The sequence below is a fragment of the Grus americana genome, chromosome 3 (genome assembly GCF_028858705.1).
Source record: "Grus americana isolate bGruAme1 chromosome 3, bGruAme1.mat, whole genome shotgun sequence".
Taxonomy (NCBI): domain Eukaryota; kingdom Metazoa; phylum Chordata; class Aves; order Gruiformes; family Gruidae; genus Grus; species Grus americana.
In genome coordinates, this window is record NC_072854.1 from 54621583 (window position 1) to 54757141 (window position 135559).

The window sequence follows — 135559 nt, forward strand, 5'->3', positions numbered from 1 at the left end:
CAGCCCCAGGGTGTGCTACCCTGTGACACAGTTTCCACCTGGGGGGAGTTTCCAGCCCTTGCAGCCCCACACCACTGAGAGGTAGCTGGGCTCTGGGATTTTTCCAGGCAGTAAGCCAGAGGAAGGAAGGATGGGATATCCCCATCCAGATTTGACTCACTGGGGGTGGATTTCAACCCAAGGATGAGGCCAGGAGTCCCCAAGGACACAGATGACTGTCACACGTTCTCTTCTCTGCTGCACAGACTGCCTCAAAGCACAAGGCATAGCCCGAACCTTTGTGGCCACAAATGGTCAGTGGTCACAGGTCACCCCATGACAACAAAGCCCCTTCTGGTGGCCCCATACCCTTCATCTTAGCCACTCATTCAAGGGCAGGGTGTTTGCGTACGTTCTTCCCAGCCATGGGTTCTTCCCCTTTAACAGAAAGATAATACTTACACCAACACTAACAAACACTAACACTAACACTAATGAGATAAATGGAGGAAAATAAAAACACCTAACATGTCAGTAGCCCAGCAATGATTACAATGTTATATTTGACAACTCTTAATTACAGCGAGTCCTGAGTAACCCAGATTAATTGGATCTGATTTCAGCCTGAACCTCTCTCACATATTTGTAAAAAAGTTAGAAGGGCGTTCAGAGGGCAGCCTACCTTAGCATGGCAGAAGAGCCAACTGCAGTTTAATTTTCTCCATTGGACACTACCTACAAAGCTACCTAGTCACTGGTGTCCCCAGACATCAGCTGTGAACAAAACTGCGCATCTCAACACTTGAATTCATATCTAAACTTTGAGCAGGTCCACAAGCGTAAGGATGATGCAAAAAAATCTCTCATCTGAGTGAGTCCTGAGTGTTAGCCAAGCACAGTCACAATTTCCTCAGGGTACAGGAGTATTTCCACAGCAGCTTCCAGAAGAGTGAGGGGGAAGAAGCAAAGTAACGCCATCCATCTTTGCCTTCTCATACGGCTGCCACATGCTCCAACCAGTGACACCCTCTCTGCTGATCACTACACAGGAGGTACAGCACTTCTGCTGGGCCCTTGCAGGCAGCTTAAAGGTGTGACAGTCTGGGTGAAAACCTGGAAACTTCAGAATATGAAGCTGTTTTCTTCACCATTTTTTTCTGTGGATGGCTGTGCAAAAATTGGAAAGCTTTGGAAAAATTAAAAGGAAACATTTTCCACACAGAAGAGATACTTTCTCTTGGAATGAACAGTAGGAGAACCTCCAGAGTATTTTCTTAAAGGATGTAGCTGCTGAACATCAAGGAATCAATTTTCCCTCTATAAGAATTAAGCCTTTCACATGATGTTACTTCACTGGAAAACTTGCAGCTTTGTGTCATGAAAATTTGTCTATTCCTTAGGTCAACTGACTTAATATTGTGCAGTGTTAGCAATACAAAAATATCTCCACATACATGTTCATGGAGTAAGGCTGAGTATAAGCTATTAGCTCTATTTTCATTATTTGAACCCAAAGAATACATATATAAACACATAGTTTTTAGAAAGAAGCAATGTAGCTAGACAAGCAGCTAAAAGACATTACTTTTCTTGCGAAGTTTGTCTCTCGTATTCTTAAACCACCCAGGATTGAACACTAATATTTCCACTATTTCTACTAGAAATATACACCTGTTTTTCCAACTAAACAATGATGTAATTCACATTCTTAAATTTAAGAAAATTTCATTTTGATTACAAGTAGTCCATGACTACAAGGAAACCTGAAAAACCTTGGGGAGGTATGTTGCTTCCTGGGGCTTCAAAACTTCCAGGAACTTTGCACCTCTAGCTCTAACTAGAAGCCAACAGAAACTACCCAGGGCATCAAAGAATACATGAAATAAACTGCTGAGCAAGTAAGCTGTTTTGAGCACTCGGTTTAACCACGTCATGGTTCTGTTGGCCATACAACGTTAGAACATACTTTATACAAGAGGGAGATATGCCCAACTGCATTAAGCAGAGGCTATCTTAGAAGTTGAAATGAAAGAGGAGTCAAAGATTGTTCCTACTCTGGAAGCAAAACAGGCATTGCCAGGATAATATAATTTACATATCTCCCTCCTTTTCTTAATAGAAAGGAAGAAAACAAGAGTATAGCCACCGATACTGAGAAGTACTAGGCCTTATCTGCTGTCATGAATATCTACACAAGTCACTTGGAGGCACATCTCTGCAGGTCCCCGTGTTCCTGCCAAACCACTAGTACATCTCCAGCGTAACAGAAATAACGTAAAATAAAAAATGCGAGCTTATCCTATGAGCTCATTTATCCTACTGGGCCCTGAGAACAGTAATGTGGGATGGGAGTAAAGGCTGGGGAAGTACCTATCATTGATTACTGCTTAAAAATGAATTATCGTAAGTTAGGTGCCTGACTTCATCTTATTTTTAACTTGCAGATGGTGCAACACAGTTATCAGATGATCAGCATTTTGTTAAGCTATCCGAATCGTTAGTCAAAGGTGTCCATCCGTGCCATTCTGTAAGTCAACATTTATGGCAACACAACTTGTATGTAGAAGCTTACCTAATATGTCATATCTGTCACATGTATCAGCAGTAGATAGTGATGAGATGGCACCAGATACGCACACACCTCAGGGCTCCGTGCTAAGGATGCAGCTAGGGTGTGTGTTACTCAGTCACACAGAGAGAACCCATTTCCCTTATCATCCAGCCTGGGGAGTGCACTGTCAACTTTCAAAGCTTTTTTTTAATGCTTTTGTGTCAACTAGTCAAGTCTTAGCCTGGTTTCTATATGATCAGCCAAGACCTCAAATATCCTGACTGCTGGTCTACAGCAGCAGTCAAACCTGGAGCCATAGACTCCAGCCCCAGAGGACCCACTCACTCTAACTTCTGTTAGGTGCTCAAGCAGGTCTAAATTCAGGTTGCTGAATTAACAGACTCCTAACTTTTGAACTAACACAGTCACAGCCTTATTAAATACCCAGTTTTCACCCTCTCCATGGATAAGCCACAGGCAATGAGGGCATGCAGTCAAAATCTTCAAGAGTCAGTATGGCATTTCTGTCTTAAAATCAGTTTGGAGGAAGCCTATTGGTAGACGCTCCAGGACTCAGTCTTTGGATACAGTTTGAGTTTTAGCAGTAACAGGAGCGAGATCTTTCACAGGAGCCAGTCTGTGCAACCTCCCTTGGTAAGCACCAACCAACACTAAATGAAATAGTCTCTGCCTCAAGTACGCAGTTTATTTCATGGGCACTTGGCCATGCAGCAGTGTGTGTGCATTTTGAGATATCAAAACAAAACTCCTCTGCTGCACATATTGTTCTGGGGAAAAAGATGAGGGAATAAATTGGGATAAGTGTCAATTGCATTGCATGCAGCAATACTGTAAGATATTTGTGCAGTCTAATGATGAACTTGGTAACTGAATATATGGGGAGCAGAATTTTAGCATAATATCTCTGAACTGGAATTTGTGTAATCAAACTCTGTAAAGCACGTCTAGACTTGCCTGCTGCTAAGAATAGCACCAATCTGAGCATAAAGCAAACTATACTAATTTCTGTGTATACTGTGGTTGAGGTCATGTCGATGGCTGTTCATTTTAAAAGGCGAAGTCTGGCGTGCAATCTTCCTCCTTATAGTTCCAGCTGAGCAAAGTATCTTAACTTTAAACACAGGCTCAAGCCCCGAGGAACAGTTTGCTGAAGGAAGGTCTGGCACGATCAGTGCAAGAAATGAGCGAGTTTCAGAAGCGTAAGATCCACACTCCTATAAAACTGTAACTTTGCAGGACAGCAACAGGCACCTCTCCTCTTACACAGGCAGCTGCTCCAGAAATACTCACTTGTTTACTGTCGGCAGCGCGTGCACGAGGAGAGCACGCCTCCGCTCCTGCGCCGCAATTCAAAGGCACACGTAACGAGGCAGTGCATGCCTGCTGAATCCTCCTGTCAGCAAATCTTCTCGGTTTTCACTTCTTCTTTGCTACTTTGCAAACTCTCAGCTATTTTTTCCCAAGCTGTAACGTGGGCACTCTTAGAGATTATTGACATTCCCCCCTCTGCCCGTCATACACCTTGTTTCCAAGTATGGTCACTATGAGGGGACTGTCGCTTGGAGCCTGTGTGGAAAATTAATGGCAGACAGGAAAGGGCAAAAAAGACAGGACAGATGGCTCTGTCACCACCACCAGCCTGATGCCATGAGAGAGCTTCAGTGCCTTTGCAAATGCCACTCTGTTCCGCAGACTTACTCTGAAGTTGATCCGATCGCACCCTTGGCAGCTGCCTTTCTTCTTTTTTATAAGATTTTTCCTTGTCCTTTGACTTACCGGGCTCATCCACATGGCAAATGCAAAAGGTCATTTTTTAAATTAGTGACTGATGGTCTGAAATACTGTTTAACTATAAGCATATTGGCATCTTGCTAGAAGTGGTGTTGAAGAGTGTTGTTAATAGGGCTTGTTTACTTGCTGGTTAAAATCCAGATCGGGTCAGCTGAGATCTGAAGGGGCAATGAGTAAACTTCTAATTTAGTAGGTGAATGAAGTGATGTCACCTCACTTTATTCTTTAAACAGCATTCTATCTAGTTTCACTTTCACAGTGAAACACAAACCCGTAGTATATTGAGTGCATATTGGAAGCACGAAGAGATGCGTCTCCTTATGCAAGCAGTGCTAGACAAACTGTGGTTCGATTTATGCTCATACTCATGTAAAGATATGATTAGGATTTTATGCGTTTAAAACATGATGAACTTCAATAGGGTGAATAAATAGTGATGTGACACTGTGCCAGGCAGTCAGAGTCTGCAGAGAGAAAGCTAATACCCTGTCCTCTGGAGGAGCGGGGCTATAATCTCTAGTTATGTAGTTTCAGCCTGTACAACTGTAATATTGTATGGAAAATGTTCTGTGTTGCACACATCCCAAGGCTGTTTGCTATTAGCAGAGAACAATTCATGTCAGGCATATTTGTTTGCAAAGACTAGCATGTTTGTAATATTTTGTTAATTAGATGCAAAATTAAATGTTTTTCATTTCCACCGTATTTGATATTGCAGGACAACATTTCCAGGGTTGGGCAAAATTGAAAAACTGGAGAATTAGACTGATGACCAGAAGAGCTAGTGCTCCGCTGTGATTTGGAATGGAACCATTTGTCTACATGTGAAAACGTGTCACTGTCCCAAACCTACAGACAGTATTCAACTGTGGCCATTTGACGTGAAGAAATATCCAAGGTCTTGCATATTCCTGGGGACATTAATGGGAATTCTGAGACAGAAGTAAACAGACCATCAAGCATAAGGGATCCTTGCCATTCCTGTATCTCACTCTGGAGGAGAGGTACAGGCTGTTTTCCTACTACCAGGTATAGCCCCTGCTGGATGTCAGCTTTTCCCATGATGGTTTTGCATTGGACACTAACACTACGGAGTACTGGAATGTACTCTGCTGGAAACATAGCTACAGATGGCTTGCAGGTAGGCAAGCTGACAGCCCACCTTCTGGAGTGGAAAGAGCTTTTTCTATTGCTGTGAAGCAGGGGGGGTTTGCCATAATAACACTCTATCACCAAGTCAGTGATGTTATTTCTTATGGAGAAGCCTGCTATTCCACATGCTCAAGCAGATTAATTTTGTTTTCCTAATCAAACTCATCTTCAAGCCTGATTCAATGAAAAGTTACAATGTGAAAGTTTTAAGGTAAGATGAAACTCCACTCTGGGCAAAAAATACTGATTCGGTAGTGATAGGTTACAACTGTGCCTGAATATAAAGTATTAAAAGAATTTACATTATCTGCCTGGAAAATGGACCTGAAATAACTGAGCTTGCTATTTTGTAGTACTGAGGTTACCAACACCCAGCTTTGTGACATTAATCCACATATGGGAGAAGACCATTTTGTGATAATCTGCAACGGGAGTAAACTCTGGGTTTATGAAAACAGAAGCTCAGCAACGTATGTATCAGCAGGATTTCAGGAATATCCAAGATGTGTCGCTCTTCCTATCATATAGCAGTCATTGATAAGTTTTCTAGATTTACCTGCATCATGCTATATTCTGATTCTTTGAGCAAGAAGAAGTAGCTCAGTTACACCATTTCCAGCAGACCTCACTTCTGCTTCATGTTTAGACAGATTAGAATAGGAGTGAATTTTATCTTTGGGATTTACAAAGCAAGATGGTATGCAATGACAATGTCACTCACGAGGTTAAACAGGGAAAGGTGTAAGTCATTGTATGCCAACATATCTGCTTAACAAAATGGTGGCCTTACCTTGTGTGGGCTTCACTGATATCTCAGTGCTCAATGCCATGAACAATAAACAGACTGCTCAGTTGCAAAGCCTACTGTAGACACCACTATTGAATCTATCGCAATCAGAACAAGTTCCCAGACCCACTCGCTTCCAGGCCTGGAAACGTCTGTTTGTGTATTCTGCACCTTGCCCTAACTTTAATCAGAGGCTAAAAGCAAAAGGATTGCTGAGAAGGATGTAAAAACATAACTGCAGTCCAATATTCACTCTTGGTAGTGGGCATGCTAAGTACGGGAGGTGTCATGCCGCAGTCCCTTGTGTAGGAATTTTGAATTAACTCATAGGTGCAATTTCATGTCTTACATTAATTATGGAGGCAGCTTCCACACTCCCTAAATTCACTGAGGGTCGTCATCTTTGTCTTTTCTAGGATGAAACAGAAATATCCACTCTCCTTTCCTGATATATTTGCCTCATGATCTCCATTCCTCTCCCTTCTCATTTCTCTTGAAATTTTCCCTAACATATTACCCCTACTCCCCCCTCTTTACCTGGTCAAATATTCTGTCCTTTGCCCAGCTGGATGACTTGACTTTCTCCGCCCTGGCCTAGATGTGACATTTCTACTTGTTGTCCTTGCAGAATATAAATAATAAAGTGCTGTCAATCGAAGACAAGCACAGGACTTTTGTTTTTGCAGATGGAAGCTTTTGTTCATGTTTCCACCTGCTCGATATCACTTAGACGTATCAAAATGCATCAGATAATTTCCTACTATTACGTTTCCTTGTCAACAAATGCTATAATCCCCACAGGAAAGTTATGTCATGATGAATGGGAGAGAAGAGTCCCCCGTAATCTCCATGGGAGGACAGATACTGTGCCATTCCTTAGCTTCTCTTTCACACCCCAGAAGCGTGGACCTTGGCCATGTTCAGGTTTTGTTCTGTGTCCCCTCTTTATATGGCAATAAGTATATGTCACCACCATGAGATCTCACTAGGACAGTTGCAGAGGGAGTTTAGGAATATCAGGTTCTTAGGCAATCCACAAAGCCTAACATGAGGCTACTTTTTCCAGGCTGCAAGCCTGAGTCAGGTGCCTGATGGAGGGTAACTAAATAACATCTGCCAGCTTAGAGCATATGTTTGAAAAACAAAGGTGTTGTTAGAGTAAGCCTGGAGTTATGTGTGTAAACTTGGACTGCAGTTCCTCTCCTTGGCAGTAAGCCTTGGTGCTGTGAAAAGCCTACATGAGGCTTAACAAAAGAGCAGAATAAATTAAAAAATACTTGTGATTTTAATTATTTTATTTACCAGATAGATAAGGAAAGAACATTTTGCTAGAAAGAGCCTCAAATTTGAAGACAACACTATATCCCAAGATTGGGTGGTGGTGGTAACTCCTCAGTGGCAATGTGAGGAGGATAAGCACTGGATCAAGACTGTCTGTTTTAGGAACAGACAATCCCACTGAAAATGAGGAGATGGAGCCCCCCTACTTCACAGGTTCAGGTGAGAAGAAAGGATGTGCTCCCTGGACTGCAGGCCAGAAAGGAGAGTGCTGCCTGGACATACAGTCACAGCGGACCAAGAAGAGCTCCAGAAACCGCTGTGGGAAGACACATTGCCTCTCCCCATCAGCCATGTCTCAAATTTTCTCCTATTCTTCTGCCCACTCATCCTTCTGGAAGAGCAACCCAAGTGCTGCCAGTGTTATGGCAAGAGAAGAGGAGACAGATTATCAAGTGGATAAAGTCTCTCCATCTTTACTACTCCAAAATTTACAAGCAACGTTGATGAGCTACTGCTAGTGGCAGCTTATTAGGAGAAAGAAAGAGATCACATCAACCCTTTTTTCTGCTAATAAAAAGTCTGTATTGATAAGCAGAGATCAACCCTCCGCCTTTCACTGAATGCAGAAGTCCTCTGGATCAGAACTGATGTGGAGGCAAGGACAGTCACGTCGCAGTGACAATGGACCCATTTCAGTGTCTACATGACACACAACTGCCTCGTACTCATTGTAGTCTGGGGGGTGCAGAAAGACAAGGGGTACTCAGAATACTGCCTCCTAAACATCTCATCAGATACACTGTGTTGCAGCAAAGGGCTGGAAATAAGAAGATCATGTGCAGTGACTCAGAAGTCATATTCAGGGTAAGCAAGTAGTGGAGAGGAGGGGGGAAGAATGGGGATGCTGCATGGGGCTGGCAGAGAAAATGTTAGAAGTCAGGACTATATGAATGTGACATGCACATGGTCTTAGTAATACAGGATGCTTAGAATAGACTGGATGCCTAGGAGGACACAAGCAAGGTGTTGGATAACAAGTTATTAAATGTCAAGTGAATGAAGTGTGTTCTTCACTGGGTCAGGTGAGTGCTAATTAATTATGCCTGTGTCAAGAAAATGGGTAAGCACTTACAGTTGCTCTTGAAAAGCAGTTACACGAGGTTGAGCAAGATGCTTGTGTCACCTGGACGTTTACAGCAAGAGACATGGTTTGCATGATGTGATGGTTGCAATGCCTTTGTGAGGCACATTTAGTCCTTACGAGCAACAAACAAGGAAAACCATGGAGACTATTATTGAAATTGTAGAATAGGAAATTAATGTGGCCAGAATGTTGACTTGGATAGCTTCTATAACAGAAGAAAATGAATCAAAAAGCAAAGCTTACGTAAAATGTAGCATATGTGGGTGGGAAAGTGTGGGCTGGAGAGCCAGAGGGCTTGCTGCTAACACTGGCAACAGGTCAGAAGCAGGTCTTCTTCATATAGGCTTGTGTGTAGTCTAAGGGAAAAGGGGTGAAGAAACAAAGTCTCCCCTAAGACAAAGCACAGCCAAGGACGTGATTAGCCCCAGACTAGCCTCCCTGCTCACCAGAATTTGGAACATATCATTTCTTCATTCATCCTTATCTGCTCTCTAGTATCAAAGATGCATTGCTCTAATATTCCTTCAAAAAGCCTGCATTACCCTGGTAGGCTCATGGATAACCCACACCTCTCACCCTATAAGTTGGTTCTTGTTTTCCAAAAAAAATATTTTGAAGGGGGAGGCTGCTGAGCCCATTTTCTTCATCAGTTTGTAAATACTTTTTAGCTACCTGTGTCTGAAGCTGGTTTTGAAAGAGCTCAAGAACCAGAAAAATGACATTAACCTTTCAGGGCGGCAGAGTGGAAAAAGAACCAGAAATGTTTGCCAACAGTTCTGACCATGGAGAGGAAGCTCCTCTCATTAACTTGAATTGGCCACCTCTTGGGAACAGTTCCTCGCCAAGTGGAAAGGTCAAGGATGGATTAAGGAGCTCCAGCCTGCACAAGATTTAGGCAGGAACTGAACTGTGATAATAACTCACAGCAGTGTGCAAGGTGCCATATTAAACCTCTTGCTTTTCTTTCCTCCATTCCACCACCTCCTTTTGTTAGGAAGGATGCACGGAAAGGTTGTTTCAGGGAAGGGTTCTGTTAATGGCGTGTTTACAGGAACAAAGGTAGAAAATGAGCACATTTTTGGAACATTGTTTCCATGATAAGTCTAATATGACATGAAAGGGAAGTTCTGTCAAACCAAGGGAAATAATTCTTCCATATTTCCAAGGGCCCTGGGAGTTCAGACTGTCACTTAGTCATCATCAGCTTTTATTATTTGATCTGACTCTTAAAACATTGGCAGTTGCAATTAGTCAATATACGTATCCAGAAAAACAAGTATCAATAATGTCAGCCAAAAGAGATACGTGAGTAGCTTCTGTATATAGATGACATTTGTTACTACTGTGGAGACTGAGATGAATAGCTGTGTGTGACCAGGCTCTGACCACAGGCTCTTCATGTCTGCACAAGAGCTCCTTAATGACATCTACACCGATATATATTTTTAAACTTTTTCAGAAACCCACAATCACCATGCTGCTTAATTCACTGACAGCAAAGTCAGTCTCCATTAAACTCTTGCTATAGCAAGGGCACTGGCAAAGGGAAGCAGTAAGCAACTCAGAGGTGGTAGGAAAGAGCAGTTTGGCCAACACTGCTTAGGTCAACTGGCAGTAGCAAGCGGCGAAGGGGAGACCCAAGAGCACCAAGAATGGATTAAAAAAAAAATTGAACAGAAAGCCCTCCTATTCAATTAAACCTTATGCATTTGTAATTATTTAGCAGCTCAACTCAAATAAGTAATGTAGATACTTGAGTATTTAAGGAGGAATCAATCTTCTGATCTCCCCCAGACATTCATGACCTCTCTCTGTCCTTGCTCTTCCATAGTCTTAAGTCAAATGAACATTATCTCTCCTTGATCATGTTCACAGAACAGTACATACAAAGCAATTCTTGAATACTATGTTTTCTCTTTGATTGAGCAGAATGACAGCAGTGATGAAATTAAGTATTTTATATGCAAATTGATTTTGTATAAAAAAACAGAACTAGGGAATTCTATTTTGAGAAAGCTGTTCAAGTGGTGATTTAATGAACAATTCAAAATCCTAAGCTACTTTTCCAGGAGAGAGGAATCTGTAGCACCTCTTGTAATAGCTTATAATTCCAAACAATCAGAAGCCATTGAGTGATGCTTGGAAGGGTAACATTTAAATTTATGTTAATGAGCAAACACATCACTTTTCTTGCAGAGGGAGTTAAATGTTCAGAGTCAAGAGAACAGAAGTAATATGTGTTTTAATAGACTCAAAGAAGAGTACATTAAAAGATGCAGACCCTGCATCTTTTAAATAAAGTTTTTACTGTTAAAGATGGATTTTTACACACTTTTTGAAACTCTAGATTCCACTATTAAAATTTTTAATACAACTTGACTGAAAGATATCAAGCAAAAGATTTAGATCTTAAGAGTTGACATCTCACTAATGAGGATGTATGTATAATCATGAACCAGGTCTAACTCCAGCAGCTCCTCTAACCCTGCTCCCCTCGGTGACAGCCCCCTTGCCAGTTGGACAGGTCGGCTCTGCCTTGCCTGGAATTTTCTTGATCTTCTCTCTTGAGTGGCAGCTGCTGGCACCTTGTGGGCATGGGGAATTCGCTGGCATATTGTGGGTCAGGCACAGTGGATGCCTGAGCACAGCAGAAAAGCCAGCTGAGACCCTGCTAACTGAGGACAAAGAGCACTGAAAAGAGAAAGAAAAGTGAGGAGGCCGCTGCGCCAGACCTGAAGATCTAGTGTTTTTTTAGTTAGTTTCTGTCCAAACAGTGACCAACTTTATGTGCTGTTTTCTGCCTGCACTGTATTGATTAACCTGGAGCCAGCTCCCAGCCAGCGCTGGGGCAGCTGCACCTCACTGCGGTCTGAGCCCAGGGAGGGGCTGGGAACACTGTGCCAAGGTGTCTGACGTGGATCTGCCTTGGTATCCTCCCATCCAAAGGGTAGCACACATTGTCACACCTGAGTTGGCACCTGGAGTTTTTCTGCCTCTGCTTATACCCACAAAGAGCAATCAGCCCATGAGTATCAATTTCCTTTGGCTTCAAAGCTTTCATTAGACTGGAAGCATTTAAAATACCAGACTGTTAATAGTGGCAGGCATTTGCAAAAGCACATCAAGCACATTTCTTACTGCTCTGTTGTTTAGTAAGTGTATTTCTTATTAACTTCAAGTATCGTGCTTTGTGCTATAACTGAAGACCTCTTGGAAATGTCTGTTAGAGCAACATATCTCAGACTGTTTCCTTAGCAGTTTTCTACAATGAATGTGTTACTCCAGCCTGCACTACCTACCATGTTTTTCTCAGGGTAAAACTTTAGTCTTGTTTTTAGCATACACATTTTTAAGCAGCTTGGGGGTTAGTTCCCTTAGAAGTTAGTTATTTCTTTACACAGTCAGCAGAGATCTGGGAGTTTCCCATCGCCATCTCCTCAGTATCCCAGGGAGCTCTCTGTCAGCCTCTGTGCTGTGTGAGGGGGTGTCTGTCCTTGCAGACAGATATTTCATACCAACCCAGGTGGCTGTGCCTGGTGTCCGTGCCCAGGAAGGCAGTTCCAGCCAGGTGTGCTCCTCCTCATCAGCACAACTGGCAGAGACCACTATGCAGCTCTCCGCTCATCGAAAGGATGCTAAGACACAAATTTTTGCACACGTTTGTGCTTCAGCGGAACAATAGAGATGATCCTGTAAATACTGGGATTTTGCCTGGGTAGAGAATCTCAGTTCTACTTCCCGTTGAGTCTTTCTGGTGTGGAGAGGCGAAGATATACCAAATTCACTTGTTAAAAGGTTTAAAAGGCTGACTTGGGTGGGTGGTTGTGCAATGCAAGGACTTAGTACAAAACAGAAAGGATCACTTTGTGGGACATCGTTGCCATCAGACTCCTCGGTTCAGTCATTAGTGAGCAACACAGAGGCTAGTGATGATGAAGAAGGGTACACTGCCTATGTGGAAATGCATGTTCACTTCTTAAGCTCTCTATAATTAAATAAAACATCAACCACTACAATAGCCTGCTCACCCAAACTGACATTCCCTAGCTGATTTCTTGGATATATCTTAATATGCAGAAAAAGCTTAGGAAGGGATTTCAAGGACAGGTAATGGTCTTTCATTAATGGATTCAAGGAAGGCATCTCAGGCAATGGGGAAGTACAATGAAGCCCAGAGAGGACCTTGCTGGACAGGCTGCCATGGCTGGTGTCACTGACCAAGCAGACGGAGGTAGGTGTGATAGGAGCAGAAATAAGTGTAATGGCTATCAGAGTGCTCCTTCCAAGAAAGTCACCCATACACCACTGACTTTTTTTTTGGCAAATGGAAACTTCTGATTACTGAGCAACCCAAAATGTCTACTTGCTAACCAGCTAGTCTGCTGCTGTTTCAATTGGAAATAAACTTTCCCAATTAAAGTACAGCCCTGTGGAAACCAGATGTCCTGGTTCATCATTCTCAGGTCAGGAGAAGTCAGTCGTTCATCATACGAGTAGATCATGACAGGGTGAGAAGCCAGGGCTATGGATTTCTACCATGAAAAAACTAATGGCATAATCTTATCTTTAGCAATCATTGTAGGAAGTCTTTGGTCAGAAGGAAGCCAGAAAATCCTGCTAAGTCCTCTCCATGAAGTAGATCAGCTGCTATCCAAATTATAGGAGCCCAAACTGATGAATTACACATGGCGCTGACATTAAATCTTGGTGCGTCTAGCTCTTTTTTGGTTTTTAAATATGTCTACCCTCTGTTGGAGAGTCAGCATGTGTTGTCACAGCTCGGCTGCCTAATTTTAACCACTAATGGGGCTCGCTTATCCGCGGGATCCAGATTCGGGCCAGAAATAGGAAGCCTAGTGATGGTCATGTGTTTGACAAGGAGCCGGGCAGCGGGCCAAAACACATTTGAGCTGGATGGAATTTCTTGCCCCTGTGAAAATGCAGCGCTAAATCTTCCTCCCCCACTCACCTCTTTACACACAAGTGGATCCCTCTAGTACAGTGAACTGTCACCCGAAACTAACAAGGAGGATGTGTCTCCCGGCAATCCGAGCTTCGGTCAAAAGTTCACCACTTGCCAGCCCCCCTATGCCAACTTGGACCAAGATTTCTGGAATGGTTAGAAAAATATTTTAATGTAATTCACCTTGCTATGCTATTTCATTAATAACCTCTAAAAATGCAAAGAGTGCGGCCTTAAAATTCCTTGACATCCTCAGCATATGACTAATAATAATGAAACTTTCTCGCTGTCGGCGGAGCCACTCTGTGAACGCTCTGTTTTCCCTGGAGTTTCATGGAGCCTTTAGCAAATGCAGTACATTTGCCATGTCCATTTTTTACAGCCTAGTAACCGCTGTTCGGCCAGGCTCGCCTGAGCTAGCTCTTTGTCCACCCCACCAAACTGCACTTTCCTTTCTCCCTGCATTATGCTATTTTTCTCACAAGAGTATTTTGTCCGGGCATAATTTGGACGTGCGTGAAATACTCTTTTACACATTACGTCTTTCTTATTTTCTCTATATTTGTTTTGAATCCAGTCTCTCGATGTCTTCCAAAATATGTCGTCCACGTGAAGCATGGAGTTGTTACCAGCCCAGGACCGTGCGTGCCCCATACCGCACTGAGTGAAAAGGGCTCAGCTCTTGGATGGGGGCAGAGCATGTCTGACATGCCATTATATAACATGAAACCAATGTATACAAGACCGTCTTTAAAAGTACATTTTACAGAGATCCCTATTTCTATATCTTGCTTCAAGCATTTCTTTCTAAAATAGCCTTTTGGGAGTCAGCGGACGAGACTCTCCTCACTGGGGGTAAGTCCAGTGCTACGGGATTGCTTTCCACTCTGTGTCTGCATTCAGGCTGCTCAAACCAGGAGTCTATACATCTCTGGGTGGTAGCTAGGATTAAATTCCTTCCAGATTATTTTTTTGCTCTTTGCTCTAGATTTTGCCCCAATGGCAAAAGCAGAGCAAAGAATCAAAAGTGTTTCATTCTCAACACCTCCCAAACTAGTAATAAAACAGAAATCCTCTCATCCTCAGGTTTTTTAAAGCATGTAACGAGGCCTAATTATGGGCCATACAGTGTACTCGCTACCCATCCTCGATAGGTCTGTCTCCACTGCACACCCAAATCTAACGGGGTCGTGTTCCACAGCTCCCAGTTGACACGCAAGTATTTGTAGATGCCGTGCCAGATTACTGGAATAGATCCCTTACCCAAACAAAGCCTCCTTTGGTCCTGGGAGGTTTGCAAAAACTTAGTTATTCTTTGGAGCTGGTGATTTTCCCACCAAAAGAAGCACTTGAGATCAAATCAAGAGTCCTACCAAAACCCCTGAGAGGTTATAATCCGAACATATTCTCTCCAGCAAGCTTAGCCAGAGGAACAGTTCCCTGAGGGCCACCCCGCGCAGCGCCCAAATGCCCAGCTGCCCTATTTCGGTGGTGGGGTCTGTTCATACCACACGCAACCAGAGGCAAACAGGCGGATCCAGAAAAGTGTAGAAAGGCTAAAAACTATTTTTATAGCCTGATGACCTCCTACTGCATTAATTCTAAATTATCCCTTTCCTAATGAATCCTGTTTTTTCCTAACCCTGCCCTCTGCCTGCCTCAATTAACAGTTCATTTTTAGATTAAGGTTCTGCCATATGCACTGAGAATTTATTTCCGATAACTTCACTCACTAACAGATGTAATCTTCTAGCACAGGTGAGGTTGGCCAGTAAAAGAGTTTTCCAGAAGTGAAAAGGAGATGGAGTATTTTTTCCAAAATATTTCCCTATTTGCTCAATATTTTCCTATTTGTTCAAAAATTGGGCCCAGGAAAAAACTGTAACTTTCCAACCTGCTCTAGAGGTAAGCAAAAACTGGGGAAAAAGAAACAAAAATTTATCAAGACAGTTTAGTGACATTTTAAAGTCCAGAATATTCATGGATGGCTGTAAATGTTCCCAGCCCCAGTTGCCTTGGATTTTGAAATAACACAGACAACTAACAGCGGGTTTGGGAGTGCACTTTTTGTGGCGTGGACATTTGATTTGATTTTTAGAAAACAGAGAGAGACTAGCTTTCCTCCAAAGTATGGGCGGTTGTTACACTTCCACCAAACACAGCACACAAACAGTGCTTTGGGGTTTTTTTCCCATAGGTTTGGCCAACGTCTCCAATCACCATTTGTAACCCCCTGGTACATGGTGCAGGAGCAGCTGCAGTCTGAGGGGGGGGAGAGTGTTCCCTTGCAGGAGCTCTCTGGGAACAGCCGCTTTCCATGACCTCCAGGACAGAAAGCAGGACCTGCTTCTGGCATCTTCTGGTTTCAGAGAAACATCATCTACTGGCCTGGCCACATGCTTTATGTTGAGGCACCATTTTTTGAGAAAAACATCCTTTTCCCAGTTTTAGTGAACAATTTGTTGGTTGCTGACAATTTTCATCTCCAAACTTTCATTATGGTTGCCAAAGAATGAAAAAGAATATGTATGTGTGTACCTATCTATGTATAATGTATATATACACGTGTGTGTGTGTGTATATTTGTGTACACATACATGCATATACTTTTTAACCACTTTTACTGTCTTCTTCACAATAAACTGTCCATTTGTGTTAGTGTGTCAGAATATGTTTATCTGGGAGTACAGCCCAAGTGGCTGGTATACCAGTGGTGTACCATTCTGAGCAGTCACAAACCCCATTTACACAAAAAACCCAAATGTACATGTACTGTATGTAAGCTGAACAGTGGAAAGCAGTCAATACATGTAAATTGATCAAGAAAACAGTTTTTGGAAAGAGCTGTGTATATAACAAGCATTTTTGCAGGCTCATTCTTACTGCACTTGTTGTTGGCCCGCAGTGCCAATAGTGTGCTTCTGAAAACTTCTGTTCTGAAAACCAAACCTATTCCTCCAGTCCTTTTCTTCTCTCTTTCCCACCAACAGCAAACCATTTTCTTGCTTTCCCAACTGTTTCTGACTGTGGGTCAGCAAGTCCGTGAAGCTGGAAACCTCAGTGCAGGTGGGAGCAGGCTGTCAGAAGCGTTTTTCATACATCAACAAGACCTGCCCTGAGTAGGTTTACATAGCATGGTGTCAAAGAAGGTTGTAACAGCCAGCTGGCCATCCACGCCGGGAATGCTGCGTATACTGGCAGGGCTGAGATGAGGGTGCAAGTTTCTAGGAAGATGTCCCAGTCCAAAACGTCCCAATCCAAGTCCTTCAGGCCCGCAGAAGTGAGGGGCACCTGCTGAAGGCACAGAGGAAAAGAGATCTCACCCCAAAAACTGAAGGAAGCACACTGGGGTCTCCAGGGGCTGAGACTTCAGCTGACTCCAGCAAACAGGGTGGAAAGGATGGCTCTGGAGGAGGAGGGGGGCATAAGGGGAAAGTGCCCCTCCCCGTGACAGAGGGACCAGCACTAGAAAGCAACAGCATCAGGGGAAGCCCTGACAAAACTATCAACTACAACAGAATTCAGTGGTGATCAGCTGCAGTGTTTATTGTATAGTTGAACTCTAATTAACCTGTGCTAGGCTTTTTAAAGATGGTAATGTTCCCAATACGGGGAGATTTCCAGTCCTCCTTGAAAATAAAAAGGAAAAAAAAAAAAGGAGAAAAATACAAACTCAGTAGAGCTGTGGGAAATTAATGGATTTGGCTTAGGCCAAGTGTTTCCACGAAAGACAACAGCAAACTGGAAATGTTATGGGTCCCTAAAAGAAATTGGAGGTGAATCTTGGCTGTGAATCTGCTGCATATTAGCCTTCAGGCTGCCCATTCCTGGTAAGCCAAAGTGCTCTTCCCAGTCCTCGATTCAGAAGTTTCCCCGTCGTATCTTTTAGAGCTGAAGGCTTGTCTTCTAGGTATTAGTTGCTCAGCCTTCTCTTTCCATGAAAACCCTTTCAAATTGTCTCTGCTTAGCTGATAATTGTGAGAAATTTGTATAATAGGCTGGTAGGTAGGTAGGTGGGTAGGATGGATAGATAGATAGACAGACAGACAGACAGATAGATAGATAATTAATCTTGGTAGGAACAGTCTAGCAGACATGTAAACTACAACTTGCAAAGCATTTGGGACTCTTCAGTGTGAAAGACTGTATATATTCCATGCATGTTTTCATATATATATATGTATGTATTTTTTTCTGAAAAGCAAAAGGATTGACTCTGTGTTGATAAAGAGACTTGTAACCAACTTACATTTTAGGATATACATGAGTACAGAGGAAGACTGTTGAAGAAAAAAATTTGTGTTTGCTTAGAAATAATTGCCTTTTTACTAAGTTAATGAGAATGGTAGAGTATTTTTTTCTGCTTAGTGTTTCTTGTATGTGTGGAAACAGTACTTTAGCATGTGCTCTCCCAGATGCAGAATAAAATATGGTTCAGACAAAAGCACGTATAAGTACTTGGATGAAAACATGCAGCCTTGGGATGCCCTGAATACCCTTTGGAAAGTTCATTTTACCCTTGTGCCAGCTTTCTCTCATCTACATAAAAGCTGTGAGGCAGCATCACTGATTTAGGAGATTAACACTGATACAATTTATGGAGTGGGAGGCATCTTGCTTTTCTCAAATAACAGAAACATACAGAAGGATGCCACGTGACAGTTGCTTTTAGGATGCTGCTGGGACTGAAGAAAGGATGTGCATTTTCCAGGGAGCTGTGGGAGGGATCCCTAGGCTGGGCAAACTGGAGAACACTGAACTGACAAACACTTCCCCCTATTTCTACAGTGCATCTCACTTTTGACACTGTGCCAGGGTAATGCACAAAAGTAACATGAAAAAGAACTGGCGGCCAACCTCTGAAGCTCCAGTGAAGAGCAGGACACACACCCCAAACTGGCTGCAAGCAGAAAAGCAGTGTACCCGTAATTCTGTGTACATGGACTATGGGACTAGAGAAAGCATAGGGGCAAAGAGGTTATATGGCATCTTCTCCCACTGTCCTCAAACAGTGTAACAGCACTTGCAGGTCAGTGGAGCATGGCACCTGGGTGTGTTTTGCTGATTAATGAAAGTTGTCCTTCCCCGTGAGAAGATGCTCACCTGGAAAACAGCACAACACCCGTTAATCTGTGTGTGGTTTCCCCTGGAGCATGGCCGCAAGCTGTGCTCCATACGGGAAGGGGCAGGAGCAGGGTGTCCCGTGCTGCGGGAATGCGAGGACTGTGGAGTTTGCATGGTGCTGGAAGGCGAGAGACTGAAGTATGGCTTGGCACGCGCTGGCTGGAAAGACACAGCATACTGAAAGACATGCTTCTGCCCTTGGTTGTGCGAGAAGCTGGGACACAGCACGGGGCGTGTGGGAGAGGAAGGAGCCGTAGAGGATACCCGAGGCTCCTGCTCTTCCTCTGGAGCGTGGAGTTGATGGCAGGCTTTCCCCAACAGCTTTTTCTTGCCTGTTTCTGATTTTCCTGGAAGACACCCCCAGCCCCTGCTTCAGCTGCCTTGCAAGCAGCTACCAGCCTGCCCCAGGAAGGTGCAGGAGGGCTCCCGGAGGCAGCAGCATCCCTGCACAGCCAAACCAGTAAAGCCAAGTCCCAGTCTATTCCCAGGTCGGGAGTAGAGGAACAGATCAGGACAAGAGTCACACGGACTAGTAAAATTGTCCCTGTGACTGGCAATAGGCAGTATAACAAAAATTGATGCCTTAATGGCAGAGAAGCCAGTTTATTTAATGCAGCAGTTGTATTATTTCCACAGTCAGAGATACAGAAATAGCTTTGAGCTACCTTCCCATTCCACTCTGCGTTTGGCCAGCTCTTCAGCTTTCGTACTCTACAATAAACCATTCGCCCATCTGGTCAGTGAAATGTCTGTGAGTTAAAAATCAATTTCTGAAAACTGTTATTCAAAAAGTTATGCCAAATTCTGAGCCTAAATGAAGTCCTGGCTATTAATTTCTTGTGAAGCAGTAACTCCAAGTATTTGTCACCCTGTGTGCTTGGCTTTTACCAGCTAATACAGAACCTCAGTGGAAACTTAAAGGTAATTTTTAAAGGTTTCCTCAATTGGGATATCTTTCTGAATTGAAAATTGCATTCTCTTACTTTTCCTACCTTAATATATAAAATGGACCTGCATTTCAAAAACTTGATTTGTTAGGATAGTGTCTCCATCAATTTAACTCAGTAGAACAGAAATTCTTTAATGCACGCAAGCCTTCTTTAAGGAAGAAAGCATAATCATGGGAGAAGTATGAAATGGCTTACTTTCTCCAAATTGATGGCTCTTACATCCTCTGCCAGTTCACTGACTGATTTATACGTACATGTAAAACACTTTGCAATTCAGGAAAGTGCCTACCTCAGCATGAGAAAAGATCCTTCTTTAAAATGTACAACCATCTTGTGTGAAGATCCCAGTGCATGATCCCTGGCATGCACTTCATGTTTTCCCTTTGAGGGTGTGTTCATTGCATGGGATTTCATGATTTCAACCCTATTCTGATATTTTTGTGTACAAGCAGGGGCATGGGGCACAGATCACATGTCCTCAATAGAGTCTGGAGCATTGTTATTTATTGAAAATAATTCATCTGCATAGTATTTTCTTATCCTTCCATATTAAATGAGATAATCTACACAGGTACTAATAAGAAATTAAGGTAGATTTTCCAGCTGGGCTACAATATGGCTGTGTATACACTGGTTTCCAGTGGACTGGGCTACAATAAATAGGTATTATTATGAAAAACAAATTACATTTTTCTTTTGTCCCCTTTTCCCTCACACAGTGCATACCTGCAGTGGCAGCACCTGTCTTTATTCCTTTCTTACTCTTTTCCTCTCTCTTTCTTGTTTGTTTTTCCAGCTTCATTTCTAAAGATGGGGTTGGCTTTTGCAACCATCAGGACTAAGTTCTCTGTTAAGTATGGCAATAAAAATTTTAAATATGGGCTCTGTTCAGTTTCAGAAAGTCAGGATATTTTCCAGCCCCTGAAATCACATCTATTTCCACTCAACCCAGGAGCTATGTTATTTGGGGCAATTCCAGGCGACGAGAACACAATTCCCTGTACCATGGCTCCACCTCCAGTATTTTGCTATGAATTTTCTTTTTACTTTATTTTTGCACTTATTTGGCTTAAAATATATACTCTGTTAACATTTTCTAGTGACATTTTCTTGAGGCTTAACCAAATACACATTGAATAAACCAGAAGTGAACCCCTCCGGTATGATATTGCTCATATTCTATGAGCAATAGAAGTTTCCACTCAAGGAAGGCTTAATCATGGAAGCAAATGAGAGTCTTTCTTTTCCTCATCCCAGCATCATATTGTCAGTTTTACATGAAAGTCTGTACAGATGAAAAAAAGCATGTACGTCCCCTGGTTGTGCTCTATTGCAAACCTCATCATCTTGCCATTTCCTTGCAATCAAGCCACTTTTACTCTCTCAAGCTGCAGTCTTTCTCTGCCACCTACCTCCCTCTGTCTGAAATATTATCTATGAAAGTGGAAAGAAAGACACTTCTAACATGAAACCATTTCTAGGAATTAAGGCCCTCACATACAAACACTTTCTTTTTTAAAACAAAGCACACAGATCTATGGCTGCGTGCCATCAAAATCCCTGAGACTGGATATTGCAGAGGATCTGTGTATCACAATTACATCAAGAGCTTAGTGCATATATTGTATCAATAGGGCTGGTGCTTAAGCAACTTTGACAGAGCTCAGACACAGCCTGTTACTGCTTTTACATCATAGCAATAAAAAAAAGGAAAATAAAACAGGAAAAAACCTATTTTCTGCTTGGGGGTGATTGCTAGGGGACATTTTGCCTGAAATTGCCTCTCTGTCCCGAGCACAGCTGAGGAAATATGTATTCTATAACTTATTTACGCTTACAAAAATATCTGTAGAGTGTCTTGGTGAAGGAATGTCAGAACAAGCCAGATTCACCTTCTGGTGGTTCAGTTCCGAGGAGGGAAAAGAGGTGCACAGTGATTCAGCTCAGACCCAAATGTGCCACAACGCCGGCATCAGAAAAACCGCCGGCTCTACCTCCACGAACAAAACCGAGCCCATTCCTGTGCTGATACGTGAAAAAACTTCCATGAGCTTTCATATTGCAAAATCAAGCCCTAAATTCAATGACTGCAGTGTGTTCTCACACATGTTAATATATTCCCTCATGACAGCTCTAGATTTCCCTTCCAGCCCTGCATAATGATCTCTTCATCTGCCGCGATCAGTAGAGGAGAGACAGGTGATGCCTCTGGCCCGTAAGGGCTGGGTAGGACGGGTGAGTGACACACGCCAGATGCTGCGCCCGGAGCTGGGCTGCAGCTCCCCTGTAAATACATCATGGAGTAAAAATCACCACGTACATTCCAGCTGCTGCAGAGCCTGTCACTGGAGCAGACGTGTTGTCACATATACAAACATGCACCAAATAGTATCTGTACGTGTGATTAATTAGCAGCTAACAGTTAATTCTTCGAGCCACAGGGGGAAAAAAAGGAAAAGGAAAAGGAAAAAAAGCAGGCCCTCAAAGGAAGATTAAAATTAACTGTACAAGGTCTCTGAGGTTGAAAATTAAAAACAAAATAAAACCGGGTTCCTCAGGACAGCGAAGGAGACAAGGAAGTCAGTGATATGTGTCCTCGTGCTATTTTGCTACACTGATTTTTATCTTTAATTTCAGTTAATTCAGTGCCCATGAAAACTGCCAAGCCAGCAGCTCTTGAGCCTAAAGTCTTCTGCATCAATACAGACCCAGAGGATGTACCTCAAAAACATCCCTGGGAACACCATGGTAACAGTTGCCAAGCCCTAAAAAAAAAATAAAAGCTTTTAGGGAGACGGAGCACAAAGACTGACAAGATAAGAAAGAAGAACAGCACTATCGATCTTAATTCATTTCAGCCAAATTTGACCCATGTAAGCCCACAAGTAGTGCATTCAATTGAAAGTTAAGTATGTGCTGAATTCTATAGACATATTGAAGCGTTAGAGAATAAAACAGAGAGCAAAAATAGGAAGCCTCGTGAAACCAAAGTTATCATCTCATAGAGGAGGCACTGCACAATATAGGTGATGCACACAGCAAATAGACAAAAATTGCAAGAAACTGGAGTCCACAGAAAATCTTTAGTATTTAGGAGTATGAATACTGCCATATAGGAGTATAGTATATGAAGACTATAGAGGAGTATTCATATTAGCTAGTTTGTGAACTGTGCAAGATATTCTTCAGTAACTTGAAAGTCGATATAAAATCACACCAATAAATTTTGTAGGTAACATAGTGACAAGAAGACTGGTGAGTAAGGTGAGAAGTGGGACATTTGGAAAGACCTGAGTCAATTGCTAAGTCTCTTGGCACATCTAGGACCAAGGAAGGCAGGTGATGGAAAAAGTCCTGGAAGGGATGACTCTACAAGGGGTCATGAGCAGATGTCATAGGCTTGGACGGGATTGCCAAAGCTTTCAGTCTGGTTACTTGCAATCTCAGTCAGCTATGTAAGGGCTCAGAAGAAGCGCCAGAAACATCCCTGTACCGTCAGCTCCACACCGCCAAACGGTCCATAGCTTTTACAAATTTGTAATAGCGATTCTCAAAATACTGTGGTGATCACAGTAGGAAAGTACGTCAGCATGATGTGTCTTTAAAATTGTGTTGTGGCAAAAAAACCCAATAACCCTAAGCATCAGTTGCTAAGAAGGTATTTTACTTTGTGTATACCTTCAGCAAGAGAGATGTTAGAATAATTCTAGTTCTTGTGTCAGTATTTTTAAAACAATGTTGAAAAATTGCACGGCGTGCAAAGAAAAAAGGTACAAAAATTACCTGAGAATGGGGGAAATGGCTGTAGAAAATTAAGGAGCTGCAACTATTTTGACAGGGGAAAAAAAAGATTATTATGTGGACTAAAATAAGTTTCATAGGAGAAAATATTACATATGAAAGGACTGTTTAGCTGAGTGAAGTAAGGCATTACATGAACCAACAGCTGGAAGCTGAAGCCAGTCCAACTCAAGCTGGAAGTGAGAAATGCTGAAGGCAGCTAAGCACAGCAGCAAACGGCTGCAGCAAGGGCTGGATTCTCCATCTATCTCGTGGCAACTTCCAGTCAGGAAAGTGTGCCTTTCTGGAAACAGCAAAAGTTTCCCTGAGCTGCTAAAAAAGTATATTATCAACAGCATGGAGTATGTATATGCGGTCAGATAAAAAAACCAACCAACCAAACAAAAAAAGAAACCCAAACCAACAAAAATGTCCCTTCTGGCTAATAAATACTTAATCCTTTTATTGAACATGATGTTCACTGCTCAAACTTTTAGACACCGGCTGCTGGCAGGCTGATGCTACATGTAGTATTCCCAGGGAAAGTGAGCAACAAATGTGGACAGTGCTATCACATTTCCATGATTTTTTTTGTCCCAGTCTTTCTGAATGTCAATGTTTTGTTTATCTGTTTGCCTGCCCAGTGAGCCATTCTCACTGATACTCAATTTTTCTTTTGTGAAAGGTTCTGGCTTAGTTAGATGATAACTTTGAACTACTTTATAGGAATATTTTCTGAGGCAAGTTGTAACTTTCTGCATCTCGATGTTTATCAGAACCCATCATTCTTTATTCCTAACAATAAGATTTTCTTTTTGCATTACTGCTGTGAAACATTACCAGTGTATGACTGTAGGAGTAGGCCCATGCCAGTGTTTTAATGGTACACAGCCAATTCTAAACCCATGTCCTTCCTAAAAGTGTGCTTTCCTTCATTGCTGTCATAATTTTCGCCCTGAGATAGCTCAGCTGTTTTTTTCCAAGCCTTTGTAGTTCCTTGTGTGACTCAACCCACCTAAAATTCTTTAGTTAGGACCAAGAAAAACTATTTATATATAATTGTAAGGACGCAGTGAGATCATTAGTGAATATAGTTTCTGACCCTGGGTTTCCAGCATAATTTCCTATACCGGGACTGATTTCACAGAGTGAATCGAGAAGGCAAAACAATGCCAGCACTTTTGCATGAATGTTTGTATTGCTCTGCATTAAGGCACTGAAGTTTGCTCATGTCTCACAAGGGACAGTTTTACTGTCAAATAGCTGTTTATAAAAGAAACTGAATTCATACCAAGCTGCTTCAGACCTGATTCCCCTAACGTATATTTGAGTGTGAGGTATAACCCCTAAATTCAGCCCTCAAGGAGAGATTCTCCAGGGGACACAACCTAGACCATCTACCGCATTGCAGCATCCAGTTGCACCTGTTGCTATTACACTTGGGTTCTTCTTCACAAGAAGCAATGCTCAGCCTTGGCAAGCGTCAGGTCCTACCTCTGCTACTGCACAAAATCGGTGGTGAGGAGCTCGTACGAACAGGAGGAAGGTGTGCTGTGTCTTTGGAGTACGTGTTCAAATCAGACTCGCCTTCTGAGAAATGGGCTTTTTTTTGTACGTCGCCCAGCGTACTGTTACCTTTGAAATAGGCACAGATCTCGGCATGGTGGGAAAGCTCCCTACCTCTCAGGAGCAGGGACACAGAGGAGAAGTGAGATCCCATCGTCCCAAGTGAGGTCCCTCAGTCTCTCGCTGCAAGGAGCGGAGGGGCGTTCCTTAGCTCACTGCCTTGTTTTGGATGCCAGCCACAGAATGAGTCCTTCCCCGTAGCGTGGCTGTTCACTTGCTACTCAGGAGAAAATAAAATGATAGAGTATGAGATACATTTCTTTTCTGAAGGCCTAATACCAACAGTTCTTCCCCTCGTTCAGCTCTCGTCCGCCGACAAAATTTGCTCTGATGGGGAAATGAGTGGTGCTGGGGCTGAACCCCACAGCCACAGCATTTCAGGCTGCACTGCAGTATGAAAAACAAATTCACCCAACTAGAAGAGGGAGAAAAAAAAAAAAATTAAATATAAATTTTAAACCTTGCACCTGGTGCAGAAAAAAAATGAAACTTATGCTCATTAGGCACTGAAATATGATTTTGGTGAAGGATAGGCATTCAGAACAATTCCTAGAATTTGGAATAAAAAAAATACATTTTTGGGGAAACAAAATAGAGACAAATATTAATTTTTAATTGTAAGGACTTTCTGCTAGAATTCGATTAAAGATTTCGAGGTCTTCAAAATTCAAAGTGTGTTCTTTTCAGATTTTTTCCCCCCACAGTTTTGTAAACAATCAGCATTTGAAAACCAAGTAATATTCTTTCTCTCATATTTTCTGTATTTTTCGACTTTATTATAAATGCCTAAAACATTACTTAAACCGGGTCTCTTCTCTCTGTGGTTGTGACCCATATCGTGAAGCTGACCGTTTCAAAGGGTTGGTATTGAAATGAGAACTTATATCTCTGTGCTAGAAACTAGTCTCCCTCCTAGGCATTGCCATCAACATTAGCAGTTAAGATACATTCACCTATGGACGCCTCCGGGTGCCGTACCCAGCAGAAAGGGAGGGAGCAAATCCAGTTTACCGTCACGATAATTTGTTCCTTTCACGTGCCTTTACCCTCGGCGTTGGTTTAGTTTCTATTAGATGCAAAAGCATCGCAATTCCCGGCATTTGTAGATTACTCAAAATTTCTGGGAAGATTCCTCCTCGGGAGCAACTGATTTTTTTTTCTCCTTTGCTTCATCAGACCTTTCAGTTTCCTCTAACTTTGGTAGCGGCATTTTCCGGCGGACGCCGGACTCGGTGGGATTTGGGGGGGGGGGCTTACCCAGACCCCTGCCTTTCCCAGAGCCCCACTTCGCCCCCGTCGGCAGCGAGCAGCGGGGCCCGACGAGGCGGGGGGCGGCGGGGGCGTCCTGACCGGGGGGCGCGGAGGGACCCGGCACCGGCGGCGGGGCAGCGCCCGGCACGGTAAGCACATGAGATGAAATAAATGAAATGAAACGCAGCGGGAGAGGGGCTGCCCCGATGAGCAACTCCCCCCCCGCCCGCCCCCGCCGCCGCTCCGCTCCCCCGCACCCCGCGGCCGCCGGCGGGTCCCTGCGGAGCTGCCCCTGCGCCTCCCGCCCCGCAGCTCCCCGGCAGCCCCGGCTTCAGAAGGGGGCTCTCCCCGGCTCCCCCCACCCCTGCCATCCGCCGGGCCCGGGGCTGAAACTCCCTCGGCGGCCGCGGAGCCCCTCCGGCCTCGGCGCGTTTGCTGAAGGGAGCCGCGCTATAGGGAGGGAGGGAGGCAGGGAAGAAGGGCAAGGGAGGGGGGGTGTCATCTCAGCCCAGCGCGGTCTCATCCCCCCTCACTCCTCCCACCAATGAGTGGTGCCTCTTAACCCCCGGGAACCTCCCTCCCGCGAAGCACTGCTCCACTTTGCAGAACACGAGTTGATGAGAAAAAAAATAATTCTCGGCCGCGGCCAGCCATGAGCTGTTTGGATGTTATGTACCAAGTCTACGGTCCTCCCCAGCCCTACTTCGCAGCAGCCTACAGCCCCTATCACCAGGTACGTGCGGGGGGCAGCGGTGAAGAGGCAGAGGGTGGGAGGGGTGTCTTCTGGAGGATGGCCGTCTGGGGCCTTACCAAAAGGAAAAAGGGAAAAGGAGAAGGGGAGGGGAAAGGGTGTGTGTGGGGGGAAGATCTGGGAGCCTGCGATGGTGAGCGGAGCAGAACCGCATCCCACCTTGACGCGGGCTCGGCAGGGTACGTACCCCGGCGGCGACCGACGGGCTGCGGGCTGCCTTGGGAGCGAGAGCGCGATTTTAACCCCGAGGTGGCTTTTTAGGGAATTTTTCTCTTTTTTTTTTCTTTCCTTTTTTTTTTTCCCCCTTTTTTTAATTTCCTTTGTCGGGACAGGCCTCATCCGAGCGCGGCGGCTCGGGGCAGCGATGCCCGCGGTTTGCAGGGGGCCCGCCGGGAACGGCGAGGGAGGGCTGCCCGGGGCATCGCTCAGCCCCTGCGCGCCGGCATCCCCACCGCCGCCGCGGGAGCCACTTCGGGCAGATATTTTACCAGCCGCCTTGGCGGGGTGTTCCGGAGTTACCCCCTGGAAGTGGGGGAGGCGAGATTGCCGGGACGCTGCGGGATGTCCCCGGTTTGGCGGTGAGGGAGGAAGCCCCGGCCCGGAGGGGGGCAAGGTTGCGGTGCGGCAGGGCTGCGGGGATGCTCCCCGCTCCCGGGCCCCGCTGGGCGGCGGGACCCTGGCCGGTCCCATCGGTGGCGGTCGTCTGCCAGATTCGCGGGTACTTCGTGGCCGGGAGCCACGTCTCGCCGCCGCGCTGCACGCAGCTCCGTCCGGGCTGTCGCGGGTATCGATTAATCCCCGGATTTCGATAAAGGGATCCAGCTGGCCGCGAGGATGTTTCGTGGCATGCACAGCCCGTCGTGAGTGGGGAACTGCCCGTCCCGGGACGCGCACTGTCCCGCGTGGGTCAGGGCTGGTTTCCTCGGGCTGCACCTGCTGCACACCACTTTCTCTTTCGCCCTCTGGGTTTCTTTTTTTTCCTCCCCCTTATTCCTTCCAGAAATTAATTTCTTCCTCCCGCAGCAAAACGAAAAAGGGGGTGGATAGAGACAGCAGCACCCCGGCCCGGGGCGGTTTGCAGCCCCCGCCGGTGCAGGGCCGGTACCGGGGCGAGCGACCCCGCTCCGCGCAGCCCCCGCGGCTCCGCGCAGCCCCCGGCGTGTTGGCCCGTGTGCCACCTCCAGCGCCTGGCAGCGGGGCCGGAATACCTGTTACAAATAGCAAATGATGTCTTCCCCCACCTTGCCTTCCCCTCCCACCTCCACCCCCCCGCACACGGCTTCGTGACATTATTTAGGGGGGTGATCATTACCTCAATGGCCGAGCCGGGAGCCAAGTGGAAAGGCGGTCGTCACGAAGGAGTGACATTATTAAATATCTCGCGTGTCTTGGCCCAAGGCTCTGACCCGTCCCCTCGGTGCTTTTCCCGCCGCCCGCCCCACGGCGCTGCCCGCAGCGGCCAAACCCGGGCTCCGCGTCCCATCGCTTACTTCTAAGAAACTCCCAGCAGCTGCGGACACGCTAACGCGGATAAAGAGAAGATGGGACACATCCAGCAAACTTCTCAACGCCCGCTCCTTTCCCACCCAGCGGAATCCAGTAAAAACAGAATCATCTTGTAGGAAATACCTGCAGCTTCTTGCTGGCCAGGAAAATGCTTTTTTTGCTCTGAAATGTGTTTGAGGCTGCCAGTCTTTTTTTTTTTTTTTTTTTCCTTCCTCCTCCTCGCCGCTGTCGGTTACAGGACGCTCTTCGGGGAAGATTTTGCGTGCCGGGGACCGAGCGGCGCTCGCCTTCCCCCCGCTGCCGGCACTGTGCCGTGGCTGCGCGGCTGCCGTCTGCCCGCGCCCCCGCCCCACCGCCTCATCCCCCCATTTCAGCTCCTGGGCGGCCGCCGTCCCCCCAGGAGCTGTCCTGCAAAGTACTTTCTTGTGTGGGACATCGTGCTGGGGACCCACGCGTGTAACCCCCGGCCCGGCCGCCCCTGCCCCGCACGGAGGCTGTCTTGCTCCATCCCGGTCGGCATTTCTGGTTTCGGACCCCCAGCCCTAGTTGCAGTTCCTTCGCTGCCTCCCGGGATGCGGCAGAAATACAGCTAAGGGGTGCGGGTGCTGCTGGGGGGGGGGACGGCGGGCAGCCGAGGACGAGACTTTTGCATCCTCTCGGAAAGACCGCGGGAGCGGGCTCCGTGCTGCATCCCGGCTGGCACACAGGGAGGGCCAGCGCACCTTGCTGCGCTGCGCTGCGTGACCGGCTCTATTTTCTTTCCTTCCTTCCTTCCCTCCCCCTTTCCTCCAGAAACTCGCCTTTTACGCCAAAATGCAAGAAGCCCCGGAGAGCGGCAGCAGCGCCAGCGCCAGCAGCTCCTTCTCCAGCCACCCCGCTGCCAGCATCAAGGAGGAGGACTGCAGCCCCGAGAAGGAGCGACCCCCCGAGGCCGAGTACATCAACTCCCGCTGCGTCCTCTTCACCTACTTCCAGGGGGACATCAGCGCCGTGGTGGACGAGCACTTCAGCCGGGCCCTCAGCCAGCCCAGCAGCTTCTCGCTCGGCAGCGCGAAGGCGGCGCGGAACGCCGGCTCCTGGCGCGGTGAGCAGCGCGGCGGGGGGGGGGGGGGGGGCGCGGGACGCGGGGACGCGGGCGGCGGAGGGTCCGTCGTCGTCCCCCCCCGGGGCACCCTCCTCCGCTCCGCCGGCCGCGGGTGCCCGGCGGGCAGCCCCTGGGAGCCGGCTGTCCCGGAGCGGGAGCCGCGGGTGGCGGGACTCTCTGAGGGGAACAAAAGAGAAGAACCCCTCATTCTGCTGGCGCCGTGCTTCCCACTGCCCGTGCCAAGGGAGGCCGTCGGGGCAACTGAAGCGCCTTTACACCCCAAGTGATTTACCTGGCGGGGGCTGCAACCAAACAAGCCGCGGAGGGACCCCCTCACTGCGGCTGTTGCAAGTGCCACCCCTGCAGACCCTGCCGGAGCAGCTTAAAGTTTAGCGCGGTGGTAATCGAAGATGGGAGCAAAGCAAAAAGCAAATGTTGGAACCATCTCACTAGCTTCCCATAGCTAAAAACCAGATTGTGTGTCCCCCTGTATCTCAGTCTACATGTATCACCACCCTGCTTGCTGCTGGAGCAGAGACAAGGACCCTAAATTTCTGAAAATGAGGGTTTTCAGACCAGCCCACGGCAGTGGCCCTGTGTTGGCACGGCTAAGGCCACAGCTGATGCGCAGCTCTCGGTAGCCATGCCCGATTCACCCTGGACGGGCCTGTGGGGGTACCCAGGTCAGAGGGGAATAACCTTCCCCACCCTCTGCCCACTGGAGAGTTAGGGTAGGCACTTCTTTGGGGGCAGTTTTGGGGACTCTCCCTCACGGGGCCACCCACTCAGCCAAGGGCTGGTTTCCCAGCCCCTCCATGAATTGCTGTCAGTAGTTCCTAAAAATGAAATAGTAGTTTAAATATTTCACGGGTGAAAGATATTCAGCACTGGAACTGATATCAAGAGAGGAGAGTTCTTTGCTCATCAGGAACCGCTTCCCCTTCTCCTGAGTAATGCCAGGGTGCAGAGCTGACATACTTCCCTGGCAAACATGTATCAAGAGCATGTTTTTATTTGTCTTGGAAACAGTGTGTATTCCCAATTAATAATGCATAACATCTATGTGTGCTATTAATAATCACTAGTCCATCTCGCATGTTGCTTACTGGCCAAAGAAAATGTAGGGTCCTTGTCCTATGCCCTGCCAATCTCCAAAGATCTGCAGAGTACTTCCCAAATATGTTAACGATATACCCAAGAAACAGGTGTAAGTCCAGTGTAATAGAAGGGGAATTGCACCCAGATATTTAGAAAATTCAAACTGGCCCTTAGTCACATCTCGCGCTATTCCTATTCGCTTTGAAATAGCACTGAAGCAGCAGCCGCTCCCCTGCAGGGCCAGGCATCCTCCGAGGTGCTGGGCGTAAATGCTTAGACAGGGAGATTACTACAAAAACAAACGAGAAAAATCCAACCCTGGAAATCACTGCGGTGCATAATAGCTCTTGCTCAGTTTCCCCTACCGAGGAAAAGAGACGTTTCCCTCACCTTAAATACCTGCTTTTTCCCCAAATATGTTCCAAGAGAAATCTGGAGCAAATAGTTTCAAAACAGTTTCATGGATAAGCCCTGGGCTAGGCGTGTTGGATGTTTAGCTTCAGAGGAATCTGTAATCTTTGGGAGCAATTTCTTGTGTTTTGCAGTTTGGGGGGGGGGGGAAGGGAATGGAAGGGCTGGTTTGGGGGTATCTGGGGAGGGGCAGAGCCCCAGGGAAAGGAGATCAGAGCTTGCTGGGTATGCTCATTCCTGCCTTTCTCCTGCTCCCTTCACCCAGATGGCTCCTTCCCGATGAGCCAGCGCAGCTTCCCGCCATCCTTCTGGAACAGCACGTACCAGCCCTCCTCCGTCCCAGCCACCCTGAGCAGCCCCCTGGCAGCTGCTGCCCACAGCGAACTTCCCTTCGCCGCCGCCGACCCCTACGCGCCCCCCTCTCTGCACGGCCACCTGCACCAGGGTGGCCCTGAGCCCTGGCACCATGCCCACCACCACCACCATCACCACCACCACCCCTACATCGGGACACAGAGCACTGCTTACCCCCGCCCTGCCACCATGCACGAGGTCTATGGACCCCACTTTGACCCCCGCTACAGCTCGCTCCTGGTGCCCACTGCCTCCGTCCGCCCCCACCGCCTCACCCCCGCCTCCGTGCCCACGCCGGTCAGCCCCCCCTGTGAATTGGGTAAGAGCGAGGCGGGTACTGCCGCAGCCTGGACAACGCCAGGACCCTTCCCTAACGCGGCGGGAGACATGGCACAGAGTCTCGGCCTCAATGTGGACACAGGTAAAGAGCCGCCCTCGGTCCCTCCGGGTTCCCCAATTCAGCTGCACCCCTGCCCACTGCATCCCTCCATCCATCCATAGTAATAGGGAAGGACCCCCCCGTGGTGGGGCGGCTGCGGTGCTGCTGTGAGGGAATAAATTGGGGGTGGAGGCCCCATGGGAGACACCTGAGCTCTGCCCTGGGTGCCCTTCTTGTGGCTCTCAGGCCAGGCAAGTGAGGAAGGGGAGAGGGAGGATGGGACAGGGCAACACATCAACCCCTGAAGCATCCTTTGAATTTCTGGCTCCTGTAAACATGCCCTGAGGGTACAGGATGCTTTGAGGTACTCTTGTCCTGGCCCTGGCCCTGCTCTTGCCTTGAGCAGTGAGAGCTGGGAGCAGGACGGAGCCACCCCAAAGGTCACCACTGGCTCCCTCCCCGGGCTGCCCTGAGGGCAGGAGTGTGGGCAGCCACAGCAGAGCAGGTCATTTCTAGACCCCACACAGGTTCATGAACTACCTCCTCTCCTTATTTACTTTTCCTTCCTGGTTTTTGAGAGGAAAGCACAATTGGATTTGCTGAGCCAAAAGGGCAGAGGTTTGCCCCTGGTAGTGGTACCCTGTGCCTGGTGGGGTGCCTGGAAGTAAGGCTGTGTGCCATAGCGGTGACAAAAAGGTGACGCAGGCATAGCCAGCAGTGGCAGTTCCCGAGTCAGTGGTTGCAGAGGCAACGAAAGCCCGCTCCGGCGACAGTTCTCCATGCTGAAGTTGAGTTATTGCTGCCACAAAAGGCTCCTTATGGTGGCCTCACTCAGACATGTGCCTGTCCCAGTCTAGCTTGGGCTCTTCTCCTTGCTTCTCAGCCTCCTGGGGCTCTGGGGAGCCCATGCTTTACACTGATTCTCTGATCTCAGCTGGCAGAAATGCAGTTTGTCTCTCTCTGTCCTTAAACGCCTGTACCTATTTTTCTTCTTCCCTTTTTTTCTTCTCTCCATTCTCAGGTTTGCAGCCTCAGGATAAAAGCAAGGATCTGTACTGGTTTTAGAGCTGTCCTTCACTCTTCTTCCCCTGGCTCTCCCCTGTAGATCTCTGCCTGTTAGACATGGTGGCATTCAGAGCTGAAATCGGGTCAGTTTGTAACAGCTTCTGATCTTGGTTTGCAGCTCGCCGTTACTCCTTCTGTGGTGGATCCCTTCTGAGCTGATGTGCTGACTCAAAGACTCTCAGAGTCCCCCTTGCCCTTTTCCAAGCCCACCATGGCCCTGCAGCTCGGGGAGAGACAACAGGACTTAAAAGGACCTGGCATTGCAAGGACGATACTTTAGACTTATTTCGGAGAGGAAAATCCTTCTGTTGCAAGAGGAGAGCCAAAGACTTTTAACTTCTATTTAAGCAGACTCCACACCCAGAACTGCAGTCAGACTACTCTAAGAGAGTCAAATGACATCATGGATGGTGATGTAAAACCACTGGCCTTCATACAGGGAGCAGAGGAAATCGTGGTGGGGTTTTTTTTAGTGGTGTGAATATTTTTTTATGGCAGTGAAAATTATCTTTCAAATGCAAACGTCGGAAAGCTACTTAGCAGTTTTGAACTGGATTTTTACTTTACATTCTAGAAAAGTAAAAGGAGAAGAAACTGGAACTCATAAACATTTTCGGACTATCAAGGAACTGGTCAGATTTTTCGGCTTTGTGGTTGTGAGTGGCAAGTGTCTGGCTGGGTCCACCTGCCCTGGGCTTACAGACATGCAGCTGTTCCACGCACAACTGCTCAAACCCCAGAAAGACGAAAAACCAAGGTGGCACTTCTCAGAGTTTGGCACAACATTTGCATTGGATATATAACGGTTGTTTGGTTGTGGTTTTTTTTTTTTTTTTTTTTTCTTTTTTTTACAAGAAACATTTTCTGGTGAAAGTAAAACCCTCTTAAAGCAGGGGGAGGAAGGAAACCTGTGAAGAATGGCTCGCCCTCGACCCAACAGCCTTTAAGGGGAACGCCAGAAGGAAAGGCACATGATGAACAATAGGTCCGAGTTGCCTCTAACATTTCTCTTTGTCTACTTGTTGCTGTCATTTTGTCACTTTAATAGTTGTTTTGTTTTGTTTTTTTGAAAGGGGGAATAAGATATCTATTTAACAGTAGGAAAGCTGCATTAAAGGTATCTCCTTCTTTCACCCTGTGTGCTTTTATGAAGAATTAAAGCTAAATAAGAGAAATGAGGCAAACTGGAAACTTCAGAATGAATTAGGAAAAATATCTGTCGTGTGGATGAAGTGAGTTATTTTAATACTTTGCATTAAAGATAAATAGAAATCCTAGCAGTTGAAAATATTTTCTTAGTGAGTAAAAATATACTGATAAATACAAAAGTTGAGAAAATGCAAGATTGCTGCAGTGCTACATTTTAGTGTAGAGTGCATGTGTAAGATGGGTTAAAGTAAGGGGGCTGCTCCATAATAAATGTTTCTTCATAAAGCTGATAGAAGAGGGACAAGAGCATTTAGCATTGCTATTGCACTGGTAAATTAAAACACTATTACAGGGTGATGAATAATTAATGAAACATTGCAGAAATGGCAATTTTCCCCTATACTTAGAAGCTGACTTTTTTATAGGCAAAACTTCTGATTCCAACGCTACCATGTTTCGGGGTTTTTTCTGTTTTTTTCATAATGTAATGTCTTTGAAGGCTGACAAAGTTCAATGCATGTAAGAGGAGAGTCCTAACATTAGTCCTCTGACACGAGGAGAAGCAGTAGAAAATGGACTTTTGTGCCGTAAGGAGAGTTTTTGCCTTCCGACACTCACATAATATGGCATACTGTTCACCACACGTCAGAAATGGAGTTATGAATAACCCAAACTTGCTTCTCCTAGGTTTCAGCTCGGCAGTAACTCAATTTCTGGGAAAGAATAGGAATCCTAATAGCAAGAGTATGACAAAACAGTGTGAGCAAATACTGTGAGAAGCTGGTGAGGAGCAATGAGTGCAGAGCATCCCTGGCCAATGGCAGGAGGTGACTTGCCGTGATTCCTTCAGCCAGACGTACCCCTGAGCATTTTCCCCTTCGGCCTCCAATTAGCCAGAGCCCAGACAAGCTGTAAAGGGCAAGGGAAGGACTCCAGAATTTATATTACCAGTTAAATCAAAAATGTTCTGAGGCGGCTATCAAGAAAGAAGGCAGCAGCACTTTGCAGGAGAAAAGCTAAAACTAAAAAAAAAAAAAAAAAAAAAAAAAGACCTAAAAATGGCATTTAACTTTATTGCTACAGAGGCTTGGAGATAACAGGATCATTCTGTGAGCATTTGCGTGCAGGTTTTTTTTAGGCTGTTTTTAAAATTGTTATTTTTTTAATATTAACCTGGCTTTATCATTGGTTGTGCTTCACCACAATTCTTTCTTTCTTTCTTCTTTCTTTTTTTCCCCTCTCCTCTGCAATTCATAATGAGGAGGGATGGGCAATACAGCCCAAATACTTTTGGAAATGCTCATGTAAGCACAAACCAGCCATTTACTTCATTGGCATTTACAATTCATTTTGGCTGTGAACGTTTTCAAACAGGAGAATTTATGCAATGAATACATGAATATAGGTTTCGACATTTGTTCTCCAGGTAATTTTTTTTTATTGTTGTATCATGAAAGCATCCAAACACCAAAGTCTAGATTGCGGCTCAAGGTGTCAGATGTGCAAACAACTTTTTTAAAATGCTCCTAGTCCGGATGGACTGCAATCTGAAAGCACACATGCCCTATTTCGGCTAGTCCTTGCAGAGTTTTGCTCACTCTGTGTTATTCTGACTCCAGGGGGACTGCTCCCAGCACCTACCTTTACGGCTTGGGCGTGAGTCTTTGCAGGACTGGAGCCGCAGCTCCTAATGCAGTAACAGTGCAAATAACCTTGGTGCCATTTCGCAAGTCTGGTTTATTCCTCTTTGCATCATAGGTTATTACTTGCTTAATCATGAGTGCTTGCAGGAAATCTGGAAATACAAAAGAAACCTTTCTTATATGTTACATCTGTCTTTTACCTGTCACATGCTTGTCACACATTGAAAGAGCCAGGCTGAGTCCCTGGTGCTGCAGCCTGAAGAGCAGATCCTCCTGCTGCCCCTTCCCAAGTGTCGCGCAGAGATTAGCACCGGTTTGTGCTCCCTAGCTACACACCTGACAAACAGACTAGCCCAGCTGGGACAGACGAACAAACACAGCTCCAGACCTGTTCCTGCCGAGTCTGGGGAAGGAGGCAGAGGGACGGGACCTGCTGCAGAGAATGGCGGTACGGGGCATAGCGAGGGTCTCTGCTGCTGCCCAGTGTGAGCAGTTTGCAAAGTGAGCTCTGGGCAGATTCACTGCAGACATTTATTTCCCATTCTGAAAATAACTGAAAATTAGCAAAGCACGAAGGAATACTGTTTTAATGACCTCTGAGGTTAAAACTGATCTGTCAAGGGAAGGATGGAAGTGGGGATGGGGCACAGTATTTGTGGTCACAGTCTCCACTTTATTTTAATGAGGGTTTTGCTTCAGTATAGCTGCAGTTGCAAGAATCTAGCACAGAGCTCTTAGACACATATATATGTGCTCCTGCACTTACAGTCAAATGTCGGAGAGCTTTAGGGCGATGTTGCTTACTTTGCACCTCCTTTTCCAGTGGTTTTTCCATAGAGGCCTGCAGTAGAGAAGGAGGAGGAGGGGGAGTGCAGGAGAGAGAAGGTGAAAGAGAGTCTGAGTAATCCGCTGTGCCTCCCCTGGACTGTGTGCTGCCTGTCTCTGGGGAAATGTATCTGCCCTGTCTCCTCCTTGGGTCAGGAAGGACTGCCATCTCTTCTCGCTTTCCCTTTGAAGTCCTATTTAGGTTCATGACAAGCTTTAGCAACGGCTTAAAGGTTGGTCCCTTCCAAGAAGAGAGGAAAATGCTGCTGGTGGCTTTGGATGCATCAGGGTTCTCTGACTGGCAGTTCGCGTGCACCTTTTTCTGGGCAAGGGTTGTAATTAACGTGCCCTTTTGATTACAGAAGGGTGAGCCAGCTCCTCTGGGGGATTGTGGTGTCCTGGCTGGCTTCCCTGGCCTGCCACCCAGAGGAGCAGTTGCAGCAGAGGAAGGAGAGAGACTTGCGTTGTGATTATTTGCAGGAGTGAGCTATTGATTTTTGTAGGCTAGGCAATTTTGCATAGGGAAATGGGAATAGAGGATTGTTAAAAGAAAAATTAAAAAGGGAAAAAAGAAAAAGAAGGAAAAGAAAGGGAAAGAAAAAGAAATAGAAAAAGAGAGAGAAAGAAAAAGAAAGAAGAAAAAAGAAAAAGAAAAAAGAAAAAAGAAAAAGAAAAAAGAAAAAGAAGGAGAAAAAGAGAAGAAAAAAGAGAAAAAGAAAAAACTGTACTTCAGTCAGCCCCCAAGCTTTGGGGCTACAGCCTTGGGAATTGTATTGTGAATTTAGTTCCCAGCACAGTAAGACTGTTCTCTAAACCGACAGTAGTGACAAGCAGCTCAGGCTGGCAGGGTCCCCCTGTTCATGTCCATCTCTAACCATACAGGAGGAGTTACCTTCACAGTGCACCTTCTACTGCCTCCTTACCCAGGCATAATCTGTGAATAATATGCACCAAACCTGTGAATGCAAATTGTAATGAAGGGGCACTGGGGGGTCATGTCCCCCTCCTCCTGCCCCTGCCTTCTGTGCATCAGGTCCTGTGGGAGAAGGGGAAGTGCTGGAGGAGCACTTGCAGGGTGCAGGGTGCCAGGGTGCCAGGGTGCTGGGTGCAGGGGTGCACACCCCTGGGCCCCACTCTCATGCACGGGCACCTCCCTTTGCCGTGCTCAGCTGCAGCCCATAAAAACACAGGCTGACCGAGGACTGGAGCATTTGTTTAGGGATGAGTCAGTTGTATTTACATTCATGGTGAAGGTAGGATAAATACCAAACAGGAGAGCTGTTCCTTTAGGAGATGTAATACCACGTTGGATGTTACTGAGGGTGCCTCATCTCCCCGCTGCATGGCACGTTTTCTCCTGCCCCACCCGGCCCAGGTAAGGCACCCTCCTTGTTCATCACCACCCCTCCCCAACTTCTTCACTTCTCTTCTCCTTGACTTCTGGCCCGAGCTCTGACTCTGCGTCTCATCCCCTCTCTGTTCTCCTGCCTCACCCACTCTCCTCCCTCCTGTACTTACTACTCTGGCCCTCTGCTGCAGCAATGAGGAGCAAAGCAACAGGATCAGGAGGGGCACAAACTTTCCTATCAATGCTGTTTGCATGGAGTTGAAACATCAGTATTTCTATGATAAACAGAATTGGACAAACACAGACCCACTCTGGAAGACCCAGCACGTTGGCCTCAGTCCTGCACCATAGCCCTGTGGTAGGAACCAAGCCCTAATCCCCGATGCAGTGGAACAACCCCTTTTTTTCCACAAGCCGAGTCCTAAGAGCTGCGACAGCCCCAGTTGCACACAGACGCAAATGATTATTCTCTCTTGACAGACCTGCACAGCTCCCTCCTTGTAGTTAACTGCAGTCCCAGTGAGCTGGATCAGGAAAGAGACACTTGATAGCTGCTGTTTCCGTGGTTGAAATATTTGTGAAGTTAGCGCATAATCTGAAAGCAGAAGCTAATAAATTATAGGGTGCTAATTGGGGCCGGAGTGGAGCTGTCAATCATATTATCCTAAACACACAGAGACCCTCATAACCTAAAAAGGCAAGAGAGCCTCCAGGAACAGCTCCCAGTTGTCACTAGCCATGACCTCCACTTCAGTGAGAGCACAGAGAGTCAAGGCAGAGAGTTTATTCTGCTAAGAAAATGAAAATCCTGTGTTTAAGAGGGCACTTGTATTTAGTTTTGTTTGCCCTCTTTGGGAGAGTATTTCCCAGGGCACTTTATTGTTTTGCTTTGCTGCTTAACTTGACACTCTTGCAATTTTAAAAGTATGTGTAAATCACATAAGAATTTGAATTTTTTTATATTTGCATAGTCCTTAAAGTAACAGTCATAAGTTTTTAGTTACAGTCCAACCTTTTTGCATATGAGCATGTCTTCTAAAAGCCATCCTATTGCTCACATTTCTTTTTTGCTTCTCATGCCCCGGAAAGAAATATTCTCCTTTGAAGTTTCAGGAGTCTGTGGTCTGAGCCAAAACACAACTGTGCAAACACGGTAGCAATAGGGCACTTGCAGCTCTGGTCACTTTGTCACCACCTTTTCTTATATTGCTTCCATCAACATTGAGTATTTTACTCATCATATAATATAAAATTGAATCAAAGAATGCTGAAGAGGTTTTTAGTAACACTTTTCCCCAGAAATTAATTTCTAGATAAAGACAGGTAGGCATTTCAGAAATCATTCCCTGGAGAAAAGATCTGAAAAAATTTTGGAGCAATCCAAAAGTGAGGAGTGGGAAAGCTTGATTTTGGTGGCAGTATGACTATTCCATGCAGGCCTGACATCTGAGCTACAGTAAGGTCAAACCCTTTCCTAGTTTCACCTCACCCAGCCCTTAGTGACCGCCTAAACTTGCTGCTGCAAGACCACATGATTAAGTGTACACAGACTTCTAAAGATATTTCTAAATGTGTCATTTTCCCTTCATTTTTGATGCCTGTATTATTTAATGCCAACCTTGAATGCTGGCAAGAACTAGGACCAATAGTCCCTTCTCAGCTTGCTTCAGTGAAGAGAAATGACAGCGTCTAACCTGGTGATGCTGCTACTAAAGCCAAGAGCCATTTCTGAGTGGGGTAGGCAAGAGTATGTGTTTGACAAGTGACCATGGTTTATCATGGCCACTAATTTTGCTTTAGTAGATTCAGGTAGAGGATAATTCTTTGTGCTTTAAGCAACAGACTCAAAAATTATGGAGTGATACCTCTGTTAATATAACAAAGACTATGTCAGCAGACAAACCAAGGAAAGCACAAAACTGGCAAGGTCCTACTTGAAGAACACAAGGCTGCACTGTGTCAGTAGGTTTCCATCCTTGGGGATGTGGTGATGTCAGACTGAAGAAATATGAAGATATGAGAGAAGATATTCTCATAAAAGGTTAATTCTCTGACTCCCAGAGTTCTACCTCTCCTATTTCTCTGTAAGAGAAAGCTAAATATATTTGTACTGGAAATTACTGAGAACTCACATGTGATCAGCCCTCCTGGAAAGGTGTGAAAATTGGATACGTGAAGAGAAATACACCAGGACATTAATCAGAGTCATGAGATTTTGGTGCTACACAACAATGTTGAAACTGCACTGAGTTTCCCATAGGGCAGATGAAGAGGCAACTGTAGTTGCTTACTGTACTGCGTAGGACAACAAAGGCATTTCAGTGGCCTCATCTCTAACGAGCGCTAAGTGGTTTGTACTGTCAGGGAAGACAGGAGAGGAAAAAAAAAAGCAGGAAAAGGAAGATCCTGGTATGTTAACAGCATTGCAAAAAGGATTGGTATCCAAACAGAGAATGGCTATTTCACAGCTCTGTTCTTACCGTAAAAGATAGAAGGCAGTGATGAACGTCCTCCAAATGGAAGACGTCATCTGAAGAAGAAGTTAACACATTATAAAAAAGGTTATTTTATATGGCAGTATCAGTCATGTCACTGGCAATAATGACAATATTTTGGCATCATCACTTGGCTTTGATGCACTGGGTTTCTGGTTATTTATTAGACTTAAAACATAATGTCAGTTGGAGGTGCCAAGTGTCATTATAAATAGAGCCATGATCGTTTGAAAAATCCACCTGGTATGCAAGCTCCTGCAACTCACTCCAGTGTGTGTGTGTAAAAAAAACTTTCAAGAATCAATTAAAAGAAATGAAGGTGAATTAGAACTTTTTAATCATTAACAGACCTGTCAGGGCTATTTTACAGTCAGTCTTTTCTATAACAACTATTTTCAGGTCTGTGATAGCTGAATTAAGATCAGCTTTATGTAGAAAGAGGTAAATTTGAACCCAGAAGAAAGCTTGCCTTCACGGTTATTATTAAAATGCATAGTCCTAAACCTGAATCACAGAGGATTGGTTTCACCCAGTTATGCTCAGTAAAGCCACACTTGAGGACTCAAACCATCATAGGCAGCATGCCACAGATGTCAAAGAAAAAGAAAGAAAAAATAAAGAACTGTAGATATTAGTCAATTCAAATAGATGGTAAAACTTTCTCTGCTGAAAACGGCTGTGGGAAGCAAGGGTGCAGTGGCCCTGCTGTAGGGATCTTTGTGCCCTTCCATACAAGTGGTGAGGGAACCAAATTTTGAGGGACCTTGTGATCTGGAGGATTTTAGTAGTCTCTGTTATCTAGGGTACCAGGAAAGCTGAGGAACAACAACTTTAGTCTCAGCCCTAGGCCTTGGCTCAAGTTTCTCAGATAAGCAAGGTTGTGTTGAACTCAGCTTTTGCCTTTCTTGTCCCCATCACTTACTAGTTTTTGCAGTTAACAAAGACTGATAGAAAACACTTGTGTTAGCAGTGTAGCTGCACAACCCTTTGCCTTTCTGGTGGTCATTGTTAAGTTCCTCAAATCTTGGGATGATGCCATTGAATGACTGACAAAGTCTCCCAGAGAAGATGAGACCTAAATGTTAAATATAACAAAGACGAAGAAATCATCTTGACACCCCATGTCTTTTGCCTTTCACATCTCAAAAAATCCTCTTTTCAAGCTGTATAAGTTTTCCCTTCAGAGCTCTTGACAGCCACGTTCCCAGAGCTCACGTCAAACTGCTGAGCACTCCCTCTGTGACACATGGGGATAAGTGAGTGAGCCCACTGAAGCCTGGCATATCTCTCAGCAGCAGCTACATGCAAACTTTCCATAACTTTATCTTTGAATCAGTAAGGCCTCAATATTTTTGTCATAAGCATTGGTTTTTCCTGTTTAGGATCTTGATCACGATCCCAAATGGAAAGCAGGAGGTATACAGGTTTTGGATAGATCTGGTCATCAGTATGTGATGGCTCAAAAGGCCTTGTAAGCAACCCTGAAAAACAGAAATGCACTGACGGTTGGGTGTTACCACCTGCTGTAGACCAAGGGGACTGAAGATAGCAGACCTGGAATTGATGCCGCTGAAAATGCTGCCTTAGTAAGTAAGTAACATCTGCCCTGGCCCTTCACATTTCCAAAATAATTTACAAACTTTAATTAATCACCACAGCATTTGTGTTATGTTGTAGTAAATACTATTCATAGGTAGCAGTAAATATTTTTCATCTATTCATATGGATGTCAAGTCTGCCGCTGAGAGATTAAATAAGCCAACTAAAGCCACATAGTATGTCCACGTCTGTCCAAGCACAGCTCAGAGTTCAGTCATTGCCATTTGAGAGCCCAGCACTAGTGGGTTGTGTGTGGTATCACATCCTGAAGCATGCTCACCGTCGTTGCTCAGCGATCTCGCCAAGTGTCTGTGCTGGCATCAAGAGACAAGGAAGAGCTTGAGACACTAACTGTCTGTGACCCAGAGACTCACGTAGGGCATCCCCTGATCAGCGCCTGGGGGCAAACATCTCCTCTTCCCAGGCAGGTTAGACACTGGGTTGGAGTTTATTTTCTTCATAGCAGCTTGTCTTGTGTTCTGTTTTAGATTTGCGACCAAAGCAATACTGGTAACACACTAATATTTTAGTTATTGCTGAAAAGTGCTTGCACAGCATCAAAGCCTTCTCTGCTTCTCACTCTGCCTGCCCCCAGTGAATAGACTGGGGGTGCAAAAGATGTTATGAGGGGACACAACCAGGCAGATGACTAGAAATAAAGAGATATTCCATGCCATATAATGTTATGCTCAGCAATAAAATGGAGAGGAGGAAGCTTAGGGAGATTATCCATCTTTTGCTCAGGAACTGCCTGGGCATAGGTCTACCTGTCTCAGGCCAAATCTTGAGAAGCTAAAGACTTGGAGGCAGTTTCTCCACTGCTGTACATCAGCATAGCTTAACATATTTAACCTGATTTACAGCAGACGAAGATTGGGTCCATCTGCTTTATACTAGCCTGAGAATGATGCTGTTGTTAAGAAGCTTTTGGAATTGCTGACAGGAACCCCTATGCAATTATGATTCAGAGTTCAAACATCACTTTCTGGTTCCTCCAGCTCTTGCAGAGGGAATCTTCCCAGAACAGGTTTCTCCTCTTATTTAGGTGGCTTCCTCTGGCTTACAAGGGAATCCAGAAAGAATTCCTCTTACTGTATTGATATCACATCCTAGACTCAGTCTCACTTTACACCTGAAATGAAGAAGGTAAAAATGCACATTATTACCTCTATGCTTGAGGATGAGTCTCTCACCAGTACATCACACAAGTGTGGTCACTTGTACCCTTATCTCACATTTAACCTTCCTGATACGTCAGGATTCTTTTCTCCCCTAAACACATATTTCCTTTAAATTATCACCCTTAAACCCACTTACACTTATTTAAAAACCTATAGCCTTGAAAGCCAAGACACTTGAACTCAAGGCGTTCTTGACTCATTCCCTTGATCTGCCACAGGAAGAGGTACCAACCATCAGAGACAAACACTAGCCAGGTAGTGCCCATTTCCCTGCCCAAGAGACAATGTGTTCAAATGGTCCTTCATTCTCATCACCTCTTATATGTATGTCTCCCCTACTGTCTCCAAAAGTTGCTATGAAAACTGTCATCAGGGGCTGGCTTGAAGGCGAGGGGTGTCCTCCTGACGGTGAATAAGAGTTGATGAGTAAAACGTGAATCATCATGAAGAGTTTGAATGAAGAGAGGAAGCATCACTTCAATGAGAGAGAGAAGTGAAATAACAAAGATGTGCAAAGAGAAGGGTGATAAAAGAAATGTGAGGGATTAAGAAACTCTTTGCAAGTAGCATCATGGGTGGATGCAAGTGAGGTAAGTTTGCGCACATCAAATTCAGCTTTACCATAGCTCAGTGGAATAGTTGCATTTGCATACTTACTCCTCTAAGGCAGGGAAATGAGAGAGGGAGATGGAGTAATGGTGTGATGGGTAGGGCTGCGCGCAGACCTGACATTGTATCACTGAGCATGCCTCAGATCCCTGCACTCGTGGGGAAGGTTAGGTATTGCGTCTTCCACTGAATTCAGCAAGTTATAGATCAGGATCCTTAAACTGGGATCAAGAGATTTGTGTTTTATGCAGTCCAATATATTTTTCATACTATTAGGTGCAAAAGGCTCAGATCATTGGTCAATATCCTGAGCTTTCTTTTGTTGGCAATGCATTAAACTTGACACTTTTCTCCTCATCATGCTGTGATAAATCCTCCTTTAAAACTAGTCGTGTCTTGCAACACTTACAAAATGTGGACAAAACAAGGCTTACCTTCCCCTCTGTTCTTTCTGTGCCACTTTGGGTATTTGTGACTACTTCAAGACCTGAGGGGCATTACTTCTGACTGCTGTCTGGCACTGACACTCACCTTGCCTACCAACCCAGTTTGCCCATGTTGGACAGGCTCTTGCGTGATTCTTTTCAAACTCACACCTACATGAAACTGGATCGACTTGGGTTATCGTATCACAGATGCAGTCATGAGGCCTGTGAAAGTTGTTGCCTAGACAAAATTTTGTCAGGATTGAAGGCTTCTCCCGCTAAAGAAAAAGATATCATAGGAAGTCCTGTTGGTTTTCAAAACCTTTGTTTGAGGCTTGCTGTCTGAGCAGTCCTCTTAAGTGGAATTACACATGCATGTGAAGTCATCCAGGTGTGGTGACTACAGAACCAGGATCTTCCTGGCTTCTGGTTAGCACATGCTACTGGTTAGTAAACGTTACTCATGTTTAAGTTATTGAAATGGGAGGAATGGCTGTACAATCAATCAAACAGTGTTTGAAGAGGAAGGAAACATTATACAGTATTTATTTATTTATCTATCCATCACTCATGATCTGGTGAGCATAGAGAAGTGCTGCAATTGTTATTAGCAAATCTGGCTTTTACACTAATTTGTAGATGAAGAAAAAATATTTATATTATTATAGACTGCTTGAATGGGCTTTGTCAGGGACTCTGAAGAATCCTAATTCAAAAGCTCTCAATTTCTCTTTTGTTTGAGTAAAATGGTCAAACCCCAAATTTCTTGTTCATCTGTGTTGGATCTCCATTCAAGAAACTTTTGAAGCTTGATTTCAGTGGAGTTGCATCTTAAAAATGTATACATTCTGACATCAGAGAGTGTCTTTACTTTTCGGTGTGCCCCATTATCAAATATTTGCATAAATCAGAGCATGTTTCTAGCTTCCTGACAGCTGTCAGTGAATACCTCTGCATAATTTGCAAACTACATTTCATGATGAAATGTTCCAAAAAGCATATTGCTGTCTTTTATTCAGTAATAATCTATGCATCATTTTATTATATACTTTGACTTGATCTCTAAACACATCAAGGTAAAGTATGTCCCTTCACCCAGTTTGATAAAAAATAAGTGAGGATGATGAATGTTAAAAAGGGAAAGGAAAAGAAATGTAAGAAAACAGGTCTGTCTAGATTCACAGATCAATCACTGTGCAACTTAACATTCAAGATGATTGCAAGCATTTCTTTAAATTAAATAGTGAAATATACCATCCCCAGCAGTGGACGACCCAGTCACCCTTCTTCAAGTGCTTTCTGATTTGGAGTTCATAAAAATACAACAAGAATTTATGTTACGTTTTCAATTTGTAAACTCTTGTATGTGCACAATGAAGCGAGATTTCAACTGTTTTTTCTTTTCATGAGTGAGTTGGTCCCTTCTTTGAAACAGCATACCAGTACTCCCTTTTTGGAAGGACTGCCTGTGTCTAAGGCATATGTGATTGCATAAATTTAATCAACATCACAGTAAAATCACTTGCTGTCTGATTGCATGTTTTATTCCTTTAAACTATCTCCTGTGAAACACCCAAACCATAACATGTAGGAAATCAAAAGATACATAATTGTTGTCTTATTCTGCTACACATCATTCAGTACCTTGTGATATTTTCTGGTAGTTTTAGTGGTTTAGAGAGTTGCTGGGTTTTTTTAAGACATCTCTGTAAGTACGGCAATGCGCAGAATATTTTCCTTGGGTTATGTCTTCTTTGGTAGAGCCTTTTCTTTTCCTCTTTCTTTCAAACAGAGGGAACCAGACTTAACAAAATTCAGCAGAATTGATGCTTCCTTGATCTTGGTTGCCTTCTTCAACTAATACCAAATAATTTAAGCCCTCTTGATTCCTTGTTTCCGTTAACGTGCCTGAAAGAACACTGCCTGAATCTGCACATGGAACATCACTATCTGCATTTGAAGAAAAAAAGAAGAAAAAGACAACAGCCCAGTGATATACATGTAGTATTAGAAAGCAAACAAAATCAGACAGCTGTTGGAGGAAGTTGGTCTAGTGACTGCATAAAGAGTGACTGATGATTCAGATTTATTTTCTGCTACTGCCTATGTGGATTATAGCTTTAAGCAAATCACTTAGAGAAGGTTGGTCATCACCGCTCATACCTGCACAGGCAACACTACAGTTACGAATACATGACTTGCTTCTTCTGGTAGTAAAGATAGCCTGCATAAAGCCAAAGTGATATTAATCTGTACCTTTGTGTAACCCTGCTGATAATACTGCTAAAGAGTCCTGTAACACAAGCAGTTTTCTACCTACTAAATAATTATATACTGTCTCTCTAGAGGACTTGTAATATTCTGTGTTCTTTGAAGCTTGAACTTGGCAATCCAATGTGTTTTTCCCGTTTCTAAAAACTTATTTTTTTCCCTAATTTGATGCTGTTCACATATACAGTTGCCTGAAATCTATTGCAGGGGATATATAAAAAAATGTAAAAATTATTAACTAAAGGCTCAAGTTATAATTGTTTCTGGTTTTCACATTTATTTTTGTAACATGTACCTTCTTTTATTACACTGCCTCCTTATTTTACTTCACAACTGGAAAATTAAGCACATGACATTCAGGGTTATCTGTTCAAAAGAGTCACAAGCATTGTGCTGTCGCACCAGGCAGCATACAATTTATGATGTCACTATAATCACACCGTCCCCCAAGCTATAAAGTCAGAAGTCTGTTCCACGTGCTAGAGTCCATTAGGAAAGATTATTAGGAGAAGTCTGAAGGAGAATTTTGATTTTAGAAACCTGTAAGCAAGATGGGGATTGGGACATAGAGCAAGCTGCGGTCACATACCACAGTGACTGACAGCTACGAAAAACCATTTGATACTTTGTCAGTTCAGGACTATTATGGCAATATTTAGTAATTCTATCCCGACTAAGCCTTTACCAATCAGTGCAGCTCTTCTGTGTTTTTGGTTTTTGTTTAATAAAGCTTTTAAAGGGAACCCTCAGGGGCAAGTTTCTTTGGAAAAGGCACACTGGCAAATGCTGAGGGCATGTTTGCAGCAAACTCTTAAGAGAGAAACCTTAAAATAAGGACCCAAGTAAAACTGGGTATTTACAGACCAGACATATGCCGGCTGACCTGCCTAAGTATAGAACACTAGAGGAGCATTCAGATTTGTTTCCTGTATAAGTATCTGGGACTGATGAGGTGATGTTTACACAAATGTGAGTATGAGGTCACTGAGATATTTTTACCAGATATATAGATACATTACTAATTCTTTCCCCAACAGGTCTGAAGAACTACAGAATATATAAAATATTATAATCCTTTTTCAGCCTATGCATCACTGTGTTTCTCATTATAGAGAAAAAGAACTAAAAAAATCAAACACCTTGCCTTGGTTTTACTTTTTGAGCTTTGGAAATAAAATAAGCAAGAAAGACTACTTTTGCAGAATATTCTTATCCTAGAATATAATGTTGATGACCTTTCCTCTATGACATGGCATATATAAGCTACATGGCCACTTTCGCAGTGAGATTTTTTGACTACAAGTGCCCTTTCCTTCACTGTTGTGTCATCTCTTAGTGCAGTGTTTGTCACCTATGAAAGCTTAGCACCATTCTGCTGTACAAGCCAAAAAATCTATGCAAAGATGTCAAGTTATGTAGTACAATGCTTGCCTCTCATGTAAGTCAGCAAAGCAAGCAAATAATGTTTGCTCAGTTATATGATGGATGGAGATGGAAGATACTGAAATTGAGCAATTTAAGAAAAAAAAGTCATTATATGTTGTGAAATTCCCCCACAAATGTGAGGGCTAGAAGCACCACCAACACCCTTGGAAGCCATAAGCCAATGCAGAGAATTCTGAATAATCTGTGGAAGTCCCTTCCAAAAAATGTTAAGAATTTGAAGAAAGATAGAGAGAAGGTGGAGTGGGGAGACAGGTCAGTATATTCATGAGATATCATTCTTTTCTTTTCAGTTTTAACATTGCTAAAATTAGTTGATTGATGTATAGTCATGCTGGGTTATACGTGAGTAAATGCAGGATAAAACATGTGATGTGATCCCCTCAGATTTCACAAGCAAAGCCTGGCTGAGCCAACAAAACACCCCGAGAGGAGGCGTCCAAGGAACACCTTCATGGAATCTGAAGTCGTGCTGGGGCAGTCAACTCCAAACGCTTAAATCCTGAGGGGTTGTCTACACTGTGGACTGCTCCATAGTGTAGAGTTACCCATGTTCACTTTAAACAACCTACCTCAGGGCATGAGGCAAGCTAGCTCTGACAGTCCAGAGCTTTGTACAGGCTGAGGAGTACTCTGCTGAGAAGCAGGTTCCCACTGAGCTCTTTGGTCTCAGGTAGACTGCTTCCAATAAGTAAATGGCATGTTCAAAGCTCAGCACTGTACTTGCATAGATACCTGTCTCAGGTCTTAAATGCATGTAACTTTGATGTTGCTGGACACTTTTTTCCTAGTAGTGATGTGCTTAAAGCACAACATGGGAGCCAAACTGCAGGCAAATTAATGACAATGCATCTCTCCAGGGGTAGCCAGAAGCTTACTCTAGAGAGCCCCACATTAACTGACACAAGAAACCATGATCACCTGACTCATACTAATGAGGGATGGAGTTTGCTTGCTTAGCCTCCTCTGAGGAGACTGATCCTAACCTGATAAAATCTGTGCTTCCCTCTTCCCAATCTCAGCATCTCGGGTCGGCTGCTTCCTGCCACAGGGCAGCCGTGGTGCCGAGCTGGGTCATGTATCCTGCCTCCCGATTGCAGAGTGTCTTTCCTTGCCCGCTCTGTAGGCTGTGTGGGCTCACAACATGTTTTGAAGTCCTGCCTGGAAGGGTGCAAATTTTTGCGATGTCTTGATAAGTAGATGTTTTTTTGGTGTTTAAGTTCAGAAGGTGACAACATATAATAAGAAAAAAAATGTCAGCAGAAAAGCTGATTGGTAGAGACTGAACAAACTGATCTAGAGATGCTGATCTTCTGTTACAGCTATTTCAGAGCCAGAGCCTCAGCTAGCGCAAATTAACAAAGTTCCATAGAAACCAGCAGGATGCCACTGATTTACACCAGCTAAGTAGCCAGCCTGAGACGTTACTAAGTCTGGGTAACATAATCCCATACGATGCCTAGCACCTTCAATATGGTAAGGTATTTAGAAGTGCAGCCACATTTGCATTTTCCCCATTAATATCCTCTTGTTTTTCTCATACATACTCTGCCCTTTGTCCCCGCCACACAACATACGTGGTAGTAAACAAAAGACTGGCTGACTTACTGGCATGGCTGAAAGACGTACCCCACAGTGAACACATTCAAAAGAAGCTCTTGATGACATATCTTTATTAAGAGTGAAAAAGGTGGCTATTAGACCCTGACTTCTCCACCTCAGCTATGTTGGTTAGCTCAAGGAGATAGTTCCTGTGTAGGGAGTATTTTCCTGATACCTGCTGGCCACCTGGAGCTGGAGGTGCTATGTTTCAGTTTCTGCACATTGCCAGTAAGAATATAAATAGAACAAATATATATCCGTTTTAATACTCCACTCTGTATTATATGTCAGTGGAGATATATCTGTGTTTCCTGTCTAATGAAGCATATGATCTTGCATGGTTTGAGGGTGACTCACCAAGCTTTGCTACTCTGTCAGACACAAAAGGTGCTAAAAGTGAGAATATTGTTCATCCTGCATTTCCACTGCACTATACTTCTTGAAGCATTGACTGCCTGTCTTTTTTTTTTTAATAGATTTGTCAGAGATCTGTGGACTGAAACCTCTGTGTGCAAGAAGCTGCCTTGGGAAATACCGATATAAACCTGTTTATTATCTTGTTTATTATCATTTATAATGTAAGAGCGCCAAAAAAGGCCAGTTCCACATTTGCTGCAATACAATAAGGCTATATAAATAGAAAAGCACCCCCCTTCTCCAAGTCACAAAGCAGATTAATTTTACTAAGTTTTAATCACCCAGACCTTCCATGTCCAGTTTCAGCTCCTTGCCTAGGCTGCCTTTACAGTCAATGGAGAGAGAAAGGGAGAATGAGTTGCTCTGTGGGGATGCTTATTTCACATCCTTACCTTTACACAGTAACATCCCCTGAACATGTCTACAACTCTGGTGACTGTCAAACAGCCTAGACAGCCAGCGTAAACGCAGTGCCCAAGTTTTAGTTGCTTATATCTATACACCCATACTACACAAATGTCAGCTCTTATAACATTGTATCATCTGATTTTTTTTCCTCAGTCCAAGGCAAAGTATTAGCATGACTTTCCTTGCAGTATCATATGGCTCATGTGTGCTCTCCGGAATCAAACAGCATTTGTCTAGGAGACAAATAAGAAATGACCATGCCACCAAGTCCCCCTTTTCCTGCAGTGTTGTAACCACTCACTGTTTTGGAAGAAGCCTTTTCTCTGACCTCCGCTGGCTTTGGGTCAGCCACTCACTAAGCTAAGTGGGGAAGAGGATTACTGAATTTCAGAAAAATACAATGGAGACCAGATACAAGGTTTAAAAAATGTCTCTTATCAACGCATCTGCTTTAGAGAAGCTTCCGTTTGCCCAAGTGATTACTTTAAGTTCAGAGAGGTGTGCAGAATAGTTTTTAAAAGGCAGCTGGTTTTAGGAAAATAAACTGATGACTCTTACACAGGGAAAAGCAAACCAGTACTTCTCAGTCAGCAGAGAGGGCAGACATATAATTAATGGTAAAATCGCTGATTCCAGATTTTAATATCAAATCCTCTCAATGCAAATTTTTGCACAGAGATTAAAAAAACAAAAAAAAAGTGTGACATTTTTAGCAAGTACCTTAATTGCTGAAAAAAGTAAATACACTGAGTGACTGGCTTTGGAAAGAAAGGTGAAAAAAGAAAACATTACAAAATTCTAACTGTTTTATCTTCCAACATTTTTCAGGCAAAATCTCCAGCTTAGGGATTTAAAAATGATGGTTTTGAGGCCAAATGTGTTTCCTTTTAGTCTTTAGTCTTTTACCCTGAATTTCCTCAGGCTCCCTCCAACTGCCCTGCATGTCTTCTCGCCAGAGGAGCCACTTCCAGCAGTAAGAGCGTGGTGCTCCAACACGGCTTCTGAGCAATTAGACATTTTTTCCTTATAGGTCCAAAAGGGACTGTGGGGAGCAGCCCTGATAAGAATAGTCCTCCTAGGTCATAAAGGCAAGGAGCTGCTCCAGCTGCTTAATGCCCAGTTGTCTGATGTCGGCACAGGCGTTTGCCAAAACAAACAGGTGTTTCCATCCGTAAAGGGGCACGCTTGGGACCTGAAAAAATATAGTGCTGTCTTGTATGTGCAAATGTAAAAAGTTATGTCTGAAAATAGATGGACTGGTTATTTTTACAGCAATGCAGGGCCATCCTGTTAGCATGCTGATTCATGACATTTTCATTTGCACTTCTTGAAACTAGGGGAAGAACAGCCTGGCTTTCAGCAACGAATGGGGACTCTGGTGGTGGGGCCTCTGCTCAGTCAATTTCCATTGGATTCAAAACCCTCTGGTGTCTGAGTCCTCCAGCTGGATAGTGCTTCCCTAGCTCAAAAAAATGTTAATGCTACTTAATGCCCATGATCAATGTCCTGGGAAAGCCTGTAAGAGCAAGAAGGAAAAACTAAACTGGTAGACCCGCTCCTGTTCCTGAGTCTGCTTCCCTCCCTTCCAAAGCAGCAGTGCCAGGAGTTGCTGGTATTGCTCAGGATTATTTATTGCCAATTGATGCCTCCCTCTAGAAGGGTAACTCTTGCAATAACATAGCCGGTGTCCCTTTTGCCATCCCCATGCTATCCCATTAGCGTGCTGTCCAGACCACTAACATTTTGTATTAGTTCACCCATGCTTGCAATGTGTGTCATACTGCAATGGTATTAAAGTTGTTGAGAAAATCTAATGTTTTCCCACCTATGAAATAGCACCAACAGCATGTATGGACCTGGTAGAGGTGTGGCTACCTACAACTAGGTAAGGCTCAGCAGAATTTGGAAGATGTATGATTCCACAGGGCTAAGTATCATAGTTATTTTGAGGCCTGTCGTTTCACTTTGCTTGACATTTGGCTTTTTCTTTTGGAACCAAGTCACCTGGTGAGAGCAAGAATTTCTTGGCGGGAGGCTCATGACAGGAGTTTCATTACACACAAAGGCCAATGACCGCTTAACATTTTTGGAAAATGTTGTCCAGTACAATCCATCATGGAACAGTCTTTTGGATTATTTGTTTTGGCTGTCATCTTTCTACTACTACTACAAACATAAGAAGTACTTCACTTAGTCCCAGCTAAAAATGAATTCAAAATTTTAAAAGTGCTAACTAATTATACAGCGTTTTACAAATCACAGACTAAGACATATTCCATGCCTTGAACTGTTTGCGTCAGGGTCATAATGGATCACACATTTTAGTCCAGAATCTTGACTAGAACCCAAATTGCTGGTTCTTGCTTTCATCAGTCACACTTCTGGAGCCCACGTTTCACTGAACTCTGCTGCACAAGGTTTACATCACAGGCAGAAAAACTGTTGAATTAATTTAAGGCTGGAGAGCTACAGAAAACTGGCATGCATGTGTCCCTGATCAGATAGTCCAGCAACATTAAGACATCACCAGGACTCTAGGCCTTCAGTAAAGTACTCAGCATAATATTTGTTATGGTGTCCCTGCCCATGGCAGGGGGTTTGGAACTAGATGATCTTTAAGGTCCCCTCCAACCCAAATTATTCTAGGATTCTATGATTTTAATGGGCTTATAAAAACTACTTGGGGAAAGAGGTAGATAGCCTACAGGCGAACTATGAATATATGGGGAAATAAGTATGTGCATTATAGAGACATGTAGAGAGCTCATCGAGTGTTTAGTCTTTTAAAATACATTTAAATGAAAGGATGATATGTAGATGAATTAAATTCAAGGTATACTGTTTCATGATGGGCATTTCCTATACGAAAGTCACCAAATGAACCTGAGGAGAAGTTAAAGAGGAGTTTCAGGAACTGAAGCATGATAACACTGAATGGAAGCATGAAAACAGTTGCTTTGTCTTCCCATCCCATGCAGATCCAGCAGTGGGTCTGTGGCAACAACAGCTGGGCAGAGCGAATTGAAAGGGACGAATGGGGGGACGCCACAGTGGGCCGGATTTTGCCAACTAGGTTATTATAAACAGGCTTAATGGAGTCTGATTTAAAAAGTGACCACTGCCAACAGATTCCCTGAATATATTGTGCGTTATGGAGTACCACTATTATTAAGACTACCCTAAAAGTCCACTATACAACCACATTTTCTGTAGTAAACTGTGGGGTTTTTTTCAAAATTTAACCATTCAAACTGAAACTTTTCATGGAAGCCTCAATCCATATTTTCCTTTTCAATAACTTGGCCATTTCCAAGAACACTACTTTTGTCCCTAACAAACAAATAAAGCAATGGCTTTTTTTCTGTGACCTGTGCTGTGTGGCAGAATCTGAAATTTTGGCAAAATAAATTTTTTTTTACATTAAGAGTATGTACTTGTCATCCCAGTGAAGCTAATGATTTGCCTAGATTGAGCAAGTTAACAGCAGGGGAAATTAATGTGTAGCTGGCACATGCTAAGCAGAGACTTGCACTGAAATTAAAATCACACAGAATCACAGAACGGTTTAGGTTGGAAGGGACCTTTAAAGACCACCTAGTCCAACCCCAAAGGTTGCAAGGGTTTTCCACCATCCACATACTCCACACCCCTGGACTTCCACAGAAATTGTGAAAATAGGGATTTTAAATCCCAACCTATTCAGCCTTCGTTGCAGCCTCCTTGCGACCCTTCTGCATTTCGGTACTGTATGGGTACTGGAACAGGAAGAAGAGGTCTCCGGCTGGAAATCCTTGCATGTTACACCTGTGCCAGGCCTGCTCCACCAAAAGGATGACACCCTGTATTCCAGCCTCTTTCCCCAGCTCCAAGCAGCAATAGGGCAGACTCGTATTTAAAAGTTTCAGCCCTGCTAAAGATGTTAACAGATATTGATGTAATGCCACAAGAATTTCTTGACTCCCTTAGTTTTCATATCTCTGTTGCCCGTGGAGTTAGGGAATGCAGAACAAGGATGTCTAAGCTAGGAAACCACACTAGGTTGGGAGTAGATGCAAGCAGTCAAATCAGTACAGCCCTGTGTCCAGTGGATTTTGTGTTCCTGCAGCCATCCGAAAATTGAACATCTAGTACAAGATGCTGTATCCAAGTCAAATAAGGCAAGTCACCTAGATTCCAGCCATTATCAGTGGAGAGAAAGGCAAAAGGCGACCCCTTTCATGCTATGATACATCCCTAAAACATAGGAGTTGTCACTCTCTGGAGATGTCTGTTTCTGCTCCTGACTACAGAGATATCTAGAAGAATATCTTAGATGATACTCCTAGCTTCTAGACAGCTGCATTTAGGTGAGATTAAGTCCATCCAAAATGTAAGGCCTATTAGCTTGGGCATAGTGCCTAATTAATTGGCTGTACTCCTTTCCTGAGCTAATGCCATGCTTAGATTTGTGCCAGATTAAGTATCTCTTTCCTGAACTCCACTCTTCAGAGTGAATATGCCCTTAACGAAACTGGAAATTACACTACACGCAAATACACAAAGCTTTTCATTATAGCATAAGGGTGCAAAATCAGCTGTTAAAAAAGCGAGAAATGATAGGTTATCGGAGCTGGCTTCCTTTGGTCCCATCATGTCTTGGTAAGGTCTTTAGTCTTGTAATGACATATAAACATGTCATGCACAGGCTGGATCTGACACAGAGTGAAATCACGATGGGGATAAACTGACATTTGTAAAGCTACATCAAATGATAAAGATGATTAGCAAAATATCAAATAGACTATCATTAACTGAGCATTGGACAATGGCAGTGAATTGAATATAGGTAGAATCCTGTAAAAAAATACTACATAGTTGTGTCATTGAGTACTGCGTCATTCCTGGAATGGATCAGGAAATTTTTAGGAAATGACAAAATAATGATGTATCAAAACAGTTTATGAAGCAGGATGAGTTCCTAGTTCAACAACATTTTGTGAAGGGGGAAAAAAACCCCAAAATCAAAACAAAGCCTTTAGATATTTTAGAAACAACTAGGTTTTGCTGTTTTAGAATGGAAAGTAATTCTTTTAACAGGAAATTTTTTTCATTAGAAAACCACAGAATGCAAACAAACAGGTTAAATTTAAAAAAAAAAAAAACAAACAACCCCACCCTGTGAAATAAAATGAAATATTTCAACTGATAATTTTTTTTTTTTTGCAGATTTTCAGATCACATTGTTTGCTAAGACTTCACTTTTTCTCTAGATTTAGCCAGTCAGGAATTACTGCAGGATATCAAAAGCTTCTTGATCTGGCCCAGTCAGGATGTTAATTTCCATGTTTAGATGATTTAAATCACAGTTGCAGAGACAACTTCAAATTTAGCATCACCTATTTTTTTTAATTCCTGTCTTCACAACCTTAATAATGTTCTTACATAATATGGCTTTGTCGTGTCCCATGTCTTAAGTGTATCTTCCCTAACATCACCTCGTTTTATTCATTCACAGAGTGCAGAGCACAGGCATGATGTGACTCCTGGCTGAGTCAGGTGCCTAATTCATGCCTCACTTTGAGGCAACTACTGAATCAGTCCTCCTAAAGTAAGTGCCTAACTGCCATGTGTAGCTGATGGAGAGGGAGTAGATGCTTTTGAAATTGGAACAGATTTCTGCCCGGAAGCCTTCTAAAGCTCTCCTGGCTGTACAAGGAACTTAAGCATTTACTTTAGCGGAACTGGGTCATGAAGTATCAAAACTTTAGATGCAAGCTGGATGTTTCTGTGAGGCAGGCTCAGCTGTGACCTCATAGGGGTCTTTTTGCTTGGTAATCTTATACATGCTTTACCTAATGCATCATACCTCATGGCACCTAATGAATCTTTACAAGGTCATTATGAGAGAGGTAAAACTCTGCAGTTCCCATTTTATAGGCAGAGAATTTGGGGCAGTGACAAACGCAATAACAAGAATTGCTGAATCCCACTTTGTTCATGGGGAAGAGGCCATGGGGACAGCAGGTGCTAGCCCAGACTCACCTTCAAAAGCTTGGTTGATGAATCCAGTTGTTGCCTCTTTGTCTTCAAGGTAGTGGATGAAGGACGGTGGAGAATGTCTTATCTCTTGCAGTTTGTCCTGAATATAAGAGAAAGTAGGTCTATTGTGAGGTTCTTGGGCCCAGCATCTTGTCATTAAATCACATCTGGAAAAAAAATGTTAAAATGCAAACATTAAAGATTACAGAATCATTCATCTCAACACTTAACCATTGAATCATCTGAGAAGCAAATTTGGCCTAGATTTTCAACTTCCAAAAACTTTATATGTGGTACAAAGATTATCATCAGCTGCTGAGGGAAGAAAAAGTAAAGATCAGTTGTCAGGAATACTCACTTATGAATGCTTTTAATTTTTCAAAGATGGATATTTTTGAGAGCAGCTATAACATTAAAAACCAAAATAAAGCACATTTGCCATAAATATCTGCTCTTACCGAAGGAGTCACCAATATTTTCTAAGAAAGCAGACAAGGAGGCAATTCTCTCACAGAAAAAAAAGAGAATGTCTAAACCCAGAAATGAACCTGATGCTATCAGCTTATTTAATTCTCCTTCAACTCACGCTACCTCAAATTTAGGGGAAGTTCAAGGCAAACCCTCCAGCACAGACAGAGTTAATTTAGACTTCTGCCTCCAGACCAAAACAAATAGGTGTAAGTTTTCCCATCAAAGGCAAAAATGGTGAGCTTCCTCCGGGTGCAGGGATCCTATCCCACCTTGCACAACTCTATCTGTACAATTCAGTGGAAAACTGCCCCTCCCGTTTGTCTAAAGGATTGGGCTGATTTATATTGCTTACTCAAGGTGAGTCCAGGCTACAAAAAACCAAATCCTACAAAGCCAGGGGGAGCCAGGCTGAAAACCAAAACACAACTAGCACCTGGACATGCTAAGTGTTGGAAGGCGAGAGAGGTCTCAAAACCAGAGAGCAGCGCTTGAGCAGCCAGTGAAAGGCTGGTTCAGGAAGCTGCTGCTGGAATGCAGAGTATTCACCTCTAAGCCCTAAGTTCAAATCCTCCCCTGACAAACAGCCTCCCAGACCTGCTGCTATGTGATACCAGGCGTTACTCAACTATGTGAAATAAATTGGCGTGCTCAGATCCTCGCTTATCCATCTTAAAAAGGAGACTGCTGTCCTTCACCACAATTGGGTATTTTACAAAACACTTGGTGACAGGTGGGAGAAATCTTTTGACTTCTGATTTTACAATTATATTTTTCACTAAAATATTGGCATTGGGTGAGAAACGTGAGTAGAAAAATTGTTTCAGAACCACTTTTCATTGACCTGTATCATGTGGTTGTGGAGCTGAACAGAGTGATTCTGTTTTTTCAATGAAATCTTGAAAATCTATTTTAAGAATCTAAAAAGTGGTAGTTACTTCCTAACACTCTGAATCACTTCATATGCTTACTTTCAGGTGTACTGGTTATTGATGACACTGGAAATATAGATAGAAAAGTATTGAACAGAACTCAAAACGAGGTGAAATAACTCTGGTTTTCCTTCCGCTGCCAGCAAAGTGTCTGTCACATTGAATTTGAAAGCCAGCCTTGGATGCTGGAAGCCAATCAATCTGCTTTGTGATTATGTTGGTTGGTAGGATATCCAAGAAAAAAAACATGAGTTCAGGTGCTGTGGTCTGCCAGGTTAGCACTCAGGCTCTCATGAGCAGAGCTTTGTGCAAGGTGTAGCAATGAAGTAAAAGAGCTGACTGAGTACGCTGCTCCTCTAATGAAAAACACGAAACAGACAATCATAGACTAACAGAGGGAGAAAGAAACAGGAAATGATAGATAAGTCATAGATTCATAGAATGGTTTGAGTTGGAAGGGACCTTAAAGATCACCTAGTTCAAGCCCCCTGCCATGGGCAGGGACATCTCTCACAAGATCAGGTTGCCCAAAGCCCCATCCAACCTGGCCTTGAACACTTCCAGGGATGGGGCATCCACAGCCTTTCTGGGCAACCTGTGCCAGTGCCTCACCACCCTCATTGTAAAAAATCTCTTCCTTATATACAATCTAAATCTACCCTCTTCTCATTTATGAAACAAGAACATGACAAATGCAGATTCTGAATTATTTTTTTTTATTCCTAAGACCAATCTCTGTCTTTCTAAATAACTAATTTTTTATTGGACAATCTGCTTTATAAAGCCGTTCAGTTTTGTTATTGAGTAGGGATATTCATTGCTGCCAAAACATTCAGAACTGGAATTTTCTCATTTTCATTATATTCCATATTCTTATTTACTAAATTAAATTACTTGCCGGTTGTCTTAGAACTGATATTGTTCACAAAGTATTTAATTCAGATAGGCTTTAGGTTTCTAATGACAAAAGCTTTCATGCTGTCTCAGAATATATCTGCAAATTTTGCATGGACAGCTATTTGTGGCATGATACTTAGCTTGCAAGGCATGCTGTGACATCCGAAGTTTTAAGTCACATGGCATAAACTTTCGCTAGCCCAAAAATGCATCAGCATGAGACCAGTCAAAAGGGTGAAAGCCAGGTTAATATGCCAAGATGGACATGAATGACAGCTTGAGCACATTCCTATATCTTTTTGTGAGCCAAACATGGGCTAGCACATAGAGCATCACTTCAGTATGAGGAAGAGACTCAGAGGATTCCCCTACTTCACGGGGAAAGCCTTTCAGGAAGAAATGAAAAATAACAGATCAAAACACATCATCAGCTAAAGGTTTATGTTAGGTTTAAGAACTAGCCTGTACACCTAGATGTACACCTACACTTCACAACTGTGTTTTATCTGGGTGTGACAATTGGCAACCATATGTCCAATTGACATATGCATACATGGCACAAATAAGAAATTGAGAACCTGGAAAACCAAAGAACTAATACTCAGTATTTAGTATTGGAGGCTGAAAGTAAAAAATTCCTGAAATGCGCTGTAGTGCACAGAAGCTACAGGACATTACCAATTTTGTTTCACACAAGATGGAAAATGTAATTAATGTGGGGATTTTCTTAGAAAAGGAGAAAATATGTTGGGATGAAGAGTCCTTGCTTTCATCTGATGCATTCTGAGCAAGCCCTTCTTTGCTCCCACCCTCCAAATCCCTCCAGCAGGGCATTCCCAGAACCAAATAGCAAAAGCTCTTAGTTACCAAACTAAAGTTTCTTCATCAAACTCAGTTGTGTAACTTTGCATGGGAGTGAGCATTTGGTGAAACCGCAGCTTCAAGTCAGCAAGTGGCACTGCGTTTGTACAAATTCTCCTGACTGTAATCCACAGCCTTTGAGAATCTACGTTAAATTAGCTCACTTCAGTCCAAACCGTGGCATGCTCTTGCATGCAGCCTCACACCTAGGTGGCTGTGTCAGATGTGCATCTCCAACTGCAAAAGTAGTGCCGCACATACATCTAATTCATATTTCAATAAACGTGTCTCATTTATAGATCCACAAGCCCCTTTTCCAATTCATTACCAATATTTACCTATTCACACTTCTTTGGGGGGAAGCAGATGATTACTCCCTGGTGTAGCATCTTATGGAGGCGAGGGGGAGAATTTCTCCCCCTGCCGAAAAAACCCCTATCCCACTTCCTTAGTGCTTTTACACCCCAAGGTTTCTGTGTCAGCCCTACTTGCCCTTGCAGTGTAAGCCCACCACAGATTCCTGAACACTTCTCAGTTGAAGTAGTTTGGCCTTTGAACTCTCTTCCTATCAGTGATGGTTTGTTTTGTCAAATGACAATGAGCAAGCCAAAGTGCTGAGGAGACAATTACTGACTGCTGATGTCCTGATGCAGGTTCAAAACCACAAGGAGGGAACAAGGAATGTCAGGAATCCCAGCATGCCATTAATGACCTAGCAAAGTAGCAAAAAGCTATTTAGGCTACTGACAGAAGCTGCATGCAGGTGCCGAGTGTTCACCAAATGAGATAAAAGATGGTACAAGAGTCTAAGAGCTCATTCAGCCCCTTGGCTTTCAAAAACTAGCTACTGCTATTAGGCCCTGATCCTACAAGTTACAACAGGCAGACCAGCATTTAAGCCCTACTTGCTATGCTAAATTTAAGATCTGGGACCTTAAAAATTACTTCAAGCAAAGTTTTCTTGATTCTACGGAAGACCTGGTCAATAGTTTTAAAGGCAATTTATGAGCCTTTGTGTGAGCTTGAATATCAAACTAGTACATGGATATACATTACCTCCTATGCTTTATGATTCACAGGACAGCTGTCTGTCAGGAATTTTTTGAGGAAATCTTTTTCAGCAGAAAGTATTGAAACCGAAATTGCTCTGGGCTCTCATTTGTTCTGAGACTTCCAGTTTTCACTCTGTACTTAAAACAAAATCCTGATCTCGTCAGTTCTTCAGTTCCTCCAAGTGCTAAAGCTTACTTCCTTTTTTTTTTTTTTTCATTGCTAATATGGTGTTTCAGCTATACCTACATAATGATAAATAATCACCCTCTCTGGAACTCAGAGCATGGTAATTGATATGAGACCTATCACAGAGATCTGGGCTTGCCAATGACAGAATTATTCTCCAGTCATTTCCTCAGCCCCAGGAGTAAGAATTGTGCACTTTAAGTAGCCTCTCTTCCATTTGTAGGACCAGCTGCCATGTGCATTGCTGTGACTGCTTATGCAGAGTGGGTGATATAGGAATTGAGACATTAAATTAGACAATACTGAGTGATCATTGGGCTTTATACACCTCTGGCCAGTATGGGTTTGATCCACTATATGTATTCATTTTATTCTTTTAATTGCAAGAATTTTGCAATTAAACCTGAATTTTATGCTCAAGAGACAAATGGAAATTGAAAGCTTTGTTCATCCAGCTCAGCTAAAGACTAACCAGAAGTGCAGACTTCCCTTTCACTGTACTGCTTCAGATTTTCCTATTGGGTTTTGTTAAGAGTTATATCTGCAAAGAGAGCACGGTTTATTTTCCACATATGTTCTAATATTAGCCTAATTCCTGCAGCAACCATTGAGAAAGCCAGTTACATCTGCTATCGCAGGCACATGGTGCACAGGGACCAGTAAATTCTTTCTTAAAGCCATCTTAACTTTTAACCAATACCATCAGGCATGCTCACCACATTACTACCAGATTCGTGCCCAAGACTGACTATATATTGTCTCTGAAATCCTGTTTAAAAGACCAGTATCCACCATTCAGCTTCAACACTTAAGTTCTTACTCACAGGCTGCACTATTGGATGAATTAGTAGCAGGTTGGCAGCTATAAGTGCTAGCTGTTTTATATGAAAAAAAATTGAGAATGTTGAACTTTGCATGGGCATAAGTAGCATTCAAAATGATGACCACCTGGCAATAAGCCCCTTGCTGCTTATAAATATTATCAACAACATTTAAACAAATTTAACTTACAGGTCATCAGGACAATTGTTTGGAGATTCCAGCCTTCCTCCTGATCGTACATGGTGTAAAACTTCTGTATTGGAGAAACCTGGATATGGTTGTTGACCCAAAGTCAATGTTTCCCACACTAAGACTCCAAAAGCCCTAAGAAACACCAACAAAAAATTTAATTACCATAGTCATCATGAACAATCTCCCTATCAATAGTTAAATTGTCTCTAACGTAAGAATAAGACTCAGTTAGAAAAATTAGGAGTAAAAGTTTTAATTTTTTTGTGAAACAATTCATATGTCCTTAAACCAGCCTCTGGAATAGCTAAAATAAGTGTGTAGAACTGACACACTTTCCCAGACTCACTGAGATGCAGCTTAGAAGAAATTGAGTGCCTAGAGCTTCCCTGGGCAGCACTCTCTGGTTGAGCATGTCCTCACTTAAACAAGTGTTTAGAAATCTCTAGAGGTGTCATTGGAAATGGATAGAGACAAGTTCTCCTAAGCACCACTCGCAAAGCAGTCAGCACCTCATTCAGTTTGGCACAGAGCACTAGAAGTCTTGCTTAGATAAATGTAAGAGTGGCAGTCAAATGGATGGGCTGCAGGGGCTGAGGACTTGGATAAGATTGGTGGGCTATAGCCCACTATGAGTACCTATGGCTACTGAAATCTAAACTTGTGTGAATCTCAGATTTAATGGATCCAGTTTGGTTCATTTTTTTCCATGCCTTCTGACAGTGAGTCTCTGCTTCTTCACCATAAACTCCAACTCGCCCAAATACACACTTTAAGTAAACCTCCAAAGCAAAGTACTATGACCTTCCCCTGATGATGGTGAGAAATTTGGGCTTCAAAATAATAAAGTCACCAGAAGAGGGTGAATGGGTAAGGGGAAAGTATTTGGCTGTAGGAAGGCAATGCCAATTAACCTAATGGAAAACAAAATGGAACAGCATGCAGGCAGTCGATTCACTGCCTAATCAAGCAAAAACCACATTGTGAGCCTAGTACAAAGTTGTTTGATTGAGTGACACTAGTTCTTTCCAGCCAGAATCCAAAGCCAAAGCTCAGAGCATTAAGAAATATATCCATGCAGGTACTGTCGTGGTGCCAAACTTTTCATTAGCTCATTAAAATATCACTTAGGAGAAAATCTGCCTTAGCCTAAAAATTATTAGAGATGGCAATATGCAACCTTATCATTCCTCCTGTAAAACAATATTTTCTTGCTGTGGCATTTAGTATGATTATTCTCACAGCTGTGTGGCTGCTATAACTCACCAGACATCAGAGCGATTTGTAAAGACACCATCAATGAGGCTTTCGGGAGCCATCCATCTGACAGGGAGTAGGCCTTCTCCTCTTTTCCTGTAATAATCATTTTCATAGATATCTCTGGCAAGTCCAAAATCACCAATCTTTACTACTCGGGAGGAGCTCTCATATTCCTTCTCAGACACAAGGCAGTTGCGAGCAGCCAGGTCCCTGGTTGTTGTAAGGCAGGAAGAAGAGGATGGAGTTAGCATTGCAGAATAACTCAGATCAGAAGGGACCTCTGGAAGTCAACTGGTTCAACACTTTCTTCAGAGCAGCGCCAACCTCGAGGTCAGATCAAGTGGCTTAGGGCCTCATCCAGTTAAGTTTTGCGTATCTTCAAGATTGGAGATGACATAGCCCCTCTGGACAACCTGTTCCAGTGATTGATCCTGCATGTTGTGAACAATATTATCTAATTTCCCTCACTGTGACTTGCACCTGTTGCTTCTCATCTCTTCCTTGTGCACCTCTGAGAAACCTCTGGCTCTGTGTCCTCTGTAGCTACTTGTTAGGCAGATGAAGACAGTAAATGGATTTCCCCACTTGCCCTTCACTTTGTTGTATGGGATATGGTTCTTGCCTAGGGTGCAGTGGGTCTTGGATTCAGATCTTAGAGTAGCCCACCATTTTGTGAGAGAAGTGTAGGTGATTTTTAGCAGAAAAGCATAACATTGAATTTTATTCCAGTGCTCTCGCCTTCCCTGTAACATTGCGCCACTTTTCTAGGCATTTTTTTCCCATGTGAGATAATTAGTCCCAATATTGTGGGTACATCTTGGAAGACTGAGGAAATAAGTTCTGTACCTGTGTATAAAATGCATTTTCTCTAAATAGACACAGCCTTTGCAAATATCCAAACATATATCCAAGAGGTCAGCCACTGTCAGTAAGGGCCTCTGGAGCTACAAGAAACAGAGACAGTAGTTAGCCATGTCTTCCAGCTTTACAAATTCAGAATGACAACCTCCCTATGCATAGATGGTATTTCCTCATTTGAAATGTATAGGGTTTTTGCAAAACATGCAAAGCACAGGTGCAAAATCTCTGTATGTCAATACAGTGCATGCTAATTACCAGCAGGGTAAACTGCTAAATCACTGCACTACAAGGCAGGTAAACGCATCCTGTTCTTTGATTTGGGGCTGAGAATATCCTGGGACCTTCAGAATTGTTTCTTCAGTACAGTGGAAGAAACGGGATCCCACTATTTCCTCCCACTATCATATCAGGTTTGCTTGCTGCTGTATTAATCAGTATAACTTATTATTCTAGTAGAATACATGTATATACATTTCAGTAGAATTCAATACCGACTGTGGATTTGATCTGATCATGTAAATGAACTAGACAATTGCTATAATGCTACAAAATTTCACTGTTGAGTCCTTTTGACCTACAATCCTACCATCCATATTCTTAATTGCATGCTAACTACGGGGAAAATTCCCTTAATTAAAGACATTTATTCTTTATTCTTTTCTTCTCTTCCCTTCTAAAGAATTTGAGGATACAGGCACAGGGTCAGTATCTTCTCCTATGCCTGAACTATGCCTAGCATATTAACGATACTGTTGCTATTCAAAAACAAACAAACAAGCCCCTATGAGGCCTAATAAACCAGATACATGACCACCATTATTTATGGTCACTTTTCAAAGGACTGATCATGGTGTTCATCGAAAGAAACTCAGCAGACACCTCATGACTGAAAACACAATTTTGGTCAGTGGTCTAATGACATTCAATCTTCACAGCAGCTCTGAATGCAAGGCCAGCACTCAACGTGGAGTTCCTAGGGCATTAGGGAAAAGCCCGGTCAGACCTTGCAGGCAGAGAAACAGCTGACCATCAGCATGGCCTTTAAGAAAGGGAAAAACTGAGAAACTATGGGCAGCTACAGGTTAAAAATGTAAGTCTCATGGTCTTTACCCTACCTTTTGCTTTCTGGCTCCTCGTAAATAGCTAAGTAGATCCCCTCCTTCCATCAGCTCCAGTATAAGGTACTGAGGTTCATTTAACAGGCACACGCCAAGTAACTTCAGAATGTGGGGGTGATCAAATTTACTAAAGAGAAGGAAATGACTGTAAGATTACATATGAGAAATCCAGCTGGTTGATAGCTAATAAAGTGCATATAGCTGCAAGCAATGAATGAGCAGTTCGGCCTTTGCAATCCTGCCTCTACCAACAACATGATTTAGTAACTCACAATGCCTGGATTTGCTCAGTCATGGGGAGAGTTCAGGGACATCCTTTCAAAGCACAGGCTTACGCTGTATTTTGAAGGGCACTCTAATGCTTGCATGCGTATTAAAAACACGCTTGATCATATTTCCAGGGAGTGAATAAAGGTAGTCAAATGGCAATCTCATCTAGGAATAACATGAATCGCCTCCTGTTCATTAAAGGTATCTATATTATTTTACTAGACTACTTTTCCTACTATATTCACAGTAGAACTGCTGATTCAGAGAAATGCACAGAGAAAGACAAAAGCACACGGTGCAACATATTATTTTCACAATTCAGAGGAACACTGTTTCTTACATTTTCAAGAGAAACAAAATATGCATGAGGAATACTTGCAGATATGCTAGCAATTGCCTGTGTGTGTCCAAAAAGATAGAGATTACCACAGAGCATTCAGCACTCTCAGATCTAGCACTTTTCAAAGAATGAAGAATATTTATGCCTCTGTCAGTGCCTGTGTTTTTACAATCCCATTTCTTGTGTTAGAAAATGGTTTTCCCTTCACACTGCTGTGTGAAAGGACTTGCACCAGCAGTCAGAGAAACTTGACTCTGTTGGGGGAACTGATGGTGTCCAAAGTGCTGTCAAATGCACCAATGTAAACAAACAAATGAAACAGAGGGACATTTTCCTTCTAACCTCTTTCAATTCACATAATCTTAGGTGTGGGCAAAGACTCTAGCAAAAAGTGTGATTTTGAATCTGACAGTTCCCCCTGGCCCCTAGCACATACCTCTCAATCAGACAAACCGTGGCAGTCTCAAGAACAAAAAGAGGGGAAGGAGCACCTGGTGCTTTCCTTACAGCTCACACAGCCCTTTCTCCACTGAGCTGTCATTCCTTACTTCCCAAGTGATGGGATACACCCAAGAATTTGCTACATGTATTTGTACACAAATGAGTCACCAATAACCAATATCAAATGACTTTTCAAAATACAGGCAACTCAATTTCCCCATTGCTGCATAGCAATAGTAGAAGAAACAAGTAGTCCTTGCTTAACTGGGACAGTATGCGTAACACTGCATTCCAAATTTTAATGAACATTCAAAAAGGCAAGCAAAATAAAAGGTGCATTTAAATATCTAACATCAAGGTTTGTAAACAATCAGGTCTACTTAGTTTTCCTTTCTGCCCTTGGTTTCATTTATGAGACCTTACAGATGAACATAAAGAAAAATTATTAAGCCTTCCATGAGAGTACTAAATCATTCTTTTTTTCACATTAAAAAAAATGAAAGATTTAAAGCATATAAAACATAGCACTTTTTATTATTATTGTTGTTATTCTTTAATGACTACTGGGAATATATAATATTTAAACTTTTCTGTTCTCTTTGTTTCTGTGCCTCATTGTATTGGTGTACATATGGGCCCACATCAGTGTTTACATTTAAATGCAATAATTTCCTATTATGTATTTTTCCAAGATTTCTGGTTTTGGTTTATCAGCTGCAACAAGAAAGCAGAATTGGGGAACCTTCAGAGACTTTAACTATGGGTACATACAATTTCCATACTACACAGAAAAGAGACCTTAACTGGGTTTATGACTGCTAGGTAGACTGAAGATAGATTGTTGGAAGTTTACACATAACGCTTACTCTTTATCACTAACTTACACTTTAATGACATGGTTCCATTTTGTTTTTCACAAGCCTCATACCTCATTCAACATATAGTGTGTGGAAAAAGTAAAGCAAAAATACAAGATATTTTTTAAAAAATATGTAAACACAAAAAAGAATGCTGTGAAAATCAACGTCAAATTTAATAATGCTATGCTTTCTGTACAGAATATAAAATCCTTCATTTTTCAAAAGATGCTTCTAATCCTGCACTCAAGAAATAAAAGTCAGAGAAGTGCAGAAGCGTATTGAAAACTAAACCACACCCTCAGTCTTATGTTGCCAGCTGAAAACTTCAGCTGATCTTCTACTTGTTTCTTTGGAGACTCTGGAAAACCAGATTTCTAGCTGACACACAGACCTTTCCATGTGAAATTCTTGCACTCATGATATGTAGTATTTTTTTAAATCTACCTCAGTAGAAGAAGTATGTGGCAGCCTCTAGTGGTAAGTATGCACATTTTTAAAAAACAATTTCCACGGTAAATTGAAACTTCAAGGCATCGGCTTGTTTTGATATGTTTATTTTGGTAAAATGGGATTAGCCAAATGTTGCCCAATTGCCTTTAACAACTAACTTAGTTTTAGGAGAGCAAAGATACTGAAATACATCAGTCCAAACCCCAATAAATCCACGATATGAGCATACTGAACTTGCAGTCTGTATCTTAAATTTTGCTAATCAGTTTTATAGCTTTATTTTCATAAGATTCATCAGTAGTGATTTAATTTTTAGCAAAAACAGGAGAACACCCAAAAAATGCCACAGTAATTTGTTTAGAGGAAAGTTTTCCTTTCATTCTTCTTGAAGGCCACCACCCTCACACGATAGTGGCTTTGAAGGGTGCCCAGTGATAAAGCAGTCCCTACCTCATTAAGTGTGCCTCCTTCAGGAATTCACTCTTCTCGTGGTCTGTCGCACCTTTCTTCAAAGTCTACTCAACAGAAAGCAAAAGTATAACAACACTTAGGTCACCACCACCTTTATCACACAGAGCTTAAGTAAAGCAGTCAGACATGGCCTTAAATACACATTATTTTCCAGCAATCATTACAAGGAGATAGGCTCAGCTTTTAGTGGCTTGCAAGAATTATTGCCAGGAAATACCCAAATCTGTCAACACCTGTTTCTGTGGTATAACCTCTGAGCCAAATCTCTCCGCCCATCCCATACTGTTGCCAGAGAAATACACAGCTGCAATTACCTTGACCGCTACTTTGGATTTTCCGCTTCCATCTGCCAGGATATCTACTGCAGTTCCTTCATACACCTCTCCAAATGCTCCACTTCCTAACAATTTGTGTAAGTTCAGTTTGTCCCGGGGGAAAGCTGGCAATGATTCAATCTCTGCCTGAGAAGGAAGAGTGCTACAAAACAGCAATACTAGTCACTTGTTCATACCTAAGAATATTTTAAATGTTATTACAATTCTTCCTCAAATGAATCTGGTACTGTTTGTCCCATTAGGCATATTTAAGGGGAGCTCAAGTGAAGCCTGGATGTTTTGGAAGCTTTTGGAAAACACCAGGTCTTCTTCCTTCCCCGTGCACTTGCGTTTCTTGCCAACACGAGCATGCAGGGTGGGCTAGGGGCAGTCCAGGGTGCATGCCAGACAGCCAACATGGCAGGGTGTACTTCAGAGCAGACATGACCTGCAGTGCAGATGCAGCCCTTAACTTCACCTTGAGATGTCAGGGATGAGTGCACTGATGAAAACCAGTCCAGGGAAGGCCTCTTAGGTGTTTCTGTCCTGAAAATACATTGCTCCAAGGACATACCTGACAGCATAACAGGCATTGGCTAGTCCCACTGTCTCAGCCGTCCCCCTGAGTTGAGCTAATTCTTTATCTTCCTTGATAAACACTATCTGTCCAGGGAAGGCCTGTTTTCTGGATTTCTGTCTTTGGTGCCGTACTGGAACAGAAAAGCAGACTGTCAGGTATTTCACTCTGAGAGCATCCAGTGTGTGAGTAGGCTGAAAGGCTATAGTTTTTTTTTGTTATTCTGTTCGACATGACCCCCAAGCAGCTCATGTAAGCAAGACATTTCCATCTGGCCACCACTTTTTTCCCACAAAACACAGACAACTGTTCCTTGAGCTGAGAAATCAGTCAAGCATCCACTTCTGTATGTGGCAAGACCCAAACCAGAAGGGCTGCTGCTGTATCCCAGGAAGAGGATGAGGAGTGAGAGGGCAGGACCATGACATGTGGACATCTGCATCTCAGGGTAATCTCTACATCCTTTCTTCAGGGGCAAAGCTTAAGAGGAAAAAAATGGGACCCTTTGGTGAATAAGTGCAGTACCCAACTTGAGAATTATAAGATACAAGTTTTTATAAGGATACACAGGAAGATCAGAGTTCCTTCAGCATTCCTGTGCTCTCCCTGTAGGCAATCAACAGCAAGTAATGCCTGAGACTGGAGTGAATTGATATCCTGTCCTTGATACTGGAAATATAACCAGCCATCTCTAGAGCCTCAAAGGATGAGAATATACAAATTCCTGCCGGCTCCCACCCTGTGGATTGTTCAGCATTTCCCTAAATCTGGAGGCCGATCATCTCCTGCCATCTGAACTGCCTTTTACTGAGGCCTAGCAAAACAAGGATATGCAAAAACCTCATCCACATACCAAAACCAAAAAGCATGGCCACAGTCAAGCCCAGCACAACTCCAATCACAGCAGCAATGACAATGATGGTGTCTGGGGAGATCATATCATCTGTTAAATGGAAGGGGAAAATTGGTTAATGACTGCGTATACAAATGCTACTAGTCCTATGGAGCTGAGCAAACCTGAGAGAACCCTTGAGCTGCCTGCTGTGTACATGTCTTCCCCTGCACAAAGATTTCTTGTAGGCTGTATGTAGATGTCTACATTTGGTCAGACTAATCCTTCTCCCCCGGCTCTGGGCCATTCCTGTGGTGATGATCTACTGTGTACACGGAAAGAGAAAATGCTGAACTGTTTGACCACTCAAGGTGGGATTTTCAAAAACACTCACAGTGTAGGTCTAACATTCTGGCTGAAGGCAAGATGTAATCCTCACATCCTTACCCGGAGTGGGAGCTTGCCTTTATTTCAAGAACGACACCATAATGCAGAGTGCAGGGCCACAGAGACAAACAGGTATAAAGGAGCAGAAGCAAATTTCAGGCCCACTGTTCCGTGCAAAAGAGCCTGGATGAGCAGCTGGGGTCACCATATAAATGTCACTGTTTATTACCTCTTAGACACATTACTTTACCTGTGCAGTGACATCATTCTTAAAATAACAGGTCTCTCTTCATAAATTAGTATGATTATTCTGAATAAAAAACTTGATTAACAGAGTAAGAAACTACAGGACATACCTTCACCTAAAATTATATCCTTGCTTGTGTTACTGTATTCACCAAGTCCCAGCACATTTGCAGCTGCCGCTCTGAACTGGAAAGTTCCTTCTAAGTTCTTGGCCACCCATGTGCAAATACTGGCACAGGAGCCGTTGTAAACCACCTCCCACAAGGGCTGCACTTCGCTGGTCTTCTCAGACTGCTTCCTGCAACAGGCACAGCAAAATAGCACAGGTACATCATTAATGCAGTGAGGGTAATTTGCTGTTCCCCGCCCCCATTCTTCGCTTCAGTTCCATGGCCTTCACAACATCTCTGCCTGCATGCAAGTTCAATCTGGTTGTGGGGTTTTGGCTACGGAGCAGAAAATTGTACCGTGCCATTTCAGCAATGCTAGGAATCACACATCTTTAGTTTGGCATTGGAAATGAAATGCTAGAATATTTTAGACATAAAAAGTTCCAGCACTTTTTCACCTGTGTCAGTGTACACCTCACAGCCAAGACTTCAAAACCTTCTTATTTAGCTTCCAGGGGAGAAAAAAAAAAAAAAAAAATTGTGTTCTGTTAGAGGCTTTTGCTTTCCTGGGCCCAGAGTAATTCAGTGGCTCTTGTGCATCAGGTTTCACAAGCTAAACAGGAAACAAGTCATTGGCAGTGAAGACACAATTCTTTAGCTAGCCAGTTTCCCATAGTATCTGCTGACTGCTGGGTATATTTCTTCCTTTCCCCATTGGACTGAGATTGATTGCTCACAATAAATTCAGAGCTGATTATTCACCAACCAAAAGAAGACCGTGTATTTAAACTTGAAAGGCCATATCTGAAATATCATTTCATGTCACACAAGACTGTAATATTTCATGTGAAATGACCTTCATGAGCATGTCAATCATTCTCCCAACATACTTTAATGCAGAAAAAAGGTCAAACAGTTCTAAACCCCAAAGACAAGGGAAAACTACATGTTCATGTCCTTGATGGGTACACATCCCTACCAGAGCTGTATGAAAACCAGGAGTTGTTTTGAAGGGCTACGCAAATATTTTCTAGAATGCTACGCAACTGACCTAACATTTTTCTATGTGGTGTAAAAGGACCATGAGGCTCAAAGAGAAATTCAGTCAAAAACATCAGCAAATGCACATTCAAACTGCAGGAGAAAAGTTTATTTCATTAAAAACCCCAAACACCTCAATAATGCATTACGATTCCAGTGATGAATAAGAAGCTGGAGCCTGGAGAACACAGCAGCTCTTGCAGCCCTGACACAGGCCAAGGGACTGTCCTTTCTTTACCCATCCACAGCAAGCCAGGTACAAACTGGCTGTTGGCATATCAAAATTATTGTGATCTCATAGCATGCAGGTCAGTGCTGCTGTACGCTCACAGAACTGTATGGAGGAAGCTTACAGCACGAGGAAAATATGTCTGGGTGAAAACTTATATAGGTAAAGTATGCACAGCTCCACAGCGCTGCCAGTCCTTAGCTTTCATAAGCACAGAGTTAACTGAGGAAAAAGAAATAACAGCCGAGTTTAAAAAATTGCTTCCCTTCATCAATCCTGATTTCAAACAATGTCATAGGAATATCTCTGAAGATGGACTCTCCTCATTTTTAAATAATGCATTAAATAAGCCTTGCACCAACTGCCTTAAACAGATCCCTCCAGAGTCATGGTCAAAAAATGAGAAGTTTCAAAGTCACTGCCCACAGCAATATACTCTAACCTGTCACTGCAGCCTTTCCAATGCCAGTGCAGGAGTAAGTGTGAACTGGCACTCTATAGATGCCTAATGAGTGTGACAGGTATAGTCCAGGCAATCTGTATTTGATGACAGAGCACTTGAAAAATTATCTAGTCATCCCATGTCGGTGGGAATACCTTATGATTTTTTCTGGCAACTTCATAATGCCTTTTCATGAGTCCTCTGAACACTGCAATATTTCTGCATATATTTTAGCCAAAAATACATACTATATGCTTTAAATTAGTGATGTGAAAATATCTCCAATTCTTCTTCTAATTCACCAACATATATCTAAATATATCCCTGTATTTCAGAGTTGGTCTGGAAATGTTGTTAGTGTATATTTTCTTCTAAGTTGTCCAGGAATTTCTGGAAATGTTGATTATTTTGTTTACCCAAGAAAGAGATCCCATCAGAGGCAAACCGAAAGCCCCTGCACACCTGGATTCGTTCTGGGCTGCTCCCTACCAGAAGAGTGCCTGCACACATAGCTTACCTGCTTTCTAAGATGTAGTAGGTCAGGTTGCTTCCATTGTCATCAGCCTTTTCCCACTGTACAGAGTTTTTAGTGTCTTCTGCTCTTTTTGGAACTCCTGGCTTACTGGGAACACCAGCTTAGGCCAAATGGGAAAGAAACAGAACCCTTAAAATGTGTTTATAGCAAGACAAAGGGCTAAGAGGCATAGATAAAAATTTAGAAGTGCACATGGGGGTTTAGGCATGCAAAAGGATGGAGGATCTACATCAATAATCCCTATGGAGAATGAATCTTTGGCCTTCTCTTTGCAATGGACAAATTTCAAAATTTTCATTGACATGCAGCCTTTCACCAGTAGTTATGAGTTCACATGTGTATAGGCATTTCATTTCAGTTTCCCTCACTCTTTTCCTCTACTCCACTTCAAAGTGAACCTTTCTTTCCCCCTGTTACTTCTGCAGATATGGTATTGTGCTATTTATTTTTCAAACACACACAATTCTTGGCTCTCAGTATAAGAATTGCCTGCTAAATTTTACAGAATATTGTGTTTGAATGTTCACATCCTGAAAATAGTCTTAAAATCTTGTTACACTACAGTAAGTGCTTACCTGTAGTTTTAAAGCTTGCTGAAGAGGAAGTGCTTTTCACTCCTGTAACATAAACTACTGTTACTCTCACAAAGTAGTTGGTTGAAGGAAGAGTTCCTGTGAGATTGCATGTGTAAACAAGATCTGCTGTGCACGTAGTGCTTGCAGGAGAAAACCAGTCACTTTTTGTTTGCCACTAGAAAAATAAAATATCATCGTGGTCAACTTTCTTGCTCTGCGGAAAGTGTGTCACAGTTCTATTCCTGGGTAGATTAACTACTTTTCCACCTTTTAATATCTTAGGGGAGAGATTACGTATGAGCTGTTTCAATCACAGGACTTTGTCCTCTTAGAGACCAAGGACACAAAACCTAGTTTTTTTCTTTGTTTTCAGGAGACCTACAAGTCTTGGCAGCCACAAAGGACAACAGATTAAGTGACCCCTTTGCACAGCCAAAAGGAGCCTTCCCCTTGCTTATCTCTGTGCAGCTTGTATTTCTGGATCACCATGACGTGCCCATGAGTTCAGCTTGCCATGATGCAAGTGAAAGGAGAAGGTTTAGTGGCATTGTGTTATGACATTGGTTTTAAGGAAGGGAAATGTTCGGTGTAGGCCTAATGAATCCAATTATCTATATTAAGGAATCTACGTAATCCAGTTTAGCACATGACATTTTCTGTGTCCAGTGGTCCAGATATTAAAAGCTGAAACTTCCATCCATGCTGCTGTCACTGCAGCACTTACTTCCACAGCCTGCACTACTAGACCTGTTTTTCTCTCTGGCATTTTCTCCTAACATCTATCACAGGAAAATAAAATTCAGATACTAGGTTGTAGCTGATATTTAATGCTGAAAACCCTGGCTGGGGGAGGGCAGTGAGAAAAGAGGGAGGGGACTCTACTGAAACAGGAGACCCGTGAGGAATTCTGGTGGGGTCATCCAGGATGTCCTTTGGCACTATGGAGTATTAAATGCTACAGCTGCACTCCCCCTTGTTCCTGGCAAACACTGCCTCCATCCTGCCCCTTCTGAGCCACTAAGACTGACGTCACCATGCCCAAATTATCCACTGAGTCTCTTCATATACATCCTGCCACCCTGTCCTGCTCACCAGGACAGAGTGGGTTAAATTTGCTCTGATCTGGAAAAAACCTAAGGGGTATTTTTACCTTACGCAGCTCAAACCAGAAGCTGGTTTCATTGACGTGCAGAGGAGCTCTCCATTCTAGCTTGAAACTGGTATTTCTGGGAACTATGTTGACAGGTGCAGGTGGAGTCTCAAAAGTTTTTGCAATAACAGGGACACTTTCAGAAAACCAGTTCTCATTGGGATGAAAAGCAAGAACCTAGTAAGGAAACAAATGAACTGTACAGTACCAGACCAGTTGGAAGGGTGGCTTTAGCAACTCTTGAGTGTTTGGAAGTCTAGCTGTTTTCAAACAAGACAATACTCAGGCAATATAGATACAGGTATAGAAAGATTTTGAGCCTCACAGCTGCAGCATTACACATCTTCAGGCTGGAAGTTCATGGCCCAGAGTCCCCTTCCAAAGAGACTCTTCTTAGTTTCTAGTTTCATCTTTCTATCAAGACTCTTCTCTTTCTAGACCTTTCTTAAATGTCACACACTCTTACACAGGGATGCAGATGTCACATCACACGCTAGGCAGTGGTTTAGAATCACAAAAACACAAGGTGTGGAGGTGCCTTAGTACACTGCCTTCCACTAAACCACAATCAAATATGACCTATGTTTGGCTATGCATACTTAGATATATACATATATGTATATAGGTAAGTGTGTATGTATGAATTTCTGTGCTGGTTTTGGCTGGGATAGAGTTAATTTTCTTCATACTAGCTTGTATGGGGCTGTGTTTTGGATTTGTGCTGAAAACAGTGTTGATAACACAGAGATGTTTTCATCACTGCTGAGCAGTGCTCACACAGAGCCAAGGCCTTTGCTGCTCCTCACACCACCCCACCAGTGAGGAGGCTGGGGGTGCACAAGGAGTTGGGAGGGGACACAGCTGGGACAGCTGACCCCAACTGACCAAAGGGATATTCCATACCATATGGCATCATGCTCAGTATATAAAACTGGAGAAAGAAGAAGGAAGGGGAGGACATTCAGAGTGATGGCGTTTGTCTTCCCAAGTAACAGCTACACGTGATGGAGCCCTGCTTTCTTGGGAATGGCTGAACACCTGCCTGCTGATGGGAAGTGGTGAATGAATTCCTTCTTTTGTTTTGCTTGCGTGTGTGGCTTTTTCTTTACCTGTTAAACTGTCTGTATCTCAACCCATGAATTTTCTCACTTTCACTCTCCTGATTCTCTCCCCCATCCCCCCAAGGGGGAAGTGAGCAAGTGGCTGTGTGGGCCTTAGCTACCAGCTGGGGTTAAACCACGACAATTCCCCATTATACCATCCAAATTGTTAACAAAAGCACAAAACCAAATTAAGACTAGAATAGATCCCCTTCAGACATCAGCTGAATGTTCTTCCAGCCCATGCCTGAACTGCGAAAACCACTCTCTGACTGTATTTGTGATGCACCCAGTGCTTATTCTGCAGAGAACCTGTTTACTTGGTTGCTTTTGAAAATGTCACTCTGGTGATAGCCTTGCTGTCCAAATACATCATTTACTGTTTTCCTTTTAGCCCTTCACCTGTAAAGGGAGAAGCAGTATGTTTTGTTCTTACGAATCCACATTGTACGTTTTTATATCCTCTAGGGGCTTGTATACCAGCTGTTTACCATTTTGTCCTGCTATAATCCTCATAATACCTATATATGTTCTAATACAGTCCTAGTAAAACTGTATATGCCCTTAAATAATTTCAGGTACTGGAGTTACACAGTGTGATCTATAATTTCCTTTTTGAAGCTGTGACCTTTTTTGGGGACTTATTCTCTTCCAAAAGTTACAGAAGATAATTACAAACATTCACATGTTGGTTTTAACCATGTCCTTATGAGGTTTAAGGCCATCAGATGCTGCTGACTTAAATACATATAACCTACCTAAATAGTCTTTAACCTGATCTTTCCTTCTCCCGATCTGTTGTGCTACCATTGACTTTATGTAGTTCTGTTAAATATCTAGTCGCAGGTCTCCTGTTCCTAAAAACTAAACAAAAAAAGCATTAGATACTGCAACCTATTCTTCTTTTTGTCGTCTTATTAAGCATACTAGCAGAGCCTTCTCGACTCTCTTTTTAGCCCCTGCTGCTTTGAACTCCTTTGGTTACTCCACCTTCTTGATTTTGTCTCCGTGTTAAGTTACTCTTTTCTGGTCATTCTTACAGCAATGACAGATGCGCTCAGGCAGGTAATACTGACATTACCGCAGGATGGTGCTCCCCCTGCCCTGGCTGTCCAAAAAGCCTTGCTGCCTGAGTCTGACAGCAGGCGTGGCAGGGGGACTGATATGTCTGCCCATCAATTCTCACCATTCATAGCCCAGCTAAACTATGCAAGCCACCAAAGTTTTCATGCAATGCTGTTGTGGGAGTCCGCATGAACTGCAGCAGCTGATGGATATCCCATTCTACTGCTTCTGCTAGCTATCCTGGGGCTGGCCTATTATTATATTTCCTATTTCTATAAATGTCCTGTTTCAATCAGGTAGCTGAAAAATCTAGATCTTCCTCTGTCTATGACTTGCCTGGACAATGGAAGAAACTACTTCTTCTATTGCAATGACAGCATCATATTTCACTGAAATCCAAAATCAGAGGGTTTGCAACCACCCTTCAATATTCTTGTCTACAGAAATTTTCTTCAAAGGCCATCAAATAACCAAGCCCCTACTTGCATTTTTAAGTCATTGTTAGTCCTCTGCATTTGTTACAGGGTAAACATTGATATATTGTTCTTGTTGTGAACTTTGCATGCATATTTCATAATATACTTTTATTTAAAATGAGACTGCTGCAAGACAGAATCAGTCAACTGTTAATTCAGTCATCACCTACATCTCTATGGATATATCAGATACTTTCGGTTTACTGGACGAAGAAAAAATATATTTTTTGCTAAATGAAAAGTTATTTATTAAAAGAAAAGCAGCAATTGGCAAAATGACTGAGTCTGCTCTTCATACAATATATAGAAGTTTCCCCTTTCTGAAAGTCTCAGATATGTTGCTTTCCTGAGAAAAACCTTTATCTCTTGAGCATGACCCATTTGCACTCACATAGCCCTGTTTATTGCACTTCACCTAGTCCTTGACAGGCAGGTCACAGTTCCAGGCACCCTCCCTTAGGAACAGAGGATACCTGTCATTCGACCCTCTCTTAGCACGTTGCATCAAGTATCCGCTTGGATACAGCAGGATTGCAGTAGAAACTCCTGTTTACTCTTGAGATCTCTGATGTGCTCCCCAAATAGAAAAGATCTCAGTTCTGAGGATTTAACCTAAACAACCCATGTAGGAATAAACTACATGATATTTAATTCTCCTTAAGACTAAAGGACCGAGAGAAGTTTTCTTCCAAGTTTTGAACTCATATTTTTGAAACACACATATAGCTTTACAGAACAGCAGTCTGAAGATTTGCAGGTTAGTGAACAAACAGGTAAAACTGCTTGTAATTATACCTTGAATAAATTGTTTATTCCAGATTGGAGCCCACTGACAGACCAGGCAAGCGTCCCATTTGGAAATTCACTTTTTCGCAAGGGTGTCGCTGGGACAGGAGGTAATAAATTGACAGAGATTTGATAGCGGATGGATTCTAGAGGTCCATTTGGCTTCAGAGGTTCACTCCAAGATATGTTGATGGTGGTGTCAGACAAAACCACTGTCTTAATGGAATCAACTGCCTCTGGTACTGAAACAGAAAGAAAAATTAATCTCCTTTTAGGTACAGACCTCACTAGGAGTTTGTTTGTTTGTTTGTTTATTTTCTTTTTAGAGAAGTCAAGAAATGTCACTGAGGAAAGAAAAAAGGTTATAAGCATATGAATATGATCCATTTACAGGACTCACTCTCTACACATGTAAAACTCATATTCTTGTATAGTCAGGTGCAGAAAAGTTCTAAATATTTTGAGGGACATTTTAGTATCTCCTTGGCTATCCTACCATGCAAACAGACAAAACAAAAAAAACCAAACAAAACAAAAACCAAAAAAGCTGTTGTCCTACACCTCTACATTTATAGTCATATCACTGAATTCCTGCTTTCTCTTAGTTTCCTAATCAGGGTCTCAGATATAAGTCTAATATCCTTACTTGGATATGCACTAAAAAAAAGCACCCATGCACTATTCCAATTGGAAAGTCTTTAACAGAAAAATCTGAAGGAAGAAAACCCAAAACTAAGCATTGTTTGCCATCATTTACAATTTTGCTCAGAAACACATGGTCTGGCTGAGCTGTGTAAGCAAGAAACTGGGTTGCTGGTCTTATGTCCATGCCAGCTGGTCACTCTCTAAGTGTTGTGGAAAAATCAAGCCTTCCTTTGAAGATTTGAGATCATAGATTTTGAAATGCATATGGCATGCCCCAACTCTGCGTTAAAAATTCTTTTTTTTCCTATTGAACTGTTCAGATAGGTAAAAAAAGTTAACAAGTCATTACGCTATCTATGTTCCCAGCATATCAGAATGATAGGTACGTATGCTGTAATTTATGTCCTAGTAGCAAGACTACAGATTACTCAAATGAAATGCACAGAAGCTAGCCTAGCAAAGGCGGCAAATTTCTCATTTCACTAGCTAAAACATATGTGGAGTAAGAGTGACACTCTGTGGCAAGAGTAATGCATTAATTCTTCAAAGTTGTCTTCCTTTTTCATTCCCTATATCTTGCTATGTTTTGGAAAGTACAGATTAATCCAAGCTTCTTTCATTTCATCACAGAATTGAGGGAAAGACAGAGGGAATTCACACAGCTTCAGAGGTGTGAAATAGTGTACACACTTCAAGAGGCTCTAGCAGCATCTGATTACAATTTAAACTAGCAGTTACATTCATGAAATTGAGAACGTAAGTGCCAGGACACATATACATTCTGTTTACAGTTGGTTGGAAATTTTTCAAAAAATTGTGAAAAGCTCTGAACATTGACACAATATATATATGAAAAATGTTCAGGGTTTTGATGCTGGTGTGGATTTTTTGTTTGTTGGTTTGTGGGGGGTTTTTTGTCTAGGACTTTATTTTGATCCCGACATTTTGCTTTGCCCCAACTAGAGAAGCCCGTTCTGAGTTTCATGTTTCATTTTAACTTGAGACTGAAAAATTCCATTTCAGTGGAGCAACCCAGTCTCCCATTTCATACGCTACCTTTATGTTTCACCACTGAAATAGTGTACATTGCTGCAGGATGGCTCAGTTTACCACACAAAGAAGCAACGGTGTGAATTCTTGCCACATCCCAATAGCAGTCAATCTTATTCAATCAGTGTCATACAAATTTTACAGTCCAAATGGGGATTCCCATGCAAAGAATTGAAATCTACTGATCATAGGCCAGCTTTTCTTATTTTTTTGCCATAGAGTCCTTAGGAATATGCTCATAGTAATGAGATCCACAAAGGATGACAGCCTATTTGCTTGATGTTGCAGATACTAAGAGATCTGACTGTTAAGAAAAAAAGAAATAGCATGGTTGGAAGAAAACTTCCAAAGTATAGCATGTCTGGATTCCAAAAGAAGACTGGCAGTGTGCCTGGCACCTCTTGTTCCACGTCCATTTGAAAGATGAAAAGAAGTTCAATTTAGAGGATTTCTAAAGGGGAAAAATGTGACTGCTCCCAGGACAAAAAAGAAGGAATGATCTGTGCATAAGAGGAGTTACTGGCAGCTCACAGGTGATACTTTCCTGTGGACAATGGCAGCAAAAAGAAAGGTTACGTTTTCTATGGATGAGGTTTAGAAAGGGAATCAGGACCCCTGGCATGTACTTGTTGCCAGCTATTCTCGATGAAATGTTTCCTTGGGCACAGTTGATCAGTAAGGGAAAGAGACTTTGAGACAAGAAAAACACAGTGGTGGCTATGTGTATTTCAATTCTAGTTGCTTCAGCACCTTCTGAAACAGCCAGAAGCCAAGCAGAGGTAGAGAGAAGAGGAAACCTTAGGACTCCTGCTGAGATGGACAGCCCTAGATGCATGTCACAGTAATACCCCCATAGCTGCACAGTCTGCACAGCTGTGTGTCAGCTACAGCCAGCCCTGCTGTAGCTGGGTTAAGTGAGCTAATGCCCAAGGAGCAAGTGCTACTATGCCTCTCAATTTCACTCCACGCTCTCTCAGAGAAGAACTGCTCCAACTCTGCATGACAACAGCCAGGCAGGAAAACTAGTGAAGATGGGGACTATAGCATTCCCACATTGCTGTGAGTTCAACAGCAAGCATCTCCAGGTACCATCTCCCCAGTCTTTCCTGCAAAACACAAACAGGCTGTCATGTAGGCTTGGCTATAATTCTCCCTTGCTGACCTGGCTATTATCAGAGGTGTCTGATGGCTTTGCAGGTGATGAGTTTATGTGGATCAAACTGACCCTGGGTGGTGACACCAGGCACAATAAATGGAGCACAGCTGCAGAGCAAACCTGACACGACAGAAGACCAAGTAAGTGCAATGCGTACTGCAGGGAATAGCTAGCACTCACAGTTTTCCATGTTTTCATCAAATGAGTCCAGCTGCATCACTCCAACGATGAGAAAATTATCTGAAGAGCAGCGCAAAGGCAACTCCATATGAAGACAGATACAAGTATGCTCATGCACACATACAAATGCAAACCAAGAAAAAGTGCTGAGCAAGGTGCTTCTATTGGGCTGGGTCACAATGCAAGACAACACACGCAAAGGCATAGCATGCATCTTTGGATGATCTTTTTCTTTCTGGGACATGACAAGAGCTGCAGGGAAACTGGGACAGTAGCTGCTCTGCAGCTGCAAACAGGCAGACTGAAGCAAGGAGTGAGCAGAAGGATCTTCCTGCCCTAATTAAGGTATTTCCAACCACAGGAAGCATATAGCCCAGGCTAGCAGTACTCTCAAAGAATAAGTACATCTTGAACTCAGGCTGCCTGTGAATATTTGCATTTGAGGAAAGCTTCTGGGCCATGTTGGCTTCAAGGACAGATGGGAGACATGTTGGCACTCACAGTGACAGCACCTAGGTCTGCATTAAAGTGCAGCAGAGAGTTGAGTTTCCTTGCTATGATGACATGCTCCAAGTTTCATCAGGTAAGACAAGATGAGCAGTTAGTAGTTTTGGACTCAAACAGAGGTCTGAACCCACAAACAAAACCAGCATCGCTGGTTTCTATTTAGTTAGGGAACTAAAGCAGCACCAGATCTATGTTCTGCAATGGAAACTCCAGGGTGGAGAGGAAAACTATGAAGGTAAAGGGTGGAGGATGAATGCAAGAGAAGACGCAGTAAGAAATATACCAGTGATCAGGTAAAACCATAGCTTGCTGTGATCAGCTGGATAATCAGTGTGTGCTGAATGGAGTTACAGATCCCTCATAAGGTAACACAGGCTACACATCAACAGCAGAACTGTTACAGAAGTCCCCCATTCGTTGTTCTGGAAAATGTGTCCTAAATAAAACAAGTATGTTTAAAACAACTGAGTTCTCTAAGAGAGCACTGAAGAGATGGACAGTACTTTGGAGTATAACAACAGAAAGAGAAATTTGCAAAATCGCACACCCAAAGCAGGAGGTGGAGGAGGTGTTAACCTAGACACATTTCTTGAGCTACATCGTCACGTAATATAGCACTCATGTATTATGTGAGGTGAAAACTGGCTTTATAAACTAGACATGCTACAGAAGTACAGGCCCAGCTCTCAAATAGTAAAGAATCAGCTTGAATAACAAGCTATTTAGAATTTAGATGGTCTTGATCATGCTTTATTTTCTCTTTTGTTTCTCATCCTTTTTTTCAAAAACAACTTTGTACTCAAGTGAAAACCTTTATAATAAAACACACCTTTCACTTGCACTGCATCTTATCTCTTATGGACAGCACTATGTGCAGGTTTTCCCCAAATGTAGCTTTGGCTTGTCACTTGGTGAATGCTTTCTGCTTTTCCAGAAAGTGAGCTGTGCTCCTGTTACACTTTTCTAGGCTGCAGCTACCTGCTGCCTTAGATGCTGCTACACGCTCTTGTCCATGTCCTCTTCCATTGCACCAGCACGTCACGCGTCATCACAGAGTACAGAGGTAGCTCCACTTAAACACAATTACATTTGGCTGCCTTGCCATCATATCTTGGTCTCTTGCCTTCACTCATACCTCTCTCACCCATTTACTCCCACCCAAGTTTTTTAGTTTCCTTCTGCCATATTAGATGTGTATTGATGTATTTATTTTTAGGTAATCTCTAACCAGTCCACTCTCTGCCCTAAATGACACAGTGAACATTCAAGTACAAAGCACTGCTCCTAGCTTTATTCTTCTAGTGTGAAAGGGACTGAAAAGGGCACAACAAAATTCTTGAAACCAGCTGAGAATGTGCTATTGGCATACAGATCAAGAGAAGTAAAAATTGTTATCTTTTCAGCCTGCTTCACAATAAATCAAATCTGCATTACCCTAAGAAACAGTAATTATGAGAATAATGTCAAACCAAGGGAAAAAATCTTAATGCTGAATGAATACATAACACACATATTTAAACATACGTAACCACATACACATTCAAACACAACTTATTAAAAATGTGGTCCAAGGCAGAAACTGTAACTGTTTAGCCACTTTTAACCATGGTTTATCTTTCCTCAGGAAGCCAATGATCAAAAGCATTAACGAATACATACATGTCTTAAGAATCTTACAGATTCATCAAGTCTGGTTGTCAAAACCTTGTGAAGATCTACACAGGTTACATTTTAAGCAGAAAATTTTTCTGCTTTCTGATTTGCAACCCAAACTCAGATACATCTTCCTTTAACTGAGATGAGAATTCTGTTCAAAATCAGAAAAAAATGTGAAACAAACCTCCATATAGAGTTGTGCCAATTGTCTCTTTTCCCATAGGCAGCATTTCCTCATCTGAATAGCAGTTTTTCACTGCAACTTGTATGACATAACTTGAAAATGGCTCTAGGTTGTCTATGACGGCTATACGACCCTGAAATTCCTGTAATTCGAAATCAGATAATAAAAATGTATTCTTAGGAGAGAGAGTCATCTGTCAATGAAATGAGTGTTAAAAATAATATAGTAATGGTTTTGTATTTTAATACACTTTAGTGTTTAAAAAAGAATGTTAAAATTATATTTTGGGCAATAGATCACTACAAAAAGCACATACCAAAAAACAAGCTGAGATGTAATTTGCATGACTACAGTAGTACATTGTTCAGTGGCTGGTACTTAAATAGGAAATGGCAAAGTAAAAAAAAAAAAAGTAACAGAAGAAAAAATTACTAAGGCAAGTACAACTACCACAAAACACATAAAGGCAAGCCATATGGAAGCTGGACAGTCTCAGGAGTTATTTAAACAGATTAATATCAACCACAACTGTTCTTACAAGTAGAAACTGAAGACCCGTTTCAACAGGATTTTAGCAAAGGCATGTTAAAAAGTTGGGTAGTTGCACAAAGGAAAGCTAAGGAGTCTACCACTTAACAAATACCAAACAGAAAGGGGAATTACTGTTGGGGATGCAGAAGTGGAAAAACTCTGTGATAGAAAGTTACAAAATGCTTTATAAAATTACTAGAAGTGATATAACAGTCCTTGTTTATATATGATATCACATGCATTTTTGTTCCAAAATAGCCATACCAATGTCTTTTGCTGTAGAGCAGACAAACGGTAGCTTGAGTTCCTGCTGTTGTTTGTCATTTGTTCAAGAAATACCAGATATGTCGGCGTAGGCTGTGATATACCAGGGCATAGCTGCTGTGGTATGGCAGATGGCAAGCTTAACGTAAAACTGGTGTTTGTCATGTCAAGGATGGTAGGTTTCTCAGTGTCTGGCAATAGAATCAGGCATCTTTTATCTAGGAAAGACATGAAAAAATAATTAGTGCTGGACCAGTCCAAACTTACATGGGATTCTACCACCTTTCCTATGAGAAAGCATAGCCACAAAGTATTCGCTCTGTTTTCACAAACAGAAGAGAAAAAAATCCCACCTGAATGTACTTTATTTGATTACTTTCATGGACACAAAAATAGTGGTCATCAAAAGTAAAGTCTCATTTAACTTTGATAAGATACAGATTTATTAAAGGTACAGATTTACTAAAGAATTTAGGTTCTTCTTTAAGTACCTAAATGCCTTGGAAATCCAGATCATAGTTGCTGTGTTAACAAAGGTAGTACACACTGATGAGTCCAAACTTGCTTGTTACGGGAAAGACAGATATGCAGAAGAGAGTACCTTTCTCTAGCAATGAAATGTTATCTCTCTTTTCTTCCAAACAGCTTTTCATGTGTAAAGTTCATAGTGACAATAGGGAAAGGGGAGACAAATTTTTGAAGGAGAAAAGGAGTCTATAGAGAGAAAACAATAGAAAACTATGATAGTAAACAAAAGGTACCAAAAGAAAATCCTTCATCACTTAACGTACTTTTAAAAACAAATTAAAATTATATTAAATGGACTTACTGCTAAGAAGGAAAAGATTAAGGCATATGCATGGGGAAGATGGTACAAGGACAAATGCTTGCCCTTAGGCCAGAACAACTGACCTCCTTGTCAAGATCTTTTCTCCCTCAATGAGCAACCCCACCATTCCTACCAAAGCCAGGTTCATGCATATAAGAGAAGGAGAATAAAACAGTCTGTTCAACAGAAATAAACGTAAGGTTGAATCTTTTTCAATTTTATAGTTAGAGTAGTAAAACTCCCATGGGAAAAGTCCCAGATGGAATAAAGAATTGAGTCATTTTCAGAGTTAAAGTTTCTGTCAGGCATTTCCATAGAAATGTGTTTGCCCTGACAAGAAAATCCTTCACTACATATTCAGTCCCCTTCCTCCTAACCCTGAAGAGAAATCATTCTCTCACTGAATCTGTGACAGGACAATAATTTTCACTGAGCACTTCTGATGTGTTAAATGATCAACTGACATCACATCTCTGGATGGCAATTAAAAAGGTTAGAATGAAAGGAAACTCTAGCAGTACTCCTTACTCACATCACTAAAGCAATAAAAAGCATGTCAGTCAACCCAGTTGGTCTTTGCAAACATCACTTTTTTGCATATACACCATTTGCTTTCAGTAGTGAGAAGAAAATTTTTTTTTCTTACTTTAGTATGTTCATTTACTTTTATCTTAAGCTTGTGTGAATAATTCTGTGCATTGCTCCCCCTGCAAATGCCAAGGCTGTGTATTCCTCCAAATATATTTGCAGCAGCCAATGTAAATAAGAAGAGCTCTGTGAGGATCTCTGAGTAGAAATAAACCCTTTGGACTGAAGTTTGGTTCTTCCCTTTCTGCACCAGCTAAGCCTGGGGCCTCTGCAGGAAACCCTGTCCCTGGGCATAAGGATTGGTATCTTCTGTACCAGCGCAAAACCAGGCTCCTGCACCAATGCCAAGCCCACACAGATCTCATGAGAACAAACTTGCCCAAAGTGCTGGGAAGAATAGCCTGAGCACCGCTCAGAGTAGCTACAGGCAGGAGCAACTCTACTGGCTGCCCAAAACAGTGTGATATTCTTTTACTTCAAAGTCCATCCAGTTAAAATAGTCTCTTGTATATTTGTCAGATTTTTATCCAAAACTGAAGTTAAAGAATTATTTTGAATATATTCATCATGCTAGTAGCTGTTCTAAACTTCTGCATTTAAAAAGATAATCCCTGTAGGTACCATGAATCCTAACTTTCTATTAAAACTTATTTTTCTTTCTTTCATTATCATTCTACAATGGTTTGTTTAAAATATTAGGACTTCAAAGTGAAGCCTGAGTCTACTATAATGTAAGCTGTAATTACCTCTCAGGCACTTCTTTATAAATCATTTTAATAAGGAAAGTTCTTATTTCTTTGTCTTTGGAAGCCCAGACTTCCCCCCCATCCCAGCTTTGCATACTTGCGAACAAAACCAGAAACCTGTATCACAACAGGGATCATTGTCAAACTCTTGCTACAACACTTTGTGGATATGTTTTCTCTTTTTATGTGCTTTAATGTGCACCACCTTTTCTAAATCTCCAGGTTTTGACACAACTTTGAATATAGGCATGGTTTGGCGTTAACATCCTGAGCCTTTGAAACATGGGCAATATTCATCATCATGATCTTCTATGTGATCCAACACAAGGCCAGTCCTTGTATTTATCTTTTTAAAAATGTTCGTAGTGAATTGTTTCCCTCTAGAAGGTACCTGAACCCATAAAGCATACTTTACATAAATACACACAGCATGATCTGCAACTAAATACACGCTCTGAAATAAATTTGTTAACATGTACAAAACAATCGAAATCCCCTCTACCTGGATACAACTGCGCCGTTGAGCTGTAGGCTAAGATTTTTAGCTCATTATTTGCCCTCTTCTGAAGAAATTGGCTTGTGCTTTCTTTATTTGATAGCCAAATTTCAGTGTGTTCCTTTATTTCAGTGCTCCAGTATATAAATTTCTTATCTACAGTCAGGCTACCAATTTTCTGACCTGTAGGAAAACATTGTATAGTTAAGCTTCAGAATAAACCCTAAGCTGACAATTTTACAAGAGCAGATGGGTGCTGGTATTCACAGTGAGTCAATATGGGTGAGTATCTTGGTCATACTATATCTTCAAAGACCTCCCCTGGAAAAGAGATTTCTATTTCCCAATAGGTGTCATGAAGTTGAGACACTTTATTATTTCAGTTTACAAGTGTAGATTTGAAGGCTTTTTATTATCCATAATTATGAGGACTGCAATTCAGTTAACAAACACCAGAAATAAAACACAAGAGCGAGAGTTGTCTATAGAAACTGTCATCATTTTTCCAAGATGAAAACCACAGCGCTCTGCCATCTCCCAGGAATAATTAAGGCAGCTCCTTTGGTAACAAGAACAGCTTTACCAGCACTCCTCCAGAATCAAGCTGAAAACTGAGCGACCAAGATTAAGTATTATTATTACAAGAAGCGCAACATAGATAAGTTGCCACCCAAGATTCTACCTGCATTAAATATCCTCCCCACATATTGAAGTCTGCAATGCCACTTTCAGGCAGAACTTAAGATTGTGTCTTTTCATGGAGATAAACTGCAATAGGTGTATCTAATATGAAACCCTAGCAAAATAACGTGTTAGTATTATAAGTGAAATCTATTGACAAGTAGCATTTGAGGCTGTAGCATCTCCATTTGATTTACATCTTACTAGAAGACATACTCGCATCAGTAAATATCCTCACACTGCTCTTTCTCCTAGTTTGTATCAACAGAGTACACAACTGGAAACACAGAACAGAAACATTTTGTTTATCTTGCCTATAGATGAATCAATTTTATAAAGTGCTTCATGAATGCTATTTTGCTGAAATGAACATTGTTTGATGTAAGAGACAGCAAGAATCACAAACTACCTAGAAACATAACAGAGCACTCAGACCTTGAAAACTTGGTATTTTGGTAATTCTCCAGCAGTGGCAACCATCCACATCTGAGGCCCATATTTCATCTCTTCCTCTGATAAAGAGCAGCTGAGGATTCTTGGAGTCAGACACATCTATACTCACAGGTCTTCCTAGCTCTGCTTCTGCCACGTTACAGGTGCAGTAGTTCCTCATCTGTTCTTCCACTGATATGTATCCCAAAATGTGGTGCATGGTGTTATTCAGAATATCATAATAAAACATGCGGCTGCCATAATCAAGCTCTTCCATCCAGTACAAGCGGCTATCAAATAAAATGCATTGCTTACGGTAGAAAAACTTCAATCTAAGCAATCTGCCCTAAATGCAGTCCTGTATGTGACTACAGTCACAAACCTCCCAAATATTTAAAACAAGGTAACTACAGCAGCATGCTTGCAGAGTGGTTCCAGGTGTTTAACGGATATTTTTGGGTGGAAGGTCACAATAACTGACTATTCTGGATAAAACAGTTACTTCAAAAATTGTTATCTGGTGCTGACTTTCATTTGCATCACTTAAATAGAAGAACCTATCAGTATTTAAGTATCATTTGAAATCTTTACTCAAACACAGGTATCTTTTTGAAATTAGACACGTCCAAACTCAACTAGCAGTATAAAAGTAGAACTATATCCAGAAATTTCTGAGATTTACACAATGCAAAAGACTGGTATACTGAAAAAAGTCCTTTTTGATCCTTAACAGTTGATGATTTCATGAAAATCCTGTTTAAAAGATGCTTTGAAAAGTTATTAGTAATATATGCCTTACCTTAAGAAAGGATATGATAACAAAGATGATACAGTTGAATTACTTTTACCCAACTGTATGTTCAAGGCTTTTAGAGATTTTATCTTGAGCTCAAGATCAATAACAAATATTTGAGTTTCATTCCACGATGTTTTCAGGGCAACAAAGAGACGTCTTGCAATCCAGTCAACTGTGATGGCTGTGGCATTGTGAAGATATGCATCTTTGAAAAACTTCAGAAAAAAATAAAAACATTACTAAAACTGCTTGAGAGCAGAATTTTCCCACCTGATGCTAGAACATTATGAAATTAGATTTGTTTCCAAAATAATTTCTACTTGGCAAGTAGAAGTCAAAATATAAAGACATGCCATGGAACAAAGATTCCAATATTTGTTTCACAAATATCAATTGTCACTTCCATGTTGTTTCCATATTCCTGAGATTAGAATGAAACCAAATTAAATTAAATTACATTTGGTACAAAAAATAAATTTCCTTTATACAATAGTGTGAATTTTAAATTAAATGTCTGTTGACATATCTTACCAACAAAATAGATGTCAGTAAAATAATATATGTTTAATAGGAAAACTTTACCAATGGCATACTCTGGCCTCTTCTAATAGCTATTGATGACAAAAAAATTGAAGTCCAAATTTTATTATATGATACATACCTTTATTGTACTGCTAGAAAACTATCCAGCTAATCTCTTTCATGTTACATCTCATATGAACTGACTGTCATTAAGAAAATTGTGTCTTCCCAGTTCTATTTTGCCCACTGTATTTTGCCATTAAATGTGCTTTGTTCATTATGCTTTTTTTTTCTGTTTCAAATAGGTAGTTTTGACGTCTTCAAAAACATAATTACCCCAAAAATAATGATAATAATGGCCACATATTTTCCTAGATTCTCTCAAGAACAGGAATGAACAAAGGAATACCTGAAATTTTGAAGTAGTCTGTATATTCAGAAGAAAAAGAGAATCTTCTACGATATAGTACACTTTGTCATCATTAGCAGTATAACAGATGTCCTTTACATTTGTCTTTGCTGAAAGTTCCCATATGGTATGATTATTGTCTATGTCAGTAAAAACCAACTTGTTGGCAGAAACAGTTATAAGAATTGGGACAGGGAAAAGATCTGGAAGGGAAAAGGCACAGCAGAATTTACAAGAAACATTCTAGACAATAGCAGTCATTCATAAGGAAAGCAAGTACAAGATAAAAATAAATGGTGGCCCTGCACAAATTATAGTTGGGCGTATGTCACAGCAAATAAAAAAATAATGAGATGCCTTCTTGTCATCGCATGCAAACTCCTAAGATTTTTTCAATGGCATCGTGGATGCTTACCTGACAAATTTAAGCCTAGTGAAAGCAGATTTCCTCACTTAATTACTTTTAACAGCCCAACTAAAATAGCCTATGATCTGTGGTAGATCTCTAACTCTCCTGGTTGCCTTTCACAGCCCAATTAGAAATATTCTATGATCTCTAGCAATATGCAGATTACAGATCAAAACCTACTGTACCATACTACCCTGGAGTTGCCTAGAAAAGTTAATTTAACATAGCTTTAAGGAAAGGCTTGAAATTCCTGAAATTTAATCTAATTATAAGAAATGTGTTAATCATTTCATGTCAGAAGCTGTAACTATTTCCTCTGTAGTATCTACTGTAGGGTGGAACAAACGTCACACAAAGCGTCAGAGGCTATCTGATTACTAAATTCCTGTACTGTTGATTTCACCAGCTATTACACACAAACCATGAGATGGCATCTAAGTCATCCATACCTGATGAATTCCTCTCTGCTATATCAGATAAAGGTCCTGGACCCACAGAAGTGAAGGCTTGCACCTGTGAAACAGGAGATTGTTATATAGGTTAAATAGCGATGTAAATCACTGCATTCGAGAGCACGTAAAGCCATAGTTAATGACAAAACCAGAAGCAGATCCCCTGGCGGCTCAGCTAGGAATATATGCATGTGCTCTGTTTGACCTAAGGCTGTTCTGCTCAGTTCAAAGGCAACATTCACGGTTGGACCCATGGCTATGAAGGATTTTAAGCAGTGGCCCAAAGAGTGACAATTCATGCTGCATCTATCAATTAGAGCTCAAAGGACAACAGACAATCTTGTCTCCTTCCCCAGGCTGGAGCAGTTCCTAGTGTTGGTTGATGTTGCTACACACGTGGTGTTCTTCCCCATCAATACCCAGCCTATTACACCCTCTTGTGTTTTTAACTTTTCTTTGAAGTACACATTCTGTGTGTTTCAAACCTTTTATCACAATGAAAATATGACCTTTTGTCAAGTTTTAATATGGAAGTCTCTTTTTATGGAAGCCATGTGAGTCCTTGCATTCATCCAGCAGTGGAACTTCTCTTGATCTGTGGCTCTGTTTTAATAGTCTGTCACCCTCCATCAGCTCAGCTGAATCTGTGTTTAACTTGCAGCTTTTAGCAGTGGCTTTGGGAGACCTCTAGAAAAGCTTCTTCTGGGCCTCACCAAACTTATGTAAGATTGCAGCATTGTTTTGCACCTTATTTAGTGAACAATACAATATGTTAAGCCAGGTATCCAAAGGTGAGGCAGTGAATCAGCAGTTCCACAAGCAGAAACCACAAGTTCTTGCCCCAAGCCCAGTATCATCTCCCAAGCAAACATGTCAGGCTGCACTGATAACATCTACCATCTAGCATGAGATAAGCTCAGTAATTTTTCATACCTGAAACCTTACTCTGAGGCTAGGAAGCACATCGGTGAGAGAAAAGAACATCAGGGTGGGTTTGATATTGCTCGCATTCCACTCTGTGAAAGTGTCAGCAGTGCCATTCTGACTCAGTAGTTGATAGTAAACTCTGAACTGCGTTAATACTCCGTTGTCCCTTTCAGGCCTGTCCCACCTGAACTCCACAAGGACTTTTTCATCACTTTTACACAGGTTATTTTGTAACACATATATTCTAGGGTTTGTAGGGGCTGAAGGAACTGTATAAAAAAAAGATCAAAAACACAGAGTGCAGTACTATTAAAACACAAACTCTACTTCATAATTAACTCTTTCAGTTTTGAGCCTGAGCTTTACAACCCCAATGCTGACAGAGACAGATAGCAACTGGTGAGGTGTAAATTAGAGAATAATATCTGAAACTTCATGGTAATTCCTTTCTGGTTTTCATTGGTGTGTAGGTATCTGATTTTAACTTGCTTAGCAAAAGAAAAAAAAAGCTGTATGAACAGAGACAAATGCACTCCTGCCCTCAGACTGGGACATATCTATTTAGCAAAGTCATGTAGGTAACAATGGAGCTGCAAGAATTTTCACAGTATAGAGTGTACTCTATCCCCCTTCTAGCCACTTCAAAATCTACTGCAGCTCAGAAGCTTTCTCAGCGCTCCAGTCACTCAGCACTATATTTTAGCTGACTTAACTTTGACCTGCATGAGTTCAAAAATAAACACTGAAGTAAAAAATGCGTAACCTTTATTAAAAACTTAATAAGTGATTAATGTATTACATGCAGCCTTTGATGGTCATTGTAATGGATCTCAATTTCTCTTTCTTGCTCATAGTCATAGGCACGTGGTGAATATACTGTCATGCACTTTCTGTTCCAAATTCTATTGCTGCAGCTGTATGCATTTATGTGTGTGTAGATAACTGCCAAAGATACTCAAGAACATGTCCTTGCAACTCTGCCTGCAGCTGACTAGCCCTGAAAGCTGCTCATTCCTCTCCAGGGTTTCACTTGCTGACGCAGACCTGGTCCCAGTACCCATTACAGGTGAGGAATGAGATTTAAAATTCTAGTACCTCCTTCAGGGGCTTGAAGCAATACAGATGTTGGTAGTGCCTTGCCCCAGTATGTGTATGGAGTGACGGTAAAATCAAAGAGTGCAAATGGTTCCAGCCAATCAACTTGGTAGGATGGCACTGTCAGGTTATGGGGATGGAGGCACCATTCATTCTCCACAGTCTGTGAATGAAATAAAACAGAATAAAGTAAAACAAAACACTGGTTTTCCCTCTCAGAAAGGCCTTCGGTCTTCCAAAAGTCCCCTCACCAAGCTGGTCAACTAATTCAAACAGAGCTCCTCTGCCTGTGAGTGATCGTTGTTTCACCAACTCCTGTAGCACTGTAGCGATGCGTAGCAATCTGCTAGCAATCTGCCCTTTCACTTTAAAGAACAGCTTGTCAAACGTGCTAAAATTAAGTGTGGATGAAGGCTAGATTTCACATTCAGGCAAAGGCTGTCCCACTGGCAGCTCAGAGGACACTTCTGTCTCTGAGTTACCGCGAAAGGCTTTCTCACACTTTGCGCACTGGGAGCTCCTCACCCGCACTTCACACCACAGTAGCCCAGAGCTACTGCTAAGCCCATGTTCCTCCTGTGCTGGCCTCCGTGGTGTAGAAACAAGACAACTTGCTTTATATTTACAGTTTAGTTTGGTTGCTTGACCGATTTGTAAATGCTGAAGAAGAAACAAACTGTATTTCTGTTTAAAAATAGATACATTGGCAAGCAGATGCAGTAATACGTGTAGATAATAAGAAGGGAATGCACGAATATCCTCACTTGCAGAGCTTTTGATCCCACGCAGTAAAAGACAGTTCCCCATTCCACATTTGTGGAGGGACTCCAAGTGATGTGAAAACTTGAAGAATTTCCTTTAATCCTGAAGGAAGACTCAGGCACTGAATCTGGAATCACTTTTGGTGTAAAAGAAAAATTTCCTGTCCATAGAGGAAGAAATAATAATTTAAAGAATATGAGCAATAGGTAGACTTTTCAAACCTGACTTAAAACATTAAAGTACTATGGAAAATCCTGTAAGCTGTCATTAGAAACAATAAACACCACCACCATGTATTCTTTTTAGCCATACCCATCAGCTTTTATAATTGTGCGTTACCCAGGTATAGCCTGATATATTTATTAATAAGTTGCTGTTGTTCCTATCTTTCATGAAATAACTAAAGAATTTCAAGAATGAAGAATTACAGGCTGACAGTGAATACCTTTATTGGGGGGTTTAGATAAAGAAAATAATGTACCTGGCAAAGGTTTAAGTGATGTGTGAACAAGGGTAAAGGCTGCAAACTCTGCTGGCTGGGAGAAGGGAATGCTAAGGCTCTGGTTGACTTCCTGAGTTGTAATGAACTGAAGATTATTAATCCAGAACAGACGACCACTGTAGTACTCCACTGCACCCTGAGATATTTCTGAAGTACTCCAGGCTGCAAATTCTGTGATGATGGCATTACCACAACTGTTAAAACATGTACGAAATTAGCAAACTGAAAACACAGGTGTAGAGACAGCAAGCTTTATGCAATGTTTGATACTTCGATAACTTCCTTATCATTCAAATTCTTAATACTCATGTCGGAGGCAGGACAATGATTCAAAAAGTTTTCTTTAAGTTCTCTACAATAGAACACTTTTCAGAATGGCACACTGTAGTAGCACCTGCAAAACAAAGCCTTCATTCCCTTGATTTCATTAGAAAACAATTATAAAATGGCTTAATATTCTGATAAATGGATGTAGAAAATTATTTTGAAAAATCAGCCCACCTGCTCTCAGCAATTCCACTGAAACAGGGGAGTTTACTTCACAGCATGGGATTCATTCTACTTCATTAGAGCAGCTCCCCAGATTAATTTGACCCTGGTAGTTTCCTTGATAACCTTCCATTATTTATTAAATTCTATTAGCATTTTCCTCCACTGGCATCACTGGTGATTTAATCTGTCTTGTTACTTCTATGTCAAAACTTACAGGCCTTTTTTTGGTCCCAATTTATCTTCTGGGTAACAGATTAAATATGTTGTAAGAGGCATCATTTTGCCATCTCAGAAATGTCTTTCAGCTTAGACACATGCTATCCAAAACAAATTTGGAAAAGCTTTGACACGCCATCAGGTCCATTAGGATGGATTACTTCTAATCTCTCTATTCTGGCATGCCAGGGACAATGATTTATGACTGCCAATTGGTTCACAATGAAGCTGCATGTTCTAGCTAAAACTAATCAACATATTTTGATTCTTTAAATGTTTACCATTAATCGTAGCAAGTCTAAAATCAAGCAGAAAAATTAGCTGATTTCACACAAAGCCAGCCTGCAACATTATGAGCACATGTAAATACAGATACTGTTCAATTAAGTTTAAGACATTTAATGTGATGTTTGGGGGAGTGGGGAGGGAAGGCACTCTCCATATAAAAAGGAACAAAAATGCAGTTTCGCGAGCTACCACTCATCATGCACTTGGCACTTATAGAACAAATTACTGTTTTTCCCAAGGTCTTAGTATGTATTTGAGCTGAGCCATAAACATGGGTTTGGTCTGGTTTGTTTTTTAAACTTTGCCTTTGAGGAATAATGAAGCCATTTCATGCTCAGCATGACGAAGAGGAAAGCCTGCTGCATGCTGATTGCTCAGGTGAGAAAGTGGTGTCAGCTTGAGTGGTGTCAGTTCATCCATGCAAGATGAACAAGTTACAGCTCTAGGCGCTTGAAAACTGTCAGCTGTTGTAAATGCCAGGATGAAATAGACAATAAAGATTGATTATTTCCTAAAGCTAAGTCTAAAAATTGATAAGCATGACCTCAGTTCAGCTGAGCATCCATACTGTGTTTCTCTCACTGTAAAACCATGTCAACAACCATCTCACTGTGTAGTTTGCCATCAGCTAGGTGTGGTCATTAGCTCTTCTTTTGTTTATTGTTAAATTGTAACTAGGGTGTTCAGCATTGGACAAAATTTGTTTTTAAAGATTTTCACAAAAACTACAAAATACAGGCTTTCTTACCTCTGCTACACATTTACTTACCCCTCTTTGCAAAGAGAAACTCTGTATAGGTTTAGGCATAGACTATCTTGCACAAGCCAGTAAAGAAATCCGTAGGTGAGATCCAAAGTTAAACCAAACACCTAAGAAAAAAAGTCCAAATGGCAATTTGAACATGCCTTCACTTCTGAGGTAGAAGCCCTTAGGCATAACTGTTGTCTAGACAGCATCACGAGTAAGTCTTTGGCAAAAATAACATTACTACAATGAATGTTTACTTTAACACAAAAAGGAGTAGCACTAGAAAATAATCAGGTCCTCGGTGGCCACCTATTTATAGCAGCTGATGATTTTCTAGATAGCATTTTATGAGCATCTGTCACAGTGTTCATCCCTGAAGTATCTGAGTACTTCAGATATTATGGCAATAGTGTATCAAGTGATTAGTGAAACTAACTATCAAAACTTCCAGAACACCTCTGGTATTTTAATATTCTTTGTCAGAAACAGGTGGTTGATATCCAGTCTGAAAGTCAGAATCATTTTATGAAAGAAGTATTTCAGATATTTTGTCTTTGTTTTCTAGCTTTGATTTTATGCATCGAATATTTAACATGTTGCATTTTTTTATGGAAAATACATGCAAAATTTTTATTTATGTATTTGGTTAAACAGGAAATTCAATTATTTACATTTTGGTAAATCATTTATTATTAAATAAAGGGTCAGGGGAGGAAATTAAACAATCTTCCTGTTCATTACTGCAATATTTCATCTTCATCTAAACTAGGTGCAAGATTTTTTGTTTATTTTTAATAGGATCTAATATTCAAAATAAAACTTTCTTGCTTTTGGAGTAAACAACAGATTCAATACCATATGCAAAAATAATAGAAATCAGCTAATAATCTGCTCTATGAGTAACAAAGAATTTGCTTCCACAAATTAGTCTGCTAAATGTTATCGAGGTCAGTCTATGTCATGTCATTAGCACAGCTTACAAGTTATTAGGGGCCTCTCTGAACATGTTTTCCAGCAGCTCTCAAACTTCTCGTCTAAACACTAGTTGTAGCTATTCTTTTAGAAGCTTAATATTCCATTATGGATGTAAGTGGAGCAGCCTTTTCGGTTTTTTAACTCTTCATTAATAAACTGCAGAAGATGATGACAGGAAAGCAAATGCCATATCACTTAGTTGTCTGTTGGTCCTTATGTAATCACATTCTTGACATGTTTCTGTTGACATTGTGTGTCAGAAAATCAAGGTTTGAATGATTGCTCCTGTAGGTTTTCCTGCTAAAAATATCTGTATGTATGTGCCTGAGTGCATATTTAATCAAGATTGTTATATTTTACCCCATTTACCTATTCTCCCTCCCATGCTCAACACCACATTACATCTTCCTGAATCTACCTTGCTTTTTTAAACATTTGGACCTTCTTTTCTTGCCCCACTTTTTTTCTGCAATTATTACATTTTCCCATAGACATACCCATCTTATTTCTCCTGGTCTCTGCATCCCCATTAATAAAAGGCAAATAAATACTTGTACTATTCATATTCAGGCATTAGGCAGTAATTTAACACCTCCCTTTCGTTATGCTTCAAAAATAGACAAACTTTTTCCATTTCAATGGAGGTATTAGTCTCTGGACACAATATGTAGTTGTGATCGTGCAATGTAACTCTACATCATAAGACACAACATAAATTTAGCTACTTGAAATACACCTTGACTAGAAATATTGAGGCCACACTTAGAAGGTCCTGGCCCCTCCCGCATACAACACATTTTGCTGCTCCCCTGTAAATTACTTTTGTCCCAGGTATATCATACAGTGCAAACAACTTACTAAGTGCTTTGGAAATTCATGACAGATCCTAAGATGGAATAAATCAGAGTAGCTCTGCCAAAATCAATCAAGCTATGCCAATACACACCAGATAAGCTAAACAACTGACGAAAATAAAATAATTGAATAATTGTCATTAAAGGATCTAGTTTCTCCCAAAGAAATTAGACTTTCAATGCTCTGCCTTCATATTTGTTTAGGAAACCTGTCATCTCCATAGTAGACCCTTCTATTCCTATCACTCAGATTTCAAGCTAAAAGGAGATACAGCTATATACTGCTGAAGATCCTGTACTGACCAGCTGAACAGCAATTCTTTATTTGAAGAACAGCTAGTAAATACCGGTAAGAACCAGTTATGTAGAGAACATGCTCTAACTGTTGGATAACAGCAATTAACCGTTACGTCTGTGTTTTAATATTGAGGTAAGAGTTACTCTTTTCAGGATAATGGACTCCATTGTGCAGGGAAGATACATATTACTACTTCTGCAAACATGTATTTGTATCTTCATATGGGATAATAATGACCAGATTGATAATTCCACCATTAATGAATGTTGTACTGCCCTTTTATTCCTGATGGGTTTATTCTGGGTTTTATTTTAATAAACAAACACCTGTCAGCTATAACTGGTCACTTCTCAATCTAGACATTTTTACTTGGCTTTTTTCCTGTACACATCACGGCAGGAGGCTGAGTTCAGGAAATCAGTGCATAGATTAGGGGCAGCACAGAAGCAGGAGAGGAGACGTTTGTTTGTAGGAGGTGTGAATAAGTGGATGGTTGAAGGCTGATATCACTGACATAGAGAAAGGTGCAGAAAAAAAATGACAGAAGCAGACAAGCAGTCTTATTGCTGCCAAGGTTCTTGAAAACAAGAACAAGAAATTTAAGGTTAGCATGAGGCAATTCAGAGAAACAGGTAGTGAATCAAAAGAGAAGGGCAAGGAAGGTGACATTCACCACTTAGAATAAACTGCAAATTGTCAATCCTTTGCAGCAGATCACCCAGAAGACCCGTGATAAGTGTAAGTGTGCTGTTGAGCTTGGACAGCATATATCTTCTCATGAAGACAGTCCACATCAGCCAGCTTCCGTGGAGAGGTGTGGAATATACAGTGACCCTCTGCAGCACAGACATTTCTCGCTACATGTGACAAAAGTTTTTCAGTTCTTCTGTATTTACATTTACAAGTATAGCTGGTGCCACACCAGAACCAGCTTTCCCTCTCCTCCCCAAACCCTCATGAATGTAACAGGGACCTGTGAGATCAGCTGGCGTTTCTAAATGTTAATCATCTTTCAGAGACTAAGCCAGGCCTGTTTGTTGTTGTTTCGGTTGTTTTAGAATCAGAGAAATACCAGCTTCATTTCCTTTGGGAAAGGAAATTGAAATGTTCTGGGGAATGGCACAAAGCTAAGCAAGAGACGTAGATCTCTCAAATTTAGAAAGGATCTTTAATAGAGAACCCGTCTTCAGGTAAAATGGAAGCACAAATTGTAAGACAGATGGAATTTTTAAAAAGGCTTCTTTAGCAAGAGCTGTGTTTTAAAGAAAGCTGTTGCAGCAGTAATATATCTAAGTTAGCCTCTTCTATGACAGTCAGCTTGGGAGAGAAGGTAAAACCCCACACAGGCAGTGGTTTGAAGTGGGGAGCATTCATCTTTTCTTTGAGAGAAAGCACTTAAGTAGATGGGCGGTCCCTCAGCCTGACTGGCTCAGGACACAGCCTGGGAAAGGTTCAAAGGTTCATCAAACCTGATGTGCTTCACTGGGTCTGCAGTCCCAATCCCACTGACTCCGAGTCCTCCAGTCCCCGTTATAGCAGTAAGGGGTTTTCTTGCCAGGGAACTGGGTCATCCATCACTTTTCTCCCAGCTACGTGAGGAGGCGAAGGGAGGGGAGGGGAGGAAGCAAGCACAAGAATGGCACCAGTTGCCAGTCCTTGTCTTTCATCAGCACAGGCAAAGGCTGTTTCTGCAGCAGCACCTCTGCAGCCTGAAGTGCCACTCTGGTGTCCCTGACAAGTGTTTAGCCCCAAAACTGGCTCTGTCAGGACCTGTGAGGTGGAGAACATCACAGAGGAAGCAGGATGCTATGGACCTCCAGTTCCATATTTTGATGGGAAAGCCAGAACTGACTCCTAGACTTCAGCCATTTGGAAAAAGCAAGTACCTTTCACATATGGGAAGGAGCAGCATTACAACTATAAGGACATCTTTAATGTCACAGTTTTTTGCAAGGGTCTGACTTTAGAATTACAGGCCAGAATTTCAGTACAGCTATTACATGATTTAATTCTTACTCTGTTCTCAAAATCATATAGCAAGAGTGGCATGTTATTTTTCTGGTCATAATATGGTGATATTGACAACCATGAACACTGACTATATTCAAGAGATCTAACTACTAAAACACAACCTCAATTAAAAAAAATAAAAATAAAAATCAGTCACCTGTTTACCAGAAAACGGTAGCTGCTCTTGTAACATCAGATACTCCTCTCCATTCAGTCTTGCGCTCTCCACTGAATACATTGTGGTCCAGTATAAATAGCCATTTAGAGAATCCACTACTAGATTCTTCACTAGGAACACAACATGAGCCACAACATCCATATGGCCTGCCAGTAGTGATTTTCTGTAGATCTAGGGACAAAAGAATTGCTTTTAGCATCACACCTAAATCATCAGCCATGATCTATTGAGTATACATAAGTGACTTTTCCGCAGCTGTTTAGCAGAAGCTTATGCAAGCCTTAGGCTTTCAAAGCCTGAACCTTTTGCATTCAGAGTGTAAGGATGAAGAATAAAGCAAAATTATTAGTTAGTGTTTGCCAGAAAGCAACAAAAGAAAAAGCTGAAGTGTCTCTTCCCCTTTGCTTTCCCAATTTTGGCAGCCTTCTGTCTGACAGAGTTTCTCACCCACTTCATATTCACTATTCACAAGTGTAAATGAGGGTGCAAGGCAGTGTGAAATCTGGCCTTCTAGCTCCAGTTTTTAAAACAGCTTCTGACTTTGCACTTACAAGAAATGAAAGGCATAATTTGACAGCACTGCATAAATTAGCACTGCAATTTTGAAGTCAGATACCTTTTAAATAATTCACATGTCAATGTTCCTGATATGAAAATGTACAAAGTGCAATTGTAATTATTTCTTATCTGCAGTGATCTGCAAAATATCACAGTACAGAGGCCATTCTTGAAAACCTCTGTGTAAACAAATCATGTCAAATTTGCTGCGTATACAAGGATTAAAATAAAGTCTATCTACTTCTTAGCTGAGCTCAACTTGGCAGCCTCCATTTTCACTATCTTCACTTATTTTTACAATGTTGAATCCAACAAAACTGTTGTTAGCATGTTTGATTTGACTGTTTTGCACCTGGAGTTCAGTATCCTGCAATAGTGAATATTAGTGAACATTTTACCCCAAACTTTTGTATAACTCTGGAAAATCACACAAGGAAAGAAAGGCCTTCTTGTTCTACACTATAATAGCAAAGGTCCAAATGCATCTCAGGTTGCAAGTTGTAAGTATTATCTTCCCAAATACTGTTTTACAGGCTTTCTTATTGACTTTACGGGGTTTGGGGTTTTTCCCTATGAAGAAGTGCAGCTACACCTACCGTATTTGCTTTGCCAGACCAGTACAAGCATTGACCCAACCAATCAAAGGCCAACACCCTTGCATTTCTGATGTCAGATACATAAGTATTCTCACTGGTACCCTCTCTTCCGTTCAATGACCAGGTCTGAACTTCCCCCATGGAATTAATCCAATAAAGAGTGTCATTATACCAGTCGAGGTCTTGAAGAAGAAAAGGGAAGATATTAAGCATTTCACAAACATGTAAATGAATAACCATATTTTTTTTAAAGAATAAAAAGTAGCCAGACACTTCAGGTTTTTAAAAATCAATGCAAATGAACAGTTAGGCCCAATTAACATTAAGACAGATACTTCCTAATAGGAATACAATGTACATATATAGTACATATATAGCCCTGATGATTATGTGTGTATGACATATATTGGGATGATGGAGGCACAACTATTTAGGTCAGAGGTGTGATTTTAGCTCTGTTGTAACTGTGATGATGTCAGTAGGGTTTCCCTAAGGATTAATTTGAGCCATGAAGTAGAACAAAGAGAATGGCCACAAAGCCTTGGATCAGTGAAACCTTCTCTGCACTGCACTGCATTCAAGTCTAGACTGCTGCAATGAAAGCTCTTGTCCCTCAGTTCTGTTGATGAAATTTATGGAGAGCTAATAAATGCCAACAAGTCTGTAGCAGCAGCATGCAGTTTATTTAGTATTTACCTGAAATATTTCTTATATGAGGATAGAGGAGTTCTCCTGGCCCGTAGCTATCCAGCCGCTGCTTCCAGAGACCTTCAGCTCCCACTGCCAACATATACGGTTCTTCTTCAGCTGATAAAGAAAGAAAACTGCAGTTGTGCACACCAACAAGCAGTTGATGTATAATACTTGTATTTCAATATCAGGGGTTCCTGTTTCTGGAAAGTTATAGAAACACAGTTAAAACTGCCCCTGCCCTGAGGAATAATGGACAAAGAAGAAAGGCATGAAAATATCATAATTTGAGAAACTCAGAGATTCAGGGCAGGTTTAGATCCAGAACAATAAGGCAATTTGGAACCCTATTAGATGCCTAAACACTAGTGTGTTTGGTCCTGGCCTTACTGATGTCAGGCAAATGTGACCCTTAATCTAAAGTGCCAGTCCAGTACCTTAAGTTGAAAGCTATTTTCCCCTCAGACATAGGTTATTATGAGTGAATTAGGTTTCAAAAAACATTCCAAAAATCTACAAATGTCAGACATTGTGCACACATCCATTTCCCCCATTATCTATGCTAAAACCAAGAATTTTCAGCTTCTAGTGAGCCTGCACTTTCCCATAAACTGTCATTAACACCCAAGGCACTGCTCAAACTGCTTCATAGAAATTACTTTACAGAGCACAGGAAAGGAATAACACCTCTCATACCCATTTATTTGATACTGTATCAAATAATGTGTTTGATAGTGTATTTGCATCAGAAAAATGTGTATAAATAGTAATAATAAATACATAACATATAATACCATTGTTGTAGTTGAGAATCTTACTACTTTAAATAAAAGCAAATTTCCTTATCCTGTATCCTTTAGTGTTTCTAAGACAATCCTTTTTGTGTCCCTCATTTTGCAGTCTTTGTCCAGAGCCTGGGCCTCACCAAGTGGAAAGCTGTATGCATAACTCGTTCTTCATTTCTCCTGGGTGACTAAGCAATTCTTACCTTCTTCTAAAGTTGTGCCTCTAAATGACTCCGACCATGGCCCTTCACCAGCAGGAGACACAGCTCTGACTGACACTTCATATACTGTGAAGCTGGCCAGCTCCTTCACTGTAAACCTAGTGTCAGTAATGTTTGAGATAACCCATTCCTCCTCAGATGGATGCTGAGATGATATTTTCACATCATAGGTCCAGTTCTGCCAAGCAGATAGACCTGTGAGAGCAAACAATCACGTTCTTACAGAGTAGATGGCTGTTAACAAAGATACACATTCTTTGAGAAAACTGTACATTGCAGACTCATTTCAAAATTGCCAGTATTAGGGGAATTAGGAAAGATATAAATAAAAAATTTACACTTTGTGGCTCTGAGACCAACCAAGAATAGTGAAGAATGAAGTTGGAAGAACCAAAATTTTCCCCAACCAGGTAATTTTCTGCTATTTAAATACACATACACAGAGGCTAGAGACCGTACCACAGTCACTGATCAAAAGCCGTTACATCTCTGGCATGCATTTTCTGTGTGATATCAGCAACCAGTATTACTCCTACTTGGTATCGTACTCAAGATGGAGTCTTGCTTAAAATCCCTTGCAGATGACAAATGAGTTACCAATATAAACTTGTATTAACTTAGCCAGACAATTTAGTTATTTTACTGGCAAATCTTGGGTTAAATTTTTCAAACTGAGTTAATTCCACATCTTCCAGCAGGATCAGCTATTGAAGTCACCAAAGCCCAGCATCAGGAAAAGGGAAACCAGGAAGTTATTCCTCTAGAAAGAAAAGGACTGGACTTTCAGGAAGAAATGACTGAACTTACTGGTTCCAATAGTGTGTTCAGGTGGTGTCCAGCTGATCACAGCTTGGTCCAATCCAAATAGTGCCATGACAAGCCGAGGAGGAGTTGGTAAAGGAAAAGGCTGAGTTGATGCCCCGTAGAAAAGCAAGTTGCCAAATCCAAAGTACTCTGGATACGCCAGATTGCAATCCACAACATACTCATTGAAGCTAGAACTCCCCACTGGAGAGACCTCCTCATGGAAAACTGCTCGGCCATCTGTGACAGTAAATGTGTTATCCTCATAAACAAAGCTCTCCATGTCATTGAGTGGCACGTGTGATCGCAGCGTGTGAAATTCTGAACCATCAAGAAAACCTGACACAAAGGCCTTTTCTGTTTTGTTGAAGAAAATAAGTCTCTTAGATTGGAAGTTGATCATGAAGTCTCTCAGAGCGCTGGATTTCACTACTGGTGAAGCTGTGGAAGCAGTGCCAGGGAAGAGTGGAAGGTTTGCTCTGTATATGCCATCCTCCAGGAGAAAGAAAATATAGCTGGCCATGGAGCAAAATAGACCCAAGTAACTACAGCGCAAGAATTCTGTAGATGAGTCACAAACATCTTAACAGCTCAGAGATGTGCCTGTCTTTACAGAGACAATAGGAAAATGCTTTTGGTGCTATTAATATACATCCTGGGAGAATTAAGCACGTCATTTTTTACCTTCTGGGGATTTGGCTGGCAGATTATTGGAGAATATTCTTCCATAATACCTCAAGTGTTAAGCATGGACATTTAAAATGCATAGAGCTTCATATTCATAAAAGCAATGAATGTCTGAAAAACAAATTTCTGCACTGGCAATACTTTATCTCCTCTGCTAACACCCTAGGGAAGAAAATGCAGAAGACAACACTGCATGGTGTCACTGTTGTTCCAAAGGTTTTGTAGTTTGTTATTTGTTGCCAATTGCACTTTTGTTTTGGTAGGGGAAGAGTTTGAAACAGGAACCTAGATGACTAATGAAGTGAAGAAAATTAGAGAGGAGCTTTATAGCACCTTTGACACCAAGTGCTCGAAGGACGACACTTACCCATTATAGGGATCAGCTATAACCTTCCTAGGGGATGTCACATAAAGAGGAGTGATGTCTTCAGCTGCCGTGCAGTTCTCTAAATGGCAGACATGTATCTGAGGAATGAGAAGAAAAACTGGTGATGCATTCATAGGGCATTTGCTAATAAGCAAACAAGCTGACCCAAGATTCCTTCAGGGAAACCAGACAATGAAACACCTCTCTCACAATCCTATGTGCTTCCAGGCTCCTGAGTTGTCAGTCACCCGAGTATAACACTTGCTCAGTGTGGCAAGTATGAATGCATCCTTGACAGCTTACCCTGAAAGAGCTGTCTGTCAGTCATCCCCCTCTTCCTACCTCTAAGCTGGAGGGAAAAGCCTTATTTGGGGTTATAAGCAAACTGTGCTTTGAAAACGATCTAGCAGGGAAGGGAAAAGGGGGAAGGAAATGCTTTTCTGACCCTGGGAGCAGTACCTTGGGACTTCTCTCACCTGCAATGGATTCAGAAATCCCTGTCATCAGTCTGTTTGTCTACAGCTCATTTGTATCTTTTTCTCACTATTGCTTCTCCTGCTCCCTGTTCCCTGAGCAGTAAGCAAAAAATCAGACATGGCAAGAGGCTTGCCAAAAAAAAAAAAAAAAAGTCCCCCACTAACCATTATGGACAACTTTCTAGTCCTTTGTACATTAGAGGACTACAAAGGTACATGCAAAGTCTTGACCATTAGCATAACTGTTGTTTTATGAGTAGGGAATCAAGTGCATGGTTGCCATCTACATTTTTACTTCAAGTTGAAACAGTTGTAATTGGAGTTGTCATCACTGATATAAAACACTTCCCCTCATGAACATCTTTTTCCAATTATGAAGGGTGTTATAATCACTAACTAGTTATCTGACCACCTTCCTGAGGCAGAATAGGAACTGAACAGGCTAGATGGAGAACCAAGTAACAGAAACAAAGTTGCTTATATTGGTTATGAGGTGGGTGTGAGTCAATCTCAAAAACAAAACAGTTAAAACCAAAGCTTATTACGTCCTAAGGAGAAAAATAAGACAAGAACACAGAGTTCCATACAGCCTGTTTGTTTTAAATATTATCTGATATTCAAGCCTTTCTTCTTTTTTAAATCTCTGAAATGTGAATATTACTGAAGTAAAAAAATCTATTTCCATAATTATATTTTGTGCATGCATATCTATATATAAATCAGATTTTCTCATGTAAAATAAATCACAGTAATGGTTCAAAAGAAATAAGAAATTAATTAAGCCCTAGAGCGCTACCTTTTCATTCATGACGAAGTATATCCTCTGGTAAAGCCAGTCTACCGAGATGGATGTAATATTCCCCCAGCCAGCATAAAAGAGTGTTAGGTCAGATACATTGGACATATTTGCAGCTCCTTTCACCCAGATGGAATTCCCCTCAGAAAAATAGACAACTTGCTGATAAACATTCACAGAAATTCCTAAAAACAGAAAAACATGTGCACACAGATAATATAAGAACTAAGTTTCAGTTTTGCAGTTACTTTTTTTATTTGCCTTGAAAAGAAGTATTTTTCAACCTGCAACCCAACATCATTGGAGAAAAGTTAACTGGTTTTCTCCTCCACTTCTAGTCTTCTTTCAGATAATAGGGTAACTTTCCCATTTGCTATGTAAGTGACTTTATTATAGACAATTGCCCTTCAGAAAGGTAATCAGACAGAAAGAGGGTATATAACATGCAAACCAACTGACACTGATTGCCCCTCTCCAGGGCAAACAGATGCAATTTGCATCTCCTCACAAAGCACCATTCACTCTAATTCAAGCTAGACATTGTCTGTGCCATCCCTGTATTATCAAAGAGTATTTAGTCGGGGGCAACATTCATTCTCCGGCGTCTTTGTGGCTCTGTGAACTTCACTCTGTAGATAAACTCAGATTTCCACACTGTCTCCAAGGACCAAATACAGCACCAGTGTAGGTAAGAAACTTTAGAGTGGCAAGGAATTTGAGATAACATGGTTGTCCAGTGACTTATGCTACTAAACACCTTGCTACAGTGTTCTGTGCCCCAGAACTAGCTAACATACCCACATACTCTTCAGCCGGTATCTTTTGATACTTCATATTATTTAATTCTTAAGTTTGAACCACTTCCCCATATTCATTTTTAGAAAATACAGTCATTAATCATAGGTAAACATCTGCTTCAGCTTCATCTTACCTCACTTTAGATACCTACTATGTAAAAGTCGAGCTCTGAAGTAGCTGCTTAGATTCAGTGAAGAAAAGGTTACACTGGGAAGAACAATTCATCTTTTCCCAATGCCTGTCATTTCAAATAGGTCAAATCATGTCCTGAAAGTTCCTTTTTGTCCCCATTGCCTATAAAGGGAGGCTAGATACTGTCTCAGGCTAGGTGAGGTGCATTCTGTCCTTGGTGAATGGAGAAGTCTAAGTCGTGCTTGAGAGAAAAGGAGAGAGCCCGATCTGATTTTACCTGTAATGTTGTTGTGTATGATACCATTTTGCAGGCACTGGGCTGCTTCGAGGAACTGTTCTGTGTATCTCTTCCTTAAAGACTGGTTTCTGGATAGGAAGAGCCATGTTGCTTTTTCCTTAACTAACAAATGGAGAAATCCAGAATTAAGATGGAGGACTGCAGCACAGAGAAGAATGCTGCTAACTCGGATACATCATTAATAGACATGCATATACACACGCAGACACACACACATATATATATGTACGTATATATTTTTACACTAGCAATGACTGACTAAAACTTAAACTCTTTGTGAGCTGAAAGTAGACGGAGTTATTAATTACAGAGCCTTCTGGCTGCTCGCCCAGGGTGAGAACGCACCACATGAATTTCATACCATCCTTTCCTGTAACAGTAGTGAGTCCCTAGTAGGGGAAAGCAAGCCGGAGCAAATGAGGCCCTACAGACTTCCAAGGAAACGAAGGCACTAACACATCCATGTCACTCCAAGATCCAACGGAAGTGGGATATTTAACCCTGCTGGGCCTCTTTGAAAAGCCCCAACTAGAATATTGTCCCACAGCGCTGGGAAGAGCAAAGCAAGTACGTTTATTTCATATATTTCATCATGCTGACCAGTGATTATTTCAAGGAACAAGTAGTTTTCACAGATAAAGATGATAATGGGATAATATTATCTTCTTCAAAGTTGATAAATTTAAAATATGGTTATTTTTTTAATAAAGTCATGGATTTTAAAGTCAAGAAGAGCTTTGGTCACAAGCTGTCTTCATGCTTATACAGGCCCAAGTAACTTACATCAAAACCTCTGCAGCAAATCCATATCTTCCGACTGAGCTATGCATAGCTCTGGGAAAGATAGCTAGTCTTTCCTGTGAATCTCAGATCCCTGAAAATCTTGGACATCCCCTGCTGAATCCATTCACAAGGTAGTTACCTTCTTTTTAAAAAGTGGTGCATTATTTTGAGTCTGACTTTGGCTAATTTCAGTTTCCAAACAATCCTTCCTTTTTTTTTTTTCTTTTTTTTCTTTTTTTCTTTTTTTTTTTCTTTTTTTTTTTTTTTCTTTTTTTTTTCCCCATCTCTAGTTTAAACAGCTGTCTGCTGTCAGATATCATTTCCTCATATGGGTATCATGAGACTGTGATCGAATGCTGTCTTAATTCATTCCCGGATAATCTTAATAGATTGAGCTGTATGCATTTCTCACATGATGCGCACACCAGAAGTCATTTGGTTAATGACCTCTCCAGATCAGAGTACAAGAGGTCAATATCACTTCCTTATCTCTTTTCCAGTGACTTTTCTTGCAATTTAGCCCAGAGATAAGATTCTTTCCCAGACTCTTCTCAGGGCTCAGATCTACGCAGCTCAGTACCTGATGCAGTAACGCCATTTCTGAATGTAACACATGAGGAAGGGTTGCTCCTGCTTGTGTCAGCCCAGAGAGAAAGCGCGTGCCAGTGCAATTCACAGGAATCAACTGAGGTTTTACGTGGTGACTAGTAAGGGGAGGTGGGATGATTCCACACCCCCAGAAGGTGGGGTTTTGAGGGATAGGGGGTTTTGTTTGTTTTCTACCTTAAATTAATTGATTGGTAATTGGCTTGATTTAATGAACACAGTCAGATGTACCACTCTGGACATTTCACAAATGGCACAAATGTTTATGGCCCAGGGTCAGTCAACCCTAGAGCAAACCTCTGAGAGTCTCCAGATAAGGACATATCAGTGTGACTGAGCTATCACCAAACAAACAAACAAACAAACAAACAAACAAACAAAAAAAACCCCAAAACAAAACAAAAAAAAAAGAAAAGAAAAAAAAAAAAAGGTCATATTTTAATAAGTACCAGAGAAGCTATAAGCTCAATTTCTCCAACCAATAGCAGAAGACTGGTGATTCAGAGACAGACTTAAAGTTTTTGCTAAAGTTCAAGAGTTTCCAGGTGTTTGACAACTGGATTTCTTCAGGAGGAGGGGAGCATCCTTTGTTTTCTTTTCTAAAGATACATTTTGGTAACATTGATTTCATTTTCACTTGTGCTCTATCTCAACATGTACCATTCTCTGGCAATTAATAAATATTTCTGCAATTCTTTGAGTGATACCTACAGTGTATCATTACTTTCATTATTAATTAGTTAATATAGTAAAATAAATACAGCCATTAAAGAGCAACAAAAATTGATATGATTTCACATATTTGGCATGAGATAACAGGCTGTTTTGATAAAAGAGTTTCATATTAAGTATTTAACATTATTAGAAGAAATATATTTGTTTGTCAGCTATTAAAATCTCATCTAGAAAATGAAAGTATGTCCTCTCCATCTGCAACACAACTGAGGCCAAATTTGTTTGGGCTTACCAGCATGTCAGCTTATTACCATGCTGTGTAGCCCAGTAATGTCTACAGCTAAAGAACAGGACTGTTTCTGATATGCTATTGACTCCTCAGTGCACAACTCCTTGTCATGCACTGTTTACAGTCTAAATATTATTCTTTTCTGCCGGGTACACAGCAGCCCAGCGAGTGTGACTTTGTCCCCGGGAACAGACAGCGATAAGGACTCTGCTACTCTTGTACCTTTGGATTCTGGGGTTGTGATGTTGGCTTCGGCAGGGGGTCCAACACCAAACTCATTAACGGCCACAATCCTGAACCTATGGTAAACCAGAGACAGATTTTGATTTGCAGGTTTCTTTTGAAAGATTGCCTGAGAAACATTTTATCAAGTAGGGCAGCTGCCCTTTTAAATATAATGCTCTGGGAAATTTATAATAAAGATAAAACCAACAGAAACTGAATTTCGCAAAGGTGGGACAACAACAGAATCTTCTAAATTAAAATTCAAGATGGGGTTTCAGACTCAGAAGAGCAACTCAATTTCATTTTGAAGGAAGATCTGTATTTACCAGTGCAAGCAGAATGCAGGCCTTTGTGTTTAATAAAAAAGAAGGAATTACTCCAGATGCTTAAAGGACTGCTCTATCATTCCCTGAATATACTGAAAACATGCCACATAAGCTTAAAAAAAAAAAGACAAATGATGGCTAAGAAAATGCAGCCTGCTGGCCCTATATCAAATTGCTTTTCCTTCTTGTCCATCTGACTTCTACATAAGCAGCCAACTCATCTGGAATAACTCTGTTATCTCAAGGAAGGTACCCTTGTTTTTGGCAAGAATGTAAGTAAACAGCATAATTGTGCAGAAGTGGTACTTAGGCATACCATGTGCTATCTGGGCAAGAAGTGCTACAGCACACTTGGTCATGTTGGTTATCTTTTCTTTTCATACCTGTAAGTGTTGTTTGGGAAGGTGGAGTAGAACTGAAAGCTATGCCCTCTTGATGCTCTCCACAGTTCATGATTCTCACTGGTCAGGAGCAAGTTATACCCAATAATCAATCCATTGGGAAAAAGTGGTGGAGACCAACTGACTTCAACAGTGTTTGGACTTGAACTCTGAATATCTTTAATGACAGGAGCTGTCGCAGGAGCTGCAAGAGACAGAAATAACTGGGATGGCATTTAAGACATTAATTGTTTTTTTCTTGGTACATTTTTAGGTTTTACACCTGTTAATTCATTTACACTAATAAATATGATTAGAGACAGCATAAAATTTCATCAATGGTTGTTTTCAGTGTCCAGGAAAATATGCGTGTATTTCAGTCAAAAAGTTAACATGCATAATTATGCACAAAAGTATCCAATGTGCCCTCACAATTATGACCATATACTTTTCTGTGCATGTTTTTAAAACTAAAAGCAGGAAGCAGCCCTAAATCTTCTAGTTCAAATAAAAAGAGCTTGTAGTATTTTAGTTTGGTCTTCTGCAGCTGCTCAGCAGACAACATACACATCATTCTAAAGATTAAGCATCAATGTTTTCTGTGAATGAAACAACAAGGAAACCTAAATGCTTCTGATATGGTCCTGAAAGACGCAATTAATAGTGTGATTCGTTACCTCCAAAAGCATGTGTCTGGTAACTGGGACTCGATGGAGAATGGAGCTGCAGCTGAGATGTAATGATCCAAACTACTCGAAACACGTACTCTGTGAAGGCTTGAAGATCTTTAACTGTATATGAATTTTCAGATACTACCTAGATCAATGCACAGACACAATCATTTTTTTTTCTTCCTCCATCTGCAGTTACTATGTAGGGTGTTATCAGAGCAAAAGAGGTCTCATACAACAGCATACATATTTCAGGATATAAAAGTGCAGCATCCTAAGTTTAAATAAAAATAAATTCTGGGAGTTATTTTCACCACAGACTTTGATTTTCCATCCTTTCAGAACTTTTTCTCTTCTCTTTTCTTCAGAACGCACTGCCAAATCTAAACAATGAGTGGATGAATGGAAGGATGGATGCAATATAATAATAAAATTCAAGAATAAGGTAAAAATTCTAAAATAATAATGTATTATGGGCAATGTATTTTAAACTTTTGATACATATACTACAAGTTTAAGATCCAAAGGCTCCTAGCTACCCTAAAATATTTATGGTTTGAAGTCATCGTTGCCCATTATTTCACCAATGATTAATTCAGAAGAACTTCCTGCTCAGCAAATTATCTTTACCTTTGATTTGTGGCACCAACTTGCCATGCTCTGTAAATTGGTCCAATAGAGATGATGGCAAGATAACAAGTGTACAGTTGACGCAAAAGAATATAATATGAGAATAACCGTACTGAGTCAGAATAAAGGTCTGTCTAGCCAAGTATTGTGTCTTTGACAAGAACCAAAAAATATCTCTAGGGAAAGGTTAAAAAAAAAAAAAAGCCTGCAGTGATATTTCTCTCGAATACTCTCAGTCTTGGCATTTTATAAGCATGGCTCAACATGAAACAATGGCTATGTTTGCATTTAGTAGAACCCATTTTTTTCTTCCATTAGTTTGTCCAGTCACTTTTTGAACCCTATTTAGTAAATATTTAGGAGTTTAAGTTTAGTAATTTAACATACACATGTGCCAGGAGGCAGCTGAACATTTTAACTACACATTCTGCAAGAAAATACCTTCATTTGCTAATTTTGAACCTGCTGGTTTCCATCAAGGTCCCTAGTTCCTGTGTTGGTGAAAATAGAATTGTCCACTTCTCAGCTTCTCCATGCTACTCATGATTTTGTAAACGCCTTTTGTGTGCCTAACATATTATCCAATGCTTTTCTAAAATAAAGTGAAGAGCAGAGATGGCAAACACAACCAGTGACCTGAAAGTACACAAAGAATCCCAAAATATTTTACCAGTCTTAGCGAGCTGCTATAAAAAGATCAAGGAATCACTTAATTCAGCAGTAAATTACAGCCACTTCTGTTTCAAAATCTAGTCATTACTTTCTTTCCTCATGTAGTTTTTTATATGACTGCACTCTATTAATAAATTACCCTTTTTTTTCTCCAGTGAAACAAGACTGGATTATAAATTAAACCAAGAACCTATTTCCTTGCAAAGTAAAAGCGAGTGTCCTTCTATACCTCTGTGTACCTCCAGTCTCCAGGGAGCTGATTGAACTTCCACTGGATAATATATTTCACCCCAGAGATGTTAGCTGGTTTCCACCCTAATGTGACACTGTGGCTTTCAATGGTAGATGCAAATGGTGCTCCAGGCTTGTTCAAGTAGTCTGAGGGGAAAATACAACACAACAGTAAGAAAAAACCTTTCATGGCAATCTCTGGGTCTTAAGGGTAAAAGCCTATTACCCTGCACACCTGAAAGCTGTGAAGCCAATAAAAACACAGAAGAGAATATATTGGAAATGTTGCTAAGTAAATCACATGGCATCTTAAAGACAGTTTGATAAGTAAGCCTGAACTGGGCCATGCTCAATGCGAGCACATGTGACTACAACTCTGCACTTGAGTAAATGCACTTTTAGTTACAAGTACTTAGTAAAATTTTGCGGAATAGAAACCTAGAGAAGATATGGGAGACTTCTGAAGAGATTATCAAGGAGCCTGTTTCAATAGCACTGTATTGGCCCAATCGTTCCCAAGTAAGTTGCAGGAGCTTTTGACAATGATTTCAAGGTAGCAGACAGGTCACAACAAAGTATCATCTTAAACAGTTGAGATTTGGATTAAAAAACATGTCCATGAAAGGGAGGGAAAAGAGTTTTACTACAAGATAGAGTTAACTCCATTGTATTTGTTAAAAAAGAAGAGGAGTGGTAATTTTCTGATTAATAAAAATGCTCAAGACATTCCTATTTTTTTCAAAGAAATCCAGATAATAGAACAAGACTATACTCTTAAAACTGAATTTATCAGACTGTGAATCAGACACAGGACTCTATTCAGACTTACTCTGGGCTTCAGTTCCATATGCATCCTCTGCACAGCTACAGCCAAACTTACAGGAAATTGTCTGTGTAGGGTACAGAACTCACTGGTTAGTTTTGTGTAAAGGCAAACTTCCTCCCAGAATTATGCAGACACATTTTAAATACATACAAACCCTGTGGAAAACATTACATTCATTCTAAAAAATAGCAGTACCACAAACTCACTTCGACGAGCTTCCTGAGAGCCTTTTCATCAGTTCACTGGGCACTGAATTAGGGATTTCCTCCTTACACACTGTCTCTTTATGGAAAGCACAAATATGGGGCTACATTAAAGTTGGAAATAGACTTCAGTGACAACCATGGAGTCAGGAAAGAATGTTTTTTAACTGGTTAATGATATATGCCACATGCTGGGTTTCACCCTTTCCCGCTTCATGTCTTTCCTATGAATGAGGCACATTCTTAAAAATGTATTTCCAGTCAGTTTTCAAAATACTTCAAATTAGCAATTTGTCAGAGTGGCAATGTCTAATTCACACTTCCTGGTTAGCAGTTACTGCTTCTGGTACAGTCATGTCTACAAGCTGCAAGCAACAAACAACAGAGGACAGCGAGTTCTCCACACTTGCATCCTAAGAACAGAAAACTCCTAAGAGTTTTCAGATTAGATAGGGAACATAGACATAGTGTTACCCTGCTTTACAGGGGAGAATGTAAGAAGAGGTAGTAACATTTTCCAGGTGGATTTCTGTGGCTTAAAAATTACATGTAAGACTCTGTGCTTCTGAAAAGTGATGGTTTGGGCTTTTCTAGACAGCCATTTTATTTGGGCTCATTTTATTCTGCAAGTTCATCCGACCTATAAAATCTTGAAGTTTGCTTCATACAGCAGTCAACTTTCAAGTGATAATTAACCTTTAGATCATTCAGAAGCAATTCATTATGTTAAGTGAGCAAATTTTTTTAATTGCTCTTCCTATACTTCTAGGATATACACTTCCGGCACCCTACGGAAACCTGATAAGGCGTGTTATTTCAGACAACACAGATGCAGCTGAGACAGATTTAAAAACTTGCTTAGCAGTATATTCCTACATACATTAACTGACATCTAGGCATTCAGTGCCAAGTGCAAGCACTTAAAAAGTTTTTTCCAATGTTTTCATATTCAGAGAAATAAAATATTGCCAAGTGAATTACCAGGCAAAGATCCGGGTATTAGCAGACATCAGTTATCAACTGTACACTGGAGCTTTCATTTACAACCAAGTTTTGTTTAATTTGCAGGGAACAGTGTCCCCAGATCACACACTGATTCATAGTGCCTTCTGCTTCATTTAACACAGACATTTCTGACCATTTGGGGTTTGTCACGTTTTTCTTTCTTCTTCTGATTTTGTCCAAACCATAAATCCAATTTTTGATTGAGGTAAGAGGATTACTGAAGCTCCTAGAGTTAGAAATTTTGAGGGAAATTTGCCATCTGCTCTGCCTGAAAACAAGAAATCCTCATATCTTTTCCATAGATCAGCATTGCCCGTGTATGAGCCAGATTCTGCTGCCCTTTCTTGTGAATATTCCCACTGAATTCAGTGGCACTCCCCTGTTCCTAGGTGAGAGGTAATATCCAATTGGAGTAATACTACCAGCTTTCAGTCCCAAGATGTAGTCACAGGACGGATCTGAGCCAACACCAAAGGAAAAGTCACACTCTTACTACTCCTCCTTTCCCCTGCAGACTGCAATGCTTCTCTGCAGGCAGTGACCTGGTGCTCGCCTGACCATGCAGGGAGTCAAGTCAGCCAGTTGATCCAGCAGAAAAATAATCCTGCAAGAGCCCTTGCAGAGTTAGTGAATTTCACTGGCATATTGTGTGGCCAGACAAGAAAAAAAAACAACCAAAACCCCACACCAAAAAACCAACGACAACAAAAAAAAACCCCAAAACCCCAAACAACCAACCAAAAAAATCCAACCCACTAATTCTGTGTTTCTACAAAAGTAAGTTGATTACTACTTGGACTGTTCCTACCCTCCAAAGCCATCATTTAGCATACTTGTAAACCTTTGTCATGGTCACAACTTCACAGATTAAAAAGCATGAAAAAATCAATCCTTTCAAAGTTCCAGCTTGCCAATGCGTTTGTGTCCTACACAGGATTCCCTCCAACTCCTCCATCGCCTGCTTGAAGTGTGTTTCCCTCATCTGGGTACAACCTTCATACTGAGGCTTCAACAGCCCCACTTCTGGTTTCTACTTCTCACCAAGCTGGTGTCATACCAGCCTTAATAAGCATTCTCTCTGGTTCATCTTTGATGGCATTAATGTAAAACTGGTCAGAGCAAGACTCCTGTGAGAGCCTAGAAGATAGTTTAAACAGGTCTGTACTGCGTTCCATACTGGTGTGATTAGTCTGCTTTCTTTAAAGCAATATTCTATGCTACACAGCAGTTTTTAATGCAAACATGTCCTTAGCCACCATGCTGGAAAGAAAGGATTCAGGTACTTAACTTGTTCTTCACCTTCAGGGAGCACAAAACAATTAGACCTAGATTGATAAGTTTGTGTATTTACATTGTTTTTCTTAGCACTATATGGACATAGTCATCACTGAAATCATGATTTTTTTTATTGATCTGATACTGTTTAACTTACCTCACATGTTCTGGTGTATGTCTTGTTCTGCAAAGCAGCAAATTAATAAAATGTGAGCTTAGCATAAATATAATCACAGAGTATTTCAAACAGATAGTATCTATTAATTAGAAGTTTCTTACAGTGAAAGTACTCTACAAAACCTTGTCACTGGCAAATCATGAAAGCAGGAAAACCCACACTTGAAAAACCAGAAAGTCAACATTAAAATGATACCAAGGATGAATGAGCTTCAGGTGTTCAAGAGGTCCAGAAAAAGAGCAGTTTAAAAACTATCATGGTGGTTGTCCCAGACCAGTGCTAATTCTTATCCATCTGGTTTAGTAAAAGCAAGAAATCAATCTAGTAAGGACCATGTGCTTCATTTACCTCTGCATACAACTCTGAGACAGGCCCCAGTAGAGTAAAATCCTGAAAAGCACTAGTTCTTTCTCACTGCCTGAAAATCTGGGTGAGTGGTTGAGCTTAATGAACTGTAAAATGTCCCCATATTTTTACAAACACAATGAAAACTTTTGATGTTACAAGTAACTCCCATAGCAAGAATTATTAACTTCCCAAAAGAGAATTTATAAACGTACTGAAAGAAAATATGGACATGACATCTTTTCATAGAAACACTGCTCTGGTTAGGTTTTCCACATCTCCCACCGGATAAGGTACTTGATGGACTGGATACAAGTGCTACAGAGTCAAGGCTCAGGCAATACTCACACATTTCAGTGGGCAATTGATTTGCACTGTTGCATTCCAAAACTGACATCCCTGTGTGCACTGGAAAGACAGATAGTGGCTTTAAAAAGGACTTTGAAAGCACATTTTTAAAGAGAAGAGATAGTCCAGCACTAAGGGTGAGGACAATAGTTCGATTTCCAGCTACAGTAAAACATTCTGCATCACCAACTCACTTAGCTCCTTCATGCCCTGGTTCCTTAGCAATAAAATAGGCATTTACAGCACTTAAACTCTGTAACAAAAATATTAAATATACCAAAGACTATAAGTAGTCAGATACTACAATAAGGGAATTATGTTGTATTGTGCCCTTCTCAATGTAAAATCAAATACAGAGCAGAAGAAAAAATTAAATCATTCTTAGAGATTGCTTTGTGCAAAACAGTAGATGTTCAACTACCTGTTGAGCTCTAGTTGAGCTCTGTACTTTTACACCCTGGCATGTACAGAGAACATTAAAAGCACTGCAGGAGACTTGAGCAGACTGTGACCATCACCTGGGGAGAGTGCTCAGCTTTATACACGCCTTGGGAAAGGGCTGATGCACAGCTCCAGGGGCAGAAGGAGCCCTGGCTAAGACAGTCCACTTTCAGTCTTGCCCTGGGAATGAGTCTCCCAGCCAGCCGTGATGTGTGTGGCCAGTGTTCCCTCTCTCCCAAGTTTATTTTACCACTTGTTCTCTGTGGAGAAGTAACAGATATGCAGGAGAAGTAACACATATGCAGTGTGCAGCACAACTAAGTACAGTGGAAAGCCATTCCACGCAAGCTCCCTGCTCTCTGACAGGCAAGGCATTGGCTTTAAAACCATCATTTTTCAAAGATGTAATAAATATTAGGTGGTTTGGATTTGATATTGGACCTCACTTGTTTATTCTGTCCCATCCACTTCTTAATGGCCATGTACATTTTTCTTTTTAAAAGGAAGCTGGAAGGGAAAGATTTTGGAAGCAGGATACTCTGACATCAAGCATTACAAAGTCTCATGAAAAAAATAGTAAGATGTGATAACACTGAGCAAAGATACACAGTAACCCAAATAGGCAAGTCAACCTTGCTATGTATTGTCATGACAACACAGCCTTTTATGGTCCCAGCATCATAAATGACCCAGTCTCGCTCGATACCACGTGCTGAGGGGCTGATTCCCACTACTTTCTGTGGAAAATATTGATGACTGAATTCTCCACCACTGTTCAAAGAATATGTATAACTGACATCTTGAACTGCATTTGAAATCTGAACTAGGAGAGCATCAGCTAAAGTCCTCACAAGAATGTTGCTGTGGAAAGCTCATGTTAAGCTAAAGAGCCGCCACGATAAACACAACCATTTGAAGTCCTACAGAACTCTAAATTTTCAACAACCATCATTTTAAGTTTTCTCCCATCAAATCACTGAGAAAACAAAATAAACTCCTTTACCTACAGTACCAAGGTAATTGAATAAAACAGTCTTAATGATTTGCATTTTGGAGGGAATGCTAGTTTTGACTCATTTTCTCAAAAATGAGTGATTATGAATTTTGTAGATCACAAATGTGAACATAACTCACAGCAGAGATCCACACCCTTTACACATTGTCTTTAAACAAAAAAGATAGATGTATCTTTAATAATTTGAGCCAAATCTAAGCACACAACCTACTAACTTATGCCAGACAGGCAACTGTGTACATTTATGTGAAGTCTTTGACAATGTGACCATTGTATCTATTTTATTCAAATAGCAGGAACATAAAATGTCAGTAACTAACAAAGTAAACCATTACTCACTGCTCCTGTGATGTCACTAACATTGCAAAGGTTAGTAATTCCAGGTTCTCCTTCCTATAAGAGAAATACATACATTTTTACAGAGAGTCAAATGTTTTCCCAAAATTCTTTGATTGAAATATATTAAAGCACTGATTTCTTGTAAAACAGATTTTGACTAATGTTTCCTCATTTGAAGAAATTTATTGATGACACACAGTAGCTTCTTATTTGAGACTAACTGCAGAGTACCATCAAACAAAGACATTGGCAGAATCACTTGGTGTTAATTAAATTATCTCAGGTAGGAATTTGGCTCTCATCTCCTGACTCTGGTTCACTGAGTCAATAACAAATGCTTCATAAATACATTGAACATAAATGACAAAGCCAAGTGGCTTTGACCTCTTGGGAGCAGAAAGACTTTCCTTGAAGCTAAATGCCTTTTGTCTGGCCTCCTTTTGAAGGGGTTTTACGCAACCATATGGTGACCACCCTTCCTCTCCTGCCAAAAGTGCTCTGGAGCTAAGGTGCCTGTTTTTTCACATCATTGGAAGTGTGTAAAGCCAGTCACCGCCTGCGAAGTGTGAATGATTTGGGGATGTATCTAACAACCTCGGAGAAGCTGAACTTAGGTCTTAAGTTTTGTCCTGTAAACAGGTAAGAGCACCCTTAATAAAACAACTCTCAGGAAGACATTTTCGGCACACTGTGACAATAGTGAGAATCAAAGGTGTCACAAAGCAAATGTGAACACTGTAAGTAGACTGGAGGCGAAAAATAAGATTTACAGCTCTCAGACTCCAAAATTATATTTTTCTCATCTGAATCCCTTATACAATATGTTCAGTGAACATGAATGCTATTTTCCTGTCTTTCATAGATGAGAGGAAGAGCAACTTATTTCTTATTCTGAATTGATTTAAGTTTAAATCAAAGGATCCCCATTAAACTTATCATTGCATGATAGGCTTCCAGCAGGGAAGGCAATTAACTGTTTCACTGGTGCAGGAGTTAGAAATAGTTTTAAAGGAACTGTCAGACAAATGTATGAAATAAAATGGAGCATGTGATAGTCCCCTTCAGTAGGTTTCCACAGTTAGCCCCAAGGCACAAAATGTCCTTTTTACAGAGCAAAGGTACACGGTCTTCTAAACAACATCAACATTTCAGGCAAATAGAAACAAGGAGGTAACTCCTGAGAGCCTCCTGGAGAATTAGTGTTTGGATTTGAGAGGTTTTGCTTGTCTTCGTTGTGCATCAGTAGAAGGAAAAATAATAAATTCCATCAACTACTCAAAGGAACACTAAGAAAGCATAAGATTAAGGATTCAACCACTTTAATACTTAAAGAAATATCCATGATATAAAGCATAGATGATTTAAAAAAGAAGCTGAAACTAGTTCAGGATAATTGTGCAAGCCGCAGATACCCAGACAATTTCTTGTGAATTTACACTTTTCCTAGGTTTATATAATAAGTGTCACAGACTAGACAGAAACTGATAAGTAAAGTGAATAAACTGAAAGAATAAAAGTTTCTCTCCTCCACCTTCCAGAGTCTTCAGCATTTATAGTAATTTGAGGAGCTGTTGGCACATAAGTATATAAAAAAATATAAAACGAAAACCCACACAATCTGGTTAATGGGATTTCTTCCTTACTAGGTTCCACAAATTCAAATGTTAAACATTAGTTCTCAAATTCTACTTTTACTCAGATACATTCTTTTAAATTCTTTGAAAAAAGCTGATATATAATAGAAAATTCTTACAGTGCTAACAAAAAATTAAGTACAGCTTTTCAAAACTTACCAGGTTACTTGTACATAAGTTTTGACAATTTTTTGAGAAAGCACAGTACACTGCAGAAATCCATACACAGTAAAAAGCAGCAAGTCTTTTTAGCAGGAGATCCCACAGGCAAGCGTTCCTCATAACTTAAACAATTTCATCTAGATCAGTCTGATTCTTTCCTTGACTTGGCCATATGAACTCCTTTTAGTCTAGATGACGGAGAAGCGACTGTGAAATTTATGCATTTCAGTTTACTAGATATTTTTTAAATCCTTGTTTACACTCCGTTCCTTCAACAATTTTTCAGCTTCCTGGAGCACTTGTCTTGAAATTGCACAACATCTATTTCATAGTTTCTTATTAAACCACTGAAACAAAAGAGTTGACCAATGAAAGTCAGCGTATCTCCTTACATAAATATCATTAACGTAAAGAGGAAACTAAGTGCAATGCTTTTAATCAGGTGCTCCAAGCAACAGGAAAACAGGGAAAGAGTGAGAGAAAACTGGCTTAATCTTCATTTCTACTGTGATTAAGCTATTTCTCAATATTTTCAAATGTATACAACTATGAAAATGTGTTTGTGATGATTAACACCTTATTAGAATGCTACAGTTCATACCAGTCAGTACAAAAATGTTTATTAATTATCTATTTTAATGACTGTTTACACATGTTCCATTTCTGCACCAAAATACCACTCAAACCAGACCCTGGATTGCCTTCTGATGCAACGTAGACGGAAACTAACCAGAGCCAACCTGCTAGGGTTCTCTACATGGGCGGGCACAATTGTACGAGCAAGTTTGTGCTCATATCATGGAAGAAAATTGAAGCTGAAGGATAAATTGTGTATCTGATTTAAAAAGAAGTGAAAAGTCCTACATAAAGTCGGACACATTAAAGAGGTCAGTGGGAATTCAAGCTTAAGATACATCCATCTCTCAGTCTGTGGCACATCTCTGTCGTACAACAGAGCTATCCACAGAGTCACTCTCTGAACCGCACTAGGAAATCAATACAGCTTACATATATATACATGTATATAAACAAATGCTATGTCATTTTTATGCATATGTATTATGCATTATAAATAAAATATGCTATTTTATAAATAACATAGCATTTTGATGATCTATTTAAGCTGATACATCCTGTCATAGCTGCTTAAAGACGGGACCCGCTTTTCCACCACACCTTCCCAGTCCCATTCACTTGCCAAGCAAACATTTCTGCAGTCACGCAATAAACCAGGCTGAGAGTCTGGCTAACACTAACCCAGCAACAACAGAAGTGAATTGTTTAGCATTAACCTGGTGCTGTTTTCTCTGATTCAGGCTGCAGCGCAGTCCCGCATGCTGCTGTGCCTGTGCGTGGTAGGTGAAAGGAGCTAGAAGCACCGAGACAGGAGCAAAAGATAAGATGGGCTGAAGAGACCCAATGGGTATTGCCAAGCACATGGCTCGAAGGTGGCTGGAAGAAGGAAAGGCTTTGTGGAGCAGGCTCCTCCCTCTTCTTTTCTTCCACTTGTCCTGGGAAGCGTTTGGGGGTTTCCTTGTGCATTATCTCAGCCTCCTCATCACTACTCAAGGGAACTCCTAGATGAGAGTGAGACTCATCTAAGGTGAGCTTAGCTTTCAGCTAAGGGCTTTCAGCTACACAGGAGGGGGAGTTACTGCCCTTTTGCTTGTCACTTCTCCACTCCAGAAGGATGCTGCCCCCGCTCCAGCCCACCAGCAAAGCTGCTCAAGAGGGAACTCCTTAGCTCTAGCCAAAATAAGCCAGTTTAGTCTGGCTGCTTAAATAGTAGCTCTTTGCTAATCCAGCTCATGTCGGCTGAAGAAGCTTCGTCAGAGCTCACACGAGCAGCAAAACTGAAGAGGAATCTGGTGGCAGGCAGCTGTATGCTGCAATTTCTTCCTGAGGCAGAGCACTTTGTGCTTTGGATAGATCTTTAGGAGATTTAGGACTCTCAGGATTTGATCTCTAGGTCTATACCAGTAAATTAAATGTAACCACACCCATAACCTGGCAGGTGGCATAGGATAACTCAGATCCACACTTTAAAAATCACTCATACTCCAGGAGAGAATGGCCACAACTGAAACACCTACGAAAAATGGCCTCTAGCTTTTACTAACCCACTCCCCCGCCCCACCCCGGGGGTTCCTGCATATTATTTGGATCAAAACCAGCCAGGGATAACTCTAAGTTTAGCGGTTGATCTATATGGTCACTCAGGATTAGGAATGCTGTCTGGCATGGCTTTAAATTGCTAGTTTAGATGTAGCTCAGGTAAACAAAAGTGTCTAAGTTCAATCTTTAAAAAAAAAAAAAATGTTTAGGGGTGTATAGGGAGGAGCAGTGGGAGGGGAGAAGGAGGGATCAAGTTTAGATCCTGGTGAGGAATGTAATCAAGGTGCATCTGAAAGCCTGAAAAAGTCAGCAGCCACATAAACATGTTGGCATTTGGCTCTTAGGGCAAGGAAATTTGGCTGCTATCAAATACATGTAACTAAGCCTTGCTTTATAACTAGAAAGACTTGCAATTACTGATGCTGATAGTTCTCTAAGTGAGAATTTACACATTCGTACGTATGTAGTGCATACATACCTTGCACATATGGGCTCCAACCATTACTGCTATATAGATAGTTCACAAAACAATAAATTAAAAAAATTAGTCAAAAGAACAACTCTGTTTTCGAGGCAGAAATTTTTCTTAGACTCCCAACATTGTTTTCCACCAGGTGTCACTGTAACATCCCATAAACCAGGACCTTCAAAGAAAGAAGCACTGAACCGTCTCCTTTCTTGTTTATGTTCCTTCTAACACATTGGCCAAATACTAGCAGTCACCTCAGCCTTTGGATTTTTCACCTCACTTTTAAGAATTCTTCAGGAAGAGAGTATTTATGGGCTTTAGAAACCAAATTTTAAAAGGAGGGTTTGTAAAATCTGTAAATGATGGGGTGTGTGTTATTTTTAAGGACATGTCTTCCATAAAGCTGCATACTGGCACAGAACTAGGGATCCAAACTCTGTGAGAGATCATAAATAAATCTTGTCCTTTATATTATAGATCTACCTACAGAATATCACTGTCTTCATCCAAAGACCAGCACAGGGAGAGAAAATGTGAGGATCTGAAAGGGAGAAGACTGTGAATGAGGAGAAAAATAGCAGTGCAGTGAGTAACAGAGAAAAGCAGACTCTATTACAATTCCCTACCTGAACAGCAGTACATATCAGAGCACCTCACAAAATGTGGATTCATCTTTTAAACTCCTTTGAGAGCAATAGAAATATATAAGGGCAAATGATCAGCCCTCATAGTAATGAATATAGGCTATTATATCTTGAGGAGAAAAATGCACATTAGTACAGCTAGCAAGGCAACTAACATCTTCTTTATACCTGATATTATCATGATCAGTAAAGGCAAATCTTTCCTGTACGTGAGCATGCACATGTTTGTGCATATGTATACATTGATAGTATCGCATAAACAGACTAATGATCTAAGACACAGAGTTTTAGGGCTCCTATGCACTTAGAGCAGAAGGCTGAAATCATTGGCTCAAGGCAGGTTGGCAGCCTCCCCTACCATACACCCCAGTGCACAGGCACACGGTGTTACCCCTACAGCCAGAGGGATCAGTTGGAAAGAATCTCCTGGGCTGCCAAAGGCTATAACCCAACACATTAACATAAACTGATGCCAACTTCAGGTTATTTTCATGCTCCAGAGCAAAAGCTGTGAAATTTTGGGGCAGCTCCTCTCTGACCCAGTCCAGGAGCCATGCCATCATGCCTGCCCTGTGGCAGCAACCCCCATCAAAAAGGTATGCCAAGCAGCTCAAGGTAATACCCGCTCCTGCCATCTAATTTTAATCTGCTCCCACGTGCAAGTCAGGCACCTAAAATCTCATCAAATTAAGCACCTGACCACGCACCACCATTTAAACTCTTCTGTATGTAGTTTCACAAAATCACAGCATACACAGCAGTGGAAAGACCACAAAACCAGAAAAGGGGATGCCTGAGGAGGCAAGGAGGGGGACAACCAAAGGCCCCAAATATCTATGTCTAATCTGGACTGCTTGTGTCCAGTTACGTAGCACTAAAAATTCCTTGAAGTTAGACCACATTCATGAGTCCTGTCTTGGTGGGGGATGGGAGGGGGGAGTTGGAAAAGGTGAGAAAGGAGACACTAAATCCCCCAACCAGCCTACAGGGCAGAGCAATGAAAAGGAAAATCTCAGCTTTTACTTATCAGTTTCTAACCCCTTTGTCTTGTGGGGGTAGCCTTGAAAAGATATGCTGATGTGAAGCACTCACTAGTGGTGATGGATTTTCACTCTTTTCCCAAGATCAGATTATTCTCATTTTCCCTCCAGCAATGGGGCCTCATTAGCTTTTGAATTTCTCAGTAAAGTAAGTCAACAAGGACCTTAAGGGCAAAAAGCTTCCCTCCACTGCCCCTGCCTCCCTTCCCTTTTATTTGTTAGTGCAATTGCTAAGGCAGCTGTTTGTCTGGCAATAGCAGCCAGTCGGTCAGGGAGCGCTTTGCACAAACAGAGAGAAGGCCGTACAAGAGAAACCCCCTGGAGTCTGGCTCAAGATTTATATCTATCTCTGCAGATTAGAGAAGTGGGGTTGGGGAGGGGGAAGAAGCAGACTGTTAAAGTGGATCAAATTGGAAAGACAGTCATGCATGAGATATTTAGCTAAACCGGTCAGGAGACAGGGATTTGTTTCTATTGATCTGCAATAATGATGACTGGAGAAATGTCTCATTAAATGATGTACAATGATGGATTTCAGACTAGGAAATTTGAGCTGTGGAGATTAACAATAGCAAGGGATGTGAAAGCTAGGCCAGGATAGAAAATATAAGGAATGCTAAAGGGTAACAAGGATCTATAAATATGCTGCTAAAAATTTCAAATCTAAAAAAAAAACCAAAACCCGAAAAAAAACCCCTGTATCAGGGCTTACTAAACTACATTTGTGTAATCATCCTATATGACATCAGGGGAGAAAGAGAGCTAGCACAAAGTGACAATAAAAACCTTGCTGTTAAGTAAATATAGCTTGCACTGCTTTTTGCATTGCTTTAAAGAAGATAGGTTGGCAAGGTATTTGCAAAGCCCTGTAGTGATTTGCTCAACTGTATTATCTGTTAGGTATCTTCTGGTTGTTACTACTCAAATATGCAGTCTGAAATTTGAAGAAAACTAGATTTCAACATACACAACTAGCAGACAGGGCAGCAATGTAAGTTGAAAATGGCCGGATGCAGCATCTCTGAAGAGGACTGCATGGAAAAGATTTGCAAAGGTTTTTAGAGAGGAACAGAAGGAAAGAAGATTGCATACTGCAGAGGGAGTGACTTATCGCTCTGAGCATGTAGATCAGAGTATAAGAAGATATAAAGCCAAGATTAGGAGAAAAAGACAAAAGGAGCAGAAGTAGTAGTGTAGATTACATGATCTTTGTAGAGATCTTCAGAACAGTCAGATGCTCAGCCTGCATAAGCATCTCCCATAAAAGGCTTTACCTCTAACACCTCCTGGTTTCCATGGTATTCCAAAATACCTGAACATTTAATCTCCTAGTAGTTTCATAAAAAGAAATTGCTCATCCAGCAATCCAGAAGAGAGCCCATCTGCATGGAGTCTGTGACAGCCGGAGAAGCAACAGTGCCCACCATGTGGGGCAGGAGTTACCAGGGACTGGGTTTGACCATTTCAATCACCTGCTTGTGAAAATGTGTGGCTGGAGTGTTGTTCAGATACGTGTTGCTCACTAAACTTTCACTAAATATCTAGAGTTTCAGTCCCTCTCCCCCAAAAGTTTCTGTCCTCCTCTCCTTGGCTAAGCAGTGCCCCTGGGTACAGGCACTGCCATGGGTCCTCAGGAACAAGTAGCTCCCTTTCTGCACACAAGCAAGAGTCAAGCCGCTCGTTGTAGAAAAAAAAATATATTAATAATTTTAAACAAGTACTCTAAAATGCTTTTGAGCTTCCAACAGGCAAACACAGGCTTGTGGCAAACAGCTCGACATAGGTCTGATCTTTTCTTGTTTGAGGGACAGGGAAACATCCTAGGAAGACAACGGTTAGCTGGGACTACTGACCTGAGAAATCCTGGGGACGGTTACCCAGCACATCACTTCCACCTGCGTTAACAGGTGAAAAGGTAAATGCTGTGGGAAAGCCAACATTTTGTCTCAACTCACTGACGTGTGCCAACACCACAGGCACCCCAGTCAACTCTTAAGATTTTATCGTTTAAGGGTTTCAAACCCCCTTGGAGTACCAACAATCACCATGATTTAAGACGTGGCCTTTCCTCAGGAGGCATTTGTCACCCTGCTGGGCAAAGGAGAAGGCCTGAGCATGCCTCCACAGCCCCCAAATTCAGATCAAGCCCTGCCAAGAGATGGCTGGTGCTGAGCCCCATGACGGTGCACCTGCTTCCTGGCTCTGAGGACACCTGGGGCTTGGTCCTGTTGCCTAAACACAGGTCGCTGGTGCTGTTTTAGAATCATAGAATCATAGAATGGTTTGGGTTGGAAGGGACCTCAAAGACCAGCTAGTTCCAACCCCCCTGCCATGGGCAGGGACACCCTCCACTAGACCAGGTTGCCCAAAGCCCCATCCAACCTGGCCTTGAACACTAGGGTATCCCAGAGGTTCACTCAGGGCTGGAGGCATCTGGGCACCACAGCAGGCCGCCCCCCAGTGCAGGGCCTGGCAGACAGGGCCTGTCCCACCCCCACCAAGAGCAGGGCAGCCAGGGGCACCAGGGCAGCCCCAGCCCTGGGCATCCAGCACCTCCCTGGGGATGGGGAGGCTGGGACGCAGGCCCATGGCTCAGCGGGGCCTGCAGGCAGGCAGGGCCTGCAGGCAGGCAGGGCAGGGCTGTGGGAGCTGGAGACCAGCCCTGCTGCAGTGTTGCTGGGTGGGGGCTGATGGTCCCAGGGGTCTGACATGGGGTCCTGAGCTGTGGCCAGGGGGTGAACCCCTTGGGGCTGGGCAGGGACAGCGAGGGCCCCCTCAGGGTCCATGCAGGCAGGTGTCACCCCAGAGCAATGGGACCTTCTGGACCAGCAGCTGAGAGGCAGGGGGATCATCCGAGCATCCTGCAAAAGGCAGGAGGTACCTCTGTTTAGGCCACTGAACCAAGCCTGTCATCTCCATTGACCACAACAGCAGTCACTTGCATTTAGATGTATTGATTTTAAATTTATTACAATTCTTTAAAACAGCCCAAGTATTATCTGTTCCCAGCTGTGTGCACGCTGCCCCCCATGTTGGCACTGGCATGCTGTCAGACCCACAGCGGTTTGTTTGGGTGTTGAACCAGCTTTTCCTTTTCCTTGGCTGAGGAAGTTTCCTGACAGCTGAGGGAAGTTTCCTTCCTGAGGAAGTTTTCTTCACCGAGAAGGCAGATGTCAGAGCAAGGAGGGGGGAGTGCATGCAGAGCTACACCCGATCACTAGTGGTGAGGTTGCACACCAAGGCTGAGTGGATTTATCGCTCTGTGAAAGAGAGCAGCCCTGACATTTTACCTGCCCTTTCCCTCCCACCATGTTCCCTAACCTCAGTTTCCCCTGCCCTGCCCTAGCAATGTGGGTCATTCCCCCTTGCACCAGCTCTGGTGTGGTTTTGATCCTCTACTAAGTTAATTCAGGTCCCCAACACAGCAGAAAGCCATTCACATTGTTGCCAAGGAAATGTTCTGCTGGCTCAGCAAGTTGAATTGGCTCTACACAACTTCAGGTGAGCACCTGGAAGAGGGGAAGTAAGGCCAAGGGACCCTTTGTCCCAGCTGGTTTGAACCTTCACTTTAACAGCTGCTATTGTTAACTAAATTTGGGTCTGAGGATACATCATTGTCCCTTAATAGAGAGAAGCCTGGGGAGCGGGTTTTGCTGCTCCTGATGTGTTTGAATGTGATCTTGCACAATGGAGCAGTGACCTCTCTCTGCATTATGATAATACATATAATAAGAGTTGGCCTTTAATTGTAAGCACATCTGGACTCCCAAAAGATTTGTGAAACAATGACATGCTTAAGCTGTAGTGACAAATATTACCTCAAGGTAAAGCAGGATAAGAGAAGAGAAGCATTAAACAAGGGATGTCTTACTGGTTCATATGTTTATGCTCCCAAGATTAAAGATATAAATTGGCTTATGAAAAGTATATTTTTTTCAATATTACTTATATGCAAACACAAGCACACACACACCTCTTCTAATGCTGAAAGCAGTCAGTGGAGCTCAAAGAAAAAAGGAATGCACTAGAAAGAGAAAATGTCTAGATCAAAACAGATGTAACATTTATTTTAAAACAACTCATACTGTATTCACTATTTCTGAGAAGACGCTTCTGTATTTCTTTCTTTCCCAGCAATGTTTGGGATATGGACTAAAATACACACCAGAGAAAGTCTATTCTGGGGGAAAAAAAAAAAAGCTAATGTACCCTTTTGCAGTAATCCACAGCAGAGACTGCAGAAGAGACTGTGTCCTTCAATCTCTGCAGACATTTGTGTTCATAATCCAGCGTACTGGTGGATACCCACCCTAATAGCAATTTAAGTGAAGGCTGAACAGCTGAGGTGCAGGCACGTGCTCTCTTCTGCTGCTCTGCAAGCCGCAGAAGTTGAGCAGAGCAGAGCGCTATGGGTACAGCAATATCTTGAAATGCCGCAGCAAGGTCCATCAGAACCTGGAAAGTAAGGGCCCCAAGGAGCACTCGGTGCTGCTGTCAGCACGGGCTCCCCCCAGTAACTTCAAGGTGCTTTAGATTAGGCCCACAAACTAAACTGAAGGCAGAGACTCTGCCCAAGCAGGACTGCTAAGTAGTAATGCTGCCTTTGGCAGAGTTTCCAGGTCCAGAAAGAGAGCCCAGGCACATACACTTTAATGTCTGTATGCCAATCAAAATAGTTTACTGGTTTTTGCACATGGTTCTCAGATAAAGATAATACATATGAGAAATTGTCTATATGTGTATTTCTGTAAGACCAGTAAAACAGAATAGTTATAAATATTTCTCTTGTGTAGCAACAAGTTAGCCTTCACTTGGTAGAATGTCTGTCTGCAAATGTTATCACTATTTTCTTACTGTGGTGTCTCTGTCATGCTGTTTATGTTTCTTTTGCTTTGATGTTTGCTATTTTATTACATTAATGTAATTCCACGGATCAAAACGACAAAAAAATTCCCCAGGACACTAATGTAGAAAAAGGAATATCGAGAAAAAATATTGGGTTTAAGATGCGAGGTAGTAAGTGAAGGTTCATGGTCTGCCATAGCCAGCCTCTGCGACCAGAGGAAACCAATGTGGGATGACCTACGTGTGCTCCAACAGTGGTTTGTAAACTGAGAGGAGGCTGAAAAGCAGCCGGGGTCCCTGCTCCTACGTGTTTAGAAGAGGTTGAGCTGGCAAATTGCGAAATCATAATTCACCACCTTGCCAGCGGTAGGAGTGGATAGTCTCACACAGGATATTTGACCAAAATTTTTCAATAGCTTTGCCTTTCTAGATCCCTAGTTATGAGGGCATATTGGTGGAATTGTGGGAGAGGGACCAGATAATACGATGAGAATGAATCAAAATCCATTTGATCTCTCTCTTTTCTAAGTAAAAGCTACAAAGTCAGTCAGAAAACAGTTCAACAGGGCTAACAGGAATCCTGATGGTTGATTAATATAGCATGCTCATTTTTTTTGAAACAGTAGATCAAATACCTAAAAATGCATAAATGCTACAGTACTCAAATGTAGACAGCAAAAGTCTGAGCCTGAAAGATTATGGTAACCCCTGAAAAGATGCTGAGTCCTTGTAATTCCCGGATGAGCAGGATGCTGCATGAGAAAGTCAGAAGCTGTGGGGACTCGGATTCTCTCTAGAGACAAGAGGTATGTGCTTCCACTGCGGGACTATACCAGGTAATTATTACCAGGGTTACTTTTACCCTGATTTGAGCAGCCATCAGCACTGCCTTAGCTGTGGCTGGCAGCACCAGCGGTGTGCTCACTGTTTGGGATTCTGGGTGTGCATCCTGCATCCCTTTCGTGCTGCACCAAGCTGAGACGCCCCACAGTGTCTCTTCTGTGAAGCTGCCCATTTCTCTGGGCACATGAGGAACTGTGGCTGAGTAGTGGGGATTGTTGCAGGGACTTTGGCCACACATGAGTATTCTCTGCCAGGGTTGGTCATGTCAGCTGAAGGTTTTCTTGTTCCTAGCTGCTCAGCGCTGTTCAACCACTGGAGGAATATCTTCAGATAAAGCCAGCTGGGTTCACTCAAACCTTTTAAGCTGCTGTGGACAAATGTGTATGAAACAGGTAAGAAAACACATCTACTGCAGAGCCCTTAGAGTGGGAACTCAACATGCCCAGGCAGCAAGAGCTAGAAATGAAGATTTGGCAGCAGAGCTGCTCACCCGGTGAAAGCCTGGTCCTGGCCCTAATGTCTGCCATCAGCAAGCACCCAGTGAATTCCTGGGCTGAATCCGCATAGGCAGTCAGCCCAATCCTGCCACTCTGCACCAAAACCACCACCATGCTCAAGGGAAAGAGGGCAAAACGCATCCGATTTTGGTATACAAATGCCATACTGGATATAGAGGAAACAATTAAAATATAGGCTGAATTTAAGTTTAGGAGGCAGACCTAACTAGGTCTCAACTACATGTATTGCATTTTGAAAAAGGCTTTTAAGACCATTTGTGAAACCCTGGGGCCAAGAACAACCAGCACATCTAGCATAACTAGGAATACAGTATCTTTAATGAAAAGGAGTAGACAGAAGGATGCCAAAAGTTCTTACTTTGGGAAGGAATATTTGAGAAATAATACTGTGGTACTTAAAGTTAGGTTTATGTGGACAGTATCAAAGTATTTTTATCAGAATTCTCAATTATTGATAATTTATTATGTTATGAGGAATGAATGTTTAAAACTGATTTGAGTGTTCACCTACCTGCTACATTTACTTTCTGTTATCCACTTATCTTTGACAAGGAACATAAGGTAGGCTCTAATTTTTTTTTTATTTCATCCACAGGCACAATAATGCATGGAATATTGTAATTAAAATGTGAGAAAATATTCACACTCAAGCCCGTATTTATTTTGCAATTATTTAAAAAGAGGCACAAAGGTCTTTACAAAGACAGATGATGTTTGATCAGGTTTTTTTTATTTAATAAATAGCCTGGCCTTAAAAGCAATTGACAGTGAACCCTCAAACTATATATACAGTTGTAATCCACAGCTGTGACAGTTATGAATTACAAGAATTTGACCTTGTGATTCATTGGTGTAATGCCCCAGTGCTGTGTCAAAAAGTTGCACAAGAAGCTTTTTCTCTGCACATAATGATTATTGCAGATTTATGACCCATGCTTCCACTATGCATAACTGGCTTTACTTCTGTGAAGCTTCTGAGGAGTTCAGACTTCCATAGGGCCCAAAGTGAGCACGAGGAGGGGGGAGGGAGCACAGTCCCCCACATCACTAATTACTAAATGAATAAGCATGATTCCCATCCCTCTCTCTTCAAAGAAATCAACTGAGGGGAAAGAAGGCCATCTCTGGACTTACTCTTCAACCCCTGAGGCTTTGTGGCTGAGTTCATATCACACCCTGCAAGAAAACTGCAATGTGGCAAGAACACTTGAAATTAGGAAGAAGGGCTAGATCTGATGTAAACTGGATTATTTCTATTAAATCAGGCAGTCACTCAGCTCACACTTGTACTTGCTTTCAGGTCTCTGAGCTCTTACTCATATAGCCAGGCTATAGTGATCAATAAAGCAGTATGTAACTGCCCTCTCTAGTATACATGAGAGTAAGTGCCACACTCACTATATTAGAAATGGGTAAACTCTGCTCACTTGCATTCACCTTCCATTACTCCACCCTTTTTTGGGAAGAATGTGACTAGACTGATTGCTGTCTTTGTTAAAAAGGCATGTGATTCAAATGTAATTGGTTATTCCTGGAAGTGACCACAGCATTGCTTCATATTTTGCACAATTAATTTCTTAGCTCCTACTTGGATGCAGCCTCGTAAACATGAGTAAATGATTAAGACTACTTGTTTCTCAACCCCCTTTAAAAAAAAAAAAAAGCTACAGTTAAAAATTACATACTACCTATGCATTAAGGGGGAAAAGCTGTATTCTTTTAAATGTATGAAGGCTAATACCTTACAGAAATTACAGAAACAGGAAAATTCGGTAAAACACCTATAAAAAGCAATGAGAGCTTTATCACTGACAAATTGATCAAGGATGCTGCCAAGTAGTCAGTTACAAAATAGTAGGCTCTGTTTTGACAAAGAGTGTCATGAATCTTTAGATCACAATATTTTTCAAGACAACCCTAAAACAATATGTTTAAATGAACAGGAACATTCTGCCCCATATTTCTTGACAGAATTTAAGATGGCAGCATGGCATGTCTGGTTGATTGTCTTCAAAATCTAGATGATTAGCAACTTTATTTCATTTTGCTTGAAAGTAAGACAAATTATGACCTAAGACTACCAAGCAGCTGTGAGAAACTGCAAAATATGTGGCAGTGGGACAAATGATTAGTCTTCAGCTTGATCTCATAATTACATCATAATAGGTGACATGATTGGATAGGTTACAGTAATTAAAGTGATGAAAAGTGCACATTCATCCCTTATATGGCCCTCATTAAGAGTTACACCCAACTGCTGCTGTTGTAGTGAATGAGGCTGCGTATCCTCTTTAGCATCCAATTATGCCATAGGCATCCCCTGCCAGGCTGGTAAGGGCCCTGCTACCGCTCCCGCCCAGACAAGACCTATCGTTCTCTGCTGCTGAAAATAAAAGACAAAAGTCTTGAAGCCTGCTGCACTTTGGTTTTCTCTCCCAGAGATTATTACCAAAATTTATTGCCTGCAATTTCTTCTTCCATGTTCTTAAGATCTAAGAATATTTCTGGTCTTTCCCCACAGGGGATTTTTGCTACCAGCGTAATTGCATAATGCCAGTATTATGGTTCCAACTCATCGTATGGGTGTGGGCAGTGACCTGTGCCAGTGCCAGTTAAACTGTTTCTTTTATCTGAAGGTTTGGGGTTTTTTTTTTCTGTTTGATTTTTGCCTCATGTTTCCCTTAAAGTAATGAAGCACTCAGTCATGATATCCTCTTAGTTACTTGCTCAGAACTACTTGAATAGTGGAAATGTTATTTTACTAACTCCTTCACTTCTGTGCATTTTCACACCTGGAGAGGGATGCTTACAGTAAGCAAGGATGGAGGTGGCTAACGGGAGCCTCACCAGAACCAAGGCTGGCTCTGACAAGAACTGAGTCCCACAGTCTGCTACAAATGGAGACCTTTTTTGCAGTAGTAGTTAGGTGAATATTCAGAAGCCCAGAGGAGTCCTGGAGGTCAGTCCATCTCCAGCTGGTTTAATGGTATGCAGACCTTAATACAGAGTGGTGTTATACAGGCTGAAATATCTTCACTGCTCTGTGGACATGGCCTTAGCCTTCCAATGATACAAACACAGTGCAGTGTACTGTGTCCATTAAAAACTCTACATATACAGAATAATTCAGGTGTATCTGAAGGAACTTGCTAGACTTTCTAAGCCATGCCACAGCCTTGCAACATCAGTGACTATGCTGTAGCCTAACCATTTTTAACAAGGAAGGCTTCTCGCATATCATGTGCAAATGTTGAATCTAGACACTTCTTAGGCTTTTACTTTATATTTTTCATTTTCTGATTTTTTATACAACTACCACATACACTTCTGGCAGAACGCAGTACCTCAATACACAGCGATCAGCAACCAGGGCATTTTGTTCCCAGCTTTATCTTGTAAATCCATTATACTATTTGCTTTGCACCAATGAAAATGCAAAACCTGGCCCATGCATAAAGACCGTTAAAAGACCTCTCAATCTGCAAGCTATCTTTCTGCGAAATGATGAGATTAACATACCTCTCAATGTCTAGAATTGTTCTTGAGCTTTGTGATTTGTGACCTTGGGTCTTCTCCACTTCATTGTGTGATTCCTCCCCCTTCTTCTACACAGTCAGCAAAGAAAGTGCTTACAGCTTCTGAAGAACAGGAACTTTCCTGTTAGCCACACAGAAGCAAGACTGCTCCAGTAAGATGAAACTTAAACTTCTTTGTAGAAATTAGGTTTTTGGCTTCCTTCCTCCCCACCCCCGAACAAATGTACTAAACAAGATGCTTTTGAGAGAAAGTATGTATACAGTGTCAACCTTGCAAGATAAGCTTAGGTAAACTCTTCAATGTGTTTTCCCTTCCTCCTCTGCCCCTTACTCCAGACAAACTACCAGCTTAACATCACACAAGGCATGCAAGGACTCATTGGATGCTTTAGGTCTGCTTAGAAGAAGCTCTTTCAGTGTGTGCTATATACAAGTATGTATCAGTATATAAGAAGTTAAATCCATGAAGCTATAGACTGTAGAAGTCTATAAATGAAACCTGAGTATGTCCCCACCATACTGACCAACCACCTTCTAAAGTGTTTTGAGCTGATTTTGTCTTGATGTCTCATCTTGCTGTTCATCCTGAGGTCAGACATCCATGGAGTAAAACCATAATTTCTCATTTGCAAGTGGCTGCACAGTAAAGGTATTCGTATAATGAGTACTAGATGAGATACGTTATCTAGTTGTAGGTGACTCAGTTAATATCATTAGGATTAAATACACAAAATACTCCTGACTGGTATGCTTGGAAAACTAACTGTAAAGAAAGGACACATGCTCATGCTAACTAGTAACCTGTCTACATCCCTGGTAGGGATTCACCCCCATGTGAATCCTGTCTCTTCCAAATTAAGTCAGGGTTAGTGACCAAAATCAGCTGCATTAAGCTGTCAGAAGTGGTCTGCCAGGGAGTTTTCATGTTGCGAAGCTCCTATTGTGTGACATCCCCACAAGTTATTCATCAGGCTCGATGTATGCCTTCTTTCTGAATTAATCTTTTGCCTTGACTCAAAGCCCTTTCCTTTAAAACTGTTTTTAATTCTCCTCCTTACAAAGGGAAATATGGAAAAGTACACAGGAACCAATGTAGCAATGTGACAGGGGTTACAGAAGTCCTTGAAAAACAGCTTTGAGAGCTATAGACTACTTCATTCATCTTAATGATTATTTAATCTTGGAAGCTGACAGTAAGTTCCTTGCCTACAGCATATTGAAAATTGACAGGGAGAGGGCATGATAAAGTAATATGAATTTAATAGCAAAATAAATAATAGAGAAGCTACTTCACTGATTGCGTTATTCATTATCCTGCTGAAGTCAATACGAAACCCATGCTTCCAACACCTTCTGGAAGAGGTGAAGTTTCCACCTGA

General features: G+C 41.7%; 2 protein-coding genes across 14 annotated transcripts; one reads left to right on the forward strand and one right to left on the reverse strand.

The window, feature by feature from the left end:
- The first annotated feature begins 27052 nt into the window (after positions 1-27052).
- On the forward strand, positions 27053-33976 carry VGLL2 (vestigial like family member 2). 2 transcript variants are annotated; one of them, XM_054822131.1, is made up of 4 exons: positions 27053-27133; positions 29450-29741; positions 31516-32025; positions 33167-33976. In XM_054822131.1, the coding sequence occupies exons 1-4, from the start codon at positions 27053-27055 to the stop codon at positions 33205-33207; spliced, it is 924 nt and encodes a 307-aa protein (XP_054678106.1). In that variant the 3' UTR covers positions 33208-33976. The 2 variants fall into 2 exon arrangements, with proteins under 2 accessions (XP_054678106.1, XP_054678107.1); XM_054822132.1 differs by lacking the exon at positions 27053-27133 and having other exon boundaries at positions 29222-29741; positions 33005-33976.
- Positions 33162-120484, reverse strand: ROS1 (ROS proto-oncogene 1, receptor tyrosine kinase). 12 transcript variants are annotated; one of them, XR_008576595.1, is made up of 47 exons: positions 120168-120455; positions 118375-118428; positions 116580-116639; positions 115866-115892; positions 113229-113289; positions 112398-112546; positions 110873-111011; positions 110199-110400; positions 109487-109563; positions 106891-107013; positions 105684-105868; positions 104412-104509; positions 103361-103872; positions 102536-102748; positions 101554-101664; positions 100858-101039; positions 99683-99874; positions 95410-95510; positions 93624-93838; positions 93145-93302; positions 92381-92543; positions 91292-91554; positions 90356-90419; positions 89498-89700; positions 88570-88781; positions 87774-88060; positions 86664-86840; positions 83999-84216; positions 83204-83345; positions 77835-78067; positions 74399-74575; positions 73249-73423; positions 72656-72773; positions 70427-70614; positions 69705-69794; positions 68849-68984; positions 68275-68437; positions 67940-68004; positions 65126-65255; positions 63996-64093; positions 63156-63359; positions 61890-62024; positions 56485-56648; positions 45967-46272; positions 36607-36681; positions 35839-35992; positions 33162-33265 (listed from the first exon to the last, which is right to left on the reverse strand). XR_008576595.1 is itself a non-coding variant. In XM_054822123.1 (44 exons), the coding sequence occupies exons 1-44, from the start codon at positions 120288-120290 to the stop codon at positions 46127-46129; spliced, it is 6933 nt and encodes a 2310-aa protein (XP_054678098.1). In that variant the 5' UTR covers positions 120291-120484; the 3' UTR covers positions 44934-46126. The 12 variants fall into 12 exon arrangements, 7 of the variants coding, with proteins under 7 accessions (XP_054678098.1, XP_054678099.1, XP_054678100.1 ...); XR_008576597.1 differs by lacking the exon at positions 36607-36681; XR_008576596.1 differs by lacking the exons at positions 33162-33265; positions 35839-35992; positions 36607-36681 and adding an exon at positions 40734-43239.
- Positions 120485-135559: the final 15075 nt, after the last annotated feature.

Bases quoted from the DNA above. Each gene is read 5' to 3' on its own strand.
- VGLL2 (XM_054822131.1), top strand. From the start codon at position 27,053: ATGAGCTGTTTGGATGTTATGTACCAAGTCTACGGTCCTCCCCAGCCC. The intron at 29,742-31,515 runs GTGAGCAGCGCG...CCCTTCACCCAG, and splicing joins GAACGCCGGCTCCTGGCGCG to ATGGCTCCTTCCCGATGAGC. The intron at 32,026-33,166 runs GTAAAGAGCCGC...CTTGGTTTGCAG, and splicing joins CGGCCTCAATGTGGACACAG to CTCGCCGTTACTCCTTCTGT.
- ROS1 (XM_054822123.1), bottom strand. From the start codon at position 120,290: ATGAGGAACGCTTGCCTGTGGGATCTCCTGCTAAAAAGACTTGCTGCT. The intron at 83,346-83,998 runs GTATGGCTATTT...TTCGAATTACAG, and splicing joins CTCTACAGCAAAAGACATTG to GAATTTCAGGGTCGTATAGC. The intron at 72,774-73,248 runs GTAAGCACTTAC...ATTTGGCCTAAG, and splicing joins AGCAAGCTTTAAAACTACAG to CTGGTGTTCCCAGTAAGCCA.